Source organism: Sipha flava, unplaced genomic scaffold, assembly GCF_003268045.1.
Source record: "Sipha flava isolate LNK unplaced genomic scaffold, YSA_version1 38_pilon_pilon, whole genome shotgun sequence".
NCBI classification, from domain to species: Eukaryota; Metazoa; Arthropoda; class Insecta; order Hemiptera; family Aphididae; genus Sipha; species Sipha flava.
This window is the reverse complement of record NW_020273099.1, coordinates 850391-975965: the sequence shown is the minus strand read 5'-3', so window position 1 is coordinate 975965 and position 125575 is coordinate 850391. Positions and strand designations below refer to the sequence as shown.

The 125575-nt window shown below is 26.9% G+C and overlaps 10 protein-coding genes across 14 annotated transcripts; 4 read left to right on the top strand and 6 right to left on the bottom strand.

Moving 5' to 3' along the window:
- Positions 1 to 6345: 6345 nt before the first annotated feature.
- Positions 6346 to 13130, bottom strand: LOC112688391. The gene is made up of 7 exons (XM_025561555.1): positions 12987 to 13130; positions 12110 to 12330; positions 11719 to 12047; positions 11427 to 11637; positions 10453 to 10732; positions 8957 to 9270; positions 6346 to 8887 (listed from the first exon to the last, which is right to left on the bottom strand). The coding sequence occupies exons 2-7, from the start codon at positions 12322 to 12324 to the stop codon at positions 6475 to 6477; spliced, it is 3762 nt and encodes a 1253-aa protein (XP_025417340.1). The 5' UTR covers positions 12325 to 12330; positions 12987 to 13130; the 3' UTR covers positions 6346 to 6474.
- Positions 13131 to 17322: 4192 nt separating this feature from the next.
- LOC112688303 (selenide, water dikinase) lies at positions 17323 to 19450 on the top strand. The gene is made up of 2 exons (XM_025561438.1): positions 17323 to 17548; positions 17751 to 19450. Exon 2 carries the CDS (start codon positions 17758 to 17760, stop codon positions 18988 to 18990), a length of 1233 nt encoding a protein of 410 aa, XP_025417223.1. The 5' UTR covers positions 17323 to 17548; positions 17751 to 17757; the 3' UTR covers positions 18991 to 19450.
- Positions 19451 to 21061: 1611 nt separating this feature from the next.
- Positions 21062 to 21873, bottom strand: LOC112688346 (39S ribosomal protein L11, mitochondrial). Its single transcript, XM_025561508.1, has one exon. It carries the CDS (start codon positions 21725 to 21727, stop codon positions 21137 to 21139), a length of 591 nt encoding a protein of 196 aa, XP_025417293.1. The 5' UTR covers positions 21728 to 21873; the 3' UTR covers positions 21062 to 21136.
- Positions 21874 to 28569: 6696 nt separating this feature from the next.
- Positions 28570 to 35962, top strand: LOC112688318 (telomere length regulation protein TEL2 homolog). The gene is made up of 12 exons (XM_025561463.1): positions 28570 to 29503; positions 29601 to 29680; positions 30347 to 30468; positions 31221 to 31363; positions 31421 to 31551; positions 31615 to 31723; positions 32001 to 32345; positions 32440 to 32519; positions 32599 to 32712; positions 32889 to 35380; positions 35580 to 35677; positions 35870 to 35962. The coding sequence occupies exons 1-11, from the start codon at positions 29472 to 29474 to the stop codon at positions 35595 to 35597; spliced, it is 3666 nt and encodes a 1221-aa protein (XP_025417248.1). The 5' UTR covers positions 28570 to 29471; the 3' UTR covers positions 35598 to 35677; positions 35870 to 35962.
- A 3815-nt stretch (positions 35963 to 39777) lies between these two features.
- LOC112688409 lies at positions 39778 to 41341 on the top strand. Its single transcript, XM_025561574.1, has 2 exons — positions 39778 to 40184; positions 40889 to 41341. The coding sequence occupies exons 1-2, from the start codon at positions 40109 to 40111 to the stop codon at positions 41278 to 41280; spliced, it is 468 nt and encodes a 155-aa protein (XP_025417359.1). The 5' UTR covers positions 39778 to 40108; the 3' UTR covers positions 41281 to 41341.
- A 2137-nt stretch (positions 41342 to 43478) lies between these two features.
- LOC112688329 (sodium-dependent serotonin transporter) lies at positions 43479 to 79417 on the bottom strand. 2 transcript variants are annotated; one of them, XM_025561482.1, is made up of 12 exons: positions 79279 to 79417; positions 71945 to 72213; positions 67399 to 67533; positions 56817 to 57030; positions 56423 to 56561; positions 55532 to 55666; positions 55197 to 55425; positions 55038 to 55136; positions 53970 to 54115; positions 48099 to 48299; positions 47111 to 47281; positions 45487 to 45591 (listed from the first exon to the last, which is right to left on the bottom strand). In XM_025561482.1, the coding sequence occupies exons 2-12, from the start codon at positions 72207 to 72209 to the stop codon at positions 45487 to 45489; spliced, it is 1839 nt and encodes a 612-aa protein (XP_025417267.1). In that variant the 5' UTR covers positions 72210 to 72213; positions 79279 to 79417. The 2 variants fall into 2 exon arrangements, with proteins under 2 accessions (XP_025417268.1, XP_025417267.1); XM_025561483.1 differs by lacking the exon at positions 79279 to 79417 and having other exon boundaries at positions 43479 to 45591; positions 71945 to 72209.
- A 9371-nt stretch (positions 79418 to 88788) lies between these two features.
- Positions 88789 to 93573, bottom strand: LOC112688321 (vacuolar fusion protein CCZ1 homolog). Of its 2 annotated transcripts, XM_025561470.1 has the most exons (10): positions 93407 to 93573; positions 92546 to 92643; positions 92388 to 92481; positions 92107 to 92319; positions 91813 to 91988; positions 91440 to 91577; positions 91227 to 91387; positions 90861 to 91146; positions 89804 to 89931; positions 88954 to 89032 (listed from the first exon to the last, which is right to left on the bottom strand). In XM_025561470.1, exons 1-10 carry the CDS (start codon positions 93473 to 93475, stop codon positions 88977 to 88979), a joined length of 1419 nt encoding a protein of 472 aa, XP_025417255.1. In that variant the 5' UTR covers positions 93476 to 93573; the 3' UTR covers positions 88954 to 88976. The 2 variants fall into 2 exon arrangements, with proteins under 2 accessions (XP_025417256.1, XP_025417255.1); XM_025561471.1 differs by lacking the exon at positions 89804 to 89931 and having other exon boundaries at positions 88789 to 89032.
- Positions 93574 to 93750: 177 nt separating this feature from the next.
- On the top strand, positions 93751 to 107517 carry LOC112688305. 3 transcript variants are annotated; one of them, XM_025561441.1, is made up of 10 exons: positions 93751 to 93911; positions 94801 to 95036; positions 95112 to 95329; positions 95414 to 95606; positions 95668 to 95845; positions 101348 to 101523; positions 103582 to 103902; positions 104584 to 104789; positions 104847 to 105119; positions 106471 to 107517. In XM_025561441.1, the coding sequence occupies exons 2-10, from the start codon at positions 94803 to 94805 to the stop codon at positions 107270 to 107272; spliced, it is 2601 nt and encodes an 866-aa protein (XP_025417226.1). In that variant the 5' UTR covers positions 93751 to 93911; positions 94801 to 94802; the 3' UTR covers positions 107273 to 107517. The 3 variants fall into 3 exon arrangements, with proteins under 3 accessions (XP_025417226.1, XP_025417225.1, XP_025417224.1); XM_025561440.1 differs by having other exon boundaries at positions 93751 to 93919; XM_025561439.1 differs by having other exon boundaries at positions 93751 to 93952.
- Positions 102507 to 103475, bottom strand: LOC112688306 (testis-specific serine/threonine-protein kinase 2-like). The gene has a single exon (XM_025561442.1). It carries the CDS (start codon positions 103473 to 103475, stop codon positions 103089 to 103091), a length of 387 nt encoding a protein of 128 aa, XP_025417227.1. The 3' UTR covers positions 102507 to 103088.
- A 108-nt stretch (positions 107518 to 107625) lies between the features above and the next one.
- Positions 107626 to 124711, bottom strand: LOC112688307. Its single transcript, XM_025561444.1, has 13 exons — positions 124625 to 124711; positions 120546 to 120706; positions 120165 to 120459; positions 119863 to 120062; positions 118082 to 118235; positions 117443 to 117478; positions 116800 to 116973; positions 112829 to 113011; positions 111782 to 111910; positions 108831 to 108944; positions 108183 to 108293; positions 107903 to 108112; positions 107626 to 107834 (listed from the first exon to the last, which is right to left on the bottom strand). The coding sequence occupies exons 1-13, from the start codon at positions 124644 to 124646 to the stop codon at positions 107626 to 107628; spliced, it is 1998 nt and encodes a 665-aa protein (XP_025417229.1). The 5' UTR covers positions 124647 to 124711.
- Between the last annotated feature and the right edge of the window lie 864 nt (positions 124712 to 125575).

Here is a 125575-nt window from a genome sequence, read left to right as displayed (position 1 = left end):
ACCGACCCTAATATAATTCCTGGATACCTATTCGATATTCAAATGTATAGTTGCTGTATGGATCATATCTTATAGTACCTACCTACATCCAGACATTTTAGTTCACTTTTAACGAAATGGTCCTATAGGTGTTATAGGTTATTTTATTAAATATTATGGAGAATTTTAATGCTATAAATAAATTATATAATAAAATGGAAAAATATTACTTGTATAAAACTGGAAAAAATAGCATCAATTGTATTATACGGCTATTTTTTGTGCTAATTTGTAAGTATACAATTGTATACGTATAGCTAGTAGGTAATCATAATCAATGGTTATATGCAGGGCTCGTAAGTTCATGCACTTATATGTTTTTTTACTACATCTGAAAACATGCTAAGTGAACAAATCCGTTTCGTAGCAATGGTAATAAAAATTTTAAATTTAATAGAGCATGTTATGTGTGTTGACATATGTTGACATATTGGGCGTCGTTCATAACCGCACACTTTCAAAAACAGGTTGTCGTTCAAAACTGCAAACTTTTATATCTTAATCCCACATATTTCCGCCAAATTAAACCATTCAATACCACTCACATTGATATATATCAATTACGTATACATTTATCTAAAATAACATGAGTGCACCTCGAGACCGGACAGAATCATTCGTTCGCTGCGCTCGCTCGGACAGTTAAAAACAAAAATATGCCCCGATTTGCTATGCAACACCACCTCAAATAGGTTAGGTTAGGTCACAGGATAAAAAACGATTATGAGTGGAAGTCATACGAAACGGCAACGTCAACCGTACATGCAAAGTATGCAGGGAGAAAGAACTGTGAATTAAATGTGTGCGGTTTTGAACTATCGACTTTTCAAATTTTCCTTTTTAACAATAGAATAAATGTGTGAGGTATTGAACGATGTGAAATGTGCGTTTATAAACGTTAAGTATGTGGTTTTGATGACCGCCGGACATATTTGGCATTAAGTTGATTTTTCAGATTATTAGCGCATAAAATTTTATCTAAATTCAGCAAAATCGTTTTTTGTAAAAATAAAAAAAATAAATAGATCAATAAATGCTTGAATTCATTTTTATTTACGTTTCTAAACATATTTACAAAATGTTAGTATTTTACTGTTGAAAACAGTACCACGAGAACAATGTTATTGTACACCACTACTATCCTCCTCCTATCAACGCAGGGGCAGCTCCAGAGCCTTGGTTAGGGGGGGGGGCAAGTTATAATTTTACAAAATCTTATAACAAAAAGAAAATAACAATTTAGTCCGTACAGTAATGTGTGCTACGCAATCCATGTTTTGAATATTATAAAATAATAACATCATAGTATTATACCCAATAGCGTAGCTAGGACTTTTCAATGGGGGAGGGGGAGTTGCGGTTTAGATCTATACAATAGGTAAGTATACATAAAACATATTATTTTAAATTGTTTTGTACTTTATTTAAAGCATTTAAAGTCAAACAATATTTTAATTACATTAAAATTTACATCAACTGTAGTTTTCTTGTTTTGGTCGCTAATTTATTTAGGACATCATCAGTTTTTATTATTATATCACTGTGTATATCCATAATTGCCTAACTATTCAACCTTTTTTCACATGTGGTGTTTCGTAAATATGTTTTCAATCTTTTTAATGTTGAAAAAGATCGTTCACTATTAGCAGTTGTAGCTGCAAGAGTTGCTAAAATCTGTAAAAGTTTGAAAGTAGAAGGGAAAATTGATATGTTACATTTTTGAAAAACGTCAATAGCATTTTTGGTAAATCTTTAATTCCTGTAAATTTTTGTTGCCAAATTTTAATTTCGCTCACAGCTGCTAACACACTGCAAGCCTTGATACATTTCAACTAGCTGCTTAATTTTTTCTTCATATTGTATACTATTGAATGATGGTAAAATAACGTTAAAATGTTCAATTATAGATCTATGAATTAAAAATCCATCATTTAATTGATTTAAAAAATGATCTATAAATGGAATGAATAAAGATATTCTATAATAATTCTCAAGTAAATTAACCTTGATATTGCATCAGTTTTTTTGTTTTTTTTTTTGTTATATAAGGAATAGATATTTCAATATTTAAGGAATCACATTTAGATTTAACATAATTAGATATAATTTTAAATTCACTTTCATCATTTAATCTTAGTTGTTTAATTATATTTACTACATCATCAGCAGTTTGAATAGCTTCAACCAGTCTCAGTATATAATTTGATAGTATAAATTCTGGTTTTCTTATAGCACAAAGCAATTTGTATGCTTCTAATGAAGCATCCTTATCAAGCCAAGTACAAGCTTCTGATAAACTATCAACTATTGCATCAAATAACTCGAGGAAAATAATTATTGAGTCATGTTGGTCTACCCACCTTGTTGGACATAACAGTTTCAAACGTTAATAGGTTGAAGAAGAACATACACGTCCTATCATAGGCGTCATTACGGGGTAGCGAGGGATAGCCATTGCTACCCCGCCATTTTTATTGGGGTAGCAAATTAATAACTATGACACCCCACGAGAAATTTATGTAACATTTTATTGTTTTAATATTTTAAGTTCAGTTAAATCAGAACCACGGGGCCTTAATTATAATTTAAAGTGCGGGAACTTAGGCAACTGCCCCTATTGTCCTTCCCTCGCGCCGTCCCTGAACAGGAGCCAGAGTTCTACCATTGAAAACCCGTCTTAATTTATGTTAATTGTTTGTTCAACCCTACAGGACAAACGGCTGAACATATAATGTCGTATGAGGTATCAATCGATCAGAAATATTGTGCAGTTGGGAATAGGAGAACCCGCAAACAGATTGGTTAAACGGTTTACAAGTTATAACAAAAAAAATTTAAGTACTTTTAAGACCGATTTTGCGTACGCAACGAAATATACATTCGCCGTTTATCAATTCCCACTAATGTCATCGCAACGGTAGAGTTTCTCGGACACCGATGAATATCTAGCGCGATGTATGACGAGTAACGACGACGAACAGTGAGATAAAATGCATTTTTAATAGGACAATTTTTTTTTTTATTGATATGTATACACCATTAACAAAATAATAAAATTATATTTTCCAGTAATCTTTTAGCTGTATGATTAACTAATTCTTGTAATGGTATACTTGCACTGTATTCATTAACCTCAATATTATGTGGGTAGCAATAAATTAAAATAACAAAAAATAATTTGATTATAATATGGGTATATATCAGCATTTCGTTGTTTAAATCCTTTTTTTATTATCAAATAACTATGTTTTGTTAATTTAGCATCTATAATTAAGGATAAAGCTTCGTCAGCAGTATATGAGGATCTAACAAACTTATTCCGGTCATTATACATTTTTTTTATTTTAACTCCACGGTTTGGGGAAGTTTGAGTACTTTGTTTTAAAAGATCAGCCCCTGCATGATTTACATCATAATATAAAACAGTTTTCGCTGCGTAAATTAATTTTTCTTTTTAATTTTCTGTGAGAAGATTTTTTATTTTGCGTCTTTTTGTTTTATCACTACATTGAGTGAATGGTTTTACAGACCTTCCAACATTAAATGTAGATTATGAAGGAATAAGAGTCAAATAAGTTGAAGCATTAGAATTGAGTGATAGAGGTATATTGAACTTGGGTTTAACCATTTTTCATTTTTTTTTGTAAATACATTTAATGTTCTTTTTGATGACATCCATCTTTTATTTAATGAAGTACAATAACCCGATATTTTATTTTCCAAAGTTGTATTATCATGATTATTAAATGAATCCGAGTATAGTATTTTGGATTTAATAAAGTTGATTAAAATTTTTTTTTGATTCACCAGAACAGGGCTAGATTTTTTTTGTACGTATTCTTAATTCGGTGAATATATGATGATTTTTAACGAATTTTCTAAAGAAAAACATAATTAATTTTAGTATTGGCGTATATTGGCAAATAAAAATTAATTTTTTAATTAAATAGGATATAAGAGTATAAGTATAAACAAAAATTATCCCTCCTTTTTTTACCTTTTTTGAATATGAGTCCATATTGAGTGGGTACAATGTATGACATTATAATACTAATATGGATTTCATATCAGTTAAATTCCTAATAAATATATTAAGTAATCTAAGTATTAACTGTGTATAAATATTATGCTTATCTTATGAATCATTATTTATTTTTAATTTTTTTGATATAACAATATATGAATAAATTATTATAATTGAAATGAAACAAGTTAAATTCTGTGTATAATAATACTATTTTCGTGCCTATTTTGCGGTGAAAAATTACCTATATTAAAAACTCAGTTTCAATAATTGCCATTTATAAGGTGTTACCTTATCGTAAATGTTATTTACTTTAGGCTGTATGGCATTTTATCAAATTTTATCACTACCTAATTTTTTTATGATTTTGTCCACCAAAATGAACTATTTTTCCCACTGTGCCACGCACGGACGATTACGATGGTGCGGTCACGCGGCGAGACAACACTGACGATGACAATTGATAAAGATTAAAGACAAACCATTACCATTTCGTATTTTCGACTTTCGTGACTAGAGTCTAGCACTTAATTACGCGCAACGTTTATACTGATGCTGAATGGCCGTTGCTTTGCTGAGATATTATTAGGATTTTAATTAATCTCATTTGTATTCGCTGCAACGAGTAGTTGTATTGAGATTTGATGTTTGCCATTTCGACTTTATTATCATATCTTACTATTATAATACTAGTATACTACTACGAATATTTCAATTATTATTATTCGTATACGCTTTTAGTGCGTGTGTTGATAAACCACGTGCATACTACATAACGTTTTACGTGTAATAAGAGAGATTTGGCGTTCGCCGTTTCGGCATTTTTATTATTTCTTTCTTACTATTATAATAATAATTATTATTATTATTTATATACGTGGATAAAGTATTCCAAAAGGATTTGAGGTTAACCGTTTCGGCAACATAACAATTTTCTTCTTTATATACTATTATTATAAAATAAATAAATAAATAAATAAAAAAAATTGATATCTCGCCAAAAACACTTCGTTATAACTCTGTGTAAAAAAAAAGCTAAGATAAAAAAAAATTTAGTAGGTAATAATTAAATCTTTAAAAGACGTGATATAATATGGAAACTAAGTAAAATGCCATTTTATAATATTACAAATACTTAAGATCAATATTGTAATATTAAATAATTAGTCAACATATTGTTTATATATAATTAATTATGAAAAATACTATAGTGGTTACTTATTTGTATTTATTTAAGTGTACTTCTACGTCTGCCAAATAGTTAGACAATATGTTGACTAAGTATTTAACATTACAATATTGATCTTAGGTATTTGTAATATTATAAAATGACATTTAACTCAGTGCTTGATTTGGCAAAATTAAAGAAGGGGTACTCTGTTTGCTTAAAAAAAATTGCGTCCCCAAAACTTTTAAGTGTTATAATAATAACGTATTAATAGTAGGGGAACGCTAACATTTCTAAAAATTAGAAGGGGTACTCCGTCCCCCTGCGCCCCCCCCCTTAAGTCGAGCACTGATTTTCTTAGTTTCTATTTTATATCACGTCTTTTAAATATTTATTCATTACTATATTTTTTTTTTTTTATTTAAGCTTTTTTTTATACGGAATTATAACAAAGTCTTTTTGGTGGGACATTTAAAAACATGAATAATAAATATTTCTTTAATATAAAGCATCGATTATATTAATGTACAATGGTATAATTTTTACTAAAAGAAGTAATAAGTTCTCTGTTTTAAATCTTTTAATTTTACAAAAATATATTATTGTTCTTTATAACATGAAACAATAGAATTTCATTATTACTAAATGTAATGCAATATTAAATGTATGTTAATAGTTAATAATTATTAAGTTATATATTATAATATATACTATAATCGTTCGTCATAAATAATATTTAACTTACAATTGCTTTTAAATAACACGACTGAAAACATAAAATGTAAAGATCAACACAATAGTCAAGTAATATAAAATGAGAACTCCTTATAAGTCATTAACTGTATTCTGGTCCAAAATCAGTTAAAACCTATTCAATCAAGAATATTATTAGAAGATTGTTATTTTTGTTTTGCTTAGTTAATAAATTATATATTTTTATTTTTTATACTAGCTAATTTCAAAATTACATAAATTTATATATATTTATATAAATTACAAAATTAAAAATTTTACTAGGCTATTACAAATGTAATGTTAATACAATAAAAGTATAATAAACAAATAAACATTTAAAATATACAAAAATTCAAAAACTTAATTTAGATTATTACCGTATTAAAACATGTTCAATAAATTAACTATAAAATATATTAAAATGTATAATTGCTAGTCAAATGAATTACTTACGTTCTACTTATTAATGATTGTTCCTGTGTCATATATTTATGTTTTTACTATGACATTAAAATTGGAATGTCTTTTTAAAACATTTCCAAAATGATTGCATATGACTAAACAACATGTTCATCATATTTTTAGAATTATTACTATAATCGTCCTTATCTAATTCATCAAAAATAGATTTTCGTTTTGATTTAATATTCACACTGTCGTATTCAGTATCATCCGCTAATGGACTGATATTATTTGTTTTAGTCCAGTCCTCAGAAATATCACTACCATTATCTTCTGTGAATCCATTGTTTTTTGAATATTTAGCTCTTTTATTTTTGTCTACGTAGGTATTCACTTCGTTTAGTTTTACCGTAAAATCAGCCACCGCTCTTGGATATCTATTAATTTCACGTTTTATTACAGGTACAAAATCAACGTCAATGTCGAACTCATTTGATTTTAATCGATCATAATTCAAAATATCATTTTCATCCATTATATCGTCTTTCACTTTGTTATTTAACAAAGATCGTTTTTTGTGTTTGTGAATTTTCTCGTGTAATTTTCGTTCCCTTTCAGAAATACGAAATTTCATTTTTTCTTCAAACGCTTTGATTTTTGCCGCCGTCGTTGAAATTGATTTAGTTTCTAGTTTAGTTTCTTCATTATTCTTAATTGGGCTAACAATTGTGTGTTCATTTTGTAAGATTTTTTTGCCATCTTTAAGGTTTTCTACTAGTCTTTCCGCAATTTTTTCATTGGTTACAATTTGATTGACATCAACATTGGATGGTGTTCTAACTCTTCCCAAAGGATGTGAAATTGGTTTAATTTTTAATTTTGATCCTGGGTGTTGTGTAGTTTCACGACTCTCTCTTACTATTGATTTTTTACTTTTCAATTCGTCTTCATTGAAAATAATTTTAGGTTTTGCAAGTTTTAAAGTTTTTGGTACATGTGTCAGAATCCTTACTTTAGTAGTATTATGCGAAGACATTTCTGTAGTACTACTAGGTTCATTATGAGTTGTTTCAACAATAGGAGTATTTAAATCATTAGTATTTTCTACATCAACATTTTTTAAAACCTTTCTCAATTTTATATTTATACGAGGTATTACGGTTTTATGGTTATTATCTAAGATTGTATTATTTGTTTGACGATTATATCTTAACTTATCAGCTAAACTAGTAACTTTTCCAAGGTTTACTGAATCTTTTTGAGTATTAACGCCTTCTATATCTACTGTAATTGACTTTTCAGTAATTGGTTTTTGTTCAGAAGGATTTATTGCTTCTTCTGAAAGTTTATCTTTTGATTTTCTATCATTCATTTTATGAGACGTTCTTTCATTATGAGAATTTTTTCCATTTATTTTAGCTAAAGCTTGTTCTTTTCTGGATTTAATTTTCTGAACATGACTCTGAATATTTGAATATTGATTGATTATCCCAATAGGCATTATAGGTGTTGATGTGATTATTGTTTGTTGTGTTGTTTGTGAAGTAATTACTGGTTGTTGTACTTCAGAAACTATCGAGTTGATTTCTTTTTTTGATCGTTCAGAAATTTTGAAGTTATTTTCATTTGATTTTAAGTATAGACCAGAAAATGATTCGTCATTTTCAGAAAAAGGGTTTGATAGTGGTTTCTCTTTATTTGTAAATTCATCCGCGACATTTTCATCTTCTTTTGAATTTAAGGTGCTGTTTTCAACTGATCTTTTTATTAGTTTTGACTTTTGGGATGATTTGAAATTGGTTATAGCAGAATCTAAATTGGAATACAAATCAGACCGAATATTTTTCTCTGTGTGTCTTTTTCCAGCAACTGCTTGTGCTAGTACGTGATACTTCCCTCTCCTACTTTGAGAAGGCTTTGTACTTTTTTCTATTAGCATTTCTACTGTAGTATCTTCAGTTGGAGAAATAGTTGATAGTTCCACAGAATATTCATGATTGTTTAATGATTTTGGAAATTTCGACAACCAATTATTATTGGAAAATGTAATATATTTTACAACTGGCTCTGATTGTTGCATGTTTTCACTATAACGTGAATTTTCATTGTTTTTTTGAACTATTTCGTTATTGTAACTTTTTAGTTCTTCTTCTCTCCTATTTGCTTGAGATATAGAGTCATAATTCGTTTTTATATACTTGGGACGAAATGCCACATATACGTTTTTTTCATTTGATGTCGATTCATCTTCTTGATCTAATATTGATGATGATTCGTAATCAGGTTCAAGAAACTCCTCTTGATCTACTGAAAACCTTCCACCATTTTTATGAGATTCTTTAGATTCCTCGATCTGAATTGCCATGCAAGCTTTTGATTTACTTTCTGGCAAAACTAAAAAGAATACGGATTGACTGGGAATGGTAATCAATTTATGAGAACTTCGTACTTTTGGTGATATGATTGGCAGATCACCATCGGGTGATAAAATCAATTTTTGTCCATTAAGCATAGTAGTTCTAGGTATAAAATATATTTATTAATTTAGATAATTTAAATATATACAATTTGTTTATTAATTTACTTACATAGGTTTTACCGCTCTTTTTCTATGTTGTCTATTATTAGCAGTCATGATGTATTGATGTAATGGTAGACTTTGCTTTTGACCAATTTTTAATGATAATTGTACAGCTTCTGATCCCATATTTACACCAAAAACTGTAATTGATCCTCTGTTATAGCGATATTCAGGAGCTATAATTCCTTCGTTTGGATCGTACGGTGACATTTTTGTACAATGAACTATTGTTTCTAGCCGTGTTTTGTTTCCTAATGACATTTTAGCATCTATAACTTCTGTTCCAATCAATGCTTTATGAAGCACTGATACCCAATAAACCTAAAAGAATTTGTATCATTTTAGTAATTAGGTATATGTATTATATTAACATAATATAATTTATAAAAAAAAAAAAATTGTATTAAGTTAAATATTTTAATTTCAATTTTTGGGATTTATATTTTTCTATTATACAAAAAACAGTACAATGCAATTAAAAAATAAAAATAAAAAATTTACCGTATGTATATAGTATATAGTATAATTACTAGAGCAGAGAACTTGTAGCATTTGCATATTTTTTTTGCACAGTCACAAAAATAGCAGAGTGCGAAACGAATACGTTTCATGCTTCCACAATGTTAGTTTTGAAATTTTATTGTGCATATAAATGCATATTTTGTGTTTTATTGGTTTTTAGGGCATATTTCTTCCATCTTATACTTTTAGATGCATATTTTAAATAATTTATCAATTTATCAATATTTTTTCGTCGCCGTTTTTATTTATTTATTTATACAAACAAAATAACGTTGAATTTAAAATTATTTTAAATTTTCATCATAATATTAATATGGTTTTTGGCCCATCATGGTTTTTCTAAAAACACGTCACGAGAGTAGTCGATTATATTGTTGTTGGGTTATTAATTTTATTTATAGACAGATGAGATAATATTGTTTAACGCACAAAATATTGATAAGGGCCATGGGGACACCTGTCATCGATATCGGACATATTCATATTTCAGTAATCGCTGTGTTTCTCAACGGTTGACAGTCCAAACACGTTCTATATTTAATATTTATTATAAAAAATGCCTAAAGTAAACATCCAGATAAAAAAAACCCATAAAATAAATCCAATTAATTAATTTTAACTTGTAAGTTGTTAAATAAAGTTGTAAATAAATTTTTTTCATTATAATAAGTACCTACAGAAAAATTCTTATTTTATGTTCAAAAAAATTAATTTTAAAATGCATATTTAGTATATTTAAGTGCATATTTGGTGAATTTTTAGAGCTACAAGTCCTCTGCCCTAATAATTACTATTAAATTAATTAAATATTTTAGTATATTGGTCTATAAAATAAATACAAAACTAGAACTTTTTTATAATTATACAAAATTGTAAGCATATTTGTAATAATACATTATGCACTATATTATAAAAATAAAATTATAATTAAAATTTAGATATTATAAAAATAAAAAAAATATTCACAAACTATATAGTTACCGGAGTAGGTTCTGTAAGTGATAAAGCAGATGGTTTTCTCATAATAACATTTATTCCAACTCGAGCACCCGCACAAAGTCTTTTTGCCCAAATCAATCCATCTGTAAAATCTCCTCGTCTGTTATTATTTCCTGATTCAATAATCCACAATGGTTTTTTTACTGCTATTCTCCCTAGATATTTGTTTATCGAATCTTTTTGCCACACTCGAGATTCCAGTTGATTTTGTATGAAGTTGAACATTTCTGTTGGGTTCTCATTTACTTCACTCGATAAAGACCTAAAACAATAAATACATTTATTCATCTTTCTATTAATAACTGATATTATTATAAAATTATAAGAAATAACAGATTATTTTTTTTTTAAGGATAAATATTATATCTTATTAAATCATATTTTTAATTGATTATTATAGTAAAAGGTATAATGTATTATATAACAATAATAAATATAGTATTAATATTAATAATTAATTGTTAATTTAATACTCACATAAGTTATTAACAAAAAACCTCATGCAACCGTGCAATATTTTAAAATACTTATTACTTAAAACCTAATACTTATTAATATAAATCTATAACGCATTTAATTTCTTTTAAACGAAGAACTGAATATGTTATTTTAATTATATAAATTAATATTCTAAATTAATTTAAATATTTTTATCTATTTTGTAAACATTTTAAATCGCAAAATATTTGAATCACAAATACTTACCATCTCAAAATAAAAATTTAGTATACCTTTAATTTTAGAAATAATAAGATGTTAAAAGCTTAAAAATAAGCTTAATAATTATAATATACACGTTATATAAAACCACTTGATACAAATAATAATTAATAACAATATCGTTAAGAATTATAATTCATATAAAAGTAATTTCTAAATAAGAAGTCTTTTTGTTTTAAATGTATCACTTAATAATTAAATGGTGTTCTCAATTCATACTATATTTTAATACTTACACTTGATACGTTAATGCCGAAAGTGAAGAATCAGATTCTACGATAAAATTCTTTAAATATTTAGCTTCTTCTTGTGTATCACAAGATTTAATGTCAGGACTGATAATCTTTGAATTCATGTATCTGGGAAATGCTTCAAGTACTTTTCGTAATCTTGTTACATCCTTACCCAAGGACAAACCATCAATACGCGATTCAATTGTTTGAAGATCTTATTAAATAATAATAAATATTACACCCTTAAATCAAATGTTTCCTTGTAATTTTACGGTACAAAAATATTTTACGTTACCATTTCCTATTTGGAATTCCATATTGTAACCATGTTTATCTGAATAAGATATAAGATCTAAAGTATTGCTTAAATCCCAAGAGCCATGTTGCCTGTTCATAACATTTAATGCAACAATCAAGTCTAATCCAGTTTTGGTCACAAATTCATTTAGCTGTGACCAATGCCATCCAGTTATCGTAGTATTATTTATCCCTTTTTTTATTACATGGATTGATGATGATTGCGAAGTGTCCTGCACATCTTGAAATCTGAAGTAATTGCATTCAGGACCAGATATTCTTACATACGCCGGGTTTAAACTTTTTGCCATGTTAATGGCCGTCGACCTATACAGAAATATAAGTCAAAATCCAGATCAACTATATACCATTAATCAATGAATACTTACCCAAGATTATTTTGTAATGCCAAAAATATAGTAGATGGTTCCAATGTAAAACTTAGGAAGTGATCACTAACCGCGTGAATACATTTTTTCGTATTAATATTTAGTGATAAAATATTTGATGAAGGACCCGGTTGCAATAATATGCTAGGATTTTGAGAATATGTTAAACAAGTATACAATAAGAGCAAAGCTCCTAACCAGATAACATTTACCATTTTGTGCTGGAAAAAAATTAATATATACAATTATATCAGTATTTTAAATGGTTATGAATTTTGTTATTCCTATTTAATGAAAATTGTAACTGCTGACATTTTATGTAAAATTATAATATCAGCAAATAAAAATTGAGACAAAAATATGAAAAATCTAAATAAGCCTACAATAATACATTAAGCTTTAATCATTTAATGCTATTTTCTTTTATCAAATCACAATTTAAATAGGCTTGTAATTGTAATCGTTTAATTTAGAACATAAATTGTAGATACTTATAAGTCCATCTATATTCACAACTAATGTAAGATAAAAAAAATGTATTTATTTAACGAAATATTTAATTTCGTGAAAAAATTAACAAATATTTTCAAATTAAAAAAATTTTAAATTTAAATTTTTAAAATATGTATTTATGTGAAAAAATATTTAAAATGTAAATACATATTTGGAGCCCTGCCAATTATGATACATTCAAAATATATTCAACTCAATGTTTTATTTAATTTAATATCTTCCATAGTTCTATCTTATTAATCATTAATACTGTTGTATCAGATAAATATAACGTAATTTTTAAAAAAAATATTTATTCATTAAAAAGTAATATTTATGAGAATAATATTTGACATTTTTTGGATTAATGTATTAAAACACTTACGAATAATGAAATAGTGATGTCTAGAACGAATGCGAACTGTTATTGATCACGAATAAGGTTAAATTCAAAAATATTAAACACACTATTATACAGACGTCCACTTCATTTTTCTAACATTCGGTTCTGAAAACTTGTCATGGTTTGTGTGGCGTACCGTAATATACTTGTATATATATATTAATGTTATTTTTGTAATGAAAACATAAACAATTATATTTGTTATTATTTTAAACAGAGATGTGTGCGTAGTATACATTCTCATATAATCGTGATAATTTTTTAATAACAATAATTCTGACGGAATCTCCATTATATTCCTCTTGTTTTCAAAACTTATTCATTTGTAGACTTCGAAAATATAAAACAATTTTTTCACGTTTTTCATATTATTTTTGTTATTACTCAGGTGTTGTTAACCCGTGAAGTAGATTCATATAAGAATGCGGAACATAAATCTTTTTATTTCAAAAGAACCTTGTACTTAAATTAAGTATCATATTTTGAAAATTCACTATGAAAATATTTTGTAATTTAAATATTTAAATTAAGAAAAATAAATGTTATTAGGTATTTACACCACAATTTTATATAATTATAAACTGATTTAGGTACTTAAATTAGAAAATATATATTAATTCAAGAGGATAGTTTTTTCAATTCTTATCAAACTGTATCAAACTTACTACAAAGAATATAATTTTAAACTGTAGTTAATCATTTTTCAGTTAAAAATAATAAATCATTGAAAATTTTATCCATTATTTTTTTAATATTTTATCTATTTTTTCGATATCTATAAATATGTTACAATGTTCAATTGTAAGCGAATGCAAATTTGTGTATTATTGATTTATAATAATTTAATTTAATTTATATTTTATTTTTAATAACTATTTTTAATCTTTCATTATTTAGTTGACTCGTAATAGTTACATCAAAAATAATAAAATAACTTTTAATATGTATAAGAAACACTAAATTAACATATACAAACAAATGATTAGTAATAATACCAAAGATATGTAATCAATTTTTTAAGTTAACACACATACTTAGTGACTAATAAACCATCAATTTGTCTACTCATCATTTTTATAAGAATATAACAAGACATAAAATATTCTTTCATAAGTACTACACAAAAAAGTTTATTATCTTACAAAAAATCATATAAACAAAAAATGTGTTAATTTATTATTATACAAATTAATGGTTGAACATGAATTGTATATTGTTATTAATAATTATATTATTAGTTATTAATGGTGTTCGATTAATTATATTATATTATACCAAATTACTATTTTTTAGTGCACACTGTACAATAGTATCAAAGCCCAAATTAATCAACGAGTTTAAAACAATAAATATTTTTAATACAAAATTCAAAAATAATTTTTAAACTTCAATCAAAGTATTTAAATACATTTTTACGTACATCTTTTATATTTATTTTTTATATAAATTTAGGTCAAATTTTGATAAAAAATTCCTCTGCGTATTCGATATTTAAAATCAAATAGGTAAATAATAAAAGAAATATGAGCCAACGTTTTTTAAAGGCATTATGTCATTTAATGTTAATTAAATTTTATGTTTACTAAGCAGTATATGTATATTATTATTTGTTGCAACGTTTTTGCGTATGTTTTTAACAAATAACCATAATAACTTTAATTCTAGAAAAAAAATGTGAAATGTAAGCCTATAATAATGTAACATAAATAGTTAATATCATGTAGTTCATATGAATATAAACATTTTAATACTAAATTTTATTTTTTTATTTTTACTTGACTACTAAACTAATAGTTATCTAAAATATGATGTATAGTGGTAAAAATTAAAATATTTTAATAAGTACATTGTCAGACTTAGAACTGTATATGATCTATTTAGACAACACGTATGGTTAAAAATGTTTTTTATTTCTTTTTTTTTTTCTTTCTTTTTAGTTTCTTTTCCATTAAAATATAAAAGATTAGAATTGTGTTGGTAAAAATATTAAAAATGATAAAATCATTATATAATATAAATAAAAATTAATGGAAAAAAACTAAAAAATAAAAAAACTATAAAAAATATTTTTAACCATACCTGTAGTCTAAATAGATCATAAACAGTCCTAAGTCTGTTAAAATGGGAAGAAAAATGTTAGTATAATATAGTACTTACCAAAAAATATTCAGGAACTAGTGTAGTACTTATAAAAATCCGGGATCCAACTAATGTAGTACCTAAAATATTTCGGGACCCAACTAGGGTAGTAAATTCGGGACCCAATTCGGATACAGCCGATTTATTGATATATTGATTAGTGACATCGATAATGAAGCAGTTATAATATTACAATACAATATAACTAGGGTTCGGAATTTATAGTAGCCATTAAAAGACAAAATATGCACGAAAAAATGATAAAATATGCATGAAAAAATATAAAATATGCAAAAAAAAATATTTATTTATTTATTAAAAGTTAATTAATACATTTTAAAAACCTATAATTAAAAAAATTGTATTATTGAAAACTAAAATATGGCGCATAATCGGTTGGCGTTTGAGATTTTATTGAACTGAAAAAGTAGTTAAATAAGTATATTTTCATTATTTGTGAAATACGAAATAAATATGTTTTGTATAATATCTTTTAAGTTATTGCATTAAGCCATCAATATTTTCGTTAAATTCATAGTAGACATTAAAAAATAACTATAAAAGAACCACGAAAAATAATATTGAGTATTATATGATGCATATTTTCTGCGTTATTAGCGTTGTGTTATGTAACATTATTTAAAATAAATCGGTTAAGAATGAAAAAAATTAAGGTTTTTAGAAAACATTAAATATGCTTACAAACAGTGGTGTAGATACAATTTTTTCTGTTGGAGAGGGGGTGGTGTTTAAGAGTAAAGTTTTAAGTGTTCTTAGTATATCTTAAAATTAGGTCATATGTAATAATATTACATTTAAAATGGTATTATTATGTCCCGTATTTAATGAAAATTATTTTGTTATATATACCTAATCACAGTAAAATCAAAATATTTTACTATAATATGTAAATATTAATAAATAATAATCAAATATCATAAAAAAAAATCCGTGGGGGGGAAACCCCTTACACCTTCACCGTAACTACGCCACTGCTTACAAATATGCAAAAATCAATGAAAATCGACAATATATACACTTTTTCTCTAAAATTAACAAAATATGCATTTTTAATTTTCAATTTTTAAACTCATCATTTTATAGCTTGAATTTCTAGCTTGGTCTGCTATAAATCGAGAGCATACAGAACAATATGCAACTTCTATAGCTTCCAAACCCTAATTATAACTAATAATACATAAAAAATCGATTCAATATGTTTAATGTAATAGTATTTATTGGCTTGTACATATGTGTCAAGATTTATGAGATGAAAGTGCATTTCGTTTTAGTAGAAAAAGTCACAATAATTTGACTATAATGAACTGTGTTAAACTACAATTTCTTCGACCAAATCGACCCAAGAAACATCGACAAATCTTGAAATAATTCCAGTATTTTTATTTATAGAAAATACCTACATCAAAACACATATCGTTATAAGTATACTTCTACTTGATTCCATTATTGGTCGAGAACCAAGTCAAAATAACCTTAATTCTTAAATTAGATATTATTCTGGGAAACATTACATTTTATTCGGTGTTCAAAAAGTTACTTGTTCATAATTTATTGATTACAATTTTTTATTAAACTGAAGAAAGTAAAAAAATCGTTTATTTATGACTAATAAGAAAACAATAAATAAAAAATATAAGTAGAACAATGTTAACTAATTCGTATTCTTTTTCCACATTTGTTGGTTTAAAACATTTTATTTACTAACAATCACTCATACATTACTCAAGTTTCATTTTTAAATATAACTATCAACAATAACATAATAAATGTATAATAAAAAAATTTTCCTACGGTTAATAAGTTGTTTTAATAATGAAAATAAAAAAATATACCATACCTATATCATAAAATGATAAAATATTATGATAACCGACGAGGTTTTTTCAATTCGTTTCACTACTTTTGCAATACACCCAATAACGACTAATTTATTTTTATAGTTATTATTTATCGTTCCTGTAATAATAAATTATGATCAATAAAGAAATGATTTACCATTACGGGTTTAAGTGTAAGCGTTATTTAAATATGTGTTTGGCGCGCGCCAATACAATGCAGTCAGTTTGGCCAACGAGCACCGTTTCAACCACCGTCTGGTTATTGGTCAATCGGTCACACTGTAAATGATAATCAACGAGAAGTGATGGCAAACGCGACCGCATCCGCGAGCGACGTCGTCGTTTGTTTTGTTTGGGGTTGTGTTTGTGAAATTCATTGATTGCCGCTTTATAAAATTAATCTTTTACTACGAAGTTTTGTTGGTACTTTATAACTTGTTTCCCGGTAAATTTATAAATTTCAATTTACAATCCCGCTGTCCAGAACTCGGAACAGTTCCAAGTTTCAGGTGCTGTCTTATGAACTTTGGGTTCGACACACAAAACGTAAGTGCGTTTCGTTTAATAAGAATTACACACAACACGACAACACTACGTATACGTACGCGCAATGATTCTACCGTAACCTCGCACTTGCCACAACTATTGTTATGGTTTAAACTACTTACACCATCAACATCGGTGTGGCTCGTGTCCACGCTTATTAATATTATTTCTAACGTTATTTTGCTTGATGTGTGTATAACAGGACGACGATGGGCGATTACATACATTCGAACATAGCTCAGGACAACGTAGCGATGGTGCGCCTCGAACTGTCACAGAACGATCAGATACCTCTGCGGCGACCATTCGACCCGCTGATACATGACCTGGACCCACACTTCAAGCTTACCCGGTTTGCTGACCTCAAAGGACGGGGCTGTAAAGTACCACAAGACGTTCTCAACAAACTACTGGAAGGTTTCCAGCAGGATGAAAACGGCCATGGCGAACAGTCCCATTTCATGCACATGTCAATGACCAAAATAGGAATTGGAATGGATGCAGCTGTTGTGCCTCTCAGACATGGTGGTTTATCCCTAGTTCAGACAACTGATTATTTCTATCCACTTGTTGATGACCCATTTGTTATGGGTAAAATTGCTTGTTCAAATGTTCTGAGTGATTTGTACGCCATGGGTGTGACTGAATGTGACAATATGTTGATGTTATTATCAGTATCAACCAAAATGACTGAAAAAGAACGAGATGTTGTGATACCACTAATAATGAGGGGGTTTAAAGAAACTGCTTTTGAAGCTGGTACTACCGTTACAGGTGGACAGACTGTTGTAAATCCATGGTGTACTATTGGAGGTGTTGCTACTACCGTATGTCAACCTAATGAATTTATCATACCAGACAATGCTGTTGTAGGTGATGTTCTTGTGTTGACTAAACCCCTTGGAACTCAAGTAGCTGTAAATTCTCATCAATGGGTTGACCAACCAGACAAATGGAACCGAATAAAATTAATTGTATCTGAAGAAGATGTAAGAAAAGCATATCAGCGGGCTATGGACTCAATGGCTCGCTTAAATAAAACAGCTGCTAAATTGATGCATAAATATAATGCTCATGGAGCAACAGACGTTACTGGCTTTGGACTTTTAGGTCATGCCCAAACACTAGCAAAACATCAAAAGAATGAAGTGTCATTTGTTATTCATAATCTTCCTGTAATAGCTAAAATGGCATCAGTAGCTAAGGCATGTGGCAATATGTTCCAATTGTTACAAGGTAATTCAGCTGAAACTTCAGGTGGACTCTTAATTTGTTTACCTAGAGAACAAGCTGCAGCATATTGTAAAGATATCGAAAAAGTAGAAGGATATCAAGCCTGGATTATAGGTATTGTTGAAAAAGGTACTCGTACCGCTCGAATAATTGATAAACCCAGAGTAATAGAAGTTCCAGCTAAAGAAAAAGAAGGAGAACTATGGTAGGACTGTAATTAATGTAGTGCCATTAACTGGGAAAATTTAAGGATTATGGATTTTTATTTATTTAGTATCTAGCTTTCAATTACTTCGATAATTCTTGTTCAAAATATTTTTATTTATTTTGTATAGTTTTTATTCAATTTTATCATTACTATACTTGAAAACAAGCTAGCTAACTAACTTTATGAAATAAAAATTTTAAATTAAATTAAGTCATTACAAAGTCACTCAAATTTATAATTCCTTAAAGACTAAAGTTTGATTCATGTAATAAAAATAGAAATGATTACTTATAAATATAAAATATGGGACTGTTTGCATATAGTGTTTTATAGCTTAGACATAATAAATAGAAAAAAATCTTGTATTAAACATAATATGAGGGTAAGATATTGGAATTTGTAAATGTTGCTGTTTATTGCTGCATATTTATTATATGGTTTTGAATTTAACTACATTTAAATTGTTTTAGGATCTAACCAATCAATTATATTCTGTTTCTATGGTCTATTACCAATATATATTTTACTATATATCCATTGATACAAAAATAATTCTATAATATTATCTTTATATTATTATTATTATTTGAACAATAAGAGCTAATATTAAAATTAAATATTATGTTAAGTGTATTATGTATAAAATAATATAAATCTATATATACATTTATGTATAATATAGTATTTAAATCATTTTTATTAAATCACTTTTATTCTTATTTTATTCTGTACACAAATTAATATCATGTGCACAAAAAAATTATTGTTTCTATTTTAATAATTCAATAAAATAAAGTTTATAATAAAATGCTTTAAATTTAATTTATTTAAATTACAGAAATAATAAAACTATTAAATATAATTGTATTAAAAATGTTGAGGCTATAAATTATCCATATTCATAACGGTGTTCAATTCTGAATTTGAAAATATTTCTATATAATAGATATATTTCTGTAACAGTATTTCTATATACAGTTCACTTTCAAATCAAAATGTCTTAAAAATTGTTTTCTATTTTTAATACTTTTATAATTATTAAAAATTTTAAAACTTAAATGATTTGTTCACTAACAAAATTGTTATTAATTTATATTAAATCATTGCAATTGACTAAATGTTAGTAAACTTGAAATAAAAAACTTATTTACATCAAACTTGATATTAAGTTTTAGCTTCAAATTATTTTTACAAATAAAGCATAACATTTACTTAACGTTTAGTTAAGCTATCTATTATTTACTAATTACATTACATACATTATAACGTACATAAAATCATCAATATTTTAATTTACTAGAGGTGTCTTCAAATTCAAAGAAAATTATAGTTGGACGAACTAATTTGAATTCATATTTATACCTGATTAACCAAGTAAGTAATTTTTTTGATATGGAAATTGAAAAATATTGCTCTTCAGAATTACATTTATTAATATAACTTATGAGAAGTATCAGATACAGGGACTATTATAATATTCTATTTATCTACAAAATATAAAATAAGCTATTTTTAACATAAGACAGTATTGCTACATTTTTAAGTTACTAGTGGTAAAATATTCAATATTTTCTGCATATTATATAGTTTGGTTTTTCTTGTAAAATTAGATATTAATAGAACTTTTCAATGAAACGTATTATAAAATAATTGTTCTATAAAAATGAGGTAAAATATTGAGGTGTATACTAAATGCTTTATTAAAAAATTTCTATATCAGTATCATTAACATAATATGTACATAGAAATTTAAACATATTATGTTAAAATTTCTAACATTATGTTCATATATATTAGTACATGTATGTATTACATATATATATATATGAAGTACATGTATTATTATTATTTTAGAATTACATTGCTGTACAATTTTGATAAAAACAAAATCTTACATAGAAATCTGTCTCTGAACAACTTTTAAATGTAAACTGGAGCTTTGTCTCCTCAGGCAAAACTCGATTATGAACATATTTGATGTAATCTGAAGAAATAAATCTAATTTAATTTATTTTCGAGAATAATCATAACTATTAAGTAATGAATATAAGAAAACAAAATTTTAAAAAATATATAACATAAAAAAAAAATTGTTTATAGAACTAAATTGTATTGATACTCCTAACATTAATAATAAAACTAATAATTCATCCAGTTCTTAACATTTTAGCTTCTTTCATTTCTTGGAACTCTCGTTTTCGTTCTTCCAATACAATCTTTCTATCTTCTAAGAACTTTTGATATTCATCTGCATTTAAATCCTTGACTACTTTAATACCCAATGATCGAGCTGTGGAAATTAACATATCACATATTTCCTTCAGGCTTCTAAACTCTAAGTTCTCATCAGACTGTTTTATTACTGCTATTTCGTATACATGCTTTAATGTAACAAATCCTGCTGTCTCCGTTTTATGGTTCATGGCACCTTTATGTATACCTGCTGCTTGTTTGAGGTAATACATGGATGGCGGTTTTGTCATTGTTATCTGATAACTTCGGTCAGGATTGACAAACACTCTAGTTGGTAAAGGTATGCCATCTTTGATATCTTTGGTCTTCTCGTTAAAATCTTTGCAAAATGCTGTAATGTTAATGCCTCTACATCCCAACATTGGTCCCAGTGGCGGACCTGGTGTGGCCATACCAGCCGGTATATTAGTTCTCAACTTACCATGTTGTATTTTATCTACACCCTGTTTCATTTGTCGTAACTTGCTGGCGTTATATTTAGACATAGTGCAGGATTACAATTAAATCTCCTCGATTTATGGTAAATCAGGGTGATATTAATACTTATTTTAACTTAATGAAAAACAAAAACTGTCAACTCAACGCTCAAGTGTACATAAATGTGTTCCTGTACACTCCACAATTATACGTGAATTATCATTAAATATGATAATGTTATCAAATTACAAACATGTGTTACTAAAAATTAGACATGATCAAAATACCCTAGTTCAAAAGTATTTTGCGGCAAATTTAAACAAGCCATGCATATCTACACTATTCAAAATCAATGTAATTAGAATAATTTATAAATTTTTTTTATGATAACATACTATTTCTCTATACGCAAGTACTTATCAATAATAAAAATTAAAAGAATTTGATCATCTTCATAAGCACAGAGGTACCTACTGCAATCATTAATTTACCGTAGTACTGAGGATGTAGCTGCAGTGAAATAATCAAATTAGGAGTATGAAGTCCCAATTATATTCGTAGAAGTATATATTAGATGTTTTTATTTTATTTAGTGTATCAACCCGATTATTCAATATTTTAAATTGCTGTATTAAATTCAGTTAGTAATGATGATTGTACAGTTTTTTTTCTATGGATAAACTTAATTAATACTTAATTTCACGATTAAAGATATATCTTTAATCATACTTAATATAAAATTTGTTATCAATATAAATCTGTAAAATTTCGATTTTTATCTATTTATTTATTTTATAAATTTGAATACAAGACAACGTACACTATATTTTTACTCCTCAACCTCGAATTTTTCATTTATAATTAGTATGAAAATAATTGCAAAATACAGTGCTATCTTATAACTGGTTACAAATATTTTACAAAGTGTATCAATGGAGCTTTATAAGTTCGGGAACCTGTAGAAGAATTGTTAAAAATGTTAGAAGAAAATAGAACAAATGCAAGTGAAATCTTTGATTTATTATTTACTGATGCCAAATTTATAGCAGATAATTTTGAATTCACTATTACTTGTCCCAGAATAACTGGAAAACAATCGCACAGAAACAATTATTCTTATGAATTTCCCAAAGACTATTATCGAATAGGTATTAATTTTTCTACCTTATCTAGATTCAATAATTCAGTGTCTTAAAGAAAGATTTGAAAAAAGTAATAGTGTTGCTTTTTCACTACAACACATTTATTCAGCATTATTTACAAAAATGAAAAAACAAGATTACATTGAAAGCATAATTAATATTTATAATTTCTATAAAATTGAAAATTTGTTAGCTGAAAGAGAAAATTGGTATAGCATATGGCAAAAAAACACTGCAAAAATATGGATTTAATAGATTTACTAGAACATAGCAAAATATATTTCCCTGACATTATAATTGCATTAGAAATTTTTCAATCTTTGCCAGCTACAAATTGTGCAGCCGAAAAGTCATTTAGCACTTTACGAAGAGTTAAGACTTGGCTTCGGTCTACGATGGGTGAAGACCGATTAAATAGCCTATGTATGTTAAGTGTCCATCGCGAAAGAGTTGATATAAGAAAAGAAAAATTCAATGTACAGTTAATAATAAGATTTGCAATAGAACAACCACGAAGACTACAGTTTTTATTTAATAACGAATAAATAGCAAATAATTCTAATACATTTTTTAATTTATAAGGAATATATTTTTAATGTACTTTTTGGTGTTTGATTTCATATAATTTTAACACATTTTGTAGTTTGCAAGGAATAAACTTTTTTAAGCACACATTTTTTGGTGTTTAATTTCATTATGCCCCTCCCTGATAAATTTCCAGCGGGCGCCCATGCCCCCAGGCATGTGCCTACCCGTCCCCCCTTATATACGGGGCTGTATGTGGGTCTCATACGACATCGATGACTGTAGGAATGATAAAAATATTCTGTACGATAAAGGGAACTATAAGTCGACTATGAACTTACACTATAAAATATAATATACGTAGTTTACATTATATCAATAGTGTAAGTATATTACTTTATGATTATACCACAGACTATGGTTATAAAATCAAAGAATAATAAAACAATGTCTATGTCTATTTTATGCTGATACACTAAGATAATTAATTGTACGACACCAACAATGAAATAAATAAAAAATGTATGATTTACGTCTCTATTTATAGATATTAATCATATTTTGACAATACAATATTTGGTATTTGTCCAATATATTAGAGAATAATAATGTCAAATGCATATTTATTTAGTAAAAATCAATATAATTCTCAAAATAAATTAAATTCTTTAATTTATTTTATTTTATTTAAACATCCTAGAACTTTTTAAGTCTAATAATGTAACGTTTTGGAGAAATAGATTTTTTTAGTATTTATAAAATAATCTATGAAAATTATTAGCATTAATTGCTTTAAAATTAAATCATAGACAAAATGAGAATTTTTAGAGTGTTTTAAAAAATACTGAATATTATTCTACTTTAAATTTAAAAAATATAATATCTTTATTTTTGCCTTTCAAAAGGCATGATCATATAAACCTACAGCTCAAAAATATAACAATGGGAGCAAATGTCTCGATCCAGTGGCGTATTTGGGAGGGATGGGGGCAATCGCCCCCTCCCCCGAGAATTTTTATACTAAGACAATTTTTATATAAATAATGGGTATTTTATTAAGAAACAAAAATTATAATTTATTTTTTAGTATTACTACATTTGAAAACGTTTCAAATTTTACACTAATTTAAATAACGCAAAACACTAAATTTTTCATAACGTTTTAATTGTCAATAACGGTAAACGGAAAATTTTTTAAACGTTTAAACGCTTAAATTGAATAACGTTTAAATTATAAATTATTTATAGCATTAAACACTCAATTGCTTATATCGTTTATATGTCTCATAACGATAAATAATATATATTATTTTGATTGAAGACCCAGTCTATACTTAGTGAAAAATTAGATAAAACACAAGCGAAACTTTCAAAACACAGATAGGTGTTAAAAAAGAACTACACGAAAGACCATTCTAAGTGGATCCGGCATTAGATTAAAAAAAAAAAAAAAAAAACCACAAATATTAAGGATTCACCTGATATAAATATTACCAACAATTTTACTTGTAAATTTTGAACCTAAATTTAAGAAAAAATTTGAGTCGCCGTCCCCCCTAGAAGTAAGTCTAAATACGCCCCTATCTCGATCCTACATTACCCTTACTCTCTTCCTACCATAATCACACCACTGAGTGTGGCATGTACATAGGCATGCGCACGGGGGGTGCCGGGTGTGCCCGGGCACCCCCAGACAGTTTGTAATTGAGGCCCTTAAGTCCCAGAACATAGAACCAATATTAGACTGATGTTCTTTAAATAAAATATATATGTATAATAAAAGCCATAAGCCATTAAATAATATGCCTTGAACATATCAACAAACGTCGTCATATCGGGAGAATTATTTTTAACTATTGAAATAATATGTGATCAAAATAATAATAATAATAATAATAATAATGTTAAAACCCATCTTAATATATTCGTATTATGAGCAGGTTCTATTAGTGCTGCCAAACATACAATAAGAATTTAAATTAATCGTGAATAAATTCAGTGACATTCTTACGATCTATTTTATGTTTATAATTTGCATTTCTACATCTCAAGAAATATCTCCAGAATTAGAAGCTTTATCAAACATTTAATTGTATAATTTCGCATTACTACAATGCGTACTAATGGTTTGTTATATTTGTATAACAAAAAATACCAATAAAACTTATCATTGATGACTATCTATACGCAGAACTGTAATGATAATTAATCAAATATATATAATTGTATATTAAATAATCAACATTTATTATATTTTTTCAAATTGACTGCATTACAAGGATAATTATTTCATATAAAATAGTTATTTTTGTAAAATTTATATCAAACTATAGTATATTTAATTACATTTTTTATTCGGGTTAGGAGTTATACACATATCTAATTAAGAAAAAAACCCGAAAATAATCTATCTTTAACAACATCTGGGTCAAATTCTCTACCTAAAAAATATAGTAAATAGAACTTAGGTTGCAGATTTACTGGATATGAGATAAACAGTACCTATAATCTGAATCTTTCAAAATCTAATTATCTTAAAAATTATATTATAATATAATTTTTACAGCACAAAAGTTGATTAAACTTATCAAGTTACATGATTTACTCTGAGTTCAGAATAAAAAAAAATGTTTTATAAATGTATGCTTATTCTGCCTAATACAATTATGTCAGACAAGTCACTGGCCTCTAAAGAAATAAAACAATAGTAGATAACAATTTAGTTTTAGAGAAAAAAAAATAAAATTAATTAGACTTAAATTTAAAAAATATTTTTATTATTTATAAGAAAGGAAAAACACTTTATTCACAATTATTATGATTAAAAATGTTTTAATATAATAATAGGTACTCATTAATGTTCCAAAAAACATCACTCAGTCTTCAATAAAATAATTACATATAGATAACCATTAGTTATTATATTACTTACAATTTTTCACTTGTGTATAAGGTTCTAACAATTATGTTGTTTAAATTAAATCATTTAACTTAGTTTTTCTTAAATGTATATACGATAAACATAAATCATTAGCATGAAACTATTACTCTTCAAATTACATTTGAAAATTGGACATATTTTATACACTCTTTATGATTTATGTATTTGTATGTACTTTCATCAATTATTAATTATAGTCTTACACCATCACATGATTTCTTTACTAATGAATAAATATATTATTATTATAATTTAATAGTGTATATTTAAGAAATTAAAGCAAATAATAAACATTTCAGTATTTCGCTGAGAACAATTTTATTGCGAATTATAGTTTTAACTACCAATGCGTGTCGTCCCAATTGGCAATTACGATCGTTACAATACTAATAGGCAAAATATGCAGAATATATAGGTACCATGTGTCACCGAAGCACATGACGTACTTAAATATATAATATATACATTAAGTATTTCATTGTGAACAAGTGCCGGAGGTTATTGTACGACCGTTCCGGGCTAATGCGGCGAGACAGTGGTGGTGACCTTTCATTATTATTTCATACGTTTATGAAATGTACCTAACATACATATATAACATAATATTTTATATCTAAGATATAATATAAAAATGTTTATTGTTGTAAATACTGCCGAAAAATATATCGCCGCGTGGGTTTTTGTACAAACGCCACTTGACTTATAATCATACGTATTATGATGTATACCATACTGTTATGTTATTATTGTTATTTCTGAAAAGACCTTTTTTTTTTTTTTTTTTTTTTTTTATAAATATGTAGGATAATAGGAAAAATACATAGCAAGGCGATATAACGTATGATGTGTGAGATTTTAGAGAGTTTATTTGCGCAACCGCTTTATTAACAAAAAAAAAAAAAAAAACTACAAAGACAATTAGACCAACTCGCGATAACCTTCACCACCAAGGCACAAATACTAATATTGGGGTCTTTTAAAGTACATGTGTGATATCTGATTTTTCTCTACAATTTAGTATAAATCAATAAAAAATAAATATAAGAAATAAAAAAAATAATTTGTTCACGTAAAAAACTTTTTAAGGTTCAATAAGTCGTGAACTTTTAATTTTGGTTCTATTAGGAAGGGAGTTAGTCCAAATCAGCGAAGAATTGTTTTCCCGTATAATACATATTACTGATTTTTGTTCTCTTACACGCCATCATTTCGCGTTTGAAATCTGTGACGAAACTACGTTTGATCAATACTCTATATTCTATATTACATATAACAGTGCCGTTCCGAGGGCAGGGCAAACGGGGCACTCGCCCAGGGCCTTGTGCCTCCAAGGGCTTCGCGTTTATTCAATAATATATATATATATATACAACATACCATGTATAAATAGATTATAGATATATGGATTGAGGACTGCTATTCTGATGTATCTATAGATTTCGATATAATATTGTAGGACCTCGAATTCTAATGATGCCCAGGGCCTCGCAGAACCTAGGAACGGCACTGATATATAACATGCGATATGTGTAATGGAACTGTAGATGTATTGTGTGATAAAAACACATCAGATATAAGCTATATATTAGTCATATTAGTATATATATACATATATGTAAATATATATGGGTTTAGTTTTTTTTTTAAAAAAATGAGTAAATAAGTGTCGAACTTCTTAGTTTGACCGTCAAGTTCAACCAGATTTATTTTCAGTCGAAAGAAAATTGGAAGTATTGGAAAAGTATACTGAAATTTCGCTGTTTCACGGCTTACTAAACGCGGAGTGAATTTATGACTACTTCAATACTCAATAACCTGCTCACTTTATGCAATAAAAACGATATAAAATCGTTACAAAAAAATATCACACGTATGGCGCGTGAAAGTCGTCTGGTTTACTTCACGTTACCTACCACTCGTTTCTCCTACCAGTCGTGTATAATAGGCCTTGGTTTTATCGAATATACACGTTGGACCATTAAAGATCCGTCCGCTAAGGATAATAGGTCCAAAAAAGTTGTACCTCCGGATTAGGATAAAAATTCAGTTTACGGAAAATACAGCAACGAATTAATTTATTATTGTATCTATAATATTATTATTGTATCTATAATAATTCGTTTGGTTTACGAAGAATTGTGAAAACTATAACAGAACGTATAATTATTCGATGTATGCAACATCGATTCCGACATGGGAATTGTGTACCATTAAATCAGCGGTAAGGGATGGTGTGTTTAGGTCCCGCAGCGAATAACGACGACGTCCAACAAGTTACGCGGGCAGTTGAACCGTGACGACATCCCCTTTAGTGGCCCATCGGATTCGACGTCGGTTTCGGAGTGGCACCGCGCGTCGAGTACATATCATATTAAGCGATTTCCACTCACGACACGTCACGTCTCTAAGCCGTTCGCGGAATTCTTAAGTGTTATCTTTCAGAAACAATAAAAAAAAAAAAAATATGTAATAAAAACAATTTCGAATACGCGTTCGGAAACCGGGGTCGGGCGCCTACAGCTGTGGCGCCGTCGAGCGGCGGCGGCGGCGTCACGCGCTACGACAACAACGCGGCGCACGCACACACACTTGCGATCCACAACAGTTGTACGTTTTTGTAGATAATAACAATTTCGCGCGTTGTGTGTGTGTAGGTGACGACGAGGTGTCGAACGCGAGATAACCGCGATAACGTGTACGGCCACCGAACGTCATTGTTGCAACCGCGTCCGACCATCTCGCGACACTTCTGTTCACCGTCGCCGACGTCGTCTACGTGCGCAACCACGAATTCCAAGTCCGGTAGACGTCGATCACTCAACGCACCTTTGTGCCCTTGCGCCCCGCCGAGACCAACGGTAAATGGCACCGGCCCTATCGCAATCCGTTTCGCATCTGGCCCGTTGACTTTACTGGTAAAAGTATTCGTATCGTGCGACACGACGACGCACTCCCCGCCGCCGCCTCCGCTGCCAAACACCGTCGAAACACCTTCGCGTACCGTTCAACGTTTCGTCGTTCTCCACCACCCTTCCCTCCCCCACAAGCACGGCTTGTAGTGATGTGTTGATCGACGACGAGTTTTCGCGCTTGTGATTTCTCGTTCGCGCCTTCTCGTTCTTTACCCGCGAACGCGCGCCAGCCAAAAAGGCGGTGGCCGTCGTCAATTCTCCGGAATCTTGTGCATCCATCGTCACTGGCAATATGTGGAAAGTACGAGAACTGGCCGATAAAGTGTAAGTATCTCACCGTGCCCCGACGGTAGTCATTGGTATCTCGATCCGATTTATTCTTTCATTATTTTTTAACCTATTGTCTGCGTTTCGTGTTTAGGACGAACGTAGTCCTAAATTACACAGAAATTGAAGCCAAAGTCAGAGAGGCGACCAACGATGAAGCTTGGGGACCCACAGGTAATGTGTATACTTTAATTTCTGATCAAACTTCGATATTTATTTTGTCTACTTCAGCCGTTCTATCCACCGTATTTTTTCTCATTTGTCTGCTCAACTTATTTATTAATAATATTTATCTTCTTGTTGTTTATTGTTCACTTGATAACAATTTATAATGTTATTTTCTTGGATTTTAAAGTAAATAATAATATATATAAACGTTTTAATTTCTTGGAACTAGGAGGTCAACAATCACTTTTTATCATTTTGATACCTACTTACTAATTTACAATGTTTTTTTTTTTTTTTATTATGAAAATGTAAAAAATGTAAAAGCATTTATTGATAGTAAGCAAAGTTTGATTGATTTCCATTGAAATATATATATTTATTTATACTTTCATACAACAAGCACTTAGCTGGTACTAATTTATTTTGGAATTATTTTTATAAGGATTTGTGCTAGGTTATATTTTGTAGATATTTAATACGTCCTTAAACATTAATTAATAGTTGCATTTCAAAGAGCATTTTAATTGGGTTTTAAATTTATTGTGTAATTTCCTAGTAGTTTATATTACAGTATTTGTTCATTATTCTATGAAATATTAAGAGTACTACTTTGTTTAATTTTTCCTTGTATTTGTACTATACTTATACTTGTTTATATTTTATAATTTACAGGTAATTTAATGCAAGAAGTAGCTCAAGCAACATTCATGTTTGAACACTTCCCTGAAGTTATGGGAATGTTGTGGAAGCGAATGTTACACGAAAATAAGAAAAACTGGCGAAGGACTTACAAAGTAAGTGTTAGCTGTATATAATAATGTAAACAAATATAATCAAACAGTGTATAACAGCGGTTTCCAAACTTTTTTGGTTCACATATTCCCATTACAAAAAAAATTGAATCGCCCCTCCCATGAATAAATAAAAGAACATTTTTTTATTGTTTTAATTAAAGCAAATTACTATCAATCTAAAAATAAATATATAATAGTGTAATATACAATATAAATATTTGCTTTGTGCCTCTTAGGGAGGCACACCTTACAGTTAGGGAACCATTGGTTTATAGGAAAATATTTTATTTTTTATCTTTCTTATATGTATCTATTTAGTTTCATATAATAAACTTTTGATAGAATACGAATATAAATTAGCTTACTACTGACTGCTAAATCTAATTTAATATCTACTAAATTGTATTAACAATTGATGTTATTTTAATATTCAATTCATCATATTTGCTTTTAAGTTTGACTATATTTTTAATGTTTAATTTACTTAAATGAATTAAAATTAATAAGCACTAATAAACAATAAGATTAAAACTTATCTGTATCTATATTTATATAAATATGTTAACATATAATTGTTTAGTTATTACTTATTAATAATTGAAATACTCTTTATAATTCATATTTTATACCCTTTATTTATTATATTGTTTAATTATTATGTATAATAAATATTAAACATTTAAATTTTAAATTCATGTTTGATGATGTTTTTTTATGAAATACTTAAAATTTTATAATATATTTATTTTTAGAGTTTATTGTTATTAAATTATTTGGTAAAAAATGGATCTGAAAGAGTTGTTACATCAGCACGTGAACATATTTATGATTTAAGAGGATTAGAAAATTATTCATTTGTTGATGAATTTGGTAAAGACCAAGGAATTAACATAAGGTATTATTGTCACAATATGTTATCTCAACAATATTAAAATTAATTCATTTTTTTTAGGCATAAAGTAAGAGAGCTTATTGATTTCATACAAGATGATGATAAGTTGCGCGAAGAGAGAAAAAAAGCTAAAAAAAACAAAGATAAATATATTGGATTGTCCAGTGAAGCCATGGGTTACAAAGGATCAGGTAATGTATAATGTATGTTAGTTTGTTATTAATATTAATTATGGTGGTTTTTGTTGTTGTTAGGAACTGAAAAATGGGATGAAGTACCAAGATGGAAAAAAGACAGTAACAATGAATTTAGTGACAAAAAAAGTAGTAGCACTCTAGGGTTTGAAGAATCCCCTAATAACAGGTATAAATTATGGTTAAATACAAAATAAAGAATACATCTGATTTATTTTTTTTTTAAATGTTTCACCTAAGTTCCTTTGTCCTTAAATTATGTAAAAGCCTAATCATGCACATCAACTATAAATTATTGAATTACTTAAAGTAAAATCTATTTAAAACAAAGCCTAACATTTTAAAATACATGTGTCTATTTATTTAAAACATTTTTTTTTTTTTTTGTTTAATTTTGTAAAAAATAAATATTTGTGTGATTAATTTATTATTTAATGCATTTATAGTGATGAAAATGATGTAGTGGATTCTGAACCAGAACTTGATTTGCCACAAAAACCTTCTGTTGAAGCATATAAAGATCGTAGTATGTCCCCTACTAAAATTCAAAGCCCGTCAAAACATAGAACACCTATTAAACGTATTGATTTGGGTGCAGCAGCACATTACGGCAAAATACAAACTGAAATCAAATCTCCAGTAGCTACCACTAGCCCAATAGAAACTGAGCTGAACTCTGTAGATTTGTTAAATATTGTAGATAACAGCAATAAGCAATCAAATGATTTTGGAGATTTTAATGCAGCATTCAGTACTGCTCCTAGTACTGGTACTGCATTAAATAACTTAAGGTAATTAAATATTTATTGTGTGTGATTTAATTTTACAGTATTATGTATACTATTCTACTTAAATTAATTACTTGATTATTTTGTTTTATTTTAGTACTAATAATGATGAATTTGCTGATTTTAGTTCAGCATTTACTCGGTCAACCACTTTAAACAGCAATATTGCAAGTTTATGTAAGTTGTCACTTTCTACTAAATTATTACAAAAATATTAAATTTCTATTAAGTTATTAATTTAACTTTTGTAACACAGCTAACCAAAAATTAATTTCAAATACTGATCTCCTAACGTCGTTACCACAATCATCTACAAATGGAACAAGTCGTAATTTGTTAGATATGAATTTTGACACTTTAGATAATACAGGTAATTTATCTAATATCTATTATCGATAAATAGTACAGATAGTTCTAGATATTTTGATCAATACTATTTATGGTAATTGTGTATTTGCATTTCTTTTAATCTTAGTAGAAGTTGGTTTCTTGTATTAATTATACAGTTAAGGTTAGAAAACAATTTTTTTTATTATACATTTTCAGCAACTGGAACAATATTGAAGAAACTTCTAGAATCTATTCACCAACAATCAGATTCAAATATAATAAAAGTTTTAGAAGAATTTATTGAATATTTACCAGGCCCAATGACTCCTCAAAAATTTACAGGACTTGATTGTTATCCAAATTATTCTCAAGTTATCAAAATATATAGCCAAGTACTAGAAAGTATTTTAGAACATACAAATTTTATCAATTATATTGATTTAATTTCAAAGATATTTGCCCCGGATGGTGGTACACTAGAAATGCTTGACATATCATTACATATTTTATGGAATTATATTGCATTAAATTCATTATCCTATAAAACTGATTGTGCTATTGAATTAATCAGCAAAATTTTAATAAGTGATTTAATTAAATCTTCAATTATTACTGAAACTCTAAACTCAAATCACAGTCGTTTTACAATTATTATTGATTTTTTATTATCATTACCAAATAGACTGGCCAACAAAGTTGGAAAGAATTTACCTAAATTATTTATTCCTGTAGAGTTTTCAAATAGAATAATGAATAATATATTATATGTCATTGACCAATTGAGCCAATTTTATACTTTGGAAAAAAAGAAACCTAATACAAAGCCAATTTCAATAATTCTTGGGAAAACTATTGCTTCTTTTCTTCAAAACGACTTTCATACTACTTGGAATATTTTAGAATGCTGGTGCTTGGACAATAACTATGCTGTAGTTATTAGAAGTATTTTCTCAGAAGTTGATAGAAGAGCAATTGATAGACTTGGTTACTTGTTTTGTCGTAAATTATCAACAACTGTTTCAATTCATAATATCATTGAAAATGCAATTATTGATGTACCTAACTGGAATTACACTTTGTGCAAAAAAATGATATTTCTTTTTTATCACGAAGATGATAATATAGTAGTAAATCTGATGAATTATTTGTACTTAGTTCAACAAAAGTCTAATACAAATATATTAAGCTCTTTAATCTTAGAACTTGTTGAAATTTGGGGTGATAAAAGTGCATTGATTCATACACCATTTGAACAACATTATTATTTATCTAAACTTATTGTTGTTGGTTCAATATGTTTAGCAAATATTACGTTGGATGAAGATTATAAAAGAAATCTGGAAATTAAACTCTTTGAAGGTGTTCCTGTTCATCTTGGGAGTTCAGAAGAAAAAGTACGAACCATAGGAATGGTGTTAGCAGAAATTGTTATTGGTTGTATGAAATCCAATGAAAAAGATACTCCTAGCTTAAAATTTGAGTATGATGGATTACAAGAAGAATCACAATTGATAATAAAAACATTAAATGAATTAAAACATTTTAAATGTAGTAATGATTTGATGTTTAATAATGCTTTTAAAATGTTAAATAATTTTTTCCAAGAATCAAATGTCAACAAAATAGAAAATTCTAATGTAATTAGTACATTCCATAGTATAAAAGTAAATAATATAAACAATTCACTTGATAATAGTCTAGATAGTGATGATGATGAGTTTGAGCCTTATGACTTATCAAATGATGTTGAGATAGATTTAAAAAGTAGACCCAAATACATTCGTGATCTTATTGATGGTTTAAACGAGCAAAAAGATTTTAAGGTGTGGTGTGGTAGCTTAGAAGTGTCTGAAAGTCTTATTAAATCACAGTTATCTAATGATGATCCTTCTTTTGCCATTGAGTTATTAACATTATTAATGAGTATAGAACAACGGTTTTATATAGAAAATTTTGAAATTTTAAGATTTCAATCTGCTGTTGCTGTTGTAACTGTCTATCCTTACGATTGTTCAAAATACCTTTGTAATCTTTTTTATGAATCTATTGGTAGATATGCTGTTTCCCATCGTATATTGATATTAAAAGTTCTAACTAACTCAGCTCAAGAGTTATCTGGCTTTAAAAAAACTGAAGAAAAACAAAAAGAACAAATTGTAGAAAATAGTCATACAAAATACTGGGAAGATATTATCAAAAAAAGAATTCAGCATAAGACAAGAATAATTTCCAATCCCAGAACACCTATTAAATATCAAAGTAATAGATTTGTATCAGTAGCTGATGCATTTTTCTTCCCTCTTATTCGGGGGAATTTAATAAATCCTATTGTTAACCCAAAAATGGACCATAGTGAGCAGTTGAATATTCTTGGTGTGCATTTATTGAATTCTTTATCAATAATATTGTGTTGTGCTGTAAATTCTATGCATGCGACCCGTATGGCTGTAGAGCTCTTAGAATGGACTTGGTCATTAAGATTTCATTATGATGTTAAAATAAGAATGGCTGTTATGGGTTGTGTTGCTGCTGTTTTGTTATCCGTACCAAAATCAAGAATAGTTGACTTGGGAAATTTATTAGAAGAATTTATTATGTGGTTGGAAAATATTGTTACATCTGAAGGAATAATGAATAAAGTCGATAATGAAGTAAATCAGGAAGCGAGAAAATTTGCCATGCAAGTTCTTCTCCTTTATAAAAATGTTGTTAGTGAACAAATTATGTTATAAAAATAATATTTCAACTTTATGCTAATTGTTTTACCATTTTAAAAATGTACTGCTGTTTATTGATAATTAAAAATTAATACATTTTTTTGTATTTCATTTTGCATTATTTATTGAGTCTTAGTCCTTTGTTATATTCATCATTTTTATTTATAAACTAGACCTTTACAATTTACAGGGTCTTCTTTGCCATTGAATCAAATGATTCAACCGGTATCATTTGCTCAGAATAGTAATACAGACAACAAATCACCTGGAAACTTAAATAAAATACAGGTAATTTAGTTTAATATTATATTTATCAAAAATATTTTTATAAAACACTTGTGAAAATGGTTACACAATTGCTTGTAGTATTTCTTACATTTATAGATTATTTGTAAATATGATACTGGTACACTAATGTAAATTTGAGCTACCTAAATTAATTTATGATATTATTTATGTAGCATAATGTTTGTTTTGTAGTTGGGCAGTACATGGAGTGGAGTGAAGGATCTAAATATAGACTTGGATAATCTATTATCACCTGGTAGTAAATCGCCAAATTCTATTTCAATACCTATGAACCAAATGGCTAATAACAACAATACTCTCGGTAAATAAAATGAATTAGTTTTTTTTATAACATTTGGTACCTAGAATATTATTAAATATTAAGTTACAATGCCGCTTAAATTATTATATTTATTACTCAGTAAAAATCAATTATATACAGGAAGTTGATAAATAAGTCTTTCAATACTATGATGTTTTATTTATTTATTTTAATATTAATTTTAGGTGGTAAACAAAATGCTTTTTTTGACTCCAATGAAGTACTAATGCCTACTCAACAAACATTCTCTGCTAGCTTCAAGTGATATTTTTATTATGAGAACATATAAATTTAAAATATTAATTAATGTGCAAGAAATTATTTTAAAACTTAGGGAAGATGTTTCCTATTTATAATGTTTTTTTTAATTTAATGGTTGTGGGACTCTTATTAATTGAAATATGATCATAATAAGGCGATTTACTTATATCGCTTAACAAATAATATTTTAATTGATTAAAAAAATGGTCTATATTTACTAAATTATCAATGTGGTGAATTTTTAAAAGTCCTTAAAAGTGTGTTACTTATCATTTAAAATCATTCATTAATAAGAGGTGTGTAATGTACATGTTATAAAAATATACTTCAATAAATGAATTAATACATTTATACATAACTAAAGATAAGAGTAATATTATATTGCTGAAAACATTGGTACATTTTTTTCTTCTTTTCTTGATTATACGTACTTATTGATGGTTTGTTGGTTTCGAAAATACTTTTTTTCAATCAATTTTATTTAGTGTATATATTTATTATTTTCTTTAAAACATCGAGTTATAAAATGTATTGCACTGAATGATTGTTTAAAAACTGAAATCACATCATCACATAGTATCACCAGATTATTTAACATATCACATTAACATATTTTGTGAAATGCGTCAATAATCATATCAGTTTTTTTGTTATTTCTTTTTGAGCCAAATTTGTACCTGATTTAATTATGATATTCTTAATTTGATTTTGGTGCTTATATTTAATGGACAAATCAATTTTATGAATGTTTCTTGCATGGCTCAATGAACCATATCCAACAGTATTTATATTTCTAACTACAATATTATTTGTTGCAAATTGTTAATTTTCGGATTATTTGATTACAATTATTTTTAAATACCTATTATTATTATTTTACAATTTTATTAAGTTTATTTACCTACCCTAGGATGTTTTATTTGTTAATTTTAAAGTCAATCATTTTAATTTAATTAATTCCAATATTATTTCCTTTCAAATTTTAATTATAAAATTAATATATACCTATGTGTTATTAATAAAATTATTTTGTTGATTACAATGTTGTTTTAATTTTCCTTGACTATGTTTTATTCTTTAATGTTATACTGCCAATTTATAGTTGAAAAAATTATATTTTATACTTGTGTTAACTATAAAACCTTATTTATTAAAAAAGTTATTATTTTGATTCAGACTCATTGACTAAGTTTATTATCAGCATGCTCAAGAGGGGGGTATGAATTTCAACCCCTTCCCAATTGATTATTATAATAGTTTATTTATTTTACAATCTTACATCAAATGATGATATGACAGATACCAAGTTATATGATAACATGGCTAGCCACTATTTTACACAGGCTACTGCGTCCAGTGCTGGATCCAAGTTTCAGGAGGCCTGGATGGAAATATTAAATTAAGGGCCCTTAAAAAAACGGTTCTTAACATAACGCTTGTATATTTATTTTATACATGTTGTTTTATTAAATATGTAACTAAAAAAATGAAATTTAAATACCTTAATTATTAGGTAAATTATAAAAAAGCATATAAATATACAAAATAGACAATTTTCAATTTTGGTTTCAAAATTTTAGAGCTTAAAGACCCGTTGCATTCCACTCGTGTGCCATAGCTAAATTCGGCAATGGCTTCATAATTGCAACATAGTTTACAAGATACAATATCCATAATATAGAATCTAAAATATAAAACTATAATTTTCTGTAAAATCTGATTACTTAAATATTAAAAGTTACATCATTTTTTATATGTTATTATTTTCATAGTTTACCGTAATGTTAACTTTTGCAAATAGTTGACTTTTACTCGAAAAAAGTTATTAATCTTGCTGAAGCGACTGTTTCTACTATTAAAAAATTACTTGAAAACAGCTAATTCAAAAAATTGTTTTAAAAAGCTGAGGTAAAGATAACACATCTTTCCTGATTATCTAAGAGACTTTCAATTTTAATTTATGAAAATACTTTTTCTTTAGAAGCTAAGCTTAGAAATATTGATCCATAGCGGTTGTAATGGCAGTTTTAATTCATTGCTGCTACAAATAAGAATAATCCGTTCAATCATGTGCGTAACTTTGAAATTTATTAGAGGGGGTGGGCAAATATATCATTACATATCTAACGAAAAGGGTGTCCGCGTCCAGGATTGGACTAGCTCTATAGCTCGGCCTGGGCAAAATAATTTTGAACGGCCTCAATGGAACTTTATCAATAGGTAGGTACCTAATCAAATTATTGTTTAACTGAAAATTTATTTTCTTAACTCAAAAAACAATATACACACAAGCACATTTGAATATTTTCAGATTTAATGTTATACCTTAAATAAATCTAGTTTACGCATAATATATCTTATCTATAATATTGATATAATGACCTACTTATTAAGATAAATTGTACACCATAAAAAATTATTTGATTTAAATATGTTCATACATTTAATTTTAATTGAGTTAGAACAGTGGGGTCGGCCACTAATATCTCTTTTATGTGGCCGGCAGTAAATTTCAAAAAATAGTAAATGTCATTGAATATCATATAAATTTTTTATACTGTCTGACCCTAGAACCATTTTTAATTTGTGAATATGGCCCAAAGGTCCATTAAGGTTGCCGACCACTGAGTTAGAACATATTGTTTTTAACCGGTAATAATTGACTTGAAGTCAACAGAAAGGTTGAAAACTAGTAATAGACTTGTTATTGACTGAATGTCAAAACTATTAAAATATTTTTAAATAAAAGTTTAATAAATCTTATAAAAATTATTATTATCGAAAAACAATTTCGCTATCGCATACCTTGCACGACCGTGTCTACCCATACCAACATTTTCTTTTGGTTAAATGTTTGAACAAACGCGAACGGTACGTCGTATCAGTCCCTATTTTTCATAAAAATTCGTTCTACACATTTTTTAATATACAATGATATGATACATGGCTCCTCTCTACCCCCTTCCATATGATTATAATTTTTAGTACAATGTCAGTAATAATTTTTAGTGATATTTTTTTTAATCGAATTGCATATTATAATAAGTTAAACTAAAAACCAATCTGATATTATTTTTTAAACTGAAAATATACTTTTGTCTAGTATAAATCTGAAAACTGTTTATAAATTATTAATTTTAATGTGGGATATATAACTTAAAATATAATAGATATATTTTATTCCTCATCTGTAGAGCTAGGATGTTTATGAAATTGCATATTTTTTCTATTTATCCAATTAATTGCAGACCTGGATACAAATTTGATTCATGTTCTACTGAATAAAATAATGCTATTTTTATTTTGCATATTTTTGTATATTTAGTGATTTTTTATTTTAAATACATATTTTTGGATTTTAAAAATATAAATTCATATTTCAAAACAATTTAACGTAAAATATAAATAATGTTCCTTATTAGGTATTTTTATACTGTGCTTGTCCGGAATATTTATTAGATAACGATCTAATAATAGAATTTTGTATACACTTCATGTCATGATTATGTGGCGAAGACCAAGCGACATATTGGTACGATTTTAATCGCCATGTTTCCATGTCTGTCGTTAAGAGTACCTATTATTATTTATATTTTTTCGCAGTTAGTTTTACTTTTATTTAAAAATGCCGAAATGTAAGTCGTTTTGTTCAGTTCGTCTTAAAAGTTTTGTAGACGAGTTTGGAAATTATGTTTTTTCTACGGATGGTACGGTTTTGTATTGTAAAGTGTGTGAAATTAAAGTTGGATCCGAACGTCGTTTTACCTTCGAACAACACTTGAAGACAGCCAAACATAACCGCACAGCTGATCGACAGAAACAAACTCAGTCACAACAACTAATTTGCAATGTGGTCGGTAAAAAATCATCATTTTACATGGATATGTGCAGAGCGTTTCTTGGAGCCAATATTCCTTCCACAAAGTAAATTATAAAATATTTTGTAATTTTTTAACAAAATATACAGGTAAAGAAATACCAGAAGAGTCAACTTTACGCAACAATTATTATCTGATTGTTATGAAGAATCAATTAAAAAAATTAGGAATGATATCATTGGCAAAAAAATATTAGTTTCTATAGATGAAATAACAGATTACGAAGGCCGCTACGTAGCAAACGTGATTATTGGTATTCTTTATAAAAATACGCCGGGTAAATTGTATTTATTGAACTCTGAAGAGTTAGATAAAACAAATTACTTTACAATTAGTAAAGTTTTTGATCAATCCATGTTTCTTTTACGGCCAGAAGGCATTTGTCATGACAAATCGTGCACGATGATGTTCATTTATTTGTTACTGATGCCACCCCATATATAAGTGAATAATTGCTGCCAATCCGTTTAAATCGCTTTATTCAAAAATGGTGCACGTCACCTGTCTTGCATATGCACATGATAGAGTAGCGGAAACAATTCGTGGAAAATTTAATAATGTAGACTTGTAGACTTGTGTCAAACATTAAAAAAGTATTATTGAAAGCACCATCACGTTTAGAGATTTTTAAAACAGAAGTCTCTGGTATTCTTCTACCTCCAGTGCCTATAATAACACGTCGGGGAACATGGTTAGAAGCGGAATTTTACTACTCTGATAATTTTACAACTATACAAAATGTATTTTCAGAATTAAACTCAGATGACGCAGTTTCAATCGAAAAAAGAATTAGCATTATGGCTGAACCAAATTTAGGCCCAAACTTAACATTCATTCGGTCCAACTTTAGATTTTTACCAGTCAAAATAACTAAATTAGAATCATCTGGATTAACTTTGTTTGAATCAATTAATGTTGTCAATTATACCAGAGAAACCCTCAAAATGGCTAATGAAAAAGTGGGAAAAGAAATTTACGACAAATTTCAGAATGTAATTGAAAAAAATAAAGAATTTAAAACTTTGGTACAAATTTCGAAAATACATTCCAGTGAAGTTGATACTATGGAAGGAATAGAAGAAGATTTGAAGGTTAAGGATCTTGCATTCATCAAATATGCATTCATCAATAACATCAGTTGATGTAGAATGAAGTTTTTCATGCTACAAAAATTTACTTTCCGATAACAGATGCAGTTATAAATTTGAGCAAATTAAAAACATTTTAATTTTTTACACATTAATTAGCACAGTGTAACGCTAATAATGTAATAATTAATAAATAATAAATAATACTGTAAATTAATGTAAATAAAACGCTATGTAAATTTAAAAAATGTATTTTAATTTGTAGTAAAAAAAATAATATATAAAAATAACTACTAGGTAATAAAAATATTATATTTTTATTTTATGAATTGTAAAATATTTTTTGTGCATATTTTGGTATTTTTATTGGCTAAAAATGAATATTTTATCATTTTTAGCGCATATTTTGATTGCATATTTTGGTAATTTTTTAATGCATAAATGTATGCATATTACAGTAGTTTTAAGTGCATAAACATCCAAGCCCTACTTATCAGCTATCTTGCTTAAACTGACTTCCTGAAAAACACCTTCATAATAGTCTTATTTATTAGTATTTAATAGGTAAACACTTCTCGAATCCTGTAGTGCATACTTGCAGTTTCGGACTACACACTTTGTGTCGGGATTCACAAAAAAAAAGGGACTGTATCGTATGATTAAAATATTGTATACAATTTTTGTATTCGAATTTCCTACAATTTTTCTATTTATAAATATTGTGATAAAATTATTATTATCAATCGGCCTATCGCTACATTTTAAATATGTTCAATATTCAAATTTCGAGTTATCTAATTCTGTGTCACTGTATCCATTAGTAATGTCGTATTATAAAGCGATATTTTTTATTTTATTTTAAGAACAGAAGATAGACACATTAAATAAAAAATAAAAAATCCAAGTAATTTTATTTAACCAAAATTACAGCAGCCCACCGGGGCATGCCCTAAAGCCACGGTGGCCTAGTTTAACCCTGTCCGCGGCTAAATGTCGCTTTACTATCTATATATTATTATAAAAAATTATTCATTTTCTAACATTATGTTAGATAAGCAAATATTGAAAATTAAGATTTAAAAAAAAAATTATATAATAATAGTTATAACCAGCTGTTTTGAACTTATTTTAAAACAAGATATTTTAAATATCAGAGGGGGCACCGCCCCTCATTATTTATTTCAGGAGGGACAATTGCCCCCTCTTGTCTCCCCCCCCCAATTAACGCCTAAGCGTTCAATTATGATTTTTAACAATTTTGAAAAACATAATCACTAAGAAATTATTCAAATTTGTTTTTCAATTCATAGTCTAATCAACTATAATATATATTTATTTAATAAAAAGACAATTTGAAAACATATTATTTATTATATAATAATTTAGCAATTGATTAAAATCGTTTACAAGCTATCGTCAAGCCTTATTATTATATTTTAAATTAAAATGTAATATTTTTATTACACTTGGAAATATGAAAAATGATTGTTAGTATAATATTAATAATATATATTAGATAAGTGTCAGACCATAATTATATAATTTAATGAGTATCAATTAATATAATTGTTTGACTATACTAAATTTAATTATTAATGTACGATACATTAATAGGTATAATTATATGACAGTTAAAATTTATTAAATTATAATAGCTATAATACCTTATACAAATAATTAATAATTAATACAATATTTTGAATAATCTTAATGTATGGAGTATAATTTATAACATTTGAAAAAACGTTAGGCTTAAGATATTAAAACTTATATATTTTTTGCTTATATTTGAAGAAAAAATGATTGGACTAAATTTGGTTTTCGCAAGGAGAATTTTTAAATTTATATGTATGACAGTGTACTTTTAATTTAATGATTTTAAAAAACCTCATATATTTTTAATTTTTATTGATTGTATATGATATGATGTGTAGACATCTATTAGTTTTTTATTTCAATCAATTTTAGTTAACTTTTAAATAAAATTAGTTAATTTAAAAACATAAAATATTTATTTTAGTTTTTACTCGAAGTAAAATTATTATTACTTAAGTTTTATTTTAGTAGTATTAATTTAACATTCACCTGAGTCTTAGAATATGACTGAACATCATAACAATTAAGTTATTGGTAACTATTACATCAATAATAATAATAATAATATTAAAAGTAACTAATAGTAATATTCAAGAAAATAATAATGATGCTATTATGATTGTATTTTTAAAAAAAGGAAAGTATATATTACGAACGTATGTTAAATTATTATAATATGGTGTTCGAATTTAATTTAAATGTGTACGAACAAAATTTGAAAAAAACTCATTTTTGGATACCACTGAAAGCTATCACTATACGGTAACGTACATATTAGGCGTTAAAGATTCTAAAACTGTATAATATTATAGAAAAAAAAATAAAAATGTATAGCCTAAACGCAGCAGGTAATGTACATACAATAAACACACATACATACACCAGTGGCGATGTACTTAAGCTAAAAAACATAATATTATTCAACACAAAAATACATTTTCAAATAACGATAATTATGCTACTGAAATACGATAAGTACTTATTATAATATCAAAATAACATATTATAGTATTGAAATTCCTACAGGTATCATATAACCTGGACTAAACGATTATTAGTATACCTATATAATAACTACATATTATGAACCATTGGCGGGTATTCATTGACTAATAGTTAACGCTTGATAAATTACGTACAAAACATAATAATAACATAAAAAAAGGTACAAATACAAATAAAAATCAATTTACATATTATAATATCAATACATATTATTATATTTGTTTGTACAACACATCAGATGGTAATAATATAAATTATTATAACATATTGATCAGAACATTTTGTTTCATAAGACAATTATTATAATTATTATGACTTATAAACCTATCTCTACATAATCTATGTACGAATAATATAGATACGCAAAAAGGGCTATACGCCCACACGTTTCGACGAAATCATATTCAGTAGATAATAACAACTATTCATTGTACATTTACATTATAATATATGCTACAAGCAAAATTGCGAATATGTGATAGGATACGTCGGATCGATGTTTGATTGCATTAATTTTCGACGATTACTATACGTAATACTAGTATGAAATTATTAATTAATTATCTATGTGCGACTAAATAAATACGGAATACAATGCGTACGATACGCATCGTGCACAACTTGTGTACGCAAACAATGCAGCCATTTCGTTAGTATTATTTATTATAACAATATTATTACAGAAAAGCAATCGGGTCGCTGCGTCCTTTGGTGGCAGTATTTATCGGCGCGCCGATGGGTAACGACAATACAACGACTAGTATAGGAAACAAGCGTCTGACAGGTCAGAGGATAGGCTGAAGGCTCGGGCTAGGGCCAGTGGGAGTTACGTATAAAACGAAAAGTAAAAAAAAAACTCCGGACAGCGTACATGAAAGCTACGGCACTACGAATCGGGTTGAAATCATAATATTTCGGATACATTGACGTCGTCTTCAGCAGTGTGCACTAACGTCTTGGGCCCGTTGCGGGTTCCGTCTTTGGCTGAACAGAGTTCACGTTGCCAGAAACTTGGTGATACGCAGCAGTGACGCCCTCAAAAGTCATCGAGTGGTGCAATAGCACTAGCAATTTAAGGTGGGGGGTGGCTGCGGTGAGTTATGGGTTGGCGATGAGAATTTTGTCGATCAAGTGAAATACAGTTTAGACCTAAATATATGATGCAAGGGGTAGGAGGATCATCGTAGTCAGAGATGAGTACAATCGGCCGGTGGAAAAATTTGTTGACGCTACAACAGAATATGTGTATCCCGGCAAAGGGATAAGGGTTACGCTACAACGGGAGATCGTTGTACACTCGTACCTATTATTACATAACATGATACAGGCGGAGGTGAGCATGGTGGTTAAAGGGTGGTGGTGGGCAACGGCTGGTACGGCCCGTAGACCTATTGACGGGTCTGGTTAGCCAATCGGGTACGGTTTACGGTTCGGCCAACCTGTCTAATGGTTTCGGTGAATGTGTGTTTCGGTAATGTTGCGTACGGCAGGTGCGACGACGTTTGTCCGGGTGGTATTGCGAGCACTCGGTCGCAGACAAACCGTGGTTACGCGTTTTCGGTGTAATTGCTGTTGTATGTTGTTGCGGTGATGACCGGTCCGGTCCGGTCCGGTCGGGCCGGGCCGACGGTTGTACGCGCGTCAGACAAGCCATTCGAGTCAGACGTGCGTGCCGCCGCCTCCGCCGACATCGTGTACGGCGGCCGCTACGATGCTCCGGTCGTCCGGTTCCGGGTCCTCTGGTCTCATGGCCAATTTTATTCGCTGCGCAACACACACGACAGTACGATCGTTTATCAGCTAAGTAATATTATGGTCATAATCAGTGATGTGCAGAACCCTTTTTCCGCGCGGAAACAAAATTAATTTCCATCACTCCCTCCTCCAGTCACCTTCAAATAATATATGTTTCGCGAAGGAACTCGCTATTCGGCCCACTGTGGGGAGAATAGCGAAGGGACTCGCTATTCGGCCCACTGTGGGGAGAACACCACGCGGCCACGGTCGTTTTACTGGGCGGTGGTTTAGTAGGAATACTCGTAAAATAGTAATACCAACGAATACCATCCACCCACCCGATTTTCAAATGGGATCCAGGCGTCCCACCTGTGATATACTCGCACGTTACACTCCTTATGATTCTGTTGTTATCGTTCCTAGCTCTGCCCCGTCCACGATTTGTGCATCCGCAGGCGGTCACCATCGCTAATTCGCAACCAGTGGCACCAGCGTTTTTTTCGTACACACAACACAACGTATTCTACAACGTACGAACGCCCTTGCATAAATGTTGACCCCGAGTATTGACAAAATATTATAATTCACGACAGGAAAATAACAACGAACAGAGCTTCAAAAAAACGTAGTAAAAACGCAACATTCGGAAATTTGAAAATTAATAATTAAATGTGAAACCGCTAACACATCCTATTATAATTTATCTATTATAATTGTAGAGCGTTCTTCAGATATCGTGTTACCTTAGATAAATGGATATTTTGTTAAAAATCCTAACCAATGTCGTTTTTCTTTTGTCTACTCCATTAATGTGTAATATATATAATATTGTATCGAATAATATATATATAAACGAGTATATGCATAAGTGCAAATAGTTGGGGGGTTTCGGGGGATTAGCCTCTAAATATTTCAATAGCTCTCCCAGATGAAATATATTGAAGCACTACTTAGCAACTCTAAGTATAGATTCTCCAAAAAGAGTTTACTCATGGCAAGCTCAGTTGACTGTTTTATTAAAATGGATTTTTTTGGTAATTTTATAAATCATTACAAAATTAATATTATATCTTTGCGGACATTCAAAATACTAATCTTGCTATACAGAAAGTTTTTTTACATTTTCAGCATTATAATAGTTCTCCATTGCTCATCCACACATACATCAAGTATTAATCATTTAAATTATACGAATGAATCAGACTTAAATTCCACCGTTCAAAATTAATATAGTAAATATTATTAAATATAATAAATAAATAAAAATATAATAATAATATCAGAACTAACAGAAACAGACTATAATAACTACTGATGAATAGTATAGTGATACATATATTAAAAACAAAAAAATACACATTTTTAATCACGCTTGTGGAAAACAGATAACCCTGAGCTTATATTAAGTGAAAAGGAAAATGTGCTTTTGTGCGCAAACGAGTTATACCCGTAATTATTATTAGAGTATATTTTAACTTTACACAATATTTATACTGTTGTAATATTATACGACCCTTATAGGTAAAATTAAAACTCTTAGACTAACCTGCATAAACGGCCCGGGTGTTTTGCATACTTTATATATGAAGTATGCTGGTATGCACATGGTCGAAGACGCAGTCATCAACCAGCCCATGTTAATGCTCCAATCTGGATAAACATAGCTTCCACCTGCCATCATATCTTTATATCCCAGTATTGAGAATACAAAAATCAACTGAAAGGCGTACACTATTCTTTAAATGTTTACAACACCTTTATTATAATTGTAATTGACGTTTATTTCATGGTGCAAGACATAATTAATAAGGTTATAAATAATTTAATAAATCGATAACTTAAAATAATTTTTAATTTAAATATTTAAATAGTTTGATATTCCTGTTACACTTTAAATCATAGTTTGAAAGTAAATAAAGTTATAAATAATAATAAACGGATGATTAGATATTTATATAATGAATATAATTGAAAGTAAAAAAAGTTGTATTCAAAGCTAGCTAATAATTTTAAGTTGTTTAACTAATAGTTAAACATTAATATTTAAATATTAAGCAGTATAAAACGTAATTAAATTTAAAAAATCATCTATAGAAAAACAGAAGTTGAAATGTTTATAAAATTATTTACTTTTCCTAGGAATACCACTAAAGTAATAAATAGTACTTCAAATGTTAAATAAAAATACGTAAAAAAATTACGAATTATTCTGAAGGATATAATGCAATATATGCAGAGAATATTTGTTTTAAAATAAAATATATTATACAAAAATACATGATATTCTATTAAACCCTTACTTCTTAACAATACTCAGGAGAAAAATTATATTCTAAATCAATAATTCCAGTTTCTATTTCTTTTTTTTTCTTTTTTTTTTTGAGAACATTTATTTTGTTTGTGAATATAAAATGAATAGTAAACTTAACCTAAGCTCATATAATAAAAACCTTAAATATTTTTCTTGAGTTGTAAAATTTATTGTAAATTTAATTTATGAATGTTACTATGATTAAAATGATCTATAAGCTTACCAATAAAAATGCCGGACTAATGTAACACCAACACAATCTCCAAAATAAACCAGGTCTATGTCCGATCATCATTTCAATATCATTTGCAAATCGATCTACACCATACACCCAACAAACCGCTGCCGCCTCGACAAACACTACAAACAATATGGCGATCCCTGGTCCAAATACGTTCAGCAATGTAATTAAGTAAACTCCACCCTAAAAATAAATTTAATATTATTTCGGTTCATCCGATGAAATTGATTTCAAGTGATAATATAATATTTACTCATTAAGTCCAAAACGTGTTAAATGCAATGTAAACGAACTAATTATAAACGTACTTAAAAAAAATACCAGTTGTTTATGTTTTAATTTTAATTCCTTTCTAAGTTTAAACTTAAAAACAATTTCAAGTGCTTTAGGTCGACATCGAAAATTAAATTTAAACACACTTTTTATACGTGCTACAACAAATTATTATGATATTTTAACTAACTAATTAATTATAAAGCTAAACAATGAATAAACTCTCCACTGTGAATTTTATAAAAAATATACTCCTTTTTATACGTGAAATAAAAAAAATAAAACAAATTTGTTGAAAATTGTGAAAACATTCTCAATTTCTTGTAACTGTGTTTTACATAGTTCTTTTTTGTTTCATAACCATAATTTTAATGTATTTTTATACATTTTATTAAATTATTTGTTTATGAATTAACTAGAACTAAAAACCTGTGGTTTATTTGTAGCTACTCGTTCAATACTCATAGTAACATAATTTATGGTGGTTTTTATGATGACTTTGGATGTACTGCTATTTAACAATTAAAAAAAAAGTACTTACATTCGACTGTAAAATCTCTTATCATTATTAATCTAAACATTAAAATGTGATCCAGTATATTTTATAATTATTATCGAAATTGTCTAGATTCAGAGTAAAGGTTTGCGTATAGAGTTCTTATGTTTAAAACAAAGGTTTTTAATCAACATTTTTAAAACTGTTTAAAAAAATGAATTTGAAACATCATAAATATTATTTAAAATGTTTATAACTTATGTTATTTATGTCAGTGTTTTACACTAATATTTAAATAATAATAATATACTTAACGTTACAACTATGAAATATGTATTATACATCTAGGAACTTAGGAGGAATTAGAATATAGAAAATATTAAAAATATAGTTTTAAATTTTTTTAAAATATTTATGTTACGAGCCGGGATGATTCTAGGGGAGGAAGACGGGAATTAATCCCCAAGTATAAATATTTAGAGGGTGTAATTTTTGTTAGTATATAATCTATTATTGACTACTAATTTGATATTATATAATTTTTTAATGAAAAGGTATTTAAAACTCGATAAGTATGATTGTATGCTAATTATTAGTAAACATTTTAGCATTTGATTCTTGTTCTATGATAAGGCGAAATTTTAAAATTTTCCTTGGGCTTAAAAATTCCTAGTTCCGTCTCCAGTTACGAGTTATTACTAAGTACTTATATTATATCACCATATCGTACAATATATAATATTATTGATATGGAATTTATCGAGCATCTCTAGTAAGCATGTGTGTTGTTCTTCGGTGCTTCATAAGATACTGCCTGTTAATCACAGATCGGGAACTATTTGTTTTTAACATTTTTTAAAACGTTTAAAAAACAATTAAACAAAACATGAAATTTTAAAAAAAAAAAAAATTAAACGTAACAACTCTATTTGCGTGTATTGAAACATTTCAATTTGAAAATTTTTCATTATTTATTTTAGTCACTAATGCAATTTAGTCAGCTAAATTCTGTAGTGTATATTTTAACTAAAATAATAAAAGTCATGTGTATTTTTTCAACAAAATTATTCACATCTGTGATGCTGTTCAACTTCGACCTGTACTTATTGAATTTCGACAGGTTTTTTTAATCAAGATAATGCTACTAATTCTTGATTTTGATCGCTACCATAGTAAAATAATGAAGCACACGTTAAGTGCTAAATATAGGTCCGACGAGAAAGGGAGGGGGTAAAATTATCTTTATTTGATGAATTTTTGAAAAATTTCTGAAATATGTAATCGATAAAGCTCAATACGGACAGTTCAAATTGTGGATCATATGTACTACTTTCCTGCCCGGGGATTTCTTTCTTCGCAGCTCAGGTAAAACGACAATACAGGCATATAAATATAACTACGACAAAAATGTTTTTTGGAAAAGTCATATTATAGAGTCTAGTGATTTTCTGTTATCATGGCTAAATGTCGTAGAACATTTGGAAAAAAATAATACATTTTCAGCTGCTTAAAATTAAAAACACCGTTAAAGAATAAGCGTAAAAACATGTCGTCGTTCGTCGTGCGTGCACTTAGTTTCTATGTAGAAAAAATCGTTTAGGAAAATGTTCCGCCTGTTCGTCATCATTTATTGTTATTATTTCTGTCGAAAAAATACATTTAAGTACCTATTTTGTATTATCCAACCTACTCCACACCTAAGTACATACTTTATTAGACAATTTTAACCCATGGCATCAATGGCCGTATGTTGGCATATTGCTTCGTTCTTCGCGTTTGGCTATTACTGTGTGCAACACCGTATTAAGCATTCAGTTGAAGTATCTAATGCTGGCCATTAGCGGATCGGTTGAGTACACATTTGGTGAAAATTAATGACCATCCACCAGTGACTTTTGACCTATCAAATTTAATTCAACAAGCCAGGTCTTTCGACTAGCATCCACGAAACACGACATTCGTTTTATTACTCTCTTGCCACTTTGCCGGCCTATCCTGCAAACGTTAAAAGCATTCCCGTTTTCCGAAAGTTCAACAGCCGCCCAATGGACGATCTGTTGCTGATAAAATAAACGAATGATTAGTGGGTATAACAGCTTTCGGTTGGGATTCGATTAAAGCATTTTGTAGGAGTGAAGAATAGATATAATAATGTATGGTTGAATATCCTTTGAAAATATCTAATGACAATTGACAACTAATTTTCCTTGATCCCGTAACAATGATAAAAGTAAATACTACATCAAAAACCAGAACTTTTGGTCTGGGGAAGAAGGGAAGGAGGTTAAAATAATCCATGAAGTTGTTACCCTTTAAATGTAAGCAGAAAAATTATTAATCGATATAGACATTGATAAAAACACACAACATTGATTTTGTTATTTAAGCATTTGAATTTATGTTGTTGGTTAAAACTTTTTTATTAAATTCTTATATAAAACAGATTTTATTTAAGTGATTTTTGAAGTAAATTTTGCTCAAAACATAAAAATAACGGTAACGTCTTAATAGATAGAATATAAAATCACATCTAAATTTTTAATATTATAATTAGTTTTTGAAAATCAACTCTAATAAATTATACCACTACAAAAATATTGTTATTATTTTTATAATATTTATGTTAATTTTTATTGTAATATAATTAAATTTTATTGCCACTGCTAAAGTTGCATTTCTCATTTGCTCAAACGCTCAAATTCTATATATATATGTACATAATATAATAAACTATAGATTTTGGTTTAAGTTTTACAGAATGAAATTTTAAAATTACTGCACATTTAACATTTATTTGATAAATAATATATACGTACATAGAATTAGTTTAAAGTTATAAAGTTTACTCTTTTATTACTTACGAATAATTATACTTAATAATTTTAGATATTTCCTACATTTTTTTGCATCTAGAGATTTTTTCACGATTTAATACAAATTTACTAACATTAATATCAAATATATGTTAATAGTTTTTTTTTTTAAATATTCTTTATCAAATTATACAACCAGAATAAACTAATACATCAAATATTGTGTAGAATGTTGTTAGGTTAGGTGCATACCGATTATGTTTAAGACATGACGTATACAAAATTTTAAAAATAAATTCATAAATATAATTATAATTATATTTTTTATCGTTTAAAGTATAATATGAGAGTATAATAATACTTTTCAGATTAGCTGATATTTAATTAAGATCATGTTTCTTTTAAATACTAAACATTCTTCATAAACATCAAAAACAGTACAAATAATAATTTTGTTAAACGAAAATAATCTGTTTAAAAAAATCTGATAACATCAAACAAACGATTTATCTAAAATATGATTTTTTAATAAATTAGCATTATTCATATATTTTATATTAATCGTATAATTAATAAAACTATTTTATATATATAAATTTAAACGTATATCCGTACTCAAATTTTAATGATGAAGTTGTTCAAAGCTCATTAAGTTTAAAAATGTTATAACTCTACAATGTCTAATTTAACAACCATAAAAATAGATCACCGTGAATAATGTGAGCATAAAACAAGATTAACTATGGTATAAGGTTAGAATTATGAGTTGGTATAAAAGTTAATAAAATATATAGAAATAAAATTAAGTTAAAAGCATTTTCATTGTAGTGAATAGAATTATAATAGTCATTATACAGTACACATTCCAGTAATATTAAACTTAAGTGCATTATGCATTATTGTAGTTCATGTTAATTGCTTATAAGTTTTTTGTGAGATACAAAAATTAAATAAATATATTATTAGCTTCTTAAAATAAAGAATTTCAACCATATTTTTTTAGTTTTTTTTTTATTATTGTTAATCACCTCTTATCTAGAATAATTTCAAGTTATATATAGTATACATTATTGCAATACAAAAGAGTATTATACGTAGTTCTAAGTATTATAGTATCGTTACATAATTAAAGTTAAAGTTCAGTGTATTTTATGTAATAAGTAGTTATTATATACATAAATAGATAATTATTATAGTATAATATTTTTCACACATAGTTTTTTAAATATTTTTCTTTTGTTTGATTAATTGATTTCTTATAGTATAACTGTAGATATAAAAAATATTATAGTACCAGGGTGTAGTAGCGTACATACGGAGAGGGTTTCTGGGTTTAAACCCCCCCCAGGGTCAAAAAAAACGAAAAAAAAAGAAAATTGTTTTATTATTGATGACGTGTAATATATTCGTAGTTTCATTATTACGTTTTGAACTTAAAATATACAACTATACAAATATTATGATAATTGAATAATGATATTGATAGGTGTTTGAAAAGTTTTGTTAACTATGTTGTTTTTATATTCCAATAGCTATTAATTTACTGTAATGTAAAAGTAAATTGTAAATTGGTAAAATAGTTGTATAAAATAATAACTGTTTATAGCAGTTATTTATCTTATTTATCTGTACAACGAAAAAAAAAAGATAATGATTATTTTTGTTAAACCCTCCCCAGAGCAAGATCGAATGTACGCCACTGCCAGGGAGATATTATTATTTTTTATAGTCGTATAATAAGTCAATATCACGTGAAGATTTATAGACTTTTTGAGAACAAAAGGAAGACTAACGTTCACTAAAATTCTGATTATTTTTATTTATTTATACAAATATTTGTGTTTGGATCTGTCATTTTCAGATTAGTTTTTCTTGGTTTTAATAATAATAAGTTCTCTAAATCTCAGATAATATTGTATTGCATTCATATAGTATCATGAATAATTTGAATAAGAAATACTATTTGAAAGGAGTACTAACCTAACCCTAAATTAATATAAAGTTTAATACAAAATTTAATACCCTTAATTCAAGTTTATCATTTTAATTCAATATGAATAATAATTAAATTATTATTCATATTTAAACCCATCTACTGGTATAACGTTAAGGATTTAATTTTGATTTAAAATATTTGTTTTATCTATATACCCAATAATTTTGTTTATATAAGTAATAGATCTTTAGGATAATATAAGCAATATGCTCGGAAAATAAATTTTTAAATAATAATTATTGAATAAAAAATAAAATATAAATATTGTTTCTTACATATGTAGTAGTTGGTAACGATAGTATATAAATTACTGCTACTAAGCCAGCAACAAACAATTCTCGATGTCTTTTTAATACATTTGGGTATTCATCACAAAGACCAGTTATGATTGCCTCTAAACCACCAAATGTACTGTCCAAACCTATAACGCAATAAATAATCCGTTCTATTAACAACAAGTAATTTTAATTTTAACGTAACAAATATACATAAATTATTTATTCAATTATATATATTAAGCAACAAATTATTTTACTGTATAGAAAAATAAAAACAAATAAATCTCTCATTTCTCATTAGTTATAGATAGGGCATTGGTAAGTTAAACATTTTGTGAAAGCTTACTAAGACTATAATACAATTATATTTCGAACCCAAAAAAAAAAAAATAATGTATGATTAACCGTCTAAGAATCAATAGTTAGTCAATTCCTAAAAAAAAAAATTTAATTAAAATTAAATTATTTATTTTAATATTGTTCAAATTTAATTATAGTAAGTGTTTGGGCAATGCAATAAATTTAGTGGTGTTGGGTTATGTGTTATTAAATTTGTATTCATAAGTCAGTGACAGATCATTGATTTTCTGATTTTACTGTAAGTTATATTATATTATTTATTTAGAAATTATTTCTAATTTGTAAGTTTGATTAATTATTTGAAACAAATACTCATTGAATTCTAAAAAAATATAAATTTAAAAAGAAATATGTTTGTAGAAAGGGTATCTAAAACGAATGAAACATAATCAGTTTAAATTAAGTAAGATAAAGTTAGCAGATTGAAGGGTAGGAATTTTAATTTTACCTTTTTAAATTCGAATTCAGTACATATTAATATTTCTCAAGAATTTTCAAGGTTAAATTTTTTATAACATTTTTTGAAATATTCCGAAAAATAATTGAGTATTACTTCGTTTTAGTATTCTTTTTAAAATTAATACTTATTACAACTGTAAACGTTAATGAAATATGGAGTTCTATACAAACAAATTCCAAATTGTAACAAATGTATAAATTATATTGTAATCGTTTGAGTAATTATTATATAATTAAAAATACTACCTAATGTGATAAGTAGCAAGAAAAATATGATAGCCCACATAACCGAACCAGTCATCATGGCGATTGCTTCTGGGTAGACGATGAATACCAAACCCGGGCCTGTAAGTCAAAAGAAATTAAGTGAACAATGCTTTAAAGACCTAATATCTTGAGGCTTACCTTCGGTTCCCACTTCGGAAATGCTCTTGTTTTGAACGTGCGCCATATAACCGAGCATAGTAAATATTACGAAACCGGCGAGGAAACTAGTTAGAAAGTTTATTGAGCTAGTGAGAATAGCATCCCAGTAACAGTTGTTATTGAATTTGTTGTAACTCGACAGAGCTAGAAGAGTACCGAACCCTGGGCCCAAAGAAAAGAATACTTGAGATGCCGCATCTATCCATACCTAAGCAAACGTACAAGTATATATATATATATATATCGCAATATACATGATAACTGATAACATAGTTATTAAATCTGGCTTGATTTATATGAAACCGAAACTGCACCTTAGTGTTGACCAGTTTATGCCATTGCGGCGTTAGATAATATCGTATGCCTTCGCCGGCGCCTGGTAACGAGATACCTTGAAAGAGCAACATAAACAATACAACGTACGGAGCGAGCGACGTGACCCAAACGGCCTATATAGCAAAAAATAAAAATAAAATTAAAAATAATAGTTATCTGTTAAATAAAAGTATATGTTTATATATATATAAGTTACGAAGGAATATATAGTTTGTGTTTTACTGATTCGTTAGTCAGCTGTGTTTAAATTAGGTGCGCGTAGAAATGCCGGGCAACATTTAATCAAAAGTCTAGGAGACGATCGAGTGTAGGAAAAGAGGTAGGAAAAATCGCACCGCACTGACGGTTCAATCTATAATTCATTAGACGTCAAAGAGATAAAAACAGAAGTAATAAAGGGTAGACGGGAAATGGCGTTCAATCACACGCACATATACGAGTACGCACACACACACTTATTGGTCAGCGTATTATAGGAAGGTGAGGGGATGGATGATTTTAAAAACAGTGAGTATACGATAACAGATTCTTTGTCGGTCCTGCCACCACTTCGATACCATATACCCTCTACTACACTTTCCGGTAATGAGATGAGCTCACTGCATAATAATACAAGTCCACCGACTACTTAGACTGATTGACTGCACACACCACGTTCGCCAAACATATTATTATACTTAGTCGTACTTCTCTTCTCTTTTTCTTTTACTTTTTATTTTTATTTTTATTTTATTATTTTTTTATTAACACAAATCCAGTCGAATAAACCACACGTGTATAACCGAAAATCATCTCGAGATTAGTCAGAGATGAAAAAATGTGTATTCGTACCGAGTGTTCTGAATGAAAAAATTTAAACGACAACTTACCATTCCAGTGCTTCTCACGCCCTTCCACAAGGAAAAATACACCAACAAGAAAACGGCCAATAAACACAATGCCAATGACCATTTGATCGATCCAATGCTATCCAATCCATCGGCTCTATGCTGTTCTAAAACGCTCCTCCTGCAAATAATTCATACTATATTTTAGTGAGAGACAATACGCATTTACACGGATATATAATATTAGTGTAAACGGGACAAAAATTTGGTCATTGAAAGATAACTATTATTTGTATTTCATTAAATCGGAATTTTCATTTTTATTCCGAAATTACGAAATTACACGAACAGACTTGAGATACATCTTGCACACACGATTTGAATATATTTATAATATTATTATATATTTTAAATATATTTAATAAAATTATATTACTCGAAAAATTCTTTTGCCGGACTCGTCGACATGTTGACTAATCCGGACAAGTTAGTAACAGGATTGCAAGTCAACGTGTTCCATGGATTGTCGCAGCTGGTCCATGGTAATTCGGATCTCATTGATGAAAACAGATAATATACTGCCCAACTGATTACAGTATTGTAGTACATACCCATGTACATATCAATCAAACATATTGCATATCCAACACCTGCAGAGTATTAAAGTAAAAAAATAATACAAACAATTGTAATTAAAATACTGTTTTCGATATTTCGTATCAGATATTTTTTTTTAAAAAGAAAAGAAATATATATATATATATATATGTGTACACTATTAGTTAAAATAAATATTATTATATACGACACATCTACTTATAGTTCTTAGATTTCAAAAAGTGCCATAGTTATTATTTAATGTTTTATAATTCAGTTATTTTTAAATTAAGCACTACAATGCAAAAAAACGTAAATAAAATGGGTCAAAAAAATTGGTACCACCGGGTAAAATGTTTAGAAGTCACTGATATAACGTATGATACCGATTAAATATACAACGAAATTTATTATAAAATGCTAACAATTAATTAAGTTTAATATTATTGAATAATTATGTAGGTACGAGTATGTGTAATTCAAAAATGTTATTAAAATATAGTTTTATAATTAAGAGTATACTTTAAAATAATGTCTTTCATTTTACATTTTTTCTTCAATTCTCTTTTTAATTTTTCGGTAGACATGATAAAATTCAAGTTAAGATAATAATGATTTTAAAATAAAGACATTCAAAAGCTTTAAATTGCGTTAGAATATATAGCATATCGTATTATTTCTATGTTATGAATAGAGTTTTTAATATTTCCTAATATTATAATTGTTGAATACCTAAAATAAAAATAAAACTTTATAAAATGCTTAGAAACGTATCTACCTATATCTATCTTAACTAATTACGAACAGAAGTGTTTAAGGTTTTCAGTGCACACATAATGAGATGTAAATACTCTCTAATAGAATAAAATGATGACTAGAATTCAAAACTATTAAATATACTTAATTATTGAAAAATAATTACTATAGATTATTTATACGAAAGATTACATGAAAAGTTAATAAAACACGTAACCCTAGCATTGTGTAATATTAGTTGTATTATTTATAACTAGGGAACGGATTTATATGTAATAAAAATACAGAAATATGTACATATATATATAAGTATAATTTATAAAATATGTGCTAAAAACATCCAAATATGTGGGGAAAAAAAATTTAAAAAAAAAGTGATTATTATTATTAAATTATCAAAAAGATTTGTTGCATTGAATTATTACAATATCTTGTAAATTATCAAATGCTGAATGTCGCCTATTAGGTATCAAAATATTTTTAAACGGCTAAATTATCGTTTCACATCAACCGATGTATTAAAAGCATATTTTAAGTGTATACTATCAGAAGGCGATAATTCCAAATTTTTTTAAGGTTGTCTGCCATTCATTATGTCATTGATTATTTTAAAATCAATATTGCCTGGAATTTTTTCTGTAACAGCATGAATTTTCTTTTTTACGACATCTATCGGTCCGCTTACGAGTTTTAATCGCTGATTTAACAATTTGCATACTATCATTTGGGGACATATTTTTTTATTAATAATTTTGTTAAATTATTTTTAATTAAAATTAAATAATTTTCAATGTTTCATTTTGCATAATATTTTGAGCTTTTTCAATAGCGATAAAAGTTTCTGGATCTAATTTTGAAATAATTTCTTGTATTTTCGTACGAAAAAGACGTATGAATGATGAAATAATTAAAATATGTTTAAAAATATTTAAAAATTAGTGAAATATGTAAAAATATATAATTATACCAAAATATGTAAAAATATGTAAAATAAAAGTATCATAATTTTAATAGGAATGATTTAAATCATAAACATTTCTTATCGAATCTTAAATATCTCGTTTTAATAAAAATATGCATTTACATATAAATCCGTTCCCTATTTATAACATAAAGAAAAAAAATTTACTTTTACTATTGACATTTTTGGATTTAATTAGCCAATTAGTTGTATACTATGTATGAAAAAATATATTTAGTTTGTATTTACAATAATATTAAAGAAAATATTTAGTTCAAAATGTAATACTGAAAATAAGATCAACACTGATTCATATGCGAGATGGTGACATTCAGTAACTAAATTCAATTTCGATCGATTTTTCGAACAATGTATCAAATTGACGTCTCCAAACAGCCGATAGCTGTCTCGGTGTATTCGTTATAAAGGCCTTGTTTGTGAATAGAATCATTAATTGCAAACACTTATTAGGTAAACTCTAACAGCCGCCTTTGCCAGTAGTACATTTATGGCAATGAAAATACAACGCGCATTCAAAAATATGACTTAATGATTGAATTACGTATAAAATGATACGACCAATTTAATTTCACAAAACTTATTCAATTTATGATGTTAACTAAAATGCTACAACCAAAAATACGACTTATATTTATTTTATATGTATTCAAGTATTTAAAAATGCAATATTTAAATTAAATGCATTAAAAATAAAATAAAATGTAACTAGAATACTTTTATTTTCAAATAAAATATATAATTCAGTTATCAGAAGTTATTGGGTTGAAGAGAATAAAATGGCTTCTATTTTTTTGTCATATTTTTCGAAAAAATTTCAATACTTTTCGTTTTCCAAATTACATGGGAAATGTTTTATACATAGCATATATTTTATTTTTTATCATAAATTTTTAAATCATCCACATTAATAATTGCATCCTTATCATTTTTAAAATTAAAAAATATTAAATTTATTCAGACAAATATAATTTGATTATAGAAGTAGATTAAAAAACCAAACGTTCAAATTATTTCGATAGAAATTTCATCTTAATTTCGTATTAGTTGGCTAAAATTTTGTACGTCATATTTTGTATATGACTCCAACGTGGTTATCCCCAAAGCGTTTTAAACTAACTAACTTTATTCATAATTGTATAATTTATTTTATAAATAATGTGTAACTTAATTGTATGATACAAAAACTGTTATACTCGATAATTTAATATGTTAAATCTAACATAGTAACTTTACAAGTGGACCAATGTAATGCGGTACATAGAAGTTAAAAATTCAAATACCTACGGTTTAAACATACCTTAGTTGATATTTTTAAAAAATTAAAATATATTATAAATATATAATATATTTTTTTATACTTTTATACCTAAGTTTATATGATAAATATCAGGAAAATTTTAAAATTAATAAAAAAAAAAAACAAAAACCATCATATTTTGCTTATTTAAATAATTCTTTAAAATTTTCTTATAATTAACTATCTTATTCCAATTCACAAATACTTCATAAAATCTATCGAGTAATAACAATAACACACATGTTTAGATAGAGTTAAATACGAGTAAATACTATTACGTTGGAATTCATTCCCCAAAATATATGCATATTCGAAAAATTCTAAGATGTATCTATATAATAATTATATTATACAATTTTAATTAATCTTTTATTGATTTAAAATGTTTGGGATATTAAAGATGTATTTATAATATAAAATTTTAAAACATAAACTTCAAATATTCAATTTTTAGTGAATGAGGAAATAATATTCATATAATATAATACCTTGATAATTATTATCAAAATAAATTTTAAAAATTATTAATGTTATAATTTTATCATTGTATTATTAATTAATTTCATCTTAATTTAAACATTAAATGTAATAAAAAAAATTGTCGAGCTAACTTTTCCAATTTTAATTTATATTTAAAATAAAAATTTAGTTTTAGTTATTCAAATGTTTTAAACTATGAAAACATTTCTTGTCCAGAATACATTATTAAATATTTTAAGCATTTTATTACATTCACACGAAAATAGTTTTCAAAATTAAATATAAAACTAACCTTATAATAAAATAAGAACATTTCTCGTTTTTATCAAAATCTAAAGCCTGGGTGATTATTTTTCTTAATTAAATAACGAGATCAATCTAAAAAAAAAAACTTTGAGGATATTCAAAATTTATCAACATATACGATTTTGTTCATTTAACTATTATTAATTAAAATTATTTGATACGTGCAAACAAATTTTTCTAGTAAACTAAATAATTAAAATATTTTTATGTTAGTATAGTAAATAGTTTAGTCTCGGTATAAATACTTTACTGCTTGTAAACTTTACCTATGCAATATAATTCACACGTATAATAGTTAAGACGTAATATAAATAAATATGATAATTTGACATATCAAATTAAAATTAATAATATTTATAAATATATACATTTCAAACATGGAACACCATGAATTTTTGGTTGAGACACTTGAAAATAAATAAAGAACTATAAAACTATTATTAACTATTAGTAAGTAGTGTCATTTTAATAATTATAATATTAATTAAGTGAATATTATATTATTCTGTACCAATATATTATTAGTCTGCTTTATATAATCGTGTTTAATTAAATTTCAATTAGTACATTTTATTTTAAATACGACTAGATATTATAATTAGTTGAAAATATGGGTTTAAATTCTAATACAATAAACGAGCACCTCAAAACACGATGTTATTATTATGGATGATTCGTCCGTAAAGTGATTTTATTGAGTCATTATGGAGGGTCTAGTAAGGTGTAAAACGAACACCTGCTGAATTGGTAGAAAACGTAAAACAGCAAATGCAGTGAAACTAAATAAATGCTTTGAAAATATATGGAACCCAGTTTAAAATAAAATCACTATAAGAACAAGACCAATCGACATAATATTATTGCTTATCTGCTGAATATCATAATGATATAACTGATAGGAAAAATGAAACAGTCAACCGGAGTAAAAATCAGACCGATTAATACTTGTATATTTTTATTTTATTAATCAATAATTATTTAATTAAAATCGTTATACAAAAAACTGTTATTTATTGGTAATATAAAAAAAATTTATAAAATTAAATAGAGTTAATTATTGGAACCGTTCAGATTCAGGTGGCATTTTGAGTTGCACAATATCTCCCCAGATTTACTTGTACATTTATTTGTTAAATTATTATTTTTCCACATATATTTTTTAATACTTTGACCACCGAAAAAAAATTGTGCATTAGCTATTTCACATAAAAATTTTTTTGTAGCCGACACTAGTAAAAAATGTATAAAACGTTCATTATGATTTATTTGTTTTTTTTTTCACGTTTCTTATTTCATATAATACTAGTATACCCATTGCAAAAATTCCCAATAGATAACTTATTTATATAATAAAAAGTATAGGTGCAATCGAATCAATACATAAACACATTTAAACAAATCAGTAAATGAGTATAATATCGAAAATTGAAAGACATATAGAAATGACAGAGAGTGTTTATTAAAATATATGTTCCGCAGCATTAAGATAGACTATGTATGAGAGGGTGTAATTATTACATAAAATAATTTTACAGTACTTCCTTCCAGATAATATTAGCTAATATAAGTTAAAATTAATAATATTAGTATTGTTTGTTTTTATATCACTAGGTAAGAACTAATGAGAATGCAGTATTTGAAAAAAATTGAAAGAGAAGTTGATAGTGCACACATAACTTTTCTCAAACTCAACGAATTTAAACAGTTAATTGCTCAAAAGAAAGAGCTTGATCCACTGAGTGTTCTGAGAGTGAAACGATCAAGATCCATTCATTAGAAGAGGAGCTATGAGAATTCAAATTGCTTAAGTGAATGTGTCCCTTAAGAAATATACAGAGAAGAACCCCGTTGGTGAGAGTTGAGTAAATTTCAATGATTGATGACATATTTGTGTCTAAATACCTTTCATTAAAAAAAAAAAAATGAAGGAAATCGGCCGGATAGAACGGCCAGACTTTAGTTTTCATAAATATTTTTAATCATATAATATATTATAATACTTTGATTTCCTTAAATTTACCGAATTCTCATTATTTTCATTAATTAATTTATTAAAACCGTCATAAAATTTTATTTTTTAAGAAGACAAGTTTTTTTTAAAAAAAAAAATAAATGATCAAACATTAATAAACCGAACAAGTGAACTTTAAAACCGATAGCACCATACTGAAGTTTAAAATTATTATACAATATCAATGCACACGATTTATCACAATGTACAATTTATATTTAATCTTATTAACTACTATTTATATATTGTTGTATTTTATTTTATGAAAACACTTTGTTCGCTCAAAGGTAGATAATGTACAAATTACTCGGTTAATGTAACTATAAAATAAACGTTTTACAAATACTCGTATGTACACTTTATCCAATAAGCATGGGTAGTGATCACATTATCCGGGTGATGTGTACATTACCCGATTTTCATACTTTACCCATAACATATTTTACAAGACCACACTTACGAATTTAGTAATCTTGATTTCTAATGAGCTATTTTTAATATTTTCCTTTCAAATAATTGTGTATAAATTTTTAAAATATATAAAGATACGTGAATTTCCATTACCAATATAACTATAATTATAACAGTTTTTATAGTTATACTATCTGAATTACACGGTCTCACCCGGGAGATATTTTACTATTTTAAATAAGAAAAATTAAAAAAATTCCTAACCTAAAAATCTCAGGTTGAAAAAAATACAAAATATTCTTATATTCAAATTTTAATAATTTTTATTGATTTTTTACTTTATATTAATATAAATATATTTTAATCGATGCTTTTTAAATAAACATAATAATCAAAATCGAAATTACCCTAGCTAGGTAACATAAAAAGAGAAAAATTTTTTGCAACTAATCCAAAATTGTTATGACCCTTAAAAATGTGATTTTCGAAAAATCCGTTCTTATTGAATATTTAGAGTATCCATTAGAGGTACGACTGTTCAAAAATTTTAAGTTGGTAGGTTAAGTAATTTTTGAGAAATAGCAATCAGTGAGTAAGGGATATTTGGCCTTTATAGATTAACAAAAAATTTCGTCTAATATACATGCACATGTTAAATAACACAATCCAGACGTTAAAAGGTATTTAAAAAAACAATACATGAAATTACATAAATAATGAACTTCTGGTGTGTAGTAGATCGTGTATCTAATATTTTATTACTGTTAATTAAATCGTTTAATACGGTAATATAATATTATGTATATTTAAGTGAATTATTAACTCTTTTCAAAAATATATGAAGTCAAATCACCCTGTGAACAACGTGTTCAGAATGTATACAACAACAATAACAAAAATAAAAAATGTGATAAGATAACATGATAACTGTAAAACGAATTTTAAAATTGTTTTCTTGTTTATTTTAAACTATTACACTGCTAATAACCTTATTTGTTATAGTCACGTTAAAAATTATATAATAACTTTTTTTTTTTTTTGAGTCGAAAATACCTGGTTTTCTTAGTGTTGTTTTAATTTTGATTTTTATGAACAAAAAAAAAAAAATATGTATACAAATAGTATTGTTCATGTTTTTGAAAATTTGAATACGCTCAAAAGAACCAAGGTGCAACTAATGGACGACTATACTACAGTGTACGATGTAATATATACATATATATATATATATATATATACAAATGAACTTGAATGATGATACGAATGCCGATTTAGAACAAAACTATAAGAAAAAAATGTTTCGGATATTATGATTTTCGGTAAATGAATCAATTTATGTTATTCATTTTGTCCTTCATTAATAGGCACCTTTTTTTAAAAAAATATCTGTAAATTAACAATAATAAACCCGAACTTGTGCTAATGTTTTTTAATTCACATTGCTTTTCCTAATCACTGTTAAAAAAATTCTTAAAACATTATATTTAACATTATTTACCTATTCAAATTTTCCAGATTTTTCTTTTGAGAATATTAATTTAAAATTTAAATCAATATTCTAATACTCTACATTTTAAATAAAAATTTTATCGGTGGTTCCAGGGACTTGGTTCGGGAGGGGTTGGGGCTAAATTATAATTTTTACAAAAGTTAATAATAAATACAAAACAACAATTTTTACAACACAAATTCCAGTCTTCTATATTTTTAATTATTGTATATTATATTATATATTTATATTAACTATAATAGTCGATAATATAATATTATGTTTTCTTTTGTTTTTGCGTCTGTAATTTTTTTTAACAATATAACATTTTTAGAAATACAGGCTGAGAGGAAACGAGGCCCTTAGGCCCTCCCCTTGAAACCGCTTTTGAATTTTATCAATAATCCATTCACATGATCATATAAATATGATATTTACACGTGCTATAAGTTATAATAATGTTTAATCCATAGATTAAACTGCAGCTAGTTATTCCATTCTATACATCTGTAAGCATAAAAGAGTTTGGAAATGTTAAAACGTTAATGAAAATTAAGCAATACTTTATTCTACCAAATCAAAAAAACTGTACAAGCACTGAAACACAATAGAAAAGTGTTTTAATTCCGATTGTTACAGGATATATATATATATATATATATATATATATATATATATGTATTTATATCTGACACGGTTCTGAAGAAATCAAATCATTTGATACGAAAACAGCGAGAATAAAAACAAAAATTGATGATACAAATAATCGGTAAAACTTGTACTATTACGTACCATGGCAATTTTTTCCGACCTTTCATTATTGCCCAAATCAGTATTTTGTCTCGTGCTACCAACAATGCACGTTTGCGCCATTGCCAATAATACAGTAAAAATCACGTACGTATAGGCAAGTGCTATATATAATGATGTACAGTAATAAAATGGATATCCAAGTGATTTCAAAATTTATGAAATAAAATATATTCCCTTTTAAGAAATAAAAACTTAAATAAAATGACAACGGTTTACAAATGGAGTATTAACTACGTTTTGAAAAAAATGTTTACCCTCGTTTAATTATGTATTTCATGGATTTTTTTTTTTATTCTATAAATGTGTATATTTTTCTACACAGACAATGACTCGTTTTGACTAACGTTACAATATCGGCTTAGATGATAGCGTGTAAATATTTGTCATAACGTATAACAACAGTCGATCGAGTATGGTGATGGCACGATGGCGTAGCAGACACCCCCAAAACAGTAATAGAGGGAACGTCAATATTGACAATGGTAAATTGCATAAGGTCAAACCTCGTTTTTAAACCGCAGTTCGATTTCTTTTTTTAAGAAATGTTTAAATATCGACTTTTCATCTGCACATAATACAAAACTATCCGTGTTGATTCAAAACGAAGTTAATTTTAGCTTGCATTACAACTATCGCACGTTGAAAAACTTTTCCTTCTATCATATTTGCTTGTAAGCATATCAAAAAGCATTTAATTTTCGATAAACATAAGGTTATAGTGTTCGGTAACAATATAAAATTATACGTACATTTTTATAATTGATCACCATCTAAATAAATTTAAAGTAGTTATAATGTATTTATTGGTAGCTAAGTTAAATTTTGTTTCAATTATAATATTTCAGCACATAATTATATATTAATATAGTTGTATGTGTTAATAATTTTTATTTAAATGTCCGGTTATGATCTTACGTAACAACATATTATACTCATTAATCATTGTTAAGTTGTTCATTGCATACGATGGGTAAAAAAGATAGATTATAAATTAAACAATGAACAACTTAAAGTATTTTAAGACATAATAAAAATAAAATATATTACGCTAGACTAAATATTATAATCACACAATAACCAATAATTTTATTGTAAATAAACTTTACTACGTATATTTGTACAATATCAACCTTACATTTTTTTTAGTTTTACTTCACGATTAGATAGGTTCATCAATTATTCAAGTCTCTATTTTATAAAATATCTTAAGAAAAGGATATTTTTCTTTTATGCTGCTCTGAACAATGGCTATCGAGAAAAAAACTTGTTTGGAATATTGTAGATATAAACGATACGAATTTAAACAATAGTAAAGTAACAAACTATTTGAAGCAACCATATAATATTTCCTTATTGGCCAATGATTTATTACTTACCATTGCATCATTTTAAATAAGCTCTATAGTTTTATTTGTTTATTTGTTCTCAGTTTTTGCATTTATGTATAATTCAAAGGCTCAATGTTTGTCGTGGACTTGAAAATGCTCTCAGAAATCAATTGTTTTTCATCCTCTCTTAACTCCCATCTATTTTTTTTTCTCTATCCGCCTTTATATTTTAATTTCCTAGTCGTTCTTTTGTGCAGTAACTGTTAATGCAGTGAAAAACAAGAGAATAAAAAAAAAAAAACGGCCAATACACCAGATCGTCTACCAATTATCATAAAAGACCGGATATTCGTTTTAAGTATTTTCGATTTTTGAAACCTTTTTATTTTTTCCCCTCCTTCAATTTCAGACGTACACTGCTTCCCTATTACAAAACTGATAATTCCTCAAGTAAATTGTTTCGTTTTAGAACATTCCTTTACTGTTCGCTCACAAAGCATTCCTCGAGTTGTTTTTGATAAGGGGACATGGACATTTAAATACCCTACCTTTAAGAGCAGGGCAAATCTTCTTCCATACTGTGAGACATCCACAACGATGAAACTGTCCCAATGCCAATTCCATGTAAAACAAAGGCAATCCACCGAATACCAACATCACCACATATGGTATAAGAAATGCACCTAAAATCATGTTAAATAACACTTTTATTAAAATAATTTTATTTTAGACATTTTAACAATGCTATAATATTACTATTACATCTCATTATAGGCGATGTAAAATATACATTTAATAATTACAGTAATAGTATAATTTGTCTTTGTATTTATTATAAAATATTATGAAAATTATTACCACTCTTTAATTAAAGATATATATATATATATTAAAGATTAATCATAATTATTTGTGTATAATCAAATTTTAGTGAGTCATTCGATGTACAGTTTAGTAGACAAGTATAATATAATCTCACTGTGTTTATTAATTGTATTATAAAACTCTAAAATGTTGATTATTTTGATATTTTGAACTACTAGAATTTGAATTGATGGAAAAATAATAATTAATACAAATATTAGAATAATAACATTCACTTGTATAATAAAATATAATACATTAACAATGCTTTTTTTTACCTTAAAATAAAAATAATACTTAAATTTAAAACTTAAATGCTAGTTTTGTTTACTTTTTGATTAATATTTTTATATTACTTTGTTACATAATAAATCTAATGATAATATTTTGATTTGTAATTTAGAAAATATTTATTAACATTCTGCAATTGGTTATTTTTCTCAAAGATGATAGAACTACTAAATGTATTATAAATTTACATACTAAATATTAATTATACATGGTCTACATAATTATTCTGCAATATTTTTTTTTTCTCTATAGTCTGCAATTTCAACGTTTTGTATTTGTGACAACAGATTAAATAAAGTTACCAACAAGAACCGATTTTGATATACATTTTTAACGTATAGATTACACTTTAAAAATACATTTAGTCTTTTGAACTTTGAACCATATTAATATTTATATATAAAAATATTTTCGTTACAATGGAAAAACAGCAATAGGAATACGATTATTTCCTTTTAAATGTAATGGGGTTGAGTTAATGGATACAGTTTATCGCATCGGGAAACACAGAGTAAATTGATTTCACAACTACACCACTTCGGTAGTGTACATTCTAAGATTAATCATAAAATATAGTTCTAAACATGTATGTAGTCCGTCCTCTATATTGTCTAGAAATAGTTTTGTTGGAATATGCATTAAAATAACATCAATATATTATAACTTATCATTCGGTTAATGTCAGTGTCGGCCTGTCTATTCAGCAAAGATTTCCTTTTGTGATGCCAAACATCAATCAATATATTTACATTATAAAAATTTACTTTTTGAGTAAAATTATCCAGGGCTCGGATATATTGACTAGACTTGACAAAGACTTCAGACACATTCACTTAACAAGTTGACATTGCAATACGCCAACCATGGCTGGTATGTAAAATGTAAATAAAGTAAGTAATTCAAGTATCACATATGAGCTTTTTAACAAAACTTGTAGTATATCTCGTGAAAAAAATTATATAAAAATTACAAAATTAAATAAAAAAAAATTGAAAAAATACCTCTTTAGAGTACTTTCAGGATTTTATATTTTCTATCCGATATTGTAAGTTATTTTTTAGTACGCTTAAAATATAAAAGTTATAAAATACTTAAACAATTGTATTATTGCTATATCAGTGAAAACCAAAAAATATATTTTAGTGTTGAATATAAATGTAATAGATTGTTGTAGGTAATTAAAAATATTTTATTGAGATGAAATCAATTGAGTTTCAAAAAAAATAAAAAAAATTTAAAATAATATAATTTTATAATTACGTACAGTACATAATTTATTACTAATATTGTTTCAAAAAAAGTTTTTGAAAAAATAAAAAGTTAATTTTTGTATTTTCTGTAGTTAAACTTACAGTCAAATTCTGAAAATAACCAAAAGTTTCATGTTGAGTCTTATTCTATGTATAATATTAAACGTCAATAAATATATTATACTGACATTAATTTTTAAAAAATTTTCATGTGAATGTTAAGTATTAAAAATTTGTAATTGACTTAAAACAAACATTTTTTGAAATATAAATTCTAAATTCGCTATAGAAATAAGAGTAACAACCAAGTAAAAAATATACATATTAACATAACTATACAGGAATATATTGTAGGGTTAAGTAAATATTTTATTAAACTTAATAATGTATATTCTTAATACATATTTTTTTTATTAATGGTAAATAATTATTTTATTTTAATAAAAGTAAGGTCCTCAGCCCAAGACAAGTGTTAAAAATAATATAAATATTTATATATAAAATAATAATAATGAAGTACAATCTATGAAGAAATAAAAAAAAAAAACTGGATGGAGATTTGATTAATAATTTTAAGGGTAGTTAAAAGTAGGGATTTCATTAACAATACACGTAAGATGATAAATAGAAGAGTTTAATAAGTACTTTGGTGAGAAAATGCAGTACAAAAGAGAGGAGTGCTTCTCATAAGGCGAGGAGGCAAGGGCGCCCGCAAGATAAAATCACGGCCAAATGTAAACTCCTACACGAATAACCTTTTTACCTGAATCATCATTAAGTGTAAACTCCAACACTAATAACCTATTAAAATTTTTACCTGAAAATCAAAGATATTGTAATTTCCTACATAGAATTTTTTCCTTTACGAAGTTGGGTTCAGAGTATTAGAGGCTAATTTTAGGTAGTGTACTAGCTGGGTTCCGGATTTTTTCAGATTCTACACGAGTTGGATCCCGGATTTTTCTAGATACTACACTAGTTGGGTCCCGGATTTTTATAGGTACTATACTATTTGGGTCCTGAATTATTTTAGGTATTACACTAGTTCCTAAATATTTTTTGGTAAGTACTACATTATACTAACATTTTCCTTCCCATTTTAACAGACTTAAGACTGTCTATGATTTATTTAGACCACAGGTATGGTTAAAAATGTTTTTTATAGTTTTTTTTTTTTTGTTTTTTAGTTTCTTTCCATTAAAATATAAATTATTAGAATTGTGTTGGTAAAAATATAAAAAAATTAAAAATCAAGTATAAAAATACATATTATATAATATAATTATAGCCATATAGGTAAATGAAAAAATATTAAAAATTTTAAAATCATTATATAATATAAATTAAAATTAACGGAAAAAAACTAAAAAACAAAAAAAAAACTATAAAAACATTTTTAACCATACTTGTGATCTAAATAGATCATAAACAGTCCTAAGTCTGTTAAAATGGGAAGAAGAATGTTAGTATGATATAGTAATTACCAAAAAATATTCAGGAACTAGTGTATGCCTAAAATAATTCAGAATCCAACTAGTGTAGTACCTATAAAAACTTGCGTACCATGATTTTCGTCGAGGGTACATGCATAATTATAAAATTAGGAGGTGAGTACACGCCGTTTGTACCCTCTACTACACCACTGGATACAATCATACTTGATTGTTTATCGTATATTTGAAAACTATTATGCAATTTAGAAAATGTAATCCATACATTTATTTCTTCAAACTTATGTATTTTTAATTTTTTTTTTTTAGTTTGTTTAGTTTGCTTAGTTGTTAACATTTTAAATTATTTAACTAAGAACTTATTTATGAGCCAAACGTTGAATAATTATAAATTGTTTATAAGAAAAATTAAAAAAAACTCATAAAATGAAATTGAGAGTAAATATTTCATAAATTAATTGAATGTAGTTGAATATTAAATCAGAAACAACGTTGTGTTATAAGGTAAGGTTATATACCCTATTTTTATTACACTTCAAAATGTATTAAAATTAATTACTGTATTATTAAGCCATTTATTTTTAGTTTTTTATAATAAAAAAGGAAAAATAATTTTAGTTTCAACAAGCTTAGTTTAAAAAATAAAATAAAAATATATGTTGCACAATTTGATCCTAGAGTTTCAAAGTAACTTTAATAGTATTTTAAAGAGGTTAATCAACACTTATATTTTATCATAAAGTTTTCTTGAAAGCTTCGTACCACGAAGGTACAAATATATATTTAGACTTATTGCTTCAAAAATTTCACGGTTGCCGTAAACTTCTATCTCATACTACAGCACATAATTCAGAATAAAAATGTAATCTGTTATTTAAAAATCATGTGTATCATTCAAAATGTATACTGGTAGTTGAATAAAGAACTGTGTCCATTTTAAATATGATTCAATTAAATACTTAAGAATTAATTAAAATTTAGAACTAAAAAAACCTTATCGTTTAAAAAATTTTAATTAATTTTAATCAAAATTTACAAAAATGTAAACAGGTATTGATTTTAGGAGTTTTGTCTAAAGTTTTTCTTAAAACCATTAATGCTATAATACTATGTACTATATATGTTCATAATATATATAAGTATCTTTTTTAAAATACTTTTATCCCATTTTTGGGTAAAAACTAACAAACTCTTAGTAAATAACTATAAAAATTTTAAAACCATACAATAATTATTACCTCCACCGTTTTGATAACAGATGTATGGAAATCTCCAAACATTGCCTAAATCAACAGCGAATCCAACTACCGCCAACAAGAATTCGATTTTCTTCTTCCATGTCTCTCGAGGTGGCAGAGGCCTTCTAATTTTCTTGCATTTATTAGATCCGCAAAATGTTGTAGGTGTACCCATCATGGCTGCTACCTCTTCGTCGCCATCTTCGACACACTCATCATTTCCACCCCCTCCTTCCATATCTCCCTCGCCCTCACCCATCACCATGTCACTGAAATCAACATGAAACGTGCAATATAAATGTATTTTTATATTTTTACATATCACATTAAAAAAATATACAATATTAAATTAAGTATATTGATTGTTTTAAGAAAAAATTTAAATTCTCTATCGTTATGTTTTTTTTTATTTATTGTACTACTGGTTTTTACTATGTAATTCTTATATTTTTTGATTATTTTTTCATAAATAAAATTACTTGATCTAATTAATGGAATACTCGATTTAAAATAAAATAAATGTTAACGGTTCGTCAATTATTATTGGACAGACGTATTTTAAATCTATTTGATAATTTAATTTTTTTTTTAGCTACTGTATTTATTTTATAAAATAAGTGTGTCAAAAATTATAGTTAAAATGATTTGTAACATATGTTATTATTGAATAATATTCAACTGAAATGGAAATATTTACAAAAAAAAAAAAATTTCTTGACTTGAGAGATTAATATTTATTCATTTCTTACAATGTTTATTTGTGTTAAGCAGTTGCATACATTGTATTTTCAAAACTATAGTTGTGTACTATACGGCGAGCTATTGAAATCACTATGTTTTCATTATATTCGAAAATTGATTTATAACAAAAAGTAGAAAAAAAAATCATCTATCATTCGAATTATAATCATTGAAGTTTTACGAAAAGTTTGAGAAAAAATACGAAAGATATTTATAATAATATATATTTATCGTTTGTAAATGGCCAGTGATTGATTTGTTCACGTCATCATTCCAGGACTAGGTCGCCAATTGGCTCCAACCAGACTGTGCAGATCAAGGAGAAATTCTGAAAATGTTTGCCGCCAAATATCTCAAGATCGCATTTGCGTGCAATGAAAGATTATCAAACATTATTTTACGCGCAAAAGACGTATAATAATATGAAATGACCAACCGGCATTGGGGTATACGAGGGGATGAACGTAATCCTTTACAAGTCGTACTACGTCGTGTGGCATTTAGCCGGTGCGGTAAGGGCGGACGTGAATCGTTTGTCACTCACAGGTTCCCCATAGTTGCTGCTGTTCTTGACTGGCGTGTGCTACCGCCGTCACCGAGACGACATGACCTTTCATCCAGCCCACCCCCCAACCCATTATCCGGTAAACAACATCCAGCATTGGTAATAATCAAAATCAACGAAAAATCTGTTATCAGCCGTCATGTCTTAAAGGTATAATTGGCGCATTACATACGAGTATAAATTCATCTAAACCTTGCCGTAATAACAGAACGATATGACGCGTAAAACCTATATACCTCATACAGCTACGATTATAGGTACATCGGAAACATTTCACAACTAAACCTTTGAATCTGGACTGGATTTCGAAATCGTCCTTACTGAGTAGTTGTAGTAGTATAGATATATTATAATATAAAGGGTATTGGATTTTTCATATACTATAAACTTTTCTATTATTTATAGCCATTTTCGTTATGTCAATATGGTTTAATTTCTTTGGTTAAATATTTCCTTAATACTGAGCTCAACCATTATTTTATACTAATATACAGTGTATCCCATAAGTCCCGTATCTCCCTTAATATCTCCACGGGAAATGAATATATTTAAACGTGGTTTTTTTTACAACACTTAGTATGGAAATTCTTATTGAATGGCATAAAATTAATTTTTTTTTTAAAAATTCAAAAATTCAAAAAAAAATTTATTATGCATTTAAGAATTTTCAATTTTTGAGATAGCCATTTTCTTGATCATATTTTTTAAAACAGTTCAAAAAAAATATTAAAATTGAATAAAAATTGATCAAGTTAGAGCAAGATATGTTTTTTAATAATTATAACAAAAAAATTAATTGTTTCAAATTTCAATAATCTAGTGCTTTGGCCACCTAGGTCGCCCGACTTAACACCAATGGATTCATTTTAATGGGGTTATTTGAAAAATCTTGTGTATCCATTGTGTTCATTGGCTGATCTCCGTGACAAAATTGAACAAAATATTCAAAATATTTTACGTAAGACATTAGAAAATGTTAAAAACGCTTGGGTCCAATAACTTCAGCTCTGTATTACAAATAATGGAGGTCTCTTCGAACATTAATAAAAAAAAAAATGTAATGCATTATTTTCGTTTTTATGTAATAAAATCTTTTTTTTCTATTAACAATCAAGTTTAAAAATATTATATGAATTTTAATTTTAATGTTTCCTAAAAGCTCCACTAATAATAAGATATTTACAGATTGCCATAAAAAATCAGCGTTCTAATCGAGATTGATTAAATCGAGCAATTCGTGTTTTTCTAGATAACAACTATAATTATAATTATTCAAAATTATAACTTATATATATGATAATAATATATTATATTATTATAATGAAATACATAAGTATTCATGATTTTTTAATTTTATGTATTCACAAACTACTTTTAAAATCTTTAAATAAAATGTTCTAACAATAATAAAAACATGTTGATGACACGATGCAAAATATACCTAATATAAGAAATTATAAGTACATCAAAATATTTTATTATTACCATTAAAATGTTGACTAAACAAATACGGTTGATAATAATTTATAATGTGTTTACTATAATTTAACAAATTTAATTTATTAATTAATATTAATTGGTTACAATTTTATTTCATAGTTTATCATGTAATTTATAGACTTTTCAAAAAGCAAATAAATACACATGGTGTACATTATTTTGTGAAATTTGAATTTAATTAGGGTAAATGTAGTATTTAATTTTTATTGCGATTTACTATTGTAAATTTAATGTTTATTATCTAAAATTACTACCATTTTCTAATTTATTTTGGCTTTAACAATATATCACAGTAAACAATATTTTATAATAATATTATTAACTAGATAGTAAGTGTTGTAGATTGATCTTTACTCATAATTTAGTGGTCACTGTTAAGTGGAGACTCTTATAAGTGATAATTTGTATACTTTGTTCTTTTGTTTTGAATGCAAATATAATAGTATTAATACCCGCACAAAAAAGATTAAGTAATTTTTCTTATAAATGAGTTAAAACAATAATAAGTTTCAATTAATCAACATAGTAAGATAATCTCATCTAGATAAATTCTACTAACACATATTTAATATCTAATTAACCATTAATTGAAATACCGTTAAGGATATATATTTAGTTGCATCGGTCAATACTCTTGAAGTTATTATTTTTTTATGTATATTTTTATATCTAATACTCCGTTTATATTGTTTCTATGATTTAATGGTTGCTTAAATTATCCATAAGACAATAGTTAAAGTGTGACAATTTTTTTTTTATTTTGTATAATATATTTATGATGTATATATTTATATAGTATATGAGTTTTAACTTCATTCCTAATTAGGTTAAATAAAAATAAGTTGACGTTTTTGTTTTGATTAAATAATTAATTAAAAAAAATAAACGATACGTTTGTGCTGGATATAACATAGTTCAATAATAATGTCATTACGACTTACTTATTATTTTCACTTTTAAACAATCGAATTCATTTATGAGCTGTTTTAAAGTATGAGTGTAATCATATTTTTTTTTTTTGTTACTAAGGATTGGTGCTATTTTAAAATATTAGTCTATAGAGGCCTACATGTAATCTAAAAGATGTTCAACATTCTTACCACAACAACTTCAATAAACTTTGTTGTCGATAGTATCCAAAATATATCTTGTACATGTATTTCAGTGTTCTATTGAGTTACTTAACTGAGTACAGGAATACTTAATTTCAAGGATAGTTGCACAAATAGAAAACATAAGAATACGAATACGAATTCTTAATACTTAAGAAAACTTAAGAATACGATAATTTAACGACCTAGAAATTAGTTGTCAGATAGAACAGTTGTTTAACTACGATCGTGTATAAGGATATGGTATTTTTCCGATTTTATATCGAAAACATTGAACCAAAAGGTTATTAGTAAATGTATGTTTTATATCTTTTGAATTAAGAAAAAAATAAATTTTACTTTATTATATCTTTTTTACTTGTTTTACAAAATGATTGCTGTTTTTGTTTACATAATTATAAATTAACTACTTTCTTCGTCAGATTGTTTGAATAATTTTCAATAAATATTTTTTTCTTAATTAAAGTCTTCATGTGGTTAGGTTTTATTTAAATAATTACTGTGCCATTGTAATATTTTTTGTGTTACATTCAATTTATATGATTTATGAATAAAAACTACTGTACTAAAGTTTATAAGATAAATAAAGATAAAAAATAGATAAAGTAATGTTGTTCTATAACTTCTGTTACACAGAAGAACAGCATTGGTTCAAACGAAAAGTCGAGCTGAAAAATAATTGCTGGACACGAATGTAACAATACAAAAAAAATATTATTATGTTTAGATTAAAAAAAAATAAAAATATTGTATTGGCAGTTATTTCTTCAAATTACTGGAAACTAAAAAAAGTATAGTATTTTTATGAATATTAATGCATTATTGAAAAAAAAACATCTTACATCCAAAACAAATAATATTTTTATATTAAGTACCTTATTCATAAATTAATATGATTAAGTATGAAAATATCAACTTAAAATCATAACAAAAAGATTTGTGCAATCCATCAAACAAAATATGATGTTATCTTCACACAGCACAGCATTTACTTGTTTTTGATATATACACTGAAAGAATCCAGGTATACAATGATTATAATTTAAAATAGTTTCCTAGGTTGCGATTTAATGCAACCACTTTGCAAAGACTTGAGAAATAAATAAATTCATGAGCTTGATATAGCCGAGCAACAATTCTCATACATTTATTTCAAAAATACTTTAAATAAAACACTACTTTGTTTCTTATTATTTAAATTGTCTGTTTCATTAAATAATCCATTAATAATAACAGTAACAGCAGACAGAAGTAGGATAAGAAAAAAAAATGGGTAAACTCATATGCTAATCGATATTTTCTAATTCAATTCTTGGTTTGTCCCCTTGTTGTAGAAAACGTTATCATTGTCGTCAAGGTCGATACACATGTAGCTTACCTTTTCACAATAATACCAGTTTAATATACACATATATATATATATATATATATATATATATATATATATATATATATATATATATTATCATAGGTCATAATATTTTTCTTGAAAATTAAAAACAATGCTATTCTCCATTTCGATTTAATAAGAAAGTCATAATTTACACAATAATTAAATTGTTGATTTCTTTATTTTTTTAATACTGAATGTTGATCGAACATAATAATATTTAGATAAATTTATAAAATAAAGGCGTGTAGTTTATTTTTTGAATGCCATGAGTAAAGCAAAATATTTATATCCGAAACATGTTACAGTTCTTTAAAAATTTCTCTGAGAGCACTATTTTATAGCTGTAACTGTTATTTTTCATTATAATTATAAGTTTAATGAACACGCCTTTATTTTATAAATTTATCTAAATATTATTATGTTCGATCAATATTCAGTATTACAAAAATAAAGAAATCAACAATTTAATTATTGTGTAAATTATGACTTTCTTATTAAATCGAAATGGAGAATAGTATTGTTTTTAATAAACTTATAATTATAATGAAAAATAACAGTTACAGCTATAAAATAGGGCTCTCAGAGAAATTTTTTAAAGAACTATAACATTTTTCGGATATAAATATTTTGCTTTACTCATGGCATTCAAAAAATAAACTAAAATTTGTAATTTAAAACTAATTTTTGATGAATTTTCTAAGAAAGATAAAATAAACCCATTATAAAAATGCATATACAACTTAAATATTTTACATAATTTTAACAACCTGTTCATATCGATTATTTTAAAAATTAATCAAGTAATGGTCTTCAATTTTCTGTTATAAGAATTACCAAGTAATCTAATATAATATTAATATTATTAGATTATTAAATATAAATTAATATTATATTTTATGCATTAGTCATTTTTACGAATAACTATTATGACTAGTATTTTAATAAAAATAATGAATTTAAAATGTACACAAAATGTTCCAAAACATTTCATAATTATATCCATAATTAATATATTATAGAATAATTGTTTAATTAAATGTTTTAAAATATCGACTTTATTTTAATTAAATCTTAACTATTGATATAATTTTCAAACATTATGTTAGATTCATAAATTTGAAGGTAGAAATTCTAATTTTTGATTTATACATTATACATCAGTATTTTATGAAAAATCATTATTCCTTATTTTGTAAAGGAACATCTAAAATAAAATTAAAAAAAATAATAAATTAATAACAATGTAGATAACCTTTGATTGAACCATCAATATTATTCTAAAGTTATAAAAAATGTTTTATCACACCAAATGCTTCGATAAAATTGTAAAACAATACTAAAAAAGAAAAAATTTAATATAAATTGAATAATTTCCTTTCAGTTTCTTTAACCAATATTATATTAAGCCATTTGTCTTCGTTAACGATATAAAATATTTATATTTTATACGAATTGAATCAACTATTTTTTTTGGTATTTATAATTATTTTAATACTTTAAAAAATAAATAAACCTACTTACGTTTATAATAAAAGTATCAACTTATATTATTATAAATATTTTTAAAATAACTTAAATAAATTAAAAAATACATTAGTTTTCAAATAATTAATTAATAATTATCAACATTTAATATTTATTTCTTCAGACTAAGATAAAAGTTAATTATTTATAAACATTATTAAAATAAAATGTATTTATAAATAATTTTTTTACAATCTTAATTGAAATATTATAATTCCTTCTAAAAAAAAAAAAAATCGGAAAATCGGATAGATACTATTTATTTTAAAAAGTAAAAAAGAAAATTAAAATTAAATAAAGATTTCGTACGTATTTGATATTATTAAACAATCAAATAGTATATTATTTTTCGTAAAACGTTACGACAAATAATTACATAAATAATATTTATATATATATATATAAAATATTACAAATGCCTGTTAGTATGTTTTTTTAAAATAAACTAGAATTATTAAATTAACGAAAAATAATAATAATTGCAATGTGAAAATATTACCTGTTGGCGGTCTAGTTTGCGAGAAGTGACGACCAAGGAATGCATGGCGCGTGCCGCCGATGCAGTAGTGTAGCTGTTACCGGCGCGCTAAATACACTGCGACCAAACTCAAATCACCCAAAAACCGTTAAAGCCCAGACAATATTATATCCCTGTATAGTTGCCCGGTGTCCCATGTATATATAGTGCACGGAGTCTGAAGAAGGGGCGGAAATAATTTACGTTCGAAACAGCATGCGCACAACCAGATATCCATCCACAATTTGTAAATTTTTACCTTGTTAGCGTACACGAGTAGCGAAAAAGTAAACGACAAAAACTTCATTAATCAAGATATTTATAATTTACGATAAAAAAAAAAATGAATAATACGTTAGCAAAAACTCCCATGATGATTGGTCATGTAGATATGACTATTACTCTCCTGATGTATATTAAAATACACTCAATATTTTATAAATTGCCTTTATTATTGTTTAAACAATTTTGTTCACTTACTAACCGATGTATCTTTTTAACATTTAAATAATAATTATTGATGAAATTGAAAAAAATATATATCCGTTCGTTAAAAACAATTACAATGGACAGACTAAAGGCGACTCATAATCATGAGTCTAATATATACATTAATTTATAGTTATAGGTTGATTTATTAAAAATACAATTTTATTTTTAATTTACTCTCGTAAAATTTATAATCAACCGTTATTATATATAATTATTTATGTTTAACAAGAATAATATTAATATTAATGACAATAATAACAAATTCCAAAAATAAATATTCATATTATATGCAATTTTTAAATTTATTATATGAATTAAGCTAGGCTGTATGAAAATTTACGTATAACTTACTATCATTGATTTTAAATACTAGTAATACTAGTATTTATAATTAATGGTACTATTATACCAACGTTGTATATAACATGTTGAAAATTTAGAAATAAAAATATTTAATAATATATTAAGAATGAAAATTTTATATATGAGAACGTCGAACACATCTAGTCTTGTCATGACATTTAATTTTCTCAAAATATTAAAATAAATGTTATAAAAATTAACTTCAAAAAATTTTTATTTTTTTTTTTACATTTTAAAGGAATTATTTAGTTTGAAAAAAAACAAAATGCAAAATTAATATAAAATAATAAAACAATAATGCATACACAAAATATTGATAGTTAACTCATATAACATAAGCTTTATATTATCCAATACAATATATTTTACATATATTTATACATGTAGTTAAAATAGTAAAATAGAATGCAATGTACTCGTAATAATTAGTTTACCCATATTCTCAACTATTATTGCCTATTGGATTGGAACGTTTTTATCAAACTGTTGTAAAATAATGCAACAATATATTTATTTTATTTGTCTTTAAACAATACATGTAGCACGATTTGCTTTTAATTTTTTTCCGAAAGCGAGAGAATAAATGAACCATAATACTCAGAGTTAAATTAATATTCTATTTGATTTGCATTTTTTAACTGTAGAATGCAGTCAATGCAGATACCAAAGTATGATCAGATATTTATGATATAAGAATTCATTTAACTGTAAATTATATAAGATTATTGAAAAAAATAGTAAATAAATCCATTTATTTATTTTAAACACCCCAATATCCTATTATAATAAATATTTAATAATACGATTTTAATATATTTATAATGAGCATATAATAATATATAATAATTGTAATTTATTAGCTTAAGACAGTGATAAATAATAGGAAATATATATTTTATCAAGAAACAATTTCTTACTTGATAGCGATATCATAAAAAATATGTAAAATAATATCACCCTTTATTTTTATTACAAATTTTTTTCTAATTTAGTTATGAATTTAAATTTAAAGTATTATTTTATAATGTAAATTAATTAATTCATTAATTAAAATATATATCAAAATTAAGGAATTTTTCAAAATATTAATTTTTCAAAGGCTTATAAAAATTTTAAAGTCTGAACATATTTCTTAATAATTAAGATCATTCACAGGATCGGTACATAAGGTAAACCAAATTTCTATGATTTTCGATGGATCAATTGAATAAAATACAAATATAAGCTAGCCAATATACTTTATTTATGCCTGAAAATATAATAGTGTATGAACTAAAGTACTTTTATAACTTTTAGTATTATTTATGTAACATATGACCTGACTTTGTAGTTTTTTCTATACTCCATTGATAATTTTCGAGTGAATTCTAAATTCACATTACGTATGAAAAGTAGTAAATCATTATATTTTGAAATACAGTCGGGTCAGTAATAATATTCATTTTGCCTATTATTTTAATTTCACAACTATTATTTTACAATTGAATTAAACTATACCTCGTACAACAAATTAATTTAAAACCAAGAGGATTTTCGTTTACATAAAAATCATCAAGATAACTAGATACCTATATTAAAAAAGGATGCTATCATATATTCGTATCTTATCACTCACTTTCTATGAATATTAGTTCTCCAGTAAAAATTATAAAAATAATTGTTATATAACTTGTATATAAAAGAATTATGTTAAAGAAATTAAATTTTATGATTCTTTCCAATATTGATTATATATAATATTATAGTATGTTCACAATTAAGAATAACGTTAAATATATAACTTGCATTTTTCATAATTTTCAAAACCATGACAAAGATTTAATCGTGTGCAGTAAATTAATCTTTTTAAAGTGTATTTTTTTATTTTATTCGCTGCACCGTAATCCCTTTTTAATAAATAGCTTGAGTTATTTTTAAAACCAAACTACCTTTTTATTCAGAAATTAATAGCAATACAAATTTTTAGCGAACTTAGTAGCGTTTATCTGTTATTATATTTCAACTGTATTACTGTAAATATTATCATAGGCGTATCCAGGGAGCGTACAGGATTTTAAACATTCCTCAATTCAAATTTAGCAACTATGTTTTTTTTTTCAATCCAATCTATAACAATTACAGTGAAATACCATACATTTTTTTCAGCAATTTAAACACCTTTAACTTTTAACTTTAGTTTCACCTATACGTACTTGATCATTAAAACCATATAAATCATTTACCAGTAATATAATTAACATTAAATAAAGATCAATTGATAAATTGTCAACTATTATTTTCTAATTCAGGAAAGTTTTTTGAAAAAATACGAATAAATAAAATTCATTCATACTATTCTACTAAATATTGGATTGATACATAATTATTATATTACATAATAATATATAATTATATATTTGTATGTATGTATGTATAAATAACTTAATAAATATCAACAGTAATACTTACAATTTGTACAGAATTTTCAAGTCATAAATATTTAATTACTTATATTATCAACAAAAATTTTAAACAACCGTATGGATCAACGTTAAATATTAATTACAACTTTTTTTAAATTCTCTTATAATTTAGAAAAACATCTGAAAATTCGAAAGAAAATTCACTATCTGTAGACTAAATTATTCAGATATGGACCAAATATCTGATTATTAAATGAAGACATAATATGTCATTATATTAGAAGTAAAAAACTAGCAAAAAAATAAATATCTTTTAAATGTATTTCTATAATACTCAAAAAATGTCCTCTATTATAATGAAGCTGAACCCTATTGAAACTTTAATTAAATAACTTAGCCTTACAATTTTGATATAAGCCCAAAGGTACCTCACCTTAAAGCCAAAGAAAAACAGTTAAATCCAGGATCATCTTCCTGACTCACAGAATGTAAGTTTCTTCGATCGAAACTATACAATCTACGACAATAATGTACTGAACCATTAATTAATTAATCTAGAAAACAGGTTATTATATCATTAAAATTTGGGATAAAGCCGTTGTGGTAAATTGTAAAATAGACTGGAAATCTAGTCCCTTTAAAAAGTCCATACATTCATCAAAATGTTTCTTTTATTTGGTTTAATATGATAAAACAACCAAGAACTTGGTTATAAAATATTAACTACCAATACATGAAATATAAAAGTTCATTAATAAAGCACCATACATCCTTCATTATCCACAATAACCCCTCTAGAAATTTTAGAATGACCGAATGAAGAAATTTCAAACGACACCTATAATATCAACTGTCGGATGGAACTACGAGTACTTTCTGTCTAATTCTGTCATTCACATAATTATTCGTTCAATGTTATCCTAATTGCTCATTGTACTAGAACGAAAGTACCCTGCGGCTATACTATATTATTTATATTGTAAGTGTATATGTATAATTATGTTATTTTTATAATTAAAATAAGATAGATAAAATATTATTTATGTATTTAAAAATTATTTTAAATTTTTAGTTTGGTAAAATCAAAAATTATTGATTTTAATTTTTTAACTAATAATGTATTGTACGCCAAGAAACGATATTGTGCAAGCACATTATCATAATATAAGCTCTAATCATAATTATTAAAATCTTTTCATATCATGAATAAATATGAATAATCTTAATATAAGCAATAATATCTCTTAAAATTGAATATCAAAAAATTAATTATGATTAATATTTTGATTACTTGCATTTATTAACATTTTTATTAAATAATTTCGCGTGATATCATTAAATATTCTGGTTATTTGCAAACTACATTTTTTTTACTAATTGCTAGTATTCTGGATATTATATAAAATAACTCATTTAATTGCATATTATTGTTTTAAATTGTACTTCAATATCAAAGTTATAAATTACTATACATATATTTCAAATCTAAAACCAACATGAATATAATGTTCAGTCGTGGCTGGTATACAAAATAAATATACATCATTGTTTTTACTGTATTATACAATAAACAATAAAGCTTATTAATGTAGAAATTTTGATGTTAATCTCTCTTTTTAAATTACAGAAAAGTATGTGTTATAGACCATTTTTGGGTAATATTCTTAATACATTTTTATATCCTTATAAAGTAAATGTTAAATTATTTAATAATAATATCGTACTTTAATATATACGGTATCTACTGATAAAGCTTCATAAGAGTCATAATGCTTATCGGCAAAGGCTTTTTTAAAAAAAAATTAAAAAATAAAAATTCTTACAAAATTTTTCATGGAAAATACTTTTTTGATAAGAGAATTGACACTAATTTTTATTTTTATTTTAATAACTATTACATTCCTATATAGACTAAATCTAGGGATATTTATAAAAACCGTATTTTTTTGGCTATTTTAATATGATAATAATTATAATACCTAGTAAAAATAACCAATATAAATAATTAATTTAGTTTGATTATACATTCTAAAACAATAATATAATATATTATAAATAATAGTAGAAAGATGAATATAATTAGAAGTAATATAATTTATAATAATATACTGTATAATAATTAACTTATAAGGTAATTTAGACAACCACGTCTTAGAAGTCTTTGAGGTGGACGCATATGTATGCAAATTTAAGTGTAGTTAACCTGTTGATTTATGAAGTGAACTATTAAAATTTTCAGCAAGGACGCTTGGACGATTTTGAATTTTAATTATTTAGAGGTCTTTGTGCAGATTATCATTTTGTATGGACCATAGTGCATTCCTTATTATTCTTAATATTTATTTGAATTTTTTTTATGTATATAGCTATACAGGTACCCACCCCAGATAACTAGGGAGCGTTGTAATTGTTTGTACTTATATTAATATTGAATATTTTTTATGTACGACTGATTTTTTATTAGTATTCAAAAGAACAATGAAAAACGTTGGTATGCTTATTAAAGTTTTGAAGACATGTGTGACCAAAAGGTCAACCTTTTATCTTATGTAACACCGAAGTATTTGATGGACGGCTGCCAAGTTATACATTTTAGATGTAGTGGAGTGAAGTAGCGACGTATATTAAATATGACTACTATACTTTTTAAAGGGTTAATTTGAATTTTATAGCCTTTACATCATTCGTAAAGGCGTAAAATTTAACATTCGTATCATAAGTAAAATTAATAGATTTTGTAGGTTGTTAGTTATTACGACATTACAGGATTCACAATTAATTATTGTATCGTCTGCGAAAAGGACAATGTACATGGTGACAGTGGTATATCAGATATGAAGATATTGAATAAAATAGACCCTAGTTTAGAGCTTTGAGGCACACCAGCAGAGATAAAGTCAGTTCGCACTTATTAAAGTAGCCATGTCCGAGAATCATGAATTAGTGGCACGGATTCTACTTTGATAATATAAAACATACTCTACGTACGTGTTAGGAGCTCGTACAAGTCATGTTTTCCTATTCGTGCTAGCACGGCCATGTTTCAAGATTCTCTTAAATGACGAGAACATTTTTGTATTGACTTGTTATCGTCATTTATTTAGCAAGTTTTTTTATAATATGGTATTATATTTTTTATTTAATACAATAAATTATTAATAATTAATAAAATAATAAAAATTTAATTAAAAATTATTAAATGGTTAATAATCATAAATTGATAAATAAATTAATAAATAACTAAAAGCCTAGCCTGAAGTATTATTATATCTAGTATATACAATGTTAATAGAATTGCGATTGAATATGAAAAATAAAATCGCAACGGAGTATGAAAAAATAAAAGATGGAATACATTGAGAAAAATTAGTCGTTTTACAAAGAGATAATTTATTTTAATATGAGAGATTATTTAAAACGAGTTCTTATTAAACATAGATGTTAAAAAATACTCGTATAAATAATTTGGTTATTATTATTTAATATTATCTAAAATATCTTGATATAAGATATTATTTTTAAAACCGGTATGTTCATATAAAATATTATTGTATTATTGTAACTGTAAAATTTGAAATCAATTGCCAATTGATAAATTTTAATCTACATCCCCCGAATACTTGAAGTTTAGTAATTTAGTATATTTTTACGAAAATCTCTAAGCTTTGAGCTACAATTTTTTTTTTGACAATCAAAAAATATTAAACATAAAATATCGGGTAGCAAATTTTTTGGAGATTTAAAAAATATAACTTTTGACACTTACATAATTTATTATCAACATTTTTATGCAAAAAATAAATCAAAGCTCAAAAAATGTGGCAAAAAATATTTTTATTATTTTTTGTTTATACCAGTTGAATGATTCATAATAAAATAAAATTACATTTGTACAAAATTATTCAAAATTAAATTGTCTATTACAATGATTAAAAATAATTGCTTAGTTGAATAATTATCATTATTTTTTTTATATTTAATCTTTCAGTCATGAAATATTGTTCTGTAATCACTCAAAATTTGTATCACAAATTGTTTCTTTCCTCATTGGTAGTAAGTATTGAATTGTATTCTTCAATCAACTTTATTCCCCTCTCAATCGTATCATTGACAGTTTTCAGTTTAAAGACCTTTTGAAAGATAAGTTTTCACTCCAATGTGACGGGTCATTTAAAAGAATTTCTGTATCTAAATTAAATATTTAAAAAAAATCTAAAGTTCCACTTGAGACGATAAATTAAATTAAATTTATCACAAATTCTGGAATTTTTTGATTATTTTAGATTAAATCGTTTAATTTTTTAATTTCAATGTATTTCGTATATTTCATATTTCACCAATAAAAACTGTTATTAACTTAAGTAAATCTTTATAATCGTTTTGAGATTATGCAATATTCAAATATTCCTTTACAAACTCTCATACTCTTGCTATTTGTAAGTTAATAATTTCTTTAATTTCTTTGTTCAAAGTACATAAAGAAAAATTTTCCTTGTTTATTTATGCCAAGAGTGTTGAAATATTTTTAATTTCGTGTTGCTAACAATTCCAAATAAAATAGAAATTACTTTCAGTTTAACTTTTAATCATAAATATACTTTAAACTCTCCCTAGAAAAAAATCGCAGCTACGACACTGATTTAGATACATAATTAAGACGCGTTTTGTATATATTTATTTGAACAAATCAGTTTTACCATATGTTTTTTTATATTTAAAGCCATCAATACACAATATTATTACATTACCCTTGATCAATAAAACTTCGTTTTTTTTTGAGATGTTTATGAAAAAATGTTGCAAAGATGTATTTCATTTTCGGTACCTAGCTAACTTCTTATGACGTTGAAAAAAATAACCCTATACCTCAATATTTTTCATACTGGGGACATAAATACCCGTTAAATGCGAGATTCAAAAACAACAAAAGGGTTGGTGGCCTTGAAGTCGACACGCGCAACAACTCTTCCAAGACCGCCACCGAGTGTAATCACATTTTAAACGGACGACTGTACGTTATATAAGCATAAATATTAAACCGATTGTACACAATATCACGCGAGTTACGATTAGGTATACTATATTATATTTTAAGAAAAGGCATTCGCAGTTGACGAGCACAGATTAGGGTTGTTTATGTACTTGTACCATACAGGGTCCACGGGGGGTGAGGATGAGATAGGTCAAATTATTATAATACAGCGAAACGCTAATACATTGCCGCCGCCGCCAGGAGATTACGTCAAAATATGTTTTATTCAAAGACAGAACATAATACTAAACTCACCTGTGTGTGCGCGAGTGGGTAACGAAGACGGAGAGAATTCACTATCCGAGAGATAATGTCAAGTTTCGCATTCTAGAAAGCTCTTCGCCGTCATCACCGGACGGTTAAAATAATGCGGCACGTGAATGAGAAGAATCGCGAGTATGCTGCTGCTGTGACGGCGGTCAGCATGAGATCGAAAATTCAGATATCAATATATAATCATATTATAACAATCCAAATAGCAATAATATTATATTATTATATATCACAGAGCGCTGGGCATCGTTAAAGCACACTTTCACAATTAATCACGATTTTCTCGTATCTTTAATATTTCTAAACGTTTATTATTAAAAATTAAAACAGTACATTAAATAATTAATATTTTAATATTTCGTAAAAGAAATACCCCATCTAATTTTTTTTAACAAGTAGATATAAATATATTTAAAAAGCATCTTATATCCATGATGAAATATTGTACGGTAAATACACTAATGGAACGTGTTAATGAACCACTAAAAACAATTTTTTTTTAAAGGAAAGGGACTCAAATTTTTTTTTTAATTCAGGTTAAAAATGTACAAGTAAAATTTTAAATCTGGTGAATCTTTAATATTTGTGGTTTTTTTTTTTTTTTTTTTTTTTAATCTAATGCCAGATCCACTTGATTTTGTATAGTTTTTTTTTACACTTGTCTGTGATTTGAAAATGACACTTGTATTCTATTTATTTTGTCACTAAATATGGATCTGTCAAAAAGGCCCATTCAGTATTTACAGTCAAGCGTTATTTAATTTCGTTATAAAATGATCCACATTAAAAAAATTTGAAATGTGTATCTCACATAAAATAAATTCCTTAAATACGGATTCAGGGGCGACCATTTATAAGAATAACAATTACATAATCATAATAAAAAATATTATAAGAAATAAAACTTTTTGTATAGGATTGGTTATATATTACTTCATGTGTTAACAAAGTAAAACAATAAAAAAAAACTATAAAACAATGATATAATTAACATTTTCATATAAGTTAATTAAACAATAATAAATATGTATTTGATAAAAAGAAATAAAAATTGTTCTAGTTAAAATCATATAGTTTACAACTTGGGGTTATCAAATTACTACTTATTGTACAATTAACTAATCATAAAAAAATATTGTCCCAAGTTCCTGTGCACAAAGGTTCTGAATTTCCGCTGGAAATCAAACAATTAATATAATTTTTATTTTTTATTTTATATTTAATTTAATTGTGAATAGATTACCGGAAAATGTAATTCCACTGATACATAAAAAGTATTTTATACACCTATTTTTAAACAGTTCTATAAATTGTATACATTTCTAAATGCAATTAATTATTAAACGTATGAACTTAGTTTTCAATAAAGGATAAATGTAGAATAAATAGTAAGTATGAGTAGTAGCCCATGTAATAATCATAGAAAATCTAGATTTATATTATTATTATAAACTTGAGATTAACTTTATGATTAAGTATAAAGAATACTTAAGTAATATAAGTATACAAAAGAAACAGTAAAACAAGTATACTAAGCAAAATTATTTCTTGGAAAATAATTTTTCAAAACTGTAATACCATAATAATAAAAAAAATAATAATAAAGTCATTTTAGGAGCACATTGTTTTAATAAATACCAGTGTAAAACTAAACATACCATGTGAAATTCTTATAACATAGTGAATAAAATACATATCTTAGTATCAAAAGAAAAGAGCTTGAAATAATATAAATCATTAAATATTTAACTATAAAAATATAATTAAAAGGAATTAATAAGAAAAAATATTACTCTTGATAACAAAAACCAACAAAATTATCCGTTATTGTTAATTAAAATAGCTATTAAACATATTATTAGATTAGCCATTATTAAAATTCTCAGGTCATCATATTTTCCGGTACCATAATTCTATATATATTTATATATAGTTGAATACTTACTATCTACATCATTCAACTTGGTTAATTTTTGATTCAACACTATATAGATTTCTCGAGAATTACATAATCTACCAGCTACCCAATTATCATTAGATGTTTTTATCATAATAGAACAAGTTGGTTGAATACTGAAATACAATTCATGCTAAGAAATGAGTATATGTTTTATACTAAAAACATCATATACTCGTAGTTACATGTAATATAGAAAGATTATTTTGAAAGAAGTATTTAAAAATATTTTAAAAAAAGTATATATCAAAAAAATATGCATAGTAAAAATAATTATATAATATAAATAAATAGGTAAAAAAAATATCTGGCAAATACTAATAATATTGATTGCTTTACTAAAATAATCTTGTATGCACAAAGTTTAGATTAATCTTAAATTACCTAAACTGAACTCCTTAAAAACAGCACCACCAATTTCCTAAACTTTCATTTTTATATTAAGTTAGGATACCTTACCTATTTATTTATGAATCATAATGAATAAAATAAAAATATTTTAAATTAAATAATATATGTATCACATATTATACACCCATTTGATATATTTATCTATCATATGATCAATATAGCAAATTAACCATTTAATTGAAATGTATTGAATTTTTATTAAATATATAATTTGTGGATAAATTTAGCTGTATTAAAAAAAATTTTCTTTTAAAAATGCATTTACATTGATACTAATAATATAAATAATATTGCTTAATACTGACTTGTACAAATAATACTGATATAATGAAATACAAATATTTTGAATATGGTAAAAAAAAAAATCAAGATAATATCCTCATTAGACTAAATATTAAATTATATAAATTAGTTAAGATTCAGTGCAAGCCTATTTTTAAATCTCATTGTTATTTTAGTTTTAATTATATGCAGAAGCATATTAAAATTTTATAATTGTTTAATAAACCATAAATCTATTTAAGTCTTTAGTATTAGTTTTAATGGAAAGTTAGTATTGATATATTGCACATATGATATACTAAGGTAATGAGCCAATAAGATGAATAATTTTAATCAATAAAAGTATACGCACCAAGAATGTTGATAACTTATATCCACTAGAACTCTTAATGATTCAGGACTGATATTAAAATCAGAAGGTTTATTAGTTGTTGCTATTGTGTTTGAAGTCTTAATTGAGTTTTTAATAGCTAAATTCATAGAATTAAAGTATACAAATTTAGCAGGTCTTTCAGCATATAATTTAGAAGCTAAGGCTTTTTCAACCGTAATCTTCATCTTTTCTGATAGTAAATGTAATTTGGTTCCCAGAAACTGGTCTAAATTATTGTATAATTCTGCTGTCAGTGGATAATCCGCTAAAATTAATTAAAATGATTGAAAATCTATGTATAAAATTATAATACAATTAAATCAGAGATATTAAACTATTACTTACTCTCAATAAACATACATACAATTGATTTATGAGCTTTATATATGACTAGTCTATAGCTTTTAAATGTTTCATCATTTTCATCATTTAACAATATGACTGGAACTTTTCCTAGGTCACAACTCCAATCATCTGTTTTTACTGCCCATACATTTGATATAAATCTGTTAAAATAAATCTGATATAAAAATTTAACTAAAAAAAATGTTTTTATACCTTCCAACTAATTGATTTGGCAAACACTGTTGCAATGAATTTCCTTTGACTATATTTTCATCTCGTACCATTTCAGGTAAAACCCACATTAAAATATAGGAATATACAAGTTGAGTTTGACGTTTACTAAGACCACTCCTATAGATATCAAAGTATTTTAATGTTTGAAAATAATAGTACTAATTAAGATAAAATTGTATTATAATTCATGTACTATATAGTATTTAATATTGAAATCAATAATAAATTTAAAATAATTAATATTGAATAATAATTTAAAATTAAGAATGGCATAAATCCCATTTTTAATTGATTTAATTTAAGCATTTTAAACAGACCTCTATAATTTAAAGTATGAAAATTTTATAGTTACCAAACCAATGAATCATTATAGAGTAACATAGTAAAATTAACTTGTTGAAATGTATTTTCAATAGAATTTAAAAAACTCTGGGCATACAAATGAATAACATTGTCTAGAGGTAGAAAACTAATGCCTTGAAACATATCCATAAATGTATGACTCGATAAATCAACACTTAACAAATACTAAAAAATAAACAAAAAAATAAAACATAAAATTGAATTATTAATATAATTTTATTACAAATTTTGATTAAATTTACTGGAAAATTTATAAATATGCAGTACAAAATTATTTTCTTACCTTGTTATAAAATTTATTAAGCATAAGTCTAAGATAATCTGGATCATTATCATTCATTATTTTAGTCATATTACCCACAGTCATTTGAAATGTCTGATACCAATGTTTTAAGACAGCCAAATAAATTGGTTCTTGAAGATTATATGTACAATAAACCGGTTCATCGGGAGATTCTGGGGACTTTGATTTAGATTTACATGCTGCTGATACAGTCTACTAAGTGAAATGCAAAAATTATTAAGAAAATATTAAAAATTAAAATTATATCAATATGATATTACAATAACCATCCAAAAATCTGGCTCTGGATTGTATAACACTTGCAATGTTTTATCAGTGCGTAAAGATTCACATGATTCAGTGCTATTAAAATTCCTAAAATAATATAAAAAATTTTTTAACCATAATAGGTATATTATAATAATTATTTTAGGCATACCGTGTAAAACAAATTATAGCTTCAATGTGACCAATATTGAGTACTTTTTTATTTTCATCCTCATGTGGTGGATAATAAAATAATATTTTATTAGCTCCCTATAAAATACATTGAATATATTAAATATGTATCACATTTATTTTTAAAATACTTAATAGTATAATTATATAAATACATATTTACAAATATCAATAATTATAGAAATTTCTTGGAAAATTAAAAATAACTATACACTAATTACAATAAAATAGAAATCTATTAGTTGACTTTAATTTAATGAACTAGGATAACTATACAATTTTAAAAACAAAACTGTATTGAACTAACAAACTGAAAAATAAATATTTTTGTTTTATACTTAATTTAACAATCCATATAGAGCTAAATTATATAAAATGGGACTGTATGAATCAAATAAAATCATTTTAAAAATATTCTTACAAATTAAATCATAACAATAGATTAGTAAATTAATAAAACAAGTTAAAATTTAATGAACTAGACTATTTATAACGCAATACATTTTTATAAAGCCAATGTAAATGGTCCAATGAAGATGATTATTATTTGTTCAATGGCATTAAATATATCTTAAATTCAACACTATAAAATTTGGAATAGTTAATTGGTTTTAAACAACTTGATATTACATCTAACTAACCTAAAACACAACACTATAATATTGAAATTGTAATAAAAATAATAATAAAATTTACTAATTACGATTTGTAAATCACATAATTACTAAAAGCTATGCATTGTGGCAAGGGATTGTTATTGACACATGAATTATAACAGATTTAATACCTACACCGATGATAATATAAAATTATTCTATGTACGTTAATCATGTAAACTTACATCTTCTTCTGTTTTTGATAATCCTGAATTAAAAATATACAAATTCTGAACAGTGACTTCAGTTGGCATATTTTCTACAGCGTGGTCACTTGTTAAATTACATAATTGGAACTCAAAAAATTATGTTTTAATAAAAATTAAAGAATAAACTCAGTTTTATTAATTTCTATTCTAAAAATACTGGATAAATGTAAATTTGTAATAATTAACATCACTTATCAGTTATGAATACGATTATCATATTTTATCATCTTCGATTTTTCAGTTTCCTAATCAGTTACCTCATCTGTATACACCAAAACTTGGTAACCCTGCAGTCGTCAAAAATCTCTTATCATCTCTCGTGTTTAGATGTTTATTCTATTACTAAGAGTTTCTACTGTGTTGTAGTTATTCTCAATATAGTTACTACTATTTAATTGTGAGAATAACAAAGTAATTTGTTTTATTTTATTGTTATATGCTACAACTGCATTATTTAATGTCATACACCACATTCCCATAGGTGAACAAGTAAATACCATAAATATTTACAATAATACGTCAGTAAGTTAATATCGAAACTCTTGCACTAACAATTGTGTTAACCTTTGATTATTACTTTATAGATTATAAGCGTTATATTTTATATTCAGACATGAAAATCAAGTGTAACTTATAATACATTAATTAATAGTTCTGTAATAAATATTAATAAGTATCAATTTTGATTTGTTATGAATTTAATATTGTTTATATTTTAGGAATTGTATTTAGAAATATACAGTAGATTTTATTTGTTAATGTTTAGACCTGTTCCCTTTACCTATTTAATAGTTGCTGAAAATGAAAAGAACTAAAATGCTTCCATTTATTAAATTAACTATCAGTGACAATAAACTGGTAGTCTACAACCCCACTTTACTGTACTAACTCTTCTGCTAATTTATGTTCCATACAAATTTCAATCTAAAATAACATTTTTAAAGCCAATTCAAACATATAGAATACAAATTTGAGATTCTGCAATAAAATCCAAACTGAAAGTAATATAAATGACCCTAAATAAAATGATCTGCTAAAACAAAAACAGGACATTTTACTTAGGATTATTAGTTTTAGAAGATATTATATTAACAAGAATGTATTATTATTTAAAAATAACAATCAAATATAATTATTCTAACAGTTATATATTTACTGACATCAGGTGTTATGGCTGTAGTTATTGTATTATTTTAATTAAAATCCAATTTGAAATTGACCATACCAAATTGTCTCAAGAATCATAAAATAAAACAAATATAATTAATATTTATGCATAGGATTTTTATTCTAACAACATAATATTCTTAAAAAAAAAAAAATGTAATAATAACAACATTTTAAAGATGTTAATTATTAAATAATTTCAGATATGGATTCAATAAAATCAGCATTAGAAAATATTCAATCTGATAATGGCAAAATGTGTGGAAGTTTACATTATATACGTTCAAATATGATGAAAAACCATGCTATTAATGAACTTCGAGAACTTGGTGGTATCAAAATATTGATGAAGTGCTTAAAACAAGTTAACCCAAAAGTATTATCATTAACTTTAAGTATTCTTGCAAACTGTAGCATGAATGAAGCATGCCGTGACCAAGTAATTGTTACTGTGAAAACTATAATAACTTTCAGTAATTCATTATATTGTTAATTAAATTGTTATTTCTTACAGTTGATTGATTATGGCGTTGTTAAAGATCTTGTTTTTATAATGAAAAATATTAATGTTGAATCAATTGATAATCGCACTTGTCGAATGATTGCCAACCTTGCTATATCTGAAGCCAATATTCCAGTTATATTCAAACATAGTCTCCCTAGTTTAATTGTAAAAATATTATTGAATACTAAGTGTGATATTACAAGATATTCAGGAATTCGAGCTATTAGGTAAAGTTTCTAGTTGTCTGTATCATATGCTATTATTTATTCATATTAATTAATAATTACCAATATTGTATGTCTTTATTTTAGAAAAATGTGGGAAAATTCAACAAAATATGGTTCTGCAGAACTGTTGAAATGTGATGCTGTCCGAGTTATATGTTCACTCTTAACATCAAAAAATAAAAATATAGTCATTGCTGTTTTACGAGCCCATATTTCATTTTTAGTAAAACCTACTAATTTATCAAGTGCATTAACTGCTTATACCACTGTAAAACAGGTAAAAAAGAAAAACAATTTTAAAATATTAATATAATTTATAAAAAATATTTTTATTTTAGGTTTTAGGAAATGAACCTGAAACTACTTTAAATAATTTAATGGATTTATTACCAACACAACCTTTAGTTAAGAGAATTATATACCAGCTTTGTAAAATACAAAATAATAAACAACGATTACATTCATCCCGCCTTATTATGTGTATAACTGATGTTCTTAAAACTGAAGATAATCGCTGTAAGTATACTCTACACTTATTCAAATAATTGAGTTGCAATTAATATTTAATAAAATAATAAAAAATGTAATTAAAATTTAAAATTAATAGATGGTTGATACAAGTAAATTAATATATGAATAAATGAACAAATATTTTATATACAATTTCATTGACTGTTTATACCTGATGATGAATTTTTAATTTGAAACTAGTTATTCTTTATAAATGAAATAAAACTCCATACTAAGCATTTATTTATTTATATATTAACTAATATTGATTGATGTGTTATTATTAATTTTTTTTTTTCACTACACAATTACATTTATGTTTTATTTTTGTTAATTCAATATTAAAAACTTATACATTGAGTAAAATAAAATCTTCTTCTTCACCTTTTTCCTAACTGGGGTCCGTACCCTTGTCCTAAATCTTCACTTGTCTCGATTTTTCTACATCCCCTATGTATTCACCAACAGTCCTCATCATTAATTTTCATAACAACTCTTACTGCATTTGTTTTCTCTCATCTCATCAAATACCCAAACCATCTTAATTTATTTTCTCTCATCTTGCCCACGGTAGACGCTTCACCAAAACAACCTCTCACATATCCAGTCAAATAGACATCCGTTCCTTATTCTATTTTTTATTGTCATTCCACTCATTCATCTAAACATTCTTATTGATGTAACACTTATACTCTGTTCTATTCTCTTGTCAACCGCTCAACACTCGAAACCATATAGCATAGTTAATCTCACTACACTCCTGTAAAATTTACTTTTTAGCTTGATTAGAATTTGGTTATCGCATAAAACGGCCTACGCTCCTCTCCATTTCATCCAACCACACTTAATCCTATGTCTTATGTCCATACTTAAATGTCTGTCCTTTTGTATAAATTATCCTAAATATTTATAGTTACTGACTTCACCTATCACATTACCACTTATTGTCATTGATCTCCTCATACCTTCAATTTCTTGGTATCTTCCTCTGAAGTCATACTCTATATAGTCTGTTTTATTTCTACAAATAATCTCTTTCCTTCAATGGCTAACCTCCACTCATAAAACCTATTATTAACTACTTCCAAATTTTCACTTACTAAAACTATATCATTAGCAAACATCATACACCATAGTACCTCACTCTGTATGTCTTTCCTAACTTTATCTATTACCACAGAGAACAAATAAGAGCTTAGGGTAAATCTCCGATGCACACTCACTTCTACATTAAAATTTTCTGTTACTCCACACAAATTCTTTACACTAATTCTCAAACCTTCATACATATCCTGAATCAAATCTATATATATTTTTGGAACCCCTTTTCTTGTTAATGTCCCCTTTAAAACTTCTCTACTAGTTGTCTAACACAAAATTCATTGTCGATTTTACTGACATAAAACCAAACTTTTTTTCCGATATTGATGTCTCACCTCTTATTCTCTTCTTTATAATCTTTTCCCAAATCTTCATGCTTTCATTCATCAGCTTTATTCTTTTACAGTTCCCACATTCTTGTATGTCTCCTATGCCTTTAAATATTGGTATAACAAAAGTCTTTCTCCAATCTTCTGACATTTTTTTCTCTATTGACACTATTAATAAGATCTATCAATCATCCAATGCTTACATCTCTTAAAATTGTCCACACCTCTTCAGGCACTCCATTTGGTCCTACCACTTTTTTCTTCTTCATCACCTTCACCACAACTTTCACTTTCTTCCCACTAACTAAACCAATCAGTTTTTCATTCCATCCTTTAAATTTCTTTTGAATACTCTCTTGTTCTGTAATCTCTCAAAATATTCTTTTCATCTTTTTTTCACATCTCCATCATTTGTTTCTCTCTCTCTCTCTCTCTCTCTCTCTCTCTCTCTCTCTCTCTCACATTCAATATAATTAAATTTGTAGCATCTTTCATGTTTCTCTATCACTAGCCTTCCTCTTCAACTCTTGATATGAGTTACATATTTGATCTATTATCTGACTTATGTATTGCAATCTTGGTCTTCTTCTGTGATTTTTTCCATCAATTACTCCTTCTAAGATTAGTAATAGCAGCCCATTGTGTCTTAAAATATGACCTATTAATTAATTTTGTCTTTTCTTTATAACTCTTCCATATTGATTTCCTCTCACATACCCTTTTTAAAACTTCTTCATTAGTGATTCTGTCAGTCCAACTTATCTTTTCCATCCTCCTGTTGCACCACATTTTGAAAGCCTTTATTATATTAATTTTTTTTTTTGCAATAGTCTATATTTCGCATCCATATAATATTATGCTCCAGATGTACGTTTTTAGTAGATTCTTTCAGATATTTAGGTCAATGTTTTTTGAAATAAAAAGATTTCTTTTCTTATTAAATGCCACTTTAGCTTGGCATATTCTCTTTATAATTTCATTTTTGCATCTCCCATCTGAGCTTAAAGTGCTACCCAAATATATAAAGTCTTCTACTTGTTCTATAGTTTCACCAAACTTTAATTTTATTCTTGTTCTTATGTTGTTGTATCTACTATATACTTGTACTTTCGTTTTCTTTGTGTTAATTTTCATATAGTCTATTTCCATCTCTTGTTCCAATGTTTTTAAATTTTTTTTTAATCTTCTTTGTTCTCCGCTATTGTTGCATTATCGTCTGTGAATCTCAACATGTCTATTCTGTAACCATTTATCTTAATTCCTAGCTGTATTCTCTCTCTAATAGTATCTATAGCCTCTTGAATGTAGGCATTAAATATTAAGGGTGATAATGTACATCCCTGTCTAACACCTTTCTTTATTTTGGACTCTTTTTGAATGTCTCCCATTTTTATGATTGCTATTTCATTTTTATACAGTTGGTAGAGCAGTTTTTTATCTGTGGTTGCAACTCCTGCTCTTTTCATTATATTAAACATTATTTCCTAGTTGACATTGTCGAATGCTTTCTCAATATCATGATAATACCCTACATTTGTAGTTGTTTTTATCAAGGAAGAATATCTGGTGTCAATCTTCTTGTTCTTCTTTTAGTTTACTAGTTTGCCATCGATTGGTGTTTCCTCTTCTTTTAATTTTTATAAATTTGAGATTACATTTCATCATGACCAAATTGTAGTCACTGTCTATATCCGCACCAGGATAACTTTGACAATCTTTGACATGGTTTTAAAATCTATATTTTACCATGATGTAATCAATTTGGTACCTTCCCACATCTCCTGAAATTTTCCATGTGTAATACAAGGAGAAGATACACAATGTCTCCTTGGATAATGATAGAAGCATGTATTCTTTATTATCAGATCATGTTTTGCACAAATTTCCGCCAGTCTATCTCCGCGATCATTCCTTTTTCCCCGACCATAATTTCCTATAATGTTTCTTTCTCTTTTTCCTTCTCCTACTATTGCATTCCAGTCTCCCACGATGATCAGATTTTCTTCTCCTTTGATTGTTTCCATAGCTTTTTCCATTTGTTCTTCTATGTGGCTATTATTACTGTTGGAGGTTGGCATATAAAGTTGTACTATGATTGTGTCTTTTGGTTTGGTTTCTATTTTAACAAGAATAATCTTTTCCCTGTACTGCACGTAATTTTTCACTTTCTTTCCTATGTCTTTTCTAAGCACTATGCCTACTCCTTCCCTTCCTGGGGTTTCAGCAGATATTCCTGAGTATATAAATCTATAATCTTCACTCCATATATCTCCAGCTTCAGGCCATCTGACTGCCGAAATTCTCAGAATATCAATGTTCATACTCATCATTTGTTAATACTCTTATCCTCATTTTTTATTCACCAAACATTTTTGAAATTCCTGGATCGTGTTTCTTTAACCTTAGCCAGTATATAAATTTATTTTTCTCCTTCCTGTGTTCCTAATTTCTCGTATAACTCATCATACCTATTAAGCTTTACCTTGCTTACCACACTTTTCACTATTTTACATACATTTTTATACTCTATCCAATCTTCTATTTTCCTGCTTTTCTGCCATAACTTAAGTTGCTTTTTCTTACTTGCTACTACTCTTTGAATCTCTTCATCCCTCCCCGAAATTTACTTGTTTTCTGGCATATTGGTTTCATCAACAACCTCTTTTACTATATTCATAATACAACTTGTTTTTTTTTTCTAAACCTCATTTATATTTCCCTCAACATTCCATACAGTAGCTTTTTCTTTTACTTTCTTTATAAACTCCTTTTCTTTGTCTTCTATTAATTTGTACCACAAAATTCTCAATTTCTTTCTAGTATTCCTTTTTTTACTTACTATGTTTAGTTTTTTCCACTATACCATTACCTCCATTATCATCAACCTATGCTGTGTTATTACACTCTCTCCTTGAATTACTTTACAATCTTTTATTTTCTATATACTGTCTCTCTTCCACATAAAATAACCTATTTCTTCTACTCTTAAATATTATATAATGCTCTTCTCGTTTTCTATAATATGTGTTGATTATTGCAAGCATGATGTAAAATTCAAAACTTTTTCTCCAGCCTCTTTCCTCTCGCCAAAACCATACCCACCATACACTTTTTTATACTCTACTCTTTCATTACCTATATGCCCATTTTATTACCACCAATTACTGAATCTTAATTTCCTGGTTTTCCTTTTCTTCACATCCTACTTTTGGCGCATTCATACTTATTACGTTTATTACTTTTTCCTCAAGTACTAACGTTATCGTAATAATTCTATCACTTTTTCTTTCTACATCAACTACCACCTTATTTTTCAACTCCTCATCCAATATTACTTCAACCCCATTCCTACCTGAATATATTATTTTATAGCCCTCTCCTAAATCTTTTGCTTTCTCTCCTTTTCACTTAGTTTCCTGAACACAACAAATATTAAGTTTTCTCCTCTACAATACTTCCGCCAATTCTCTACGTCTGCCTGTTAACATTCCAATTACCTATTCTCACTTAATACCTATCTCTCATACCTAGACGCGAATTTAACCTGGAGCGCAATGCTAATGTTCCTGCACCGTTGACATAATCCATGTTGGGTAGACCTGAACACATAATTGGTGAACCAGCTACCACACCGGCTGTCCGACTAATATCACATACTTCATTATCTAGGCCTCTTCCACCTCTAACTTTGATACTTTCTCTTACTTGTCGTCCTCGCGCCCATCCGCGGTGGGACAAACTGCTTAAGTTTTGTATCAAACTCCTCATATTATTTGACGACATTTTTACACCAGCTGTCAACCTGATACAACCTCATTTAGTCTCTTCTTATGACCAACTGAGGAACTGTGGAAGTATTCTGAGTCCCTTCCATGGGGAATTTTATTACAATAATATCAAAAAAATTAATTAAATAATATTTTAATAGATCATAAAAATGTATTAACTTAAAATGTTAGTCATATTTCTTCCTTCCAATGATAAATACTCTAATAAAATAAAATTAAAGTTTTTTGGTAATGGTTAACTAAAAAAATATAATTTAATATATTTTATATTTTTGTCATTTAAAATATAGATTTAAGAATAGCACTGTGCCATTTACTAGAATGTCCAATGAATCGCGAATCATTTTCAAGAACAGAAAATGGAATAAGTGTTTTTATGGACTTAATGACTGGAACAGACTCATCTTTAACAGACTTAGCAATTTATACCTTAATACACTTTAAATATTGCAAAGATGCGTTAGAAGTATGTAAAATAATTTATTTGTATATTATATGAAATATTTTCTATATTTTGTTGATGATTTTTGATGATAGTATTTTTTCAGCTTGTACAACATTTTGTGATTGTGTTGAACTTTTTGATGACAATAATTTCTTAGTATCTTCACTATGTTGTGATTGTATTAATTTATTATTAATTGTATTACTATCAGAATTTTCATTACTTAGATTAGATACTGATTCCATTTTTTGTGTTATACTCAAAAATCTTAACGGCTGCCTATTTAAAATTTGTTGAGTATCTGACCTATTTGCTTCTATTTTTTGTAAATGTTTTGGATATATTATTTTCTTTTTTTTTATACCTTCCTGAAGTGCAAATGACTCTTGTTCATTCATTTTTATCAACTTTATATTCATTTTTATCCAATCACTCTCTAAAATGTTATTAAGTGTCCAACGTTTTCTAGGTTCTGGTTGTAATAAATTAGCAATACAGATTTTTACATTTTCACTTATCAGTTTTTCTACAGATGGTTGATAGCTCCAGTTTCTTTTAACCTTTAATGTTTGAAGTTTAAAAAAACAATTTATAAGTATAAAATGTATAAATTGATGTACTTGTTGTTTATGCATTGACTTAATATTTTTGTTGTTGAAAGGCATTTTTTTGTTGAGCATAACATATAACACTACTCCGAGTGACCATATATCTGATGATTTTCCATCATATGGATGTTTACTCAATACTTCTGGTGCTGCATAAGGCATTGAACAACAATATGTATTACAGTTTAATCTTTTAGATTTATTTATAAATTTTGAAAAACCAAAATCTGTTAATTTGACTGTGAAATGTTTAGTGATTACAATATTTTCACATTTTATATCTCTGTGTACAATATCTAATGTATGTAAATATTGGACTGCTAATGTCAACTGTCTGAACCATTTTCGAGCTTGATTTTCTTTTAATGGTCCTTTACTCATTATGTATTTCAAAAGTTCACCTTAAAAATATAATGTTTAGTGTTCATAATTTTAATCAAATTCAATAGTTGGTGCATTTAAAAATTGAAGTAACTGCCTGGTGGCATTAAGTAAACTGCTGAATGCATGTCCCTTAAGGATTCGCTTTCCATTCAATAGTGTACCATATAAACAGGGCCGTAACTGCCGCCCATGGCGCGCTTTGCGAATTTTATTTTGGCTCTTATTTTGTACAAAAAAAAAAACAATCTTTAATTTAACTCAAATGTGCACCCTTGCTAACCACCCATTTCGTCAACCTCTATTTACAGCATTGATTATAATTACTTTCAACTTAACTCAATACTTACTAAACTAAAATCTTATAACTAGGTCACCTGCAGGACCGTGTTAAGGTTGGGGAGGGGAGGGGAAGTAAAAGGGGGAAATTGTCCCCAAACGCCGTAGTTTTGTAAAAGTAAAGGGGCGCCTTTATCTTCACTTAATATGCCACCTGTGCCCAGTAGCCCTGAAGAAAAAATATTAACCCATGGTGCTGAAATGTTTGACACAGCTGTAGTCACCCTTGTTAATACTTAGGTTTTAGATTTGATTCTACTAGCAATATAAATATATTAATGACTTTTTGAAAAATGAGTAAAAGATGATTTTACCTTTTTCTGCATTTGCCATAAAAATATATAAAATAGCTTTTTTTTTTAAAATACTGTGTATTTGAACAATATATGGATGATTCGTTTTTTGCATAACATCTAGTTCACGAGGCAAAAATTTAGAAACATATTCTTTGCTTGTTTCATTTGTATCAATAATTTTCACTACTAAATTCAAATCATCTTCTTCTGATAAAAATTTAGCGTGTCGTACTTCACCAAAACTTCCTTGTGATATGTGGTCTAGTATAATATAGCCTTCAGGCTTTAAAGCATTTGTTTTTGATAATTTAGTCTTAGATTCATGAATTTTGTTATGAAATAAAAACATTTCCAATATTTTATAAGTATTAAATAGTATATTTATTTAAATGATTTAATTTTAATATTATGTCTCTCCATAGTAATATACAAATATACAATGTATTTTATTTCAGAAAATGGTAAAAAAAGGTTTAGTTTCAATATTAATCAAAAATTTATCTTTGTACATACAATCACATAAAGTATCTGCCTTGTGTCAGCCAGAAACAAATATTAAATCTAATGAAACCAAAGCATTAACTGTTGGAACTATTGGCTCAGATACACCCATACTGAAACAAACTCCGTTAAAAGAAAATTGGACTTCATCAAAAGAAGATGATATTACTATAGACTCACACTCTCCATATTATTCACCAGTGTGTGAGTCATATGAAAATGAGTCATTTAATGCTGATGAATCCAAATCTGATGTCAGTGACTTTGAATTGCAGGTTAAATAAAATACTCAATAATTACTTAAAATATATTCAGTATAAACAATTTGATGCAGATGATGCAGTTATATTTAAGCCATATTATCTTGATGGTTCTTCCATGATTTAGATATTGTTATTTTTTTCTTTTTTTGCCTTTAATAGTATTTACAATGGAACCACAACATTTAAATTTAAAAAATAATTCTAGAAATCAATGCTGCATTATATAGACTAACAGCAGTCGCCCAATTAAATGAATCATTAAAATTTGTTAAGTAAAAGTTAAGTGGTACAAATTCGAAAACTACTGTATTAATGTACAACATTAGTACAACTATATACTTAATGTTTTTAGAAAATCACATTTTGTGTACTTATTCCTCTCATATTATTTATTAAAAATTATTTTAGACAAGGCCCTCCCAGACAGTGACGTAGATAAGAGGGGTTTGGGTGTTTAAACCCACTATTTTAAAAATTCCAGCCAGTAAAATATATAAAATTAAAATAATTATTTGCTAAATATATCAATTCTCCCCCCCCCCCATAAATAATCTTAATCTACGCCCTTGATCCCAGTAATATATCCTGGGTTTTGCATACAGCCCTTTAATTACACGGAAAACTTAAACTGTATAAATATTAATCATTCAACATTTTTACAATTGTTTGCATACATTAATTAAAATGTTTTAGGGTGATGAAGCCTTAGATTATCAAACTTCAGGAAAATCAAATGATAAGTGTTATATCATAGAATTGTTAACAAATTTAGCATTCATAGAAAATATTGTAATAATGATGGCTTCTAAAGATGTGTGGGAATCAGTGTTAGATTATATTCAATTTATAAAATATAGCAACAATGTTAACGAAATAAAAATATTGGAGAAAATTTCTAAGTATGTTGTTTATTTTAGTAGGAAAAAATGTTTCATGTATATTTTATTATTTTATAGGGATGTGAGGAACTTCAAAATCATCCTTACTGATGGATTCATTATATCAACCCATCAAAGATTATGTAGACCAGTTCATGAACTTGAGAAGTGTGATAATTGTAAAAACCGAAACAAATTGGGTATACAGATAATCAAAAATGCTACTAGTTCTTTTGAATCATCATTTGCAGAAGATATAATGATCAATATAATGAATGATAATAGTACATTGGCTACAAATCAAAATCTTAAACTTTTAGTTACTGTAACTCTTCCCCATGTTATTCAAAGGTAAGTTGTATATAAAAATCTTGGGTTCAAAGATTGGTATTTTATAATATAGATATAACTAAAGACCGGATTTTGCATAAAATGCATGTTGCTATTTTCAACATTATATGCATGCAATCAATGAGTGTTCACAAATCTTGATTGATTAAATATCAAATATTTATACTACATATTTTAGCATATTCTAGCGTTAGTACATGTTATGAATATTTTTGCATATTTTAACAAAAAACCGTAAAAATATACACCTAACAATTCAAAAAAGTGTTGAGTAAAAAAAATAGATTATATGTAGATACGTTTAGGTTACTAAACTTCCATAGATTGGTTGTATGAGTTTACAGTGGAGACGTGACTTTACCTATTTTATCCAACCTTGTTGATAAAATACCCAAAACAACATAAATAGATAGATTATTACAACCACTACTATATACAATTGTTGGTAAGAATTACGTTGTAGCCAAGTTAACCCATCAGTGCTGAGCTTCCCCATATGGGTACACATGTATTGCTTTTTTTACATGTTTAGAGAAATATGTATTGATATTTTTCATGCATTATTTTTACCTATGTTTGTATGTTATCTCCACTTCATTTTGAAATAATATTTAGCAATTAATTCGTAAACAGTATCTATGACGATATATATTATATCAACCAACAATTTAAAATAAGCGATTTTTTTTGATTTTTTTCATGTTCGACTATAGTAAATATAAACTATTATTATTTATAAATGTGTGATCAAATATTTTCATCTTATATATTCTTATAAATATTTATTTGGATATTTTTTTCAATTTGTTATTTCTATAATTTCTATAATTTAACAAATTATATTTCCATATTGCGTATTTGCATCTTACTTTTTTTTTTTGAAAATTGTAATAAAATTTAAATTTTATTTTGCACGCTTTGCATTTTTTTCTTGCATATTTTATAATTTAATATAATATAATATTAAAATATATAAATCCGGTCTTTAGATATAACCGTTTTAAGAAATTTTAAAAAGAATTTAATATTGAATTTATTTATATCTAAACATTTATATTATGCTATTTTAAAAAGAAACCCCAATAACTATAATCCTTAACAATATTTATTATGATTATTGATATTTCCTGAAACTTTTTATTTAATATTCACCAAAAACAATGCATATTTCTACAAAAAGTTGTATTTCTTTACTCATTTTACTCATTTTTAATAGTTTGACAAAAAAAATACTTAAAATTACATTAAAATGATGTATCTATTATTTTAAAGTATCTAATATTTATTTATTTAATAAATAATAAAAAAAATGACTTTATAAATTTATTGATGTCAATATTTTATTTTTCAGCCAACCAAATAAATTGCTTGCATTTCTATCTCGTTATAAAATATTTGATAACTTGTGTAATATAATTAAAGATGGCCAAAATGAATTATTTGATGATGCTGTTGGAGCGTTGCTGGCTTTATTTACAACATTAAATATAACATATCCAAAACCAGTAAGCAAAGTTTGTAAATCCAAAAACTGTGGTAAAAATATTATAAAACATGAAACTACTGTAACATTAGTCTTGGATGATGATACTTTAATAAATACAAATAAATCGTTTTTGTCGTTGAAATCTCCAGTGTTTGAAGCTATGTTTCGAGATGGAGGTTTCAAAGAAGCATACGAAAGTACTGTACGTTTAAATGATGTAAGTTCTGAATGTTTTAATTCATTTCTGCTTCTACTTGAAGAATATTGTGATTGTCTTCTACCCAATAATATTACTGTGCTCTTAGAATTAATAATGATCACAGATAAATATATGTTATATGATTTGTCTAAAAAAATTAGCATGGTGATGATTAACAATTCCATTGCTATAAATAATTGTGACATAATTTATGAATGGTTAATAGAAACTGGTCATAAATTAAATTGTGTATCTAATGTTGGTTTGGATGTTGTCAAATGTTTATTTTCATCAAATTCAAGATTTCCTGAACGTGTAGAAGCTATTAAAAAAATTACTACAAGTTGTTATGGAGAGAATTTTATCAAAGATTTATCAACTATATTAAAAATTGGATTCAGTAGTATTTGTAATGATGATAAATTTACTAAATTTTATCTGAAAACATTTGATTGTAATGAAGATTGATGTAAAAGTATGACTAAATAGTAACAGGGTGCTCTATTCTATTTTAAAATTATGGTATACTAAAATTATACTGTTAAATGAGAAAATGCACAAATATTATGCTCATATATCCCACCAACAACTTTCTACTGCTGACAACCAACTAGAATTTGGATTATAATGTGTTTTCCATGCATTCCCTTTTTGAATAGAGTACAGTATGGTACTGTTTATCTAAAAAAAATGTAAGAACTCATGTAAATAATTATACATTATATTTCAGTAAATTTAGTAATTTATAATTTTTTTTTTTTTTTGTGTGTGTACTATAATAGTAAAGATAACTATTTATTTAGGTTATAGTTAGAACCTAATCAATATTGATTATTTATTGTTGATGTTCGTAATGAATACATTTTACTTAAACAACATCTATCCATATTATTAATATTTAATGCTAAAATATTATAACTCCCTTTGCTACAGCATAAACAAAGAGAAATTAAATTGTTACTGTCTTGTAAATATTCATTTGATAATATTTGATAATTATTAACATCCATATTAAAAATATGACTGTTACCTAAAATGAATTAAATACAAAATTAAAAATGTATATTATTGAATTCCATATTAAAAAAAGAAACTTGCAGTTTGATTGTATGTCCATAAAGCCTATGTTTAGAATATCATCTTTGTTTTTCGTTGACTCTTTGTACATTTTGATTGCTTCTTCGTAATTTGGAGGTGCCTCATAGTCTGGTGGTGATTCATATGCTGGTGGATTATCAATTAAATAATTGGCATTTACCCTTCCTGCTTCCGAAGTAGAACTATTATCTTCCACCTGAATACCTTCCACTTAAAAATACAAAAAGCGTTTAAAAAAGTATCATTGGTTGGTTATTTTATGTTATATTTTGATACTCACAAAGTAATTGACTTATTGATATGAGCCTATTTTGAAAATCAGTTTGAAAGTGGTAACACGTTGAAATTCTGTAGACTGCTAATAACACTATTATTAAAAATACTATAAAACCTGCAATGGTAATAACTTAATTTATTTTTATTCTATATAATAAGAAAATCATTGTATGTATGTTTTTTTACAAGAAAATAAAAATTTAACTTCAATTAGTTTATTTTTATTGTTTATTATAGTTTTCCATTTTAAGATAGTTAAAATATATGAACTGGTTAAGTGTAATTTATTTATTACTGAAATATTAATTATTGTACTATGATATTTTTGTTTATTACATCAAATATTAAAGTTGTAATTTTAATCATTAAATACTTTCATACTATAAAAAATAATAAGGTATGTACATTCGTCAATGTCTGTATACTGGAAATGAAAAAAAAAATGTGTAAGAACAAGAGGCTATTTTAAGAAAAGCACCAACTTAGTTTTTTGTAAAATAAATGATGTTACCCACCCTATACACTTTTAGGTATCCTAGAAAAAATATAAAATTGTATGTAATAACTTGTAAATGTAACATATGTTTATAAAAAAACAATATACTGAAACTTTATTAGTGTAAGCATTATATTATTTCTTTCAATCACCTACCTATAAAACACCCCAAAAGTATTTGATATTGTTTTGAATATAATGTGTTGTTTGGGAAATAATAGTTAGACTTGTATGCATACCAACTATTTTCCATGTATTCCGATTTGCCATCTATAAAACAAATAATTGCATAAAAATAATATTTTTACATAATATTTTACCGGAACGAAAAAAAGCATAGGTTTTGCCGAAATTTATAAAATGGAGGATTGACAATAAAAAAATTTTAAACAAATTGTTGTAGCGTATTTTTTTTTATTTTTTTAAAGCTTCTACAGACCATTAAGGCCCTTCGCTATTTAATTTTTTTATAATAAAATATTAACATGATCAATAGTCTTAAACTAACTTGGATAATTTTGTGACAGTAAAATATAAACGTTATTAACTATATTGAAAATATGAATAATATAAAATTTTAAAATCAATGTACTCGTAATTATTATTTTCTACATACTATGAATTGTTTTCAGTCATTGAAAATTAAACCAATTTTAAATATATTTAAAAGAAAATCGTCATTATACAACTTAACAAAGTAGCTATATTGAAATGTCGAAAAAAAATGTACAAAAATTAATAAATTGTTACTAAAATAATGTATTAATATTTTTTTTTGAATATTCCATCTTGAGCAGTGGTTATCAAACTGTGGTACGCGTACCACTAGTGGTACTCGAAAGACTACATGGTGTAACGCGTAAGGCCACATGGTAGCAGAACGGAAATTCAAAATTTGATATTTAATTCATTTATTAGTTTAAAAACACTAATAAATTTATATCAATAAATAAATAATAATTTTATTGTAGTATTTTACAGCCTTTTTATTTAAAATAAATATATTTAATTAGGTATGTAAAGTTTTTATGGTTCTATTTTTAATCATAAGTGATACGTGACCGATTGATGATATAATCAAGTGGTACGTGAAAAAAAAGTTTGAGAACCACTGATCTAGAGAATGAGTTATAAAGTGGCTGATTTCTAATTAATTATCATAATATGTATATAGTAGACACTAGAGCTCCCTATTTAATGTATATACTTTTTCTTTTGTTCACATGAAATTAAGGTTCAATTTATATTACCTGGTTATTTTATTTTACGTGTATTTACAATTTTATTCATGTGAATCCGTGAATTTATATATTCCCGTTCGTCACTATAGGTCCTTATATGTAGTGACTATATAAACTAGGCTTAACATTAAGTATAACTGTTTAGGTACTCTCATTAAATAATACTATTGATAAATGTTTTTTTATAATGACGTTAATAATTTAATATATATAGAACTACATGAAATAAATTTATCCAAATAAATAAAATAATGAACAAAAAATACATCATATTTATAATTTTTAATTATTTTTTTATAAATGGGCTTGCATTCATGTAATGCCTGTCTAAACTCAAAAATATATTTAGTGCAACAATTCTCGATTTTGGTATAAAAATAGCATGTTTACATTTTTAGTCAGTAAACATGTCCTTTTGAAGTACTCAACTATGTATCCAGCATTAGAAAAACATCTATAAATTATTAATTTTTATACAATCAAATTTTCTATTAATGCCTATTCACGTGATTATACTAGTCACGTATTCACGTGATCACGATGTACATGAATATGAATGACCCCTAGTAGAAACTAGTCCACTATCAAATATTTTGAATAGATTATATTAAAATAAAATATAGAATATATATGTAATAATATAATCATTGATTAATGTAGAAAATATTTTTTTATGTTTTAATTTTAATGACTATTTTAATATAAATATATATACAGTAAAACCTCATTAAGACGCTTTTGCTTAATACGACATTCCGCTTAATACGTGGATTTTTCCCGGTCCCAGGTACTTGTACACTTTTAACATTGAATAAAACCCGCTTAATAAGCCACCGCATAATACGCTTTAATTTCTGGCTTCTCAAACATTTTAAAATTGAAAAAAACCCGATTAATACATTCAGCGATAAGAATTTCATTAAAACGTTTATCTGTTATCAATAGAGAAATTGATATTTATTATTAAAATTAAAGTTTTAAAACAAAAATACCGTAAAAAATTAGTTCAACGGTATTTACGAGAAATGGAATCTATGACCGATGAAGAAATCCCCAAAATCAATGTTTTAGATGCTATCCAGAAGTAATTAAAAACTGTTTCAACAAAGCCTACTTTGGTAACGTCTCACAAGAAGATCCCCACATTTTGAACTCAGACGAATTTTGGGACTTTGAAGAAGCTTATCTAGGCTACACATCCATTGACGACCAATTGATAACGAACGAGGCCCTAGAACTCGAAGAAATTATCAATCAGGCTACAGTTAACGATGAACCAGATGAGCCTAATGAAGATGAGGAAGAATACTTTCCACCACTTCCGTCAATCGCTAGTACTGTACAATCAATATCTACATTGAGACAGGCACTTTCTGCAACTGATGGCTCTGAAAACATGCTTCTATATCTAGGTAGGATCGAAAATTTCTTATTGAATAATTATAGAAATAATGTACTAAAACAACCAACCATTACCACTTTTTTTGATCCAAAAAATAATAATTAAAAAATATGTTCCTAATAATAATTTTTTTGTATGTATATTTGATGTTTTTTTTTTATTAATTTTAAATGTGTACAACTTATGTTACTGTGTAATACATAACAAATCACATTATAAAAACTTTTCTTATTTATTTTATCTATTATTACTTTTAAAACGCTTTTAATAGGCGGGATAACGCTATCCCGCATAATGCGCGGTTTTACGATTTCCCCTTCGAGAGCGTCTTAACGAAGTTTTACTGTATATATGCCCCTCGAAGACAATATCTTAGTTACATAGTTACTTGGCCACTACAAATCTAAGCACAACAGAAAAGTACTTATAATTAGTATAATAATATTATATTATACTAAACTGACCGTGAGCTTCAAAGCAGTCTGCAGATTCATCACTGTTGTCACCACAGTGATCAAAACTATCGCATTTTAATCTGTTTGGTATACAGCGACCATTTTTGCAGAGGAATTCGTTTGTTATGCTACACGCTCCTTAACAGAAAATGTTTTATTAATCATTGCATTGTTGATCATAGTTAACAATGGATACGAATACATTCATAGGCATAGGTGTGTGCAGACTTTGTCTGCAGGGGGGCCCCTTAAAAAAAGTGAACCAAAGATTCTTGTACTAAAAACTACTAGTATAATTAAATATTTTAAATTTTATAATTTATTTATTTAATTCAATATGCAAATATAAAAATAAATATTATTTAAACTTACACCATTTATATCTAAGAAATCTTTATATTTACATATTATTATACTATTTACAACTCCATCCTTCTGTCCACGGGTGTAAAGTTTTTGAATGTATCAATTACATCTTCAATTTTTATATTTTATGCAAGTTCTGACTAGTCCGATTAATAACTAATAACTTTATTACATTTATTCACAGATATCAATTCTATACTATAAGATTAAAACTGGCTTTATTTTATTCATGTAAAATGTAAAAATGTTTGCTATCTTATATAGTATAGATATACTTTTATTGAAAAAAAATCGAGAGTCCGCAGGGGGGCTGCGGCCCACCCGGCCACCCCCGTGCGCACGCCTATGTTCATTGGCACAAATAGTAATTAAGATTAAAAACGGACTTGAGTCCCGAATATTTTCTTCAAAATCCTCATCAATTTTATCTAACATAATAGTATATAAAGGTCAACTTTAAGTACCTTTAAGTAATTTGTCCACTTAAAATTTATATAGGTAATATACCAATTTCTTTTTTCTTTTTTTTTTTTAATTATTTGCTATGAATATATTATAGGGACTAATAACGAATTTGAAGGGACTAATAACTAAGTGACTATAAGTGTCCAAAGCTCAACCATCTATTTATTTTAACCTATCTGTATATACTTATAATATTAAACATATTTAATTTTTATGCAAATATACTTAATTGGGAAAAAGCTGCGTAGGCGATTTCTAGCCGAGAACTGGAATTAAACGTTCCCGTCAATCTGACATAATAGCCAACATCTATGGGCACAACTAATTCTTTAAAATAAGATCCGTTTTTCCATGGCATTGTACGCCCGTTTGATGTGAGTCCTTCTTGAATATTCAGATTGCTTTCGACTACAAAATTAAATCACCAACAGTTATTTGAATTTAAAATGTAAATACTCGTAATAGCGTATTTTTGGTTGGAAAGCCATGAATTTCAAATCACTCCCCCCAATAAAGCTAAAAGTTTATAATTTTTCGAACATTCAACCAAATAGGTATATAATTATTATAATAAAATTGAATTTAAAAATAATACAACATTTATGAATTAATGAGAGGCTGTGCTGGATAAACAACGACTGACAGCCCGTAAGTCAGCGACTTACGTCAGCGACTATCCTCCCGACAGCGGGAGGATTTGCTTGCCATAGATCTATAACTGTCTATGCAGCGATTTGCATGTGCCCGGGCCAGTGGCATAGTGAAGTGAAATATTTTATCGGGCAATTTATTGTTTTGAATGACCTAGCACCCAGAGGCAATCCTTCCCACAATTTATAATTTGAAGCTAATGCTCCACAGAGCCGTTTGCTACCAGATATTTGATAGTTCTCCTCAATATTTTCCAGAATCTCCAACTATGCTACCACCCCTTAAGTCTTAAGGTCACGAGGAATTGGGAATTCACGTTGTACGATAACGATTTTATTTATTTATAAACTACTTCAGTAGTTCAATACAGAGTAGTAGCATAGATTAAATATACTTAATCTATGGTAGTAGGTACTAAAACTAAAATTATAATGCTAATCTACATATATTGCTATTTCATTATAACCATATTCAGTGTCAATGGCGTAGCCAGAAATCTCACAAGGGGGGGGGCTACCAAATGTAATATACTTATATGAATTGACAAATTTAAATTCGATTGTAAATCTTGGTAAATTAGTAAAAACAAAATTGCATATTTTAATTCATCACAGTATCACACAAAAAAAATAACAGATAACAACATTCTCATTTTTGTATATCGTGATATAAATTTTAAGCAGTTTTATCAGAAATCGTGATTACTGATTATACCACGATTTTACATAGTAATCACCAGGGTTGGGATTTTATAGCACTTAAAATTGCATAAATACGCGCTATAATATTACCTTAAAAATCGCTAAATAAGCTCTAAAAGTAGTGGTGTTTCGGCAAAAAAACTAGAGGGTATACGCGCGTTTAAGGATTTATGACAATGACTATTGTGTATTCATTAATATCAAGACTTATCAGATTTTATCACTCAAAAAGACGCTCCCGAATATTCAAGTCTTTTCTGGATCTCATGTTCACAAGTATAAACTTTAATATAAAAAAAATGTGTATTAATTTTACCCCATATTATTTCTTGATTTATCTAAGTATTTAAAGCTTCTATGGAAAATTCAATAATTGCTCGATTTTAAAGGCAAAAAATATAATAAAATATTATTATATTTATTTATTTTATTTATAATTATAGTAAAATAAAAGCATAATCATATAATAGTCAAATAGGTAACTACAAAACATATAAAATATATAAAATTAACTTTAACAGAACCTATACATAATAAAAAGGAATAAATGACAACGGTTAAAATTGATTATAGTTTATCAGTAATGGATCAACATTGATCACGGATAACAATAAATTGAAGCTTACAAATGTTTATATAGAACGCCAGCGCATTCAGCTATCAGGAATCCATTACTACTACAATTCTGGCTCCATTTGAGACATTTTAGGCGTTAAGTTGTTGAAAACCCGTGATAATATTATCATTAATTATTAAAAATAAATTTCTTTCATTATTATTAAAATAAATATATAATAATATAAATAATACATTTATTATATTTGGAAAGACAATGGGGGGATTTAAACACCCACACCCCGTCTACGCCACTGCCTTCTCGATGTCCGTTGAAATAAGACTCTGCGAGTCGGACTGTGACAAATGCTGTTCGTCATCCACGACGTCGTCAGTTTCTATTTTAATTGTTTTTTGTGTTAAGTTAAAAAAATTAGTTATCTTTGATGTTCTTTTATTTTGTTGCATATTTATAAATTCGGTTGTCAATTTATACAAATATTGATATATATACACAAGTAGATAATTAAGTTATAAATAATGCATTGACAAGTAAAAAAATGCGTAATTGACAACTACACAACTAGACTAGGATCACACTATGCGTTGAATCTCTTTTCGGCAATTAACTAATCAAACAGCAACTGAGCAACGTATGCGGTATTAACGTATTTTCCGAACGGTTCTAGAGAAACGGTCTAGTCCAGATATGATAATGCTTTATCGATTTTCCCTTTTGCTATTTATATTTTACTCGGTATTGCTAAACAATTTGTATTTACAATTTACTATTTTTATTTTGGTTTTCATATCAAATAATTATTTAATTATACATTATATAGTATAATACAAGTATTGAGTAATATGGTGTTTTATGATATGTACTACACGGACCAAGGGGGGAGCCCTATGCCCCCCCCCCAAATACGCCACTGTTCAGTGTTTGTATTTACAATATCGTGACACTCTATTGAGACGCGTACACACAAGCGCGCTGAACATGCAATGCAACGTTACACGTGCGGCACGGTGTAATTTTTAATTTACTACGAACACGTGCAGCGCCAACGATCAGTGGCGTATTTGAAGGGGTGCAATGGGGGCAATCGCCCCTTCCCCCGAGAATTTTTAGACCAAGACAATTTTTATATAAGTAATGGATATTTTATTAAGAAACAAAAAATATAATTTATTTTATAGTATTACTACGTTTGAAAACGTTTCAAATTTTACACTAATTTAAATAACGCAAAACACTAAATTTTTCATAACGTTTTAATTGTCAATAATGGTAAACGTAAAATTTTTTAAATGTTGAAATTTGTATAACATTTAAACTCTTAAATTGAATAACGTTTAAATTATTTATAGCGTTAAACACTCAAATACTTATAACGTTTATATGTCCCATAACGATAAATAATATATATTATTTTAATTGAAGACCCAGTCCATACTTAGTGCAAAATTAGATAAAACTCAAGCGAAACTATTAAAACACAGATAGGAGTTAAAAAAGAACTACACAAAAGATCATTCTAAGTGGATCCGGCTTAAGATTAAAAAAAAAAAAAAAACCACAAATATTAAGGATTCACCTGATATAAATATTACCAACAATTTTGCTTGTAAATTTTGAGCCTGAATTAAAGAAAAAATTTGAGTCGCCCACCCCTAGAAGTAAGTTTAAATACGCCCCTGCCAACGATCCACTTTCAATGCACGCAGTTTGCCGCGAAAATTTTCATGAATAGTTCAGATTCAAAGCAGCATGCGCGTTTCAACGATAATAAAAATACGTCCACACTGCGCCGCACATTCCTTTGTGTTCGTCAGAAAAACCGACAAAAACTGGTTCAATCCATGCCGTTGCAGTAACGGCGCGCGCGTGTTTCAAGTACCGTCTATATATACTAATCTATGGTCTACATGAAAGAGCGCGCCGTTCGTGCAATGTTGCATTGCATGTTCGGCGCGCTCATGTGTACGCGTCTTTGGATAACTTTTCTTAGTATACTTACTAGGAAGTTATTATTGAAGATATGATTCTTGTTAAATATCATAATTAGATGACAACAATTTCTCACTAAATTTAATACTCATCCACCCACCCCTACATACGATAAAATTATCGGGCGATTGCCCATCAAAATCACGGTCAACACACCACTGGCCCGGGCTCGAATGCTCGGTCCCATGAACATATAGTTGTCTTTGTTAAACAATTTCTTACTCGTTCTACAATTTATACATATGATATTATAAATTACATCTATTTATAACACTCACTTAAATCTTTTAATGTTATGACTTTCATGTACAAATATTGCGATTTAAAATTATAATATTTATGAGGTATTCGGAACAACCAAATACAGTCAAACAACATGTCAGGTTCAAACTCTTCGACCATGTGCATCATTGTAATAGCTCCACCTTTGTTTTCCACAAATCCTCCACAATCTGAATTGAAATAAAAACTAAATCTTTTTATTTTTAATTATAAAATATTACACATGTACAGAACTACAATAAAAAATAGATATATAAAGTAATTGCTTCGTTCAAAAATTCTATTAAATTATCTAATATAGATATTATTATTACAACCAGTGCAGAATTTAGGGGAGAGGCGAAGTGTACCCAGGGCCTTACCATACAAATTAGAGGCCCAAAGAAAATTTGTTTTCAGTTCCTACCTTTTTAACAATGTTAATGGTACACCACTGTTTTTTTTAAATAGTAATAGTGCATATACCTATACATTCGATTGTATCAAATTTACTATTCATTCGGCATTCAACAATCACCCAATACGATTTTTTTCAATTCAAGCCTTTTTTCGGGATCCGAGGCCCTTATGTTATTAAATCCAGCACTGAGTAAAACTTATTATCACTACTAAACGTTATGTATTTTATTATTTCCTTACTAGTATTTGGTTTTAAAACAAAACCTTTAGCAGTTCCTGAAACAAAGATAAATTCAAATTATTTCCAATACATTATTTACAAAATCTACGAAATTAGTACCTACCATACATTTTTTTTTTTGCTTATTGATTATTATTATTATTAATATTAGCTATATTTAATTTTAGGCAGTATAATAGTGTCCTGTGCTATCCGTTTAAAACTAGAGCCATCCTAAGTATTTCTAAGACCTGGGGTGAATTAATTCGGGGACCCCTCAATCATCATAATTTAATTAAGGACACAGCAACTAGCAAGTGCATTTGTGAAAATCCACATGAATTCATTTTATATAAGACTAGATAAGAACGCTCGCAAATAAGACCATTGCATTTGCAGTGGAAGTTTTCATGCAATTATATATTGTTTCATACAATCAGAAAAAATGTATTTCTTTGAGAAATAATATGATATATGTAGTGAGTGACTAGAGCAATTAGGCAATACGCCCAAGGAGTTATTTAATACTCGAACAAAAAAAATACTAAATAACTATGCAGTAAAATGTATAGGTAGGTATATGCCAAACTTAGCCTGTATTATTTATTAATTTATACTTAAAAATAAATTATGTTGATAAAAATGATGAAAGTACTAGCCTCTGACGTAAGAATATTGAGCTTTGTAGCCAACTGAAGATCCAGCGTTAGCAAAGAATTTAATATACAACACTGGTCCAGAAGATAAAATCACAGGTGGTCGAAATGTTATGCCTCCGGTTATTCCTAATCTTTTTCTATTCGAATCGTAAAACTGTAATATAATTTAAGCATACAATAAAAATCAAACAATTTAAAATAAACGTTGGAAATCAAGTAATTATAATAATCCGATGATTTAGCAACATAGGTATCAGGGGCGTATTTAAAGTTGGGCTGAGGGAGCTGTAACTTCTCCACCCCCAAAATTGCAGAACATTTTTTTTTAGTCTACTTATATCCAATCAGATGTAAATCGTAAACGATCAATATAATTGTATAAAGAATTATTCGTAACAAGTAAATGTACTGTGTCCAGCGATTTTGATCGTAACGATCAACATTGAAACGCAGGCGACGCAGCGTAGCGTAAGAAAAACTGCTTTGACTAGGTGAGCGCTTATTACAATGGAGTTATTAAGCAGATCCAGGGAAAGCATTGGGGGCAAGTGCTACGACTAATGAAAAAAAAAATATTAAAAATAAAATATATTTAGATGAACTAAATAATAGTTAATAAAAATAAATCTTGAGAGTTTTAGTACAATATTGGCACATTATTTTTCGGGGATCTAAGCCCCCTACCAAGACACTCCTACATGATATATATGCTATATATATATATATGATCAGCTATATTATATAATTTTTCCTATGAAGTATAATTCAACTGTATATAGATGCTGAATCCGTCCTTGTGCGCAGTTCTACATCACCGTCCATTCAGTCATAAACGATAATATGATAGCCGAAAATTTAAGTTCTGAATCAGTTTCCAATAATGAATTTGATGAACTTCTTTTTCTATTCTGTAATTTAATGTAAAAAACTGTAGAAAAGTAGTTTTATAAAAAAAAAAAAAAAAATCTTGATGAATTTAATTTATTATCATAATATTTTGACAGATAGAAAATGTCGAGTGTCAAATTAAACTTCGTAAAGTCGAACGGCTTTGATTGAAGCCTCTTCTTTCGTACATTTTTTAAAAAATCTTGATTTAATAAACAATATTTTAAAATTGTGTCTTCTTTTCCTTCGCCTTATTCCAAATTGTTTGGAGTCAACCACCCATGTTCTGAACCTCTACTCATAATCGAAATTTTTTACATCCCATACATACACACTAACGACTCTCATTTCATTTTCAACCGTATCCAACCATCTCTTTTTTTGGATTCCCTCTTTTCCCTTCAACGTTCATTTTCATAATTATTATCTGATTTTGTTTCCTCTTGCTTAATCATATGCTGAAATCATCTCAGTCTATTTTCTCTATTCCATATCAAGCAGCCATTTCATGTCTTCAAGATAAATCATTTTTTTTCCTACGTAGAATTTGTAAAAACCTCAGAAAATTATCAAGGGAGGGGGGTCACAAACTAACATAGGCATAGTACAGCTCTGTCCTGACTTGCCTCCCAATATGCGCTAATAAGTTCTAAAACAATACAGAAAACTGCTGCGATACCCTACACTGCAAAATGCAAAGCAAAGCAATGCAAAGCTCGTGCATTCAAACATATGTATTACAAAATGTTTTACTACGCTGCCCTGCCAAACCTAGACTACCCTACTAATGGCGGAGCCGAGGACGAGTCAGGAATTCACTTTGGAAAAAATACCAAGCTTTTCCAACAAAATATATTTAAATATGCCCCTGATAGGCTAATATAGGTAGGCACCTCAACAATGGATTCTTCGGCAATTTGAAAATCGACAAAAATTAAATGTATCAGGCACACTGGTATTTTACAACTTATCACTTGTTCAAATGTCAAGTCATCCGGATAAGAAATGGGGAAGAACGGAGTACTGATATATCCACCAAATGAAATATTTTCTGAATTAAATTCTGGTGTTGCTTCTGTCAATTGTGTATTTCCTGTTAAATCGAATATTGTTTATTATAGTACCACTCGTGCTAGGTAGTTAGACACTAACATAAAAATCATATTTTTATAAAAGTACAATAAAATAAACTTACTGGTAATCAAGTATTCTGCTATAAATGCACGGCTGCGTGGATGTCTAATGAGGACATTTATATTTACCTGGCTTGTAATCGATTTGTAATAAATCAAAGAATTTTTTACTGTGCCGTTGACACATTTTAAAGACCGTGTCGAAAAGGGTGGTTCAGTGATACATATGGAATTACAGATTATTTCTCTGCTGTTTATATTATTGGTGCATGGTAAATCAACATCTTTAAAACGTAAATTTATCATACATGACGAACATGAAAGAATGTGTAAAGAACATTGTTTGTAAAAACTTTCCTACAACGCAATGGAATTTATGAGAAAAAAATTAATTATTTCGAAAATATCATATAAACATAATAATATTATAGTTCTACACTTACATTAAATTTTGAGTAATTAAAAGTATCGGTTTTAGCAGAAATGATTCCTCGGGATCCGATTGTAGTATAAACTCGTTTTTGATTGAACGGTCTACAGATGTCGTACCGTTTGACACTCAAAGAACAATCGATGATTTGAAATATTATCGTCAATAAACAAACTGCAATTTATATTAAATGTATATCTAACAGATAATAAGTATAATTTATTAATAGCATGATTTAAGAAAAAATTTGTCTATATAAAAAAATATTTATGTATGGATGAAGACCAAAATGAATTTGGGGACCCTATAATTATAATTTCACTGAATCATGAAAAGCATATAACACGTATAAATAACACTAACGGTACGTCCTAAGTGAACGCGATTTTGCGAGTGCGCGAGCGTCCTGGTCGCGGGCGGACGATTTGTAGTTTTATCAATTAAAATACACAAATAACCGAATTGAAGTATTCGAAAATAGTACTAGTCGCCCGCGTCAGAAACAAAAATATAACCTAACCCCGCCCGCCCGCTTGTTTAACTTCTAGATAGGACATTCCATAAATTAAATCTATTTTGAATTTTATCGCGTCGCCCGCCCGCTCGGCCGCTCGCAAAATCGCGTTCACCTAGGACGCACCGTAATGTCGGGTTGCATAAACGATCAATAAAAACAGTTCGATAAGGTTTGTTATCGAGTCGATAAACTATTATATAAATATCTTTATCGGTTCCATAAAGTACAATGCTGTTGCATAAAATGTCACAGATATCTATCTATATTATACTAGATGACGAACTTCCGATATCACTTGAAGCACGCATTGATTTATGTTATCATTTGTCCGCCATGTTTTGGGTTGGCAAAATATTGTATCAACACTATTCCCCACACATCAATATTAATTATATACTATTTAGTAACTAATATTTATTAAATATGCCTGTTTCTTGTGTTGCTTACTGTTCAAATCGCTTTTACAAGTAATTCTTCAATTCACTTTTTTCGGTACGTATGAAGTATAGATAATATGATTTAAAACCACCTCAACATTTACATTTTTAATTGCAACGTATATTCTGTACATTCTCTGTATCTGTATATTCTCAATTAGCTGAAACATTCCAGCCTCATTCGTGCACCGATCCCGAAAACAACACAATTATTGAAATTCAACAATTTCTATCAGCTTCGCTACCTATGTCACTACCTGCAAAACCCATCTTTCCTGGTGAAATTCAGTATATAATTAAAAAATTACCTCCCGGCAAGGCACCTGGAAATGACCTCATTACAAACAAAATTCTGAAAAATCTGTCTCTCAAAACTTTATCATTGCTCACCCACATGTATAATTCTGTGCTAAGATTTTCCCACTTCACTAAAATCTGGAAATTTACAGTCATTATATTTGTATACAAACCAAATAAACCTAAACACTTATCTTCGTCATACTGTCCCATAAGTTTACTTCCAGTCCTTGGTAAACTTTTCGAAAAGGCTCAACTTATTATTAAGTTATTACTAAATTATTATTAAGACCCAAGACAGAAATTTTCAAGTACGCCAAGGTAATAAAAATTCTGATTCTTTTGATATACACGCAGGGGTTCCACAAGGTAGTGATTTATCTCCGGATTTATTCAATATATTCACTTCCGATATACCCACCGACCCAAATACGATACTAGCAACCCATGCCGATGACACTGCTATTCTGTCCATCAACAAAAATTCCATCACTGCTTCTGACAACTTTCAGAAACATACTTCTAAAATTGAAACTTGAAAATGAAAATTGAACTAAAAATGGAAAACAAAAATAAATGAAAATAAATCTGCCCATATTACATTTACCTTAAAAAAACATCACTACCCTTATATTACTGTCAACAATAAAGTCATACCATCATCTGATCAAATAAAATACTTAGGTTTAACATTAGATAAGCGCCTCACATGGGGACCCCATTTAAAATAAAAAAGACAAGCAGCAAACATACTAGCAAACATAGGCTTCACAAACTTCGTCCACTGCTAAAATCCAAAGTAAGCCTCAAAACAAAATTATTAATATTCAAAACAATAATAAGACCCATCCGGTCTTATGGAATCCAAATTTGGGGACCGGTTAAACCTTCCAACATTCGTCCAATACAAGCTCATCAGAACATCACTCTTCGACTAATCACAGGCGCAACAGTACATAAGTAATGTTTCGCTTTACAAAGACCTCAACATAACAACCATTAAAGAACTAGCTACCACTCACTACAAAAGATTCCATTCCAAACTCGACTCCCACAAAAATCCACTTATAAAAAATATGTCCTCTCACACCCTACCTGGAAATCCAAAACGACGTTTAAAAAGGAGCTAGTTTTGTGACCTATTATAATAAATTGTCAAATTACAAATTAAAACTATGAGGGTGTTGCCAATGGGCCTCTTCTTCAATCATGCTATTCATGTCATTGTTATTCATAATATTTATCATATTTATTTATTGTTTTTTTTTTTTTATGTATGATTGTAAATTTCTTTAAAAATAAAAAAAAAAAAAGAGAAAAAGATAGCTTCAATTATTTATGATTTGTACTATTGTAATCAATTGCAACTGTTACATTATCACATTAAGTTTTTGCACAATCATTTAGTTTTATGTTGCAAAAAATGCCTCGTTTAAAAATTTGGTAAGAGATGACAAATAACACTAGGTACATTTATTAAATCTGTGAGCGCCATTGATAATACATGTAAAATATACTACAATGGTCAATAAACTGCATATTTTTAAATATTTATTTCAAAATATGACTATTATTCAACTTGAACCCGCTATTGAAGTACTTATCATTAATCATTAAAATTAGTCATAATTACAAATTAACAATAATTTATTACATTAATTTATCTTATGTTTAATAATTACAAATTGTAATCGTAATTGTTAATAATTAATCAGATTACTATTTGTCCAACACTAAAGTCAACAAATCAAATAATTCGTTGATAACTAAGCGAACATGTATTAAGTTGCAAGTATTTAAATTCATAAATAACCACGCAATATTTTGGTAAATACATAATAATGATTATTCGGAGTGATGCTTGGAAAATAAAATTTTTTTTCAAAACTTATATTGATAATAATATCATAACTCATAAAACTGTAAGATAATGAATTTAAAATTAGGTATTGTTAGAACAATATGGTTTTTCTTGTACTTAGTATAGGCCATAATTACAATATTTAACAAGCAAATTTTGAATTTCAAAAAATTACATCAGAAAACATTTGTTGAAGTAAAGAGTACCAAATTCAGTAAAAAAAATTAGTTTTAATGAGGATTTCACTTTCACTGTTTTTTTCTAAAATTTCTAAAATAATTTAAAAAGTAAGTACCATAGAGATACGAATGATCAGTGCCGTCGCAAAATTTTGCAAGACCCTAGGCAAATGCAGTATAATTTCCTTACATCTTAATATATCTGACTATTCTAACTTAACAAATTGTAGGTCCCCAATTTATATATGCAGTGGCGCACACAGGATTTTTTTTTCGGTGAGGGGGGGTCAAGGTAATAATTTAACACATTTTACAATTAACAAAATTATGCAAATCCTTAATATATTTTGACTTAAATAATAGCATTGATAATAGAATAAACTATTCTATAATCAATGATACTAGGTTTTCAATTCTAGCTCTTCATATTTCAAATTTGTAAAATTTGTAAATTTTAATCTAAACATCGGAGAAAATTTCGGAGAGGGGTTACAACCCTTTACCCCCCCTACGTGCGCCACTGTATGTATGCCCTAGGCAATTGCCTAAGTTTCCTGCTCGCTAATGACAGCACTGCAAATTATGATTAATATATATGATTTTTAATCTATAGCATGAAACTATAAAACACAACATCAAAGAAAAATTTACCTACTTAGTTGTAATATTTGTTGATAAGTTAGAAAATGACTAAAATATAATGATGATAAAAATTATTTTTATAACTATAAAATAACAGCTACTCTAAATTACTTAAATTACCAAGAATACTAAAATTAACTATAAAAAAAACATATATACCTATTTTTATCAACTGATCCATTATTTAGTGAATTCGGGATTTCTATCATCTATTTAGCAATATAACTATACTGACTAAAATCATTCAACGTATATAACCTTAAAAAATAGTAAGGCTTCCACAAGGATATTATTATGATTATATATAAAAGGTTTCTAAGAAAAATGACCTTTAACAACCAGTTATTGATCCTTTTTTTTTTTTTTTTCTATTTAATGATGAGTAAATTTTAAACACTAATCAATACCCTATTCATAAAATTTACTTTAATTAGACAGATAAATAAAGTTGAATAAAACCATTCCTACTGTTAAGTAGATGCTAGGAAGATAATTTCTTATCGATAAGTGTAAAATAAAACAGATTGTCAATTTATCAAGTTAAAAACCCAATTTTTGATTTTTGATTTCAAAATGCTTCGTTTTTTTATGAACTAAATTTATTTAATAAAATATGTAAATTCATTTTTATATAAAAATAATATATATATATAATATATATTTAGGTATTTATGTGTATAATAGTCATATAATATTGACGACTATACAACTATATTCTAAGTGTTCTCAGTTCTTCTAAATTTAAAGCTTAAATAATTAGACATCATTTTACGACTGATATTATTTTTTATTCTTTGGATAATGATTCAATACTAATTGTTTAATTTAACTATATTAAACAATATGGTAATGTATGCCTAGACAAATCCCTACTAAGTTGTCAAATATTATTTATGCAATAAGTAATCTACTTAGTGGTGGCGTGAATAGCTATTTTATGAGGCTGCTGTCTCATACAAAACTGGGGGTGGGTATCTTAATGACTCCAGGACCTAGACGGCTAGCTTATAATTTATACTTATATAGTCATATACGACCTACATACCTAGGTAAATATTAGGCACCTACTCAAGGACGGCCTGGTCCACCGGGATACCGGGAGGTTCCCGG

Bases quoted from the DNA above. Each gene is read 5' to 3' on its own strand.
- LOC112688307 (XM_025561444.1), bottom strand. From the start codon at position 124,646: ATGGATCAGTTGATAAAAATAG. The intron at 120,707-124,624 runs GTATATATGTTT...TATAAATTGCAG, and splicing joins GGATCAGTTGATAAAAATAG to TTTGTTTATTGACGATAATA. The intron at 107,835-107,902 runs GCAAGTTTCTTT...AATTCATTTTAG, and splicing joins TATGGACATACAATCAAACT to GTAACAGTCATATTTTTAAT.
- LOC112688409 (XM_025561574.1), top strand. From the start codon at position 40,109: ATGTGGTCGGTAAAAAATCATCATTTTACATGGATATGTGCAGAGCGT. The intron at 40,185-40,888 runs GTAAATTATAAA...ATGTATTTTCAG, and splicing joins GCCAATATTCCTTCCACAAA to AATTAAACTCAGATGACGCA.
- LOC112688329 (XM_025561482.1), bottom strand. From the start codon at position 72,209: ATGGTGATGGGTGAGGGCGAGGGAGATATGGAAGGAGGGGGTGGAAAT. The intron at 55,667-56,422 runs GTAAGTTGTCGT...TTTGCTATATAG, and splicing joins GCGTGAGAAGCACTGGAATG to GCCGTTTGGGTCACGTCGCT. The intron at 47,282-48,098 runs GTAAGCTTATAG...TACGCCTTTCAG, and splicing joins TTAGTCCGGCATTTTTATTG to TTGATTTTTGTATTCTCAAT.
- LOC112688303 (XM_025561438.1), top strand. From the start codon at position 17,758: ATGGGCGATTACATACATTCGAACATAGCTCAGGACAACGTAGCGATG.
- LOC112688391 (XM_025561555.1), bottom strand. From the start codon at position 12,324: ATGGTAAATGTTATCTGGTTAGGAGCTTTGCTCTTATTGTATACTTGT. The intron at 11,638-11,718 runs GTAACGTAAAAT...TTATTTAATAAG, and splicing joins GGAATTCCAAATAGGAAATG to ATCTTCAAACAATTGAATCG. The intron at 8,888-8,956 runs GTAAGTAAATTA...TTTTATACCTAG, and splicing joins AAAAGAGCGGTAAAACCTAT to AACTACTATGCTTAATGGAC.
- LOC112688305 (XM_025561441.1), top strand. From the start codon at position 94,803: ATGGATTCAATAAAATCAGCATTAGAAAATATTCAATCTGATAATGGC. The intron at 95,607-95,667 runs GTAAAAAAGAAA...TTTTTATTTTAG, and splicing joins CTTATACCACTGTAAAACAG to GTTTTAGGAAATGAACCTGA. The intron at 95,846-101,347 runs GTAAGTATACTC...TTTAAAATATAG, and splicing joins TAAAACTGAAGATAATCGCT to ATTTAAGAATAGCACTGTGC.
- LOC112688346 (XM_025561508.1), bottom strand. From the start codon at position 21,727: ATGTCTAAATATAACGCCAGCAAGTTACGACAAATGAAACAGGGTGTA.
- LOC112688318 (XM_025561463.1), top strand. From the start codon at position 29,472: ATGTGGAAAGTACGAGAACTGGCCGATAAAGT. The intron at 30,469-31,220 runs GTAAGTGTTAGC...ATTTATTTTTAG, and splicing joins ACTGGCGAAGGACTTACAAA to AGTTTATTGTTATTAAATTA. The intron at 31,724-32,000 runs GTATAAATTATG...ATGCATTTATAG, and splicing joins GAAGAATCCCCTAATAACAG to TGATGAAAATGATGTAGTGG.
- LOC112688306 (XM_025561442.1), bottom strand. From the start codon at position 103,475: ATGTTTTTATTTCATAACAAAATTCATGAATCTAAGACTAAATTATCA.
- LOC112688321 (XM_025561470.1), bottom strand. From the start codon at position 93,475: ATGCCAACTGAAGTCACTGTTCAGAATTTGTATATTTTTAATTCAGGA. The intron at 92,644-93,406 runs GTAAGTTTACAT...TGTATTTTATAG, and splicing joins TATCAAAAACAGAAGAAGAT to GGAGCTAATAAAATATTATT. The intron at 92,482-92,545 runs GTATGCCTAAAA...ATATTATTTTAG, and splicing joins GCTATAATTTGTTTTACACG to GAATTTTAATAGCACTGAAT.